We start from the raw sequence: 144179 nt of genomic DNA on the forward strand, positions 1-144179 counted from the left end.
GATATATATGGCAGCTATATCTAAATCTGATCCGATTATCACCAATTTCAATAGGGTTCGTCCTTGGGCCAAACAAATATTGTTTGCAAAATCTCATCTAAATCGGATAATAAATCCGACCTAAATTTTGTTCACAAAAATACATCGACGGACAGACTGACATGCATAAATCGACTCAGAAGTAACTATGGGTATATCTCGCTTCCTTCTCCCTGTTTCAAATAAATACACAAAGACATAATACCCTTACACCTATGTCGTGTAGGGCACCATGATTTGGAATTTTGAAAGATTTGATTAAAAGAAATACGGAATTTACGATAATTATAAAAACTCCGAAATTATGTGTTCGAAAACTCTGATTGTGATTTTTTATATTTTTTCTTATCCCTTAAGAAAAAGGGGATCCAATCTAAAATTTCCAATTTATTACCCACTTGAAATTATGTAAAATGTTCTCTTTTAATTCACAGGACTTTTCCAATTTTTCCGGAAAAATTTATTTTATATTTTCCGGTATTTTTTTTTTAAATTATCTTTTTTAATTTCAATTAGTTCAGCTATATTTCATTGATGTGCAAAACTGCCCAAAAACGTACGCTAGTGGCATTGGTTATACTTGTATTCACTTTTCTCTGTTTTCGGTGGCGATTTTTGATGGTGAGTTCTCTGTAAAGATCATACACTCACTCACTCTCTCTCTTTAAGTTTCCTCAAAACTCTCTCTCTAAGTGTGAAAAAATTATATTCCTAGGCCTTGAATAGAGGCAGATCTATATCATCATTTCTCCCTCTCTCTTATCTCACTCTCTCTCTCTCTCTCTTGCACTGTGCAATTTATAATTATTTTTTTAAATTTCTGTGGGTATACTTCCCGATTCCTCCAATTTTTTATTCTACTCTGATAGTTTCCTCTTCAAACCAGATTTATCCCTTTCCCTCCTTTTTTATTCCTTTATTTCTCCCAAAGCTTGAAAGATATAGTGATCTCTTTTACTCATCTCGATCTGCAGTTTCTCAAATTTTCTGTGTCAAATCCAATGCCGCTGTTCCCAATTTAGCAATTTTCCTGGGTATCTCCTCCGGCTCCCCCAATTTGTTACTCTCCTCAGAAAGATTTCTCTTCAAATTCGATTTTTCATGATCTCTTTTTCTAATCAATTCCTCCGAAGTCTTCCACGGATCCAAAACCCTCGCGGTCTTTTCCTTTTCATTTTCTGTTTCAGAGGACGAGGAGGATGAATCACATTTATCATTAGCCCTAATCTGGGCCCCCCTGCCACTACTCTGACTACCCTCACTGACCGTGCTGGTCACCGAGCTCACAGCTTTCATGCTTAAATCGATGGGATTGTCTTGAGAGTTATGTTCGGCATTGGGGTTTTGAGATTTTTCATCATCACATCTGGGATGGGGACCATCATCAACCTCCAAGGGGGAGTGGGGTGGGGTCATTGAAACCACTAAATCTTCATCTTCTTCCTCATTTGCATTATTTTCTTCGCCCACATTTCTAGACCTCTCTCCATCATGGCCATTGGCTTGGGTTTCGTGGGAGCGGTTTTTATTCGGACTCTCCTCCCTCTCTTGTTCCTCCTCCTCATTACTTTGGCGGGAATGATTGTGTTGAGCCCTACCACTCTCCGAATTGGGTGTTACCAGGGCACTAATGGAATGATCATGTTTGCTGAGATTCGGCAATTTGGTGGCTGGTGGAGGGCTATGGGCCTGCTGCTGTTGCTGGGATTTTAGTACCGCATCCAAATAGAATCTCTTGGTTAACTCCTCGGCAGCCTTACTGCCATTGGGTATGTGATTATTGTTCAAGGCATCGGATCGAGGACTATCAGGTTTATCTTCGGACGGGGTTAGTTTGTGATGACTCTCATGCATGGCCAGGGGACTGGTGGTGGGATTGGGAACACCATGAAATCTGGGAGAATTTTGAAATAATTGATGCATTGCTGCGGCGGCAACCTGTTGCTCCGGTGAGGGTTTCAGCAGCCCTGCATGGGCATGTTGATAGAGGGCAGGATGATAGCCGGGGAACAGCAAATGTGATGGAGGTAGAAAACTGGGTGGTGGCATGACAGGCATTGATGACAGGGCGGGAAATGACAAGGGCAAGAAGGGCGGTAGATCTTTCCTCAGGGGATGGGGTGCAGGAACATTGGCATTTGTGGAGGCAGAGGAACCGGAGGCTGATTCGGCGGCAACATGTTTGGCGGATAAGTGCAGCAAACCGGGATTACTGGCCGCCACCCCTCTACCATTTACCTCCCCTGAATTATCCGAGTTATGGGAATCCGGCGAACTAACCGAGGGTGAGGTTACCGGATGTTTGGCATATTCTTCCAGGCTCAACATCATCAATTCTTCTTTGGTACGTGGTGGATAGAGCCCTGGATAGGCTCCGGCATGGCCCAGCATACCTAGGGCTGCAGCCGCGGCAGCTGGTGGTGGTATACCACCCCGGGCCGCCAACAAACCCGGATGATGCCCCGCCGTTTGATGCTGTGCCTGTTGCTGTTGTTGATGCTGATGATTTTGCTGATGCGCCGCCATGGCAGCTGCCGCCTGTTGCTGCTGTTCCTGCAACAGACAATGGATCTTAAACCAATTCGATCGGCGTCCATAACGGGAGCCACTCTTGGACATGCCCACCATCAGACATTTGCGCAGGCGGCAAGCCTTGCAGGCTGTGCGATTCTTTTTGTTGATGATGCATTCGCCGTTGTTTTTGCAATCCGAGATGGAAGACAAATTGTTGTAGGAGCGGCCGAAAAATGACTGAAATGGAAATGGAGAAGACGAGAAAGAGATGAGAATCAAATGGAATGGAATTAAATCGATTTTTAAATAAAAAAAATATTTAAAAAAATACAAAAATTAAAAAAAAAATAGAAAATAACGACGTAAATATTTGGAAGAGGTCAGGGGAGTTCATATAGACGAAATGAAGGTCAGGCAGTTCATAATGACGAGCAAAAGGCAGAGGGTCCATACAAACGGGCTTAAGGCTAGGGAGTCCATAAAAACGAGCTGTAAGAGGCCAAAGAGCCATATGGACGAGCTGGATAGCAGGGTGTCCATATAGACGGGCTGAAGACCAGAAAGCCCTTAAAGCCCAGCTGAAGGCCAGAAAGTCCTTAAAGACCAGCTGAAGGCCAGGGAGTTGAAATAGACGGGTTGAATATCAGAGTGCCCATATAGACGAGTTGCAGGTCAGAGTGCCAATATGGACGAGCAGGAGGCCAGAGAGCCCATATAGATAAACAGAAGGCCAAAGAGTCCATATAGATGTGCTGGATTCCAGTGAGTCTATATAGACGAGCCGAAGGCAATATGGACGAGCGGGACGCCAGGGAGTCCATATAGATGAGTTGAAGGTCAGGGAGTCGATATAAATGTACTAAAGCCCGGGAGAGCTCATATGGACGAGCGGAAGGCCAGAAAGTCCATATAGACGATCTGGAGGCCAGAGAGTCCATGTAGACGAGCTGGGGGCTAGAGAGTCCATATAGACGAGCTGGGGGCCAGAGAGTCCATATATAGACGAGCTGGAGGCCAAAGAGTCCATATAGACGAGCTGGAGGCCAGAGAGCCCATATAGACGAGCTGGAGGCCAGAGAGTCCATATATAGACGAGCTGGAAGCCAGGGAGTCCCTATAGACGAGCTGGTGGCCTGAGAGTCCATATAGACGAGCTGGAGGCCAGGGAGTCCATATAAACGAGCTGGAGGCCAGGGAGTCCATATAGACGAGCTGGAGGCCAGGGAGTCCATATAAACGAGCTGGAGGCCAGGGAGTCCATATACGCGAGCTGGAGGCCAGGGAGTCCATATAGACGAGCTGGAGGCCAGGGAGTCCATATACGCGATCTGGAGGCCAGAGAGTCCATGTAGACGAGCTGGGGGCTAGAGAGTCCATATAGACGAGCTGGGGGCCAGAGAGTCCATATATAGACGAGCTGGAGGCCAGAGAGTCCATATATAGACGAGCTGGAAGCCAGGGAATCCCTATAGACGAGCTGGAGGCCAGGGAGTCCATATAGACGAGCTGGAGGCCAGAGAGTCCATATAGACGAGCTGGAGGCCAGGGAGTCCATATAGACGAGCTGGAGGCCAGGGAGTCCATATAGACGACCTGGCGGCCAGGGAGTCCATATAGGCGAGCTGGAGGCCAGGCAGTCCATATAGACGAGCTGGAGGCCAGGGAGTCCATATAGACGAGCTGGAGGCCAGGAAATCCTTATAAACGAGATGGAGCCAAGGGAGTCCATATAGACGAGCTGGAGGCCAGGGAGTCCATATAAACGAGCTGGAGGCCAGGGAGTCCATATACGCGAGCTGGAGGCCAGGGAGTCCATATAGACGAGCTGGAGGCCAGGGAGTCCATATACGCGATCTGGAGGCCAGAGAGTCCATGTAGACGAGCTGGGGGCTAGAGAGTCCATATAGACGAGCTGGGGGCCAGAGAGTCCATATAGACGAGCTGGAGGCCAAAGAGTCCATATAGACGAGCTGGAGGCCAGAGAATCCATATAGACGAGCCTGGAAGCCAGAGAGTCCATATAGACGAGCCTGGAAGCCAGAGAGTCCATATAAACTAGCCTGGAAGCCAGAGAGTCCATATAAACGAGCCTGGAAGCTAGAGAGTCCATATAGACCAGCTGTAGTCAAGGGAGGCTACATAGACGAGCTAGATGTGGTGAATGCCGAGGAGTACATACACACAAGCTGGTGTTCAGGGGACCCATACGGACCAGCTGAAGGCCAAAAAATCCATTTAGACAAGCCGGATGCCTTGGTTACCTCAGGGTCCGGGAGAATTCAACATGGGAATATTTTTTTTCTTTTTTAAATATTTTTTTTTATAAAAATTTCAATTAAATCAGTTTTGAAAAAAATAATTAAAAACAGAAAAAAACTAAATCACACCGAAATCCTTCCCATCCAACTAGCACCCTTCCTCTCTCTCTTTCCCTCTCTCTTGGCTGTCATTATCAAATCATGTTTGGCCCATTGACTGTTAACGCTAATTTGTAGCCAAGCATTAGTTGCCAGGGCCTGAAGAGCAAAATTTCTACGTAGGTGTTTTTCGGTTTGGTTTTGGATTTCAACGATTTGGGTTTTTTGTAGGTGTAGGTTTGGTTTGGTTTTCGGGTTAGTCTCGCTGCCCGGCTGGCAACATATCCGCTGTGTATATTTTGTTTGGTTTGCCTTTATTTTGAGTCATTAAGATTTATGTTTTGGTCCAAAGTAATTTGCTGCCTTAAAGTGATTAATTTGTCAACAAAATTAAAATTAATTTATATCGTGATTTTAAAGCTGCCATGATATTTATGAGTTCAATTCTGACAAACGAAGGCGACGAAGCATCGACGACGCCAACGACAATGTCCAACAACTTATAATAACATTCAATATTTTGTTGTTTCAGTTTTTTTTTTTGGTTTGTCTTAAATGTCAATTGGAAGGCAAGTACAACTGCCAAAGGTATGGTAATCAATATGTCATTGATATATGGGTGTTATTAACCCATTGGGGGATGTTTGGAAATACTGAAAATTTTCAAATTTTGTTAGAAAAAATAAAAACAATAATAATTACAAAACTCCTCATTTCTTCAATTTCCTCCTCATGTAGTCCATGATTTCAGCCTTAAAGTATACCACAAGTGGACTTGGATTTCTTGCATAAAATTGGCCAGAAGTTGCCCTTGAATTTTTTTCAGGACAAAATAATAGAATTAAATTAAAATTTCCAACTTGATATAGGTTATGAGAACTTGCAATTTCATCCGGAAGGTTGCCATGATTTTTTCTCAAATTCAGCCTAAAAGTCGGGCAGGGCAAACTATATAATACTCTCCACCAATATGCGCATATAGTAGAGCTCCCGTAACAAAAAAAAAAAATCATATTGGGGATTTATGTATAGTTGATCATACCAACTATGAATGTTTTTTGAATGCGTATCACGGCTTTAGAGTCGTCTCAATTTGGGACAATTTTCTGTCACAGCTTGTAGTACCCATTAAGATCACCACATGTGAGATTTGAAACAATTCCAGAGAATAATGTAGCTAAAATCATAATAATATTGGGAGGTACTGTTGTAAGTGGGCTATACGAAGACCTGGACCTGTACAGCCAATATTCTGTCACAAGCTGAAGTATCCATTACGAACTTCAAATACTAAATTCGAAATAGTTCCGGTAAATAATGTCGCTAAAATCATCAAAATACCGAATATCGGGAGGTACCATTATATGGGGGCTATATGAAGACCTGGACCTGTACAGACAATTTTCTGTCATAGGCTGTAGTATTCATTACGAACTTCAAATACCAAAATTGAAACAATTCCGGTAAATAATGTCGCTAAAATCATCAAAATACCGAATATCGGGAGGTACCGATCTATGGGGGCTATACCAAAAGGTAGACCTACATGGCCCATTTTAAATTTCAAAAGTCCTGCAGACCAAGCACACATTTGAGTAAAATTATATAAACCTACTTCAATTCGTTCGGAGGCTAGAGTGATTTCCACAGACTGATACGAAGACCTGGACCTGTACAGCCAATATTCTGTCACAAGCTGTAGTATCCATTACGAACTTCAAATGCTAAATTTGAAATAGCTCCGGTAAATAATGTCGCTAAAATCATCAAAATACCGAATATAGGGAGGTAAAGTCATATAGGGTGGCTATACCAAAAAGTGGACCTATATGGTCCATTTTCATTTTCAAAAGCCCTGCAGACCAAACATACATTTAAGTAAAATTATATCGACCTACTTCAATTCATTCGGAGGCTAGAGTGATTTTCACAGACTGTCAGACGAACGGACGGACAAAAATCGACATAGAATTTTATGCAGATCATGAGGGGTCTAAAATTTTTTTTCGAGGTATTACGAACGAAATGACATATTAAATATAGGGTTACTATGGTGGAGGGTATAAAATAGATATACATATATGGTGGAGAATAACCTTAAATCGGATGAAGATGTATATCAAAGCTATATAAAAATCTGAACAGATCTCGACAAAATTTGGCACAGGTACTTTTCGAGCTGTATCTGATGTCCGGTTTCAAATATCCTTATTTTTGAGTGCATATTACGAATGTGAGGGACTTAAAACCCCAAATCGGAACCGATTTTCACCAAATTTGAAATACTTGCTTCTGGGCAGAATTCTTTTGGATGTGCCAAAATTCAGTCTTTCTGGGTTGATATTAGCCATTTGATGCACAATGTACCTGAAATCGGTTAAAGATATATATATGGGAGCTATATCCAAATCTGAACCAATCTCAATAAAATTTGGCAGAGGTGTTTTTGAGCTATACCTGATGTCCGGTATCAAATATCCTTGTTTTTGAGTGACTTAAAACTCCAAATCGGAAAAAACATATATATGGGAGATATAGTTATATCTAAACCGATTTTCACCAAATTTGATGAACTTGCTTCCTGGCTAAATTCCTTTGGAAGTGTCAAAATTCAGTCCATTTGGGCTGATATTAGCCATTTGGGGCACAATTAAAGCAAAATCGTTGGAAGATTTATTTGGGAGCCATTTCCAAATGTGAACCTATCTTGATAACAATTACATTGAACAGGTATTTCCGAGCTCTATAAGTTATCTGGTACCAAATATCTTGGTTGTCGAATGCATAGGAATTTAAAACCTCAAATCGGACGAAATAGAGGTATGAGAGCTATAGCGATATGTCTGAACCGATTTTTGCCAAATTTTAAGTACTTAAGTCGGATGTGCCAAAATTCAAGACTTTTGGCCATCTGGATCACAATTCACCCGAAATCGGTTGGAAGTATATATGGGAGCTATATCCAAATTTGACCTGACATCGATAACACTCGACGGAGGTATTTTTGACCTCCAAAATTTATCTGGTACCGAATATTATTCTTGTGGAGTACATATTACGAGACATAAAACCCCAAATCGGATGAAACATATAGCCATATCTAAACGGGTTTTTAAAAAATTTGCAAAAGTTGTTTCTAGACTGAATTCGTTCTGATGTCCCAAAATGCAGGTCATTCGGACTGATATTGGCCATTTGGTACACAATTAAGCCGAAATCGTTTGAAGATTTATATGGGACCTATATTTAAATTTGAAACGATTCTCATCAATTTCAATGGGGTTAGTCCTTTGGGGCAATCAAATATTGTATGGAAAATTTCATCTGAATTTGATAATAAACGCGAGCTGCATTCTCCAGTTCGTTTCTTAAGTCTTTTATTCGCAGGAAAGAGATAACAAGACTATTCATATTTTGTGAGGACATTATCGATGGTCAACATAATTTTCGAAACAAATTAGAGAAAAATCATCTGCAGGTCAATCATACACAGTAGGTGTCTAAAAAAAAATAAATTGTCTATGCACGTCCAGGTCTTTATATATCTGGAGGTACAGATACATGCGGCGTTTTGATGATTTTAAATACATTTTCATCGGATTTTTTTTTAAGTTTCGTATTTGAATATTTTAATGGCCTATGACAAAAGTTGCCTAATTCAGTTTTCGTATAGACATCTACTTTCGGTATTTTTAAGATTTTAAGAGATTTTTTAACGGATTTTATTTTTATGAAAATTTCCAAATTCATTCCAAATGGTGAAGGGTATTCAAAGTTTGGCCTGGCTAAACTTCCTGCTTTTTAACTTGTTTCCTTTCACCAGATAAGGAGTTGCTTACAATTTCCTTCTTCATAGAAGATCGGACTCCAATTTCTGCATAACTAAAGGCTACGCGTAGCCTTTAAAGTTTCTCCAAAACATCGATCTGCTTATATTTTTAGCCTCAATATAGAACAGTTTTTTTTTAAATTTCTTCTCTTTAATTGTTCCAAGGGTTAACTTAAATTATTTCCTTTAAATAGATCAAGGAAATACCCCCCAATATCTGCCTTTTTTATACCCTCCACCATACTATGGAGGGTATATTAAGTTTGTCATTCCGTTTGTAACTCCTCGAAATATACATTTTAGACCCATAAAGTATATATATTCTTGATCAGCATACAATTCGATGTCGATTTATCAATGTCCGTCCGTCTTTCCGTCTCTCCGTCTGTGGAAATCACTCTAGCTTCCGAACGAAATGAAGTAGATTGGTAAAATTTTACTCTAATGTGTATTATGTCTGCAGGATTTTTGGTATTGAAAATGGGCCATGTAGGTCCACGTCTTCCTATAGCCCCCATATAACGGTACCTCCCGATATTCGGTATTTTGATGATTTAAGCGACATTACTTACCGGAATTGTTTCAAATTTGGTATTTAAAGTTCGAAATGAATACTACATCCCAACACAGAAAATGAGCCATGTAGGTCCACGCCTTCCTATTGCCCCCATATATCTGTACCTCCCGATATTCGGTATTTTTATGATTTTAGCGACATTACTTACCAGAATTGTTTCAAAATTGGTATTTAAAGTTCGTAATAGATACTACGGGTGAAGACAGAAAATGGCACATGTAGGTCCACACCTTCGTATAGCCCCCATATATCTGTACCTCCCGATATTCGGTATTTTGATGATTTTAGCGACATTATTTACCGGAATTGCTTCAAAATTGGTATTTAAAGTTCGTAACGGATACTACAGCCTGTGACAGAAAATTGTCTGTGCAGGTCCATGTTTTATAACCCCCATGGTACCTCCTTATATTCGGTATTTTTATGATTTTAGCTACATTATAAACAGATTTTTTTTTTCAAGTTTCGCATTTGAATATTGTAATAGCTTGTGACAAAAGTTGCCTATGCAGGTCCACGTCGTCGTATAGACCCTAATATACGGCTATTTTTAAGTATTTTTAAGATATTAACAGAATTTTTAACGGATTTTATTTTTTTGAAAATTGTTAAAATTTTACCAAATGGTGGAGGGTATTCAACGTTCGGCCCGGCCGGCTTTTTTACTTGTTTATATTTCATTCTCAATTCTCAAAATAGGCTATGAATTTCTTCCTTGTCAGCCTCAAAATATGCAACAATTTGCATTCTAGAAATAAACAATGATTTGTTAGTTATTATCAGGATATCTTGCCACATTTCAATGCATTAATTTAATTACTAAAAATTTTCGCCACAAATTGCCATAATTTTGTTTAAATATATATATATATATATATATATATATATATATATATATATATATATATATATATAACACATAGACAAAACATCTAATAATAAAGTTAATCCGCCAAAAATTACCATGAAATTTAATGGCCAGACGAAAATTAACACCATAATCAAAATAATTTATTGATCCACAGCGAATTTGTGTATTTCGTAGATAATCTGAATTGCTAAATCTGATTAAATTGGATTCGAACAAAACAACAGCTAAAAAAAAAATTCCCCCTCATATGCCATTATGTCACGGCATACACTTGGCATCCAATAAATTTTCTTGGTAATTTGGAAGTGAAACAAAGGCAAGCAGCTACTCAGCTACAGATACCGTTTTTTTCGGAGTTTTATTTAAAATCTTAATTAAAATCATATTTTATATTTTGTTTTAGATTTTTGGTGTGGACGGTGTTAAATTTATGGCAAACCACACAAAACATTTTAATTTTTTTTTGTTTCAAAACAGAACTCGATACTCGCATTTCGAAATGAAAATGTAGCAAGGGAACAAAAAAAAGTAGCAAATTAAGACACAACATTTTTGTGCAAAATAAAACAAAATTTATTTATTTATGTCAACTGTATATTTTTCTTCTGTTGTCTGTGGCCAGTTTCAGTTTCAGAGAGAAAAAATTAAAATAACAAAAACCAGAATTTTTGTATTGAGTGTGTACTAAAATTGATTTATGGCGGCCGTTGTATTAGCTCCAGTTTCTATTAAGGCATTTTTATAACAGTTCTGTGTATAATAAAACAGATGCTGATGATGTGATTAGCGGGAGCTTCTAACGGTTATTTGTTTATATCAAAATGAATATTAATTTTTTTTTGGAATTTTTAATATTAGCCACGGAAGTCAAATGCAATTATAATTTAAAAAATAATTGGTATGGAAGAGTAAATATTAATGAAAAAATTAGATAATGTATTAAAAGTTTTTTTATTTAAAAAATTATTTTTAAATTAATAATAATTAAATTATTTTATATTTCAAAATGTGGAATCATTTTTTCTGCGCCTTCTTAAAAATATGTTTCTTGAACAAATTACTTTTAACTAAAATTACAAGCAATTTACGAATATAATTTTAGGTTTAAAATATATAACGAAACATTGCATAATTTGAGGTTGAAATGGTGAAAAATATCGTACCCCATATCAAGTTGGGAGTTCCGGTTAGACACTGTTCTATTAGCCTAAAAAAAATCGAGGACAGCATCTGGTCTATTTTATTTTTTTTTACAATTTTATTGCTACAGAATTTGGCATATTTTGAGGCTGAAATTAAGACAAAATCGTGGCCATGTTGTAACTGAAATTGAAAGTTCTCGTACCCCATATCAAGGTGAAAATTTTAAGATGAGACATTGTTTTATTATCCTGACATATCGAGGCCAGCATCTGGTCAATATTATTTTTTTATAATTTTAAGGTTAACACATGTGACGAAACATTGCATATTTTGAGGCTGAAATTGAGACAAGATCGTGGCAAAGTTGTAGCTTAAATTGAAATTTCTCGTACCCTCTATCAAGTTGAAAATTTAGATTAGACACTATTGTACCATCCTGAAAAAATCGAGGACAGAGTCTGGTCAATTTTATTTTTTTAAAAATTTAACCCTAAAATGTTTAAAAAATATATAATATTTGCATATTTTGAGGCTAAAGTTGAGAAAAAATCGTGGCCATGCTGTGGCTGAGATTGAAAGTTTTTGTATCAAGTTGGAAATTCAGGTGCTATATAATCCTAAAACAATGGAGGACAGCAATTTAATGGAATAAACTCAAGGCATTTTATGGTGCATACTTTGAGGCTGATAAGAGAACTATTTTGATGACAGAACTGAAGGCTACCTATTTTGGGGAGGAAATCTAAATCATTTTCGGGACCTACTTCATGACGAAATTTAAAGTAAATCATCGCATATTTTTAGGCAATATTAAAAGTAACTTGTGGTCTAGTTTTAGGCAATTCAAAGTCCATTTTGACAAAATTTGAAAATAAATCATGGTATACTTTTGGGACAATATTAAAGGCAACTTGTGATCTTGTTTTAGGCAATTCGTTGTCTAATTTTAGGCAAAAATTATAGGTAGTTGGTAGTCTAATTTTAGGATATAATTGCAGGATACTCGAGTTGTCTCAAAAAAAAAAAAAGAGATTTCGTTTTTTTTTTTTTTTTTTTTTTTTTTTTTTTTTTTTTTTTTGGAAAGCTGGCCTTGTTCCATTTCTAGTCATTTGTAAACTATAAGGCAATAGATAACCAGGAGGCTTATATGTAAACAACTTGTGGTTTATTTTCAGGATAAATTTCGTCGTATATCATTGGCAGAAATCAGGAGAAATTTGTTATCTAGGTTTAGGCCAAAAAATTATAGGCAACTAGTGTTTCTATTTTAGGCTAAAACTGGAGGCCTCTCGGGAAATATTTTAGAGTAAAATTAAAGGCAGCTCGTGTATTATATTTGGCCTAAAATTAGAAAAAATCTTTGCCTGTTTTCAGGCTAAAATTGTGGTTTATTTTAGCCTGAGCATGAATGCAACACAGAAACTTAAAAACGAGATTAGCCCTTTTTGGTGGAGGGAAATGATGACAATTCCAGGCGTATTTTAAGTACGAATTTACAGTAATTTTTTAAATTTTTTGTCGGTCTTTTGAAGGAATTGTTTAGAGACAACAAGTTATGTGTTTTGAAAAAAAAAAAAAAATGCTGTGCTCAAATTTTGAAGGTAAAAATTGGGATAATTCCAAAAAAAAAAAAAAAATTAAAGGCAACGAAGCTATGCATTCTGTATTTTTGAGGGTTGAAATTGGTGCAATTCCAAGTCTATTTTGAAGGAGAAAAAATTGACAACTCTCGGCCTAATTCGAAAAATTGAAAAAGCAAGGTCTGTTAAAAAGGAAGAAATTGAAGGCAGCTTGTGATTTATTTGTCAAAGCATTTTGTGCCATTTTTTTAAAGTGGAAATTATAAGAGGAATTTTTGGGTCATGCTCAGGACGAAAGAATAGATAACTCTGAGTTTGTTAGGAAGAGCCATGTAATGTTTTTTTTTTTTTTTTTTTTTTTTTGAAAAAGGAACTTGAGTCAATTCATGGCCTACTTTGAGGAGTAAAGGGATATTAACTCATACCCCTGAGTTAAATAAAGAATCTATTACCCTAATTTGAGATGGAAATTGAAGAAAATTCGGGGATAATTTGGAGGAGAAAATGACCTATTTTGAGGAATACATTTAGGGAAATTCGTGGCCAACTTGAATGATATAATTTTTACACATGGGAGCTACATCCAACCCTTAACCAATTTCAATAAAATTTGACACATAAATTTCGAGACCAAATTCCGTCAAATTCCAAATTTCATTGGAATCGGACATATGTATATATCATGTTTGGGGCATCAAATACAAATAAAAAATATATATGGGAGCAATATTTAAAACTGAACCAATTTCAATTTAATTTGGAAATTAATTTTTGTTCAAATTCCGTTACTCGTTCCAAATCTGTATCTTTAATCGATCAAAAGATATGTGCATACAAAAGCTAATGTTTTTGGGTGTACCTCCAATTTCGATGCTATTTTCAAAAATGTATATGACCTATTTTCATAATTTTAGGTATATTCTTTTAGTAGATATATATTTACTTCATTTTTTAAATTCATCAAATTATTTTCTTTTTTCTTTAATAAAAATAGTTATTAAATAGTTGATGCATTACATAATATTGCAGAAGGTCATAATATTTGATTTTATCTGATTATCTGATTGATTTTATCTGAAAACTCAAACATCCATACAACTATTTTCTTCAAACAAAAGACTTAAGACACAAACATTAATTGCAACATAATCCTGTTGTCTATGGAGGACACGTCTAAAGTTTTTCTGCATCTAAATATGGATCCGAAGAAATTAGTTTTTTTCTTTCCCCTAAACAAAAGACTTAAGTCACAAACATGAAATGACACCTCTCAGCATTTTGTACAATTTTTATACCCTCCACCTTGGAAAGGAGGGTATATTAACTTTGTCATTCCGTTTGTAACATCCTTAAATATTCGTCGTAGACCCCATAAAGTATATATATTCATAATCAGCATAAAATTCTAAGTCGATTTAACGATGTCCGTCTGTCTGTCTGTCTGTCTGTCTGTTGAAATCACGATACAGCCCACATTATTTGACGTAGAGCGCCAAAATTTAGCAGAGCAATTGGTATTGTGTCTAGGATGGTTGGTATTGAAAATGAGATATATCGGTCCACGTTCTGGTATAGTCCCCAAATAACGGTACCTCCCGATATTCGGTATTTTGATGATTTATGCCACATTATTTAACGGATTTGTCTGAAAATTGGTATTTGTAGGTCATAACGGGTCCATGTATGTGTGGCAAAACATAGCATGTATAGGTCCACGTTTTGGTATAGCCTTCATATAATGGTACCTCCCGATATTCGATATTTTGATTATTTTTGCCACAGTTTTTAACGGATTTGTCTAAAAATTGGTATTTGTTGGTCATAATGAGTTCCAGCTCCGGTGGCGAAACATTGCATGTATGGGTCCATGATTTGGTATAGCCCCCATATAACGGTACCTCCCGATATTCGGTATTTTGATGGTTTTTGCAACATTTTTTCACTGATTTGTGTAAAAATTGGTATTTGTGAGTCATAATGGGTCCTAGTTCGTGTGGCGAAACATTGTATGTATAGGTCCACGTTTTGGTATAGTCCCCATATAACGGTAGCTCCCAATATTCGGTATTTTGATGATTTTTGACTGATTTTTTCACGAATTTCACTGAAAATTTGGTAGTTGTAGATCATAATGGGTCCCAGTTCGTGTGGCGAGTCATTGTAATTATAGGTCCACGTTTTGGTATAGCCCCCATAAAACGGTACCTCCCGATATTCGGTAATTTGATGATTTTTGCCCCTTTTTTTCACGTATTTGTCTGAAAATTGGTATTTGTAGGTCATAATGGGTTCTAGCTCCGTTGGCGGAACCTTGCATGTGTAGGTCCACGATTTGGTAGAGCCCCCATATAACGGTACCTCCCGATATTCGGCATTTTAATGGTTTTTGGCCACATTTCTTCTAATGTTTCCTTTACCCTAAGGTGGAGGGTATTAAAAGTTTGGCCCGGCCGAACTGAATGTTTTTTTACTTGTTTTTTAAATAAAAACCTAGAACTAATTAAAAGAATTGCATGAAAAATCATGATTGCCTTAAACGGTTGATTTATTTTGCTGAAGGTTGTGGGTGAGTGGTTCAATTAAAATTCGACTTCAACTCAACTACAGTGCACTGATTTTGTCAATAGCTTAAATTCAAAGAAATCCCACAAAAGATGTCAAAGTTGTTGATGCCCTTAGGTAATTTTGGGAATTCAATTCCAGAGACGTAGGCAGAATTGCATTTTGAAACCATTTTGGGGGAGGAAAAAAAATATCTGTTACATATTAAATGAACAGAAAATGTCAGAATATTTTTCATGGGGAGCCGTTTCCTTGGCCCCCAAAAAAATATCAAAGTTATTGGCATCTTTAAGTAATTTTGAAATACTTATCCAGAGACGTAGGTAGAAATACATTTTGGAATAATGTCGTGGGGGCCAATTGGCAAATAATTAATTTTTCCATTTAAAATGTACAAAAATGTCAAGAAAATATCCATGCTCCCCCATGACACCCTCCTCTGCGTACCTCCCTATTCCATAGCAATTCAGCAAAAATAACAACAAATTTTTAATATCTCATTGGATAATTGATTTAAATGTGTTTTTAAGACAGTCATTCGTTAAGAGACTCTCCAAACAAGGTTGAAAGGTTAAAACCAACATCGACATGGTGTGTGTGGGGGTAAATTTGTTTGATTTTCCGGTTTGGCTTGAGGGGAGTTTTTTTGGTTGAGACAATTTTTTTTTTTTTTTTTTTGCATTTAAACCAGCAGAAAACCACAGCAACTACAACACAAATAAATTACCTGGAAAAACAATGAGCAATTGCTTGAAATTTTTGCTGTTCTTTGTGTTTTTTTACACCCTCCACAATGTTATAAAGGGTATATTAAGTTTGTACTTCCGTTTGTAACAACTCGAAATATACATTTTAGGGTCCATATACCATACCCATACAAGGTGAGATAAAAAAAACTCCAGATACAATAGTCTAACGGATTGGTGTCCGGAGATTTTGGTGGCGAAGCGAGGAACCTCATTTTGTAACCATGCTTGGGTGGCGCGTGGTGAGTGGTGATGGTGCTGAGTCCTGTTGGAATGTCCAAGGTCTGCGGCTAAAATGTTTGCGTCCCCAAGGCTTTAATACACCCTCCAGAATATTTTCGCGTTAATATTCGGCATTCATTCTGATGCCACGGCCGATTATGACAGAAAATTTCATATGCAGGTCCAGTCCCCTTATAACAATACCTCCCTATATTCGGCATTTTTAAACATTTTTAACGGATTCTATTTTTTGTTTTTTTTATACCCTCCACCATGGAGGGTATATTAAGTTTGTCATTCCGTTTGTAACACCTCGAAATATACGTTTAAGACCGCAGAAAGTATATATATTCTTGATCAGCATAAAATTCTATGTCGATTTAGCTATGTCCGTCCTCTAGCTTCCGAACGAAATGAAGTAGGTTGATAAAATTTTACTCAAATGTGTATTATGTCTGCAGGACTGTTGGTATTGAAAATGGGCCATGTAGGTCCACGTCTTCGTATAGCCCATATATAACGGTACCTCCCGATATGCGGTATTTTGATGATTTTACCGATATTTTTCTGAAGAATTGTTTCAAATTTGGTAGTTAAAGTTCGTAATGGAAACTACAGCCTATATCAGAAAATTGTCTGTGCGGGTCCACGTCTTCGTATAGCCCCCATAAAACGATACCTACCGATATTCTGTATTCTAATCATTTTAGCGACATTATTCACCGGAATTGTTTCAAATTTGGTATTTGAAGTTGGTAATGGCTACTACAGCCTGTGACAGAAAATTGTCTCTGCAGGTCCACGTCTTCGTATAGCCCCCATAAAACGGTACCTCCCGATATTGGGTAATTTGACGATTTTAGCAAATTTATTCACCGGAATTGTTTCAAATTTGGTATTAGAAGTTCGCAATGGGTACTACAATCTGTGACAGAAAATTGTTTGTGCAGGTCCACGTTTCCCTATAGCCCCCATATAACCGTACCTCCCGATATTCGGTATTTTAATGATTTTAGGGATATTTTGCAGCAGAATTATTTCAAATTTGGTGTTTAAAGTTCGTAACAGAAAATTGTCTGTGCAGGTCCACTTCTTCGTAGAGCCCCCATATAATGGTACCTCCCGATATTCGGTATTTTGATGATTTAAGGGACATTTTTCAGCAGAATTGTCTCAATTTTGTTATTTGAAGTTCGTAATGAATACTACAGCCTATGACCGGAGATTGTCTATGCAGGTCCACGTCTTCGTATAGCCCCCATATAACCGTACCTTCCCATATTCGGTATTTTAATGATTTTTCCGACATTATTCACCTCAATTGTTTCAAATTTCTAATTTGAAGTTCCCAATAGGTACTACAATCTATGATAGAAAATTAGCTATGCAGGTCCAGGCCTTCGTATGGCCCCTTTATATCGGTACCTGCCCATATTCGGTACTTTGATGATTGTAGCTACTTTATTTTCCGGAATTTTTTCAAACTTCGTATTTGCACTTGGCAATGGGTACTGCAATATATGACAGAAAATTAGCTCAGCAGGTCCAGGTCTTCCTATAGCCCTCATATAACCGTACCTTCCTATATTGGTCATTTTGCGAAATTCGGCAACATTATGTATCGCAATTGTTTCAAATTTCGTATTTAAAGCTCCTAATGGGTACTATAGCCTTTGACAGAAACTTAGCTATGCAGGCCGAGATTTTCGCATAGCCCCCATATAACGGTATTGGGTATTTTGACGATTTTAGCGAATTTATTCACCGGAATTGTTTCAAATTTGGTATTTGAAGATCGTAATGGATACTACAGCCCATGACAGTAAATTGTCTGTGCAGGTCCACGTCTTCGTAGAGCCCCCGTATAACGGTACCTCCCGATATTTGGTATTTTGAGGATTTTAGCTACTCTATTTTCTGGAATTGTTTCAAATTTCGTATTTTAAGTCCGAAATAGATACTACAACCTATGACAAAAAATTGGCTATGCAGGCTGAGGTCTTCGCATAACCCCTTAATATCGGTACCTCCCTGTATTCGTCATTTTGCGAATTTCGGCAACATTATTAATCGCAATTGTTTCAAATTTCGTATTTAAAGTTCCTAATTATTACTATAGCCTATGACAGAAAATTTCGTAGGCAGGTACACGTCTTCGTATAGCCCTTCATATATCGGTATCTCTCCATATATGGTATTTTAAGGATTTATATCCTTCATTCTCCGGAATTGTTTCAAGTTTCGTATTTGATCTTCATAATGGTTACTACAGCCTGTAATAGAAAATTGCCTATGCAGGTCCAGGTCCTCGTATGGCCTCTAAATATCGGTATCCTATATTCGGAATTTTTAAGATCTTAGCAAAATTTTTAACGGATTCTATTTTTTATTTTTTTTTTAATTTCTAAATTCGTTCCAAATGTTGGAGGGTATTCATAGTTCGAACTTAATGCTTTATAACTTTTTTTTGTTTTTTTTTTTTTTTTTGTTGTTAATATCTTGTAAAACCTTTTGAACAATTTGTCGGTCAAAGTAATTTGTTATTTATACACGTTAATTTATTTAATTCAGTTTTCATTGTTGGTACTTGATTGTCGTCATGTTGCCGAGGCTTAGAATTGAAATGCTGCATTTTGAACCATGTGAAGAGGGGGGTAAAGAGAGGGGGGTTGCTTAAACTTAATTGCAATTTATTTTCAAGCCAAACTTTTTGACTTGATGTGGCCCAAAATACCAGACAAATCAGCCCAACTCATCAAAATCAAAGTGCCAATATTGGCAGTTGGCCATGTTGCGGCTGCTGCTGCTGCCATTGTTACGAATAGAAGTATATATGTCCGTCCATCCATCCGCCGCTTTGTCTGTCTGTCTTAGTATTCATTCATCCATCCGTTTTGATTGTTTGTTTTTTTTTTTTTTTTTTTTTTTGGAGAGGGAGGTTGTTTGTTTTTGTCTTCTCTTGAGGCTGTAATGCTCTTTGCAATACCAACCGTTAGTCCCATTTCCGACCCAGTAATCTTGATGCCCAATTAACCTTAAAAGTGCTTGTTTGCATTGTAGGTTTTTTTTGCGCCAAATGGAAGCTCCCCTAGCCCTCGGATTTTTTTCTTATGCACACCACCCCCTCCCCCCTTCAAGAATGAGTAGCGGGTGAATTTTGGCGATTTTTTTTGTTGATTTTTTTTTTTTTATTTTTTTTCAAGAAGCAATTGTGATTTACTGCCATCATGTTTGGTTTGGCATAAGTGTTCTAGTACTGGGTAGTAGTCATTCTCCGAATGTATTGCAGCCACCACAAACTGATTGTTTTTTCTACGTCTTTTGTGGAATAGTTTATTGTTTAACCTTTTTGCAACAAAGTGCAGGCCCATATTGAGACAAGGCTAAGTACAGCAAGAGAGAGAGAGAGAGAGGCATAAGGGAGGTTGTGAGAGGAGAAGACCCGAAGATGGTGGCTAAGCTTGGTGTTTCGCCTCCAAACTTGGTGATCTTTTCCAAAAAGCAATTGTGCAGTTTCCTCACTCGTTCTTCAGCAATGTTTTTGTTGTTGTTGTTCTTGTTTTTTTTTGTTGTTGCCTTTTGGTTAAGTTGTTGATTTTTGTATATTTTGCCCCCATTGAATTAAATTGTTTATTTGTTTTGCAGTCTTATTGCCAATGTTGATGTTGTTGCTGTTGTTGTTCTGTTAATGGCATTGGAGTTCGAAACGAGCAACAAAAAAAAAAAACACCAACAACAAAAAGTGAAGCGAAACATTTTTAGTAGGTGGAAAATGATAATGATTTTTGTAACATTTAAAGTGCCATGAAAAACTGCAGAACCAAAAAAAAAACAACAACAACCCCACAATTGTAACTCAGAGCAATCTAAATAAATGAATGAATGAATCACTGGCTGTTTTTTTTTTTTTTAATGACATTAAATCACGTTTAATCAATTTTGGAGTTTGACACTCACACACACAAACACTCATACAGACACACACAGAACACAAGGTGTTTCAAACGTTTTATTCCAAGTTTCTATTATTTCGAGGTTTTCAGGGCAACAAAGAATCAAACTTCAAGACCTCAGTCAATCACTTAGAATGTCTTTGTCGTTTTTTTTTCGTTCCATTGAAATTGTAAAATAATCTCGATTTTCTTGGCAAATTAGATAAAAATCAAAATAGTTTTCAAAAACTGATTTTCAAATACCAAGATTTTCAAATATACAAGAAGTAACATTCCTGGAAATTAGCTAATTAAAATGAGCAGTTGATTGGGAATAAATTAAAAACCTTGAACATTCATTCAAAGTTCGATTTTTCTTTTCTGGCATAAAATCTACATTTTTCGAACATTACCCTTTTTTTTAAGTATTTGATGGAATTTGGGGTCAAACATCCTCAAAAACTAAGATAGGCAAAAAATAGGTTAAATTCTCATAAGATTTGGATTCAATTGTATTCTTTTGTTAAAATCGTGTATTTCTAAATTAAAAAAAAAGTTTTCGTAACTATTAGGACTATTGCCCCTATGAAACTACATAGTTTATTATCTTACCGATTAATGTGCTGGGCAATTCCATACTCCCAAATTTTCGAACATTTTAACTTTCAAGCGAACCAAGAAAGGGGTCTTTCTGATCCTCTACCATAGTATGTCCGTTTGTAACACCTCGAAATATACCATTTTCGACCCCACAAGGTATATATATTCTTGATGAGGATAAAAAGTCTATGTCGATATAGCGATGTCCGTCCGTCTGTTTGTCTGTCCTTAGTCCGTCTATGGAAATCACTCTGGCTTCCGAACGAATTAAAGTAGGTTGATAAAATTTTTCTCAAATGTGTGTTTGGTCTTCAGGACTTTTGGTATTGAAAATGGGTCCATTTAGGTAAGTTATATTATTTAGGCAGTTATGGGTCTTCGTATAGCCTTTATATAACGGTACTTCCGTATATTCGTTATTTTGATGTTTTTTGCGATACTATTCAAAGGAATTCTTTCTTATTTGAATATTGTAAGGTTCTATGACAAAAATTGTCTAAGCAGGTCCACGATCTGTAGATCCCAATGTAATGGCAACTCCCTATATTCGGTATTATTACGATTTCAAAAGAATTTTTAACGAATTTTGTTTTTTTTTTTCGTTTCAAATGGTGCAGGGTATTGGAAGTTTGGTCTGGCTATTTTACTTGTTAAATTTCAAAATGTGATGAAGCTCCTTTTCAATTTCGAGGAAGAGAAACAAGTAAAAAACATTAATTTTGGTCCGGGCCGAGCTTTCAATATTCTTCACCCCAAAAAGGTTAACAACAACAGGTACCGTTATATGGGGGCTAAACGACCTACATAGGCAATGATATGCCATAAAATAAAACCCCCATTTCCAAACTGCAATACGAAATTCAAAAAAAAAAAAAAAAAAAAAAAAACCCAAAAGATGTAGCTAAAATTATCAAAATACCGAATATCAGGAGATTTCATTATTTCTATTAACCCATACATCAATCAACTCCTACCTCCCCACAAAGGGTCAACATTTTCAATATCCATGAAGCTCATAAAATGCGAAATTAACATCCAATTCCATTCAGACTTCACACATGTCAATATTTCCATCAACACAAGATCTGTTATAAAGATGGTAGAGATCGGATTATTCTTTCTGGTATTTCCTCCGCAAAGGGTCAATGTCAATGGTCAATAACCAAAACGATCATAAAATCTGTAATAAACATACGGTTGTCTTTATATTTCACACATTCCATTATTTGTACTAACATAAGATTTGTTGTGAAGATAGGATATATCAGTGCACTTCTTTTGATACATCCCCCACAAAGGGTTAAAATTTTGAATATCCATGAAACTCATAAGAGTCGAAATTAACTTCCAATACCATTCAGACTTGACACATTTCCATATTTTTATCAATACTAGATCATTTATAAAGATCGTAGAGATCGGTCTACTCCTTCTGGTACCTCCCTCACAAAAGGGTCAAAATTTTGAACAACCAAAACAATTATAAGATCCGAAATATGTATACGGTACTCTTAATATTTCACACATCCCATTATTTCTACTAACACTGATGTGCAGATGGAACATTTTGGACCACTCCCTTTGGTACCTCCCCCACAAAGGGTCAAAAATTTGAACATACATGAAGCTGATAAAAAGCGAAATTAATATTCGATTCCATTCATACTCGGTACATATCAATATTTCCATCAACAGAAAATATTTTATAAGGATGAAAGAGATTGTATCAGTTATTTTGCTACCAGCCCCACAAAGGGTTAAAGTTTTGAAAAATCAATACGAATATAACATCCAAAATAAGCATCCGATACGAAATGGACAATATTGGCCCATTCCTTCGGAAGCTACTCCCTAAAGGTTCAACAATTTGAATAATCATAACAGAAGTTAAAATATATTAAATAATCGAACACTGGCTGAGGATATACATCTGTCGGCAAAACCGATTGATACTTTTTAACTTCTTTTAGCTCTACTTTCGTAAGCTGCTTGATTTTCTTTGTAATTATTGTTCTACACTGAAATATTCGATTAAATTATTTTATTTTTATACCCTCCACCATAGTATGGAGGGTATATTAAGTTTGTCATTCCGTTTGTAACACCTCGAAATACACATCACAAAGTATATATATTTTATGTCGACTTAGCGATGTCTGTCCGTCTGTGGAAATCACTCTAGCTTCCGAAGGAATTGAAGAAGATTGATAAAATTTTTCTCTAATGTATATTATGTCTGCAAGACTTTTGGTATTGAAAATGTATGTAGGTCCACGTTTTGGTATAGCCCCCATATAACTGTACCTCCCGATATTCGGTAATTTTCTGATTTTAGCGAATTTATTCACCGGAATTATTTCAAATTTGGTATTTGAAGTTTGAAATGAATACTACAGCCTAAGACAGAAAGTTGTCTGTGCAGGTCTACGTCTTCGTATAGCCCTCATATAAATTTACCCCCCGATACTCGGTATTTTGATGATTTTAGCGACATTATTTACCGGAATTGTTACAAATTTGGTATTTGAAGTTCGTAATGAATACTAAAGCCTAAGGCAGAAAAGTGTCTGTGCAGGTCAACATTTTGGTACAGCCCCTATAGTACCTCCCTATATTCGGCATTGATGATTTTGGCGACATTATTCACCGGAATTCTTTCAAATTTGGGATTTGAGGTTCGCAGTGAATACCAAAGCCCATGACGGAAAATTGTCTGTCTAGGTCTACGTCTTCGCATAGCCTCCATATGACGGTACCTCCCGATATTCGGCATTTTGATGATTTCATCTACATTATTCACCAAATTTTTTTCAAGTTTAGCATTTGAATATTTTAATGGCTTATGTCAAAAATTGTCTATGCAGGTCCATGTCGTCGTATAGATCCTAATATAACGGCTATATTCGGTATTTTTAAGATTTTAACAAAATTTTTAACGGATTTTATTTTTTAAAAATTGCCAAATTCGTTCCAAATGGTGGAGGGTATCAAAAGTTCGGCCCGGTCGAACTCACAGCGTTTTTACTTGTTTGGCAGAGCCAAAAAAAATCGCTGTACAATTTTGTTCCATGGCCTTATCCTCTTTAACAGACTAAGCGAAATTGCCGTTTTAGGGGCACATTTACATCAAATATTCAATGGTTTTATAATTATCTCAATAAATTAATAAGAATTTGTAGTTCTTTCAGTACTTAATTTTGAATTCAAACACCTTAGGCTATTGAAAAACATTGACATCTTTTGTAGGTTGTTAGAGCCCCTAACCCACAAAACTTCAGAAAATAAATCAATTGTTTATGGCAATCATGATTTTTCATGAAATTGTTTAAGATCGTTAAATAAAAATGTGTTGGGAAGTTAGTTGGCAAGATTTAGTGGATCTCAAATCAAGTTTGTGGCTTAAGTCTTTTGTTTAGTTGAGAGAAAATATTAGGAACAATGATTTATTTTATAGAAATCTATATTATTTAGGGTTTGCGGAATTCTATATAAAAAAAAATTATAGTAATAATAATAATAATAATAATAATAATAATAATAATAATAATAATAATAATAATAATAATAATAATAATAATAATAATAATAATAATATTAATAATAATAACAGTAATAAATAATATCCTCTTCTTCTACGAATGTCTCACACTCTTCATCTCCGAACCTTTAATTCTCATTCATAACAGAACATCATCTCAAAATTGGCATTGATTGTTCCATTTCATCTCACAATTATATCGCAGGTCATAGTTTATTGACCTCTGCTCAAAAACGATTAACACTCTTCTAATCCTTTCATCTCTGCCCCCTCCCCCCTTATCACGTTCCTGTATTGTTATGCACAAATTATTATGTTCTGCTGCTGCTGCTGTTCGCCAGCTTAATGTCATTGAATATTTATCGTCTGATAATCGTATCAACAAGTCATTATCTTAAGAGGAGAAAAAAACAGAAGATACTCCAATCTGACAAACAAGTTCTCGCAACGTTATATCATTTCTAAAAATATTTATGTGTTTCCAAAACGATTGCAAATGTCCAAATTAATACGAAATGTTATCAATTAGTTCAAGTATATGGCAAATTTAAAATACTCGTTCGGGTGCTGTGATTTGCTTCTTTGAAAGCGTATTGTTCTATATCAGGTGTAATTAATGGTATTTAATGCAGGAGTGGGTGAAGTGATGGCGGGGGGAGTGGGGAGGAAAGATTATACCATAATTTTGGGGGGAAGTTTTGGGTTTATAAATCAATTTAATGAGTAATGCAAAGAAGAGGCTTGTATATTAAATTTTCGAGATGAGTAAGAATTAAGAATTTTTGGTTAAAATATTAGAAAAATTTTCATTAGATTTCCAAAAAAAAAAAAAATCTAAAAATTTTTAATTTTTTTAAAAAAATATTTAAAAAAAATAAAAAAAATAATGAATAATTTCTGATACATTTTCAATAATACTATGAAAAATTTCTTTAGATTTTCCAATAAATTTGAAAATCCCATTAAAAAAAATTAATTTTTTTTACATTTTTTTTTAAGTTTAATTTTTTTTCAAAAATATTCGATATCAGATGTAATTAATGATATTTAATAAAAAACTGGTGAAGGGGTGGCAGGGAGATGGTTAAGGAAAAGTATACCCTGATTTCTGGATGACAGTTTTTTGAGGGAATATAAATCAATATAATGAGAAATGCAAAGAGAAGGTAAGTACAGGATTATATTAAAAAAAATAAAAATTAAGAATACTTAGATAAAATATTCAAAAATAGATTAAAAAAAAAATAAATTAAAAAAATACGATTCGAAATGTTTTTGACAATTTATCGACAATCGAGATCAATTTTCTTATTTGTTTTATGTTTATTATGTTATAAGAAGAGTAAAAGTTAAGAATATTTAGTCGAAATATTCAAAAATAAAATTTAAAACAAAATTAAATTAAAAAAAAAAAAACTATTTGAAAAATCTTTGTCAATTTATCGACAATCGAGATCAATTTTCTATAAAGTTTGATTTTTTTTAATTTTTTTTTTTCAACATTTTCAATATTTTGAGTAAATTTCTGAAACAATTTTCAATAATGCAAAATAAAAAATTTCATAGAGATTTTCGATAAATTCTTGATAATTTTTCTAAAAATTAGCGATAAAAGTTTGTAACGAAAACAAAAAATAATAATAATATAATAATAATAATAATAATAATAATATAATAATAATAATAATAATAATAATAATAATAATAATAATATATAATAATAATAATATAATAATAATAATAATAATAATATAATAATAATAATAATAATAATAATAATAATAATAATAATAATAATAATAATAATAATAATAATAATAATAATAATAATAATAATAATAATATAATAATAATAATATAATAATAATAATAATAATAATAATAATAATAATAATAATATAATAATAATAATAATAATAATAATAATAATAATAATAATAATAATATATAATAATAATAATAATAATAATAATAATAATAATAATAATAATAATAATAATAATAATAATATATAATAATAATAATAATAATATAATAATAATAATAATAATAATAATAATAATAATAATAATAATAATATAATAATAATAATAATAATAATAATATAATAATAATAATAATAATAATAATAATATATAATAATAATAATAATAATAATATAATAATAATAATAATAATATAATAATAATAATAATAATAATATAATAATAATAATAATAATAATAATAATAATAATATAATATAATAATAATAATAATAATAATAATAATATAATAATAATAATAATAATAATATATAATAATAATAATAATAATATATAATAATAATTAATAATAATAATAATAATAATAATAATAATAATAATAATAATAATAAATATAATAATAATAATAATAATAATAATAATAATAATAATAATATAATAAAATAATAATAATAATAATAATAATATAATAATAATAATAATAATAATAATAATAATAATAATAATAATATAATAATAATAATAATAATAATAATAATAATAATAATAATAATAATAATAATAATAATAATAATAATAATAATAATAATAATAATAATAATAATAATAAAATAATAATAATAATAATAATAATAATAATAATAATAATAATAATAATAATAATAATAATAATAATAATAATAATAATAATAATAATAATAATAATAATAATAATAATAATAATAATAATAATAATAATATAATAATAATAATAATAATAATAATAATAATAATAATAATAATAATATAATAATAATAATAATAATAATAATAATAATAATAATAATAATGATAATAATAATAATAATAATAATAATAATAATAATAATAATAATAATAATAATAAATAATAATAATATATGATAATAATAATAATAATAATAATAATAATAATAATAATAATAATAATAATAATAATAATATAATAATAATGATAATAATAATAATAATAATAATAATAATAATAATAATAATATAATAATAATGGATTTTCTATAAATTTTCTAAAATTTGTTTTCAAAAAATTTTTTCTGTAATTTCTGATACATTTTCGATAATACTATGACAAAAAAAATCTACATAATTTTTCGAAAGATTTGAAAAATTTTCAATAGATTTTTGACAAATTTCCCTACATTTTTTGATTTCTTTTAATTTATTTTTTTTGTTCAAAAATACTCTATAAATTTTCAATATTTCGTATAATTGTTTATAATTTCTTGATTAATGTTGAAAAATACAACGAAAAAGTTCTATATAAATTTTTGATACATTATCGATAATTCTTTTAAAATATATATATGTTTTTAATCTTCGATACATTTTCAATATTTTAAATATCTTTTTTACAATTTCTTGATACATTTTCAATAATACCAGAAAACAAATAAAAAAGCTTTAAGATCGGCCGGACCGAACTTTGAAAACCCTCCACCACTTGGAAAGAATTTGGCAACTCTCAAAAAAATAAAATCCGTTATAAATTCTGTTAAAATCTTAAAAATACCGAATGTAGCCGTTATATTGGGGTATATACGGCGACGTGGAAAATTATCAAAATACTGAATATAGAGAGGTACTATTATATGGGGCTATACCAAAACGTGGACCTGCACAGGAAATTTTCTGTCATAAGCTGTAATATCCCTTACGAACTTCAAATACCAAATTTGAAACAATATAGGTGAATAATGTCGATAAAATCATTAATATACCGAATATGGGGAGGTACCGTTATATGAGGGCTATACGAAGACATGGGCCTGCAGGGACAATTTTCTGTCTTAGGCTGTAATATCAAATACGAACTTCAAATACCAATTTTTAAACAATTTCGGTGAATAATGTCGCTAAAAATCATCAAAATACCGAATATCGGGAGGTACTGTTATATGGAGGCTATACCAAAACCTGGACCTACTGGGCCCATTTTCAATAGCAAAAGTCTTGCAGACATAACATACAGTTGAGTAAAATTTGATCAACCTACTTCATTTCGTTCGGAAGCTAGAGTGATTTCCACAAACGGAAAGACGCACGGACATCGCTAAATCGATATAGAATTTTATGCTGATCAAGAATATATGTACTTTTTGTTGTCTAAAATGCATATTTCGAGGTGTTACATACGGAATAACAAACTTAATATACCCTCTATACTTTGGTGGAGGGTATAAAAATTTATTTAAATTTTCTATAGATTACAGATAATTCTTCGATAGATTGTCAAAGACCAAAAGAGTTCCATTCGAAAAATTTTCAATAGATTTTCGATAAACTTTCAACATTTTGGATAATTTTCTACAATTGCATCATTTACTCTCAAAAATACTATGAATAATATTTCAATTTTCTTTCGATATATTTTCAATAATTTGGGTAATTTTTTACAATTTTTTGATAGATATTCAATAATTCTTCTAAAACATTTCTATACAAATTTTCGAAAAATTAACGTTAATTTTACGACAAATTATCGATAATAGTTTGTGAAGGACAAGGACATTTTCCAATTTTTTTTTTGATTTTTTTTAAATATTGGATATTTTCAAAATTTTGGGTTATTTTCTACTATTTATGATTATTGATTAATAACAATAATACTACGAAAAAAAATACAAATGTTCAATAAATCACCCATAATTATTCGATAAATTATCGATAAAAGAACCTAGGAATTCTATTCGAAAAATGTTCATTAAATTTTTGATAAAATTTCTAAAAATTTGAAAAAATAATTTCAAAATTAATATATTTAATATATTAATATATTTTCAATATTTCTACATAAATTTTCGAATAATTTTTAATTTCTATCCGATAAATTTTCCATAGATTTTCTATAAGTTTTCCAAAAATTTTTGATTTTTTTTATTTCAAAAATTTTGTTTAATTTTTTATAATTTCTAATACATTTTTAATAATACTACAAAAAAATCTATACAAATTTTTGTTAAATCACCTATAATTCTTCGATAATAGTTTATCAAGGAACAAAAGTGTAGAGTAGTAGTAGTATTAGATATTAGAAATTTTCGATACATTTTCTAAAAATTTGGTTATTTTTCCTCAAAAATATTCGACAAATATTCAATACTTTGGATAATTTTCTAAAAAAAAATTAATAAATTTTCAATAATGCTACAAAGAAGTCTATATAATTTTTTTTTTAATAAATTTTCGATTAATATTCGTCAAATTATCGATAACTGATTTTCAAGGACGAAACGAGTCCAATTTAAGGTAGTCAGCAGTTAAAGGGCTTCTATGGACAAAAAATTACTTCTTACGTTTATTTTAATACATTTAGTTTCCCTTGGCCGGAACACAAGTTTGTTTCTTAAGTCTTTTGTTTCCATGGGGGTATGCTGAAGATATGTCATATTTTATTGGAGAAATAAAAGTTTATATTGGGGTGGCAGGTTTTTTTAGAATATAAATTAGATTAATGAGTAGTATAAAAGGTGTATGAGAAGTTTTCGAGAATAAAAAAATTAAGAATTATCAGTAAAAAATATTCAAAAAATTTTCAATAGTTTTTCGATAAATTTTCTACAAATTTTTAATTATTTTTTCAAAAAATATTTGAAAATTTTTGAATATTCTAGATAATTTTCTAAAATTTTTTTGATAAATATTAGATAAATTCTCGATCATTTGTCAAGGACCAAATGAGTCCCATTTAAGGTGGTTCGCAGTTGAAAGGCTAGTTTTTTCTGAAAGGCTAATTTTTCAGTTTATTTTATAAAATTTAATAGTCCATCCTAGGAAAACAAGTTTGTTGCTTAAGTCTTTTGTTTCCGTGGGGGTATTTTCAAGAGATTGCATATTTTGATGCAGCAAATAACTGTTGATATTGTCCAGTTTCAAACAACTAACATTAAATTTTGTTATAACATATTAATCCCACTCTATGGCCATTATCAACTTTCATATTTTATTAAATAATGCATTTGCTAATAAATATTTATTATATACAAAAACTATAAAAAACGCACAGATTTTCCCATAGAAACTTACCTTGCAACCTTCACACGTGAATGCGCCAAAATGGAAACCTGCCGCCGGTTCGCCACAGACCTTACAGGTCTGATTCATCTGTAAAGAAAACAAGAACATGTTAATGAATTATGACCAACAGAATTCGATATTTTTTGTAGTTAAGACTACGGGAAAACGTTCCATTTTATGATATAAAAGAAAAAAAATCGTAGCCATGGAAAAAATTCAATTAAAAAGCCACAAATCTTTTTTTTTTTTTTTTTTTTTTCTGTGGCATGACAATAATAAAACTCAATATGTATGGCAACATAACTTGAAGCGAAATTCACACGCATGATAATGGATGGGATAAGAGATTCGAAAAAAAAAAACTGAAAAACAATTTCAATATGGAAAACACCAAAGCAAAACTTGGCCAGCCTTTCAGATAGTTTTCCAGCTCAACACTTCTTTTCCTAATGCATTGCATTCCTTTTTTTTTGTATTTCATAAAAAAATTGAGTAATGAGTGAGCAATTTTCCAAGCACTCCCTGCCTTATACTGCTTTTGCAAATGTATATGGTTTTCACATATCATCTCCCTCCAGGCCTTTATGCTGTAAAAAATTTGCATATGTTATGGCATGTCCGACGTAACCAAAGAAATCATCTTTGCTTAATCTCCCAAGAAGAGGAGTTCAGTTCAGGCAGCCACTACATGCAGATCTTCTGGTACTTGAGGATATGGCCTAAGCCAGGGAATTGGTAAGCAAAACAAATATTTATTACTTTGCTAACGTTTATCAACAATTTGTAATCTTAGCATAAAGGCCAAGGTCTTTAAGGCAGTCCATGGAAATAAATTTTCTCCGGTACAAAAAAAAAAAAAAAAAATAATAATAATGTATTTTACATTGCATACTCACACACACACAGGTCAACTATGTTACAAAATGGGAGCATCAGTGTTACAGGAAGGTAACAAGGAAAATAAAATTGAAACGACAACTACATCTTCTCCTTTTTTTTGTTGATCCATAATCAACACCAATTTTATGGTAGCCATTTTCCCTCATTTTTTGGTAGGAAAATAATTTTTGGAAAATTTTGGAAAAAAAATGTGTAATAAATTAAGGAAAGTAGGGCAATAAAAGCGATATAAAAAATTATTTTTGAAATATTTATTAAAAATATTTTTAATGTAGATGTTTGAAAACATTTTGTAGGGTAGATATTTTTTGAAATATGGATTTAAAAAAAATATTTTTTGCTGCACATTTTTTGGATTTTATAAAATAATTATTTTTCATATATAAAATATTTTTATAAAATATTTACAATAATATTTTATAATTTATTTTTTATATAACATAGCAATAAAAGTGCATTTTATAACATGTATTTTCAAATTATTTATTTAGAAAAATTTTCAAGTTAGATGTTTAGAACTATCTTCTTAAATTTAATATTTTAGATATATTTTTTTAGTATTAAATTATTTAAAAAAATACTTTAATAATATTTATTTGGAAATATTTTTCAAGGTAGATTTTAAGAAATTTTTTTCAATGTGATGGTTAACACATATTTTTTTATATAAGATTTTTTTAAAATATTTTTCGCAGTGTATTTTTAATATTTATTTATAGTATAATTTTTAATAAACATATTTTAAAAAATAAAAATATTATTAAATACTATTATTTTTATAATATTATTATTTAATATTTTTAACATATTTTTTTCAACATTTTTTATTAATATAGAAAAAGAATATTTCTACTAAGATTTTTAGAACATATTTTTTAAGTGGTTTTAAAAAATAATTTTTAACATAGATTTTTTACAATTTTTTTTACCCAACAACACTATTTTTTAAAAACATTTTTTAAGGTGGATATTTTGGCCAAGTTTTTATAAATACGGATTCTTTATACCCTACAACACTATGTGTTGGAAATATTATAAGTTTGATTGAGCCAAAAATTTTAGGCTTAGGCTTAGAAAGGCTAGGTCTATTTTTTTTCAAAGATGTCCGCAATTCATTTAGGGGCTGAAATAGACCAACTAGAGTAGAGTATCACATGGTTGGCACCGCACGACTATAGCCTTTGCTTACTTGTTTCTAATTACGGGTTTTTAAATATTTTTTGCGGAACATTTTTTAGATAATTTTTTGTAATCTATGTTGATGAAAAATATGAATAAAAAAAAATAGGTTAAAAATATTTTGTAAAATACATATTACATTAAAAAATGATTGAATATTATTAAGAAAAATATTTATAAAATATTATTATAAAAATATTATTTATAAAATACAATAAAATATTTTTGATTTAAAAAAATATATTTCTTTTAAATTAAATTACTAAAAAAAATTATAAAATTTTCTGGGATTATTATGATACTAACAAGCAAGGTATAGAGCCTTACATTCGACCTAAATATTTAGATTGGTTCCCATAGTTCGTGTTAGGCTTTTTTAATACTCAAAACTCCCAAATTGTTCAATTTGACCAAATTTTTAATGAAAACTTCACGCAGAGTACTAAATTTTCAGACGTTCAAGGTTTTATTTAATTTTCGAATTTTCGCTTCATCAATTTTTTTTGTTCAAAACTATTTCAACGTGTCCATATGTAAACAGTGAACCCAGTATCAAATTTCAGTTCTATCCCTTCACCTAAAAAAAAAAATTGAATAACATTTAGTACGCATATCCAACTGATATCTTATTCCTAGACGAAAACAGTGATCCCAAATTTTTTTGGTTAAGTACTTTTCGAAAAATTATAATATTCCAAAACCACCTCCATTTTTCAATTCCAGATACCAACAGAGACCTCAATATCAAATTTGAGGGTTTCAGCCCTATCCCCTCACCCAATTCCAAATTTGGTACCATTTAATACTTTTCATACAAATACACGACTCATTTCGAAACCACAGCCATATTTTAAACACAGATATCATCAGTAATTTAAATATTAAATTTGAGATTTTTATCTTATTTTTTTAAATGTTTTTTATAACGTATTTTAAGCCGGGGTTTTATAAAAATGTTTTTTTTTTAAATAGTACAGCAACGTGGATTTTTATGAAAAAAATGTTTTTTTTTCGAAGAGGCATGTATTCTGGATTTTATAAAAACGTTTTTCCATAGAAGCAAGCAATATTAATATTTATATTTTTTTTTTTTTTTTTCAAAAATATTAGTAACTTTAGTTTTTATGAAAAATATTTTTGCAAGGAAAGAATAAACATAGATTTTTATAAAAATGGTTTTTATTTTTATTTTCAATGTTAGGTTAAATTTCATTAAAATATGCATTCAAACCAACCAGATCAAAGTGAGACTAGACTGGATTTTTGAAAATAAAAATTTATATAAATTGAAGGCGGGCTTTCATCTAAGGTGGATTTTCTTAAAAAAAATATTTTTTTCAAAGGTTGAGTAACGTGGATTGTTAAAAAAAATATATCTTCAAAGATCGGCTTTGATATTTTTAATTTTTTTTTTTTTACTGAGAATAATTTTCAGGGGAACACAATTTTCATAGGATTAAGGTTTTTGAATTTTTTAAATTTTCTATGAAAAGTGCCGAAATACCGGTGGATTTGTTGTAGGGACCCATGGTGGTTATTCTTACAAAAAATTTTTTTCGAGGGACAATCAATAATAAATTACTCCCAGCCATTAATAATTTTCTTCAAAGGAAGAACCATGGATTTAAAAATCTGAATTTTTCTTCCCTATCCCCTGAGGTGTTGTAGGGCCCAAAACATAGATGTCATTGTAAATTTCCCATGCCACACTGCAATTGGAAAACAAATCTCAAACTTCTGCTCTTCTTTAATTTTTCGAAAATTTTACAATATTTACAGCATTCAACATGCAGATTATTGTTATGTCCCTTGTCACTACCTCTTACTCTTAATCTTTGTTGTTTTTTTTTTTTTTTTTTTTTTTTTGAAAACTATACTGGATTTATACATAAAATTAAAGGCGACTTTCACGAGGTGGATTTTCATATAAAAAAATATTTTGTTTTTAAGTGGACGGACTATTAAAAAAATATATCTTCAAAGTTCGACTTATTTGGATTTTTTACAACCTTTTTTTTCAAAGGTTCACTGGTGTAAATTTTTGTTGAAAATATTTTTTCAAAGGATTAAGGAATATTTTTTTTAATTTTTTTTTTTCAAAGGGCAAATGAGGTGGATTTGTATTAAAATATTTTTTTTTTTGGAACAGTGTTTGGCTTGCTTGTTTGGGATACCATAGTATTTTTTTTTTTTTTCAAAAGTCGATAAATGAGATTAAATTATTTTCTCGAAGGACCCATGGTGGATTTTCTTACGAATATTTTTTCGAAGGACCGCCACTAATGAAAAACTCCTAGCAATTAAGAATATGCGTCAAAGGCGGAGGTGGATTTTCATATAAAAAATAGTTTTTTTTTTTAAAGTTTACGGACTGTTAAAAAATATATCTTCAAAGTTCGACTTATTTGGATTTTTTTACAAACAATATTTTTTTAAAGGATTAAAGAATATATATTTTTTTTTAAAAAGCAAATAAGTTGAATTTGTATTAAAATATTCAAAAGTCGATAAATGAGATTAAATTATTTTCTCGAAGGACCCACGGTGGATTTTCTTACGAATATTTTTTCGAAGAACCGCCACTAATGAAGAACTCCTAGCAATTAAGAATATGCGTCAAAGGCGGAACCTTGGTTTTAATAATCTGAGTTTATTATCAACCCTGAGGTGATGTAGGGCTCAAAAACATAGATGTTAATGTAAATTTCCCATGACATCCTGCAATTGGGAAAAAATCTGGAACTCCTGCTCTTCTTCTTTCATTTTTCGAAAATGTTACAATATTTACAGCACTCAACATGCAGATTATTGTTATGTCCTTTGCCACTACCTCTCACTCTTTCGTATTTTTTGTTGTGGAAAGCAAAACCTTGTTGCATAAATGTTGTTACACTGTTACTTTATTTATGGCATCGCGATGATTTGTTTGCATTTTAAGTTGAGATTATTTCCTATGGGTTCCGTTCCTACTTCTTCCTTGTTCGGCAATGGCAAGACACAATTTCTGTATTTTTTTGTCGTTTGTGGTTCATCGAAAGTAACCGAAAGCAAACAAATATTTAATTTGAATATTTATGAGTAACAAGAGTAAACAGCCATTGAACAATATTTTTTTTTGGTGGATTGGTCGATTGCTGGGAAGTTTGGTTTGGCTGGTTGCTTGCTCTAGTCCACCGCCAGCTATGACGTTGCTAGACCAGCAAACATGCGTGTTCAAAGTTTTTTTTTTTTTTGGTGAGACATCTTCTGCTGGTTTTTGGGAACTTCTTCTGAATGTTGGCTTGCCATTGACTTGTTTGGTGTTGTTGTTGTTGTTTTTCTGTGGATGCCACGCTTGTTTTGCTTTGTTTTCCTTTTACTGTTCAGACACAGATGCGTGCACAAGTCTAAGCAATTTAGTTTGATTTGAAAATTGAGATTTCTCAAGGATTTATTGGTTGTCCAAATACAAGAAATTGAAAATGTCATGATAATAATTTTATTGAAAGGCAAATAAACGAAAGCAATGCCAAAACAAAACAAAGCCACCAAAACAACGAACGACAATGGTCTTGGAGGCAAACTTGAAAAAATTATAATTGAACAAGAAAAGGTGATGATCTGGTCAAGGGTTTTTGCAGAGTGTTGGAAAAAGATTAAGTTAAGGTAGCAATTTCGCTGGGGAAAAGGGAAGAAATAATTGAACTCTTATTTTGATGTGTTTCGAAAAAAAATTGTTTTCAACAAGTTAAAAAGCAGTAAGTTGAATACCCTCCATCATTTTGAAGGAATTTGGAAATTTTCAAAAAATAAAATCCTTAAAAAATTCTGTTAAAATTTTTAAAATACCGAATATAGCCGTTATTTTGGGGTCTATACGACGTGGACCTACATAGGCATTGTTTGTCATTAGACATTACCATATTCAAATTCGAAACTTGAAAAAAGGGTGAATTATGTAGCTAAAATCATCAAAATATCGTATATAGGGAGGTACCGTTATATCGGAGCTGTGCAAAGACCTGGACCAGCATAGACAATTTTCTGTCACAGGCTGTAGTATCCATTACGAACTTCAAATGCGACATCTCAAACAATTTCGGTGGGTATTATACCTAAACTTGTCAAAATACCGAATATAGGGAGGTACTTATATATGGGGCCTATACGAAGACGTGGACCTGCACATACAAATTTCTGTCATAGGCTGTAGTTCCCATTACAGACTCTAAATACGTATTTTGAAACAATTCCGGTGAATAATGTCGCAAAAAGTCATTAAAATACCGAATATTGGGAGGTACTTATATATGGGGCCTATACGAAGACCTGGACCTGTATAGATAATTTTCTGTCACAGACTGTAGTTCCCATTACAAACTCTAAATACGTAATTTGAAACAATTCCGGTGAATAATGTCGCTAAAATAATCAAAATACCGAATATAGGGAGGTACTTATGTATGGGGCCTATACGAACACCTGGACCTGTATAGACAATTTTCTCCCACAGACTGTAGTTCCCATTACGAACTCTAAATACCAAATTTTAAACAATTCCGGTGAATAATGTCGCTAAAAACATCAAAATACCGAATATCGGGAGGTACTGTTATATGGGGGCTATAGGAAAACGTGTACCTACATGACCGGACGGACAGACGGACATGGCTCAATCGTCTTAGAATTTTATGCTGATCAAGAATATATATACTTTGTTTGGTCTGACATGAATACTTCGGGGAGTTACAAACGAAATGACAAACATAACGAAATGACCTCCATAGTATGGTAGAGGGTATAAAAGGAGAAAATATTCTTTAAAAAAGCTTGCATCAAAGTTAAAGCTGAAATACTTTTCGTACCCTTTTAGTACGAATTTCCAAAAACCCAGCCCTCGTAACCTTCAAGATTCTAGTTTCAGTTGTTTTGCCTGGGCGTTAATTCTCAGCCAGTCTAAAAGGTTACGAAAAGTACTAAAATTTACTATAAATTGAATAATTTATTTTGGATAAACAGAATGAGCTAGAATTCTGAAATTTTAAATGAGAGTCACTGATGAAGTGCAGGATAGATGGTCCCAAGGCTTTTTGGAAATTTTAACTTTAAGATTACATAAAGTTCCAAAATGGTACTTAACCTCTAAATTGGTTCCATTTGGTATTATGTGAATACGGATAGAGCTAAAGTCTGTAAATTTGGTATGATAATCAAGGTTGGAAAGTAAGTTTGATATTTGCTGGGAGTTTTGGAAATGAGTACTAAGAGTGCGAACTGTACTAAATGCTACTAAATTTAGAACAGTTTGGTTTAGGGTGAACGGAGGAAGCTAGAATTTTGAAAATTTGTATTGGGCTCCCTTTGGGTGATAGGTTTGTTATATGGAGGAGATTTTGAAAATGTGTATTGCAAGTGCACGAAATGTACTAAATAGTACTATGTTTGGTACAATTTGGTATTGGGTGAACAGATAGTGCTTGAAATATAAAATTTGTAATTAGGGTTGCAGTTCATGTGCAGCCTAGACATATGAAGATGGTTTTGGAAATGTGTACTATAATTGTACAAAAAGTACAAGTGCACGAAATGTACTAAATATTACAATATTGCACCAAATATTGGTATTGGGTGAACAGATAGGGCTTGAGATCTGAAATTTGTAATTAGGGTTATGGTGGTCTTGGAAATGTAGAATTGTACAAAAAGTACTAAATGGTACTAAATATGGATATGGCTGGAATCCTCAAATTGGACTTTATGGTCTCTGCAATTGAGATATGGAATTGGTTTCGGATATGTGTACAAAAATGTACGAAAATAACTAAATAATACCATTTATAGTATCGGATTAAGGGATAGAGTTCACATATCGAATTTTGATGTCTAGATTGCCGATGGTATCTTTGTTTGAGATTTGGCGGTGGTTTGGGATTTCGTCCTATAACTGTAATAAATGGTACTAAATTTGGTAGTGGGCTGAGCTGGAATTCCCAAATTTGATATTCATATCTCTGTGGATATCTGAAATTGAGATATGGAAGTGGTTTGGAACTGCGTCCTATATTTGTGCGAAAGATACTAAATGGTACTAAATTTGGCATTGGGTGAAGGGATACAGCTGGAATACCGAAATTTGACATTGAGATCTCTGTTGGTATCTGGAATTGAAATATGGAGGTGGTTTTGAAATGTGTACTATAATGTTCGAAAAGTATTAAATAGTACTAGATTGTATAGTGGGAGAAAGGATATGGCTGAAATCCCCAGATTTGATACTGGTATCTGGAATTGAGATATGGAGGTGGTTTTGGAAATAATTGTTCGAAAAGTACAAAGTGGTACTAAAAAGAGTATTAGGTGAAAGAATAGAGCTGCGATCTTCAATTTTAACATTAATATTTCCGTTGGTATCTGGAATTGAGCAATGAAGGTGGTTTTGGAAATGTCTACAATGATTGTACGAAAAGTGCTAATTGGTACCACATTTGGTATTGGGTTAAGGAATATGGCTGAAATCCACAAATTTGATAATGATATCTCTATTGGTATCTGGGGTTGAATTTGGAGGTGAGTTTGAAAATGTGTACTATAATTGTAGGAAAAGTACTAAATAGTACTAGTTTTGGTATTAGGTGAAGGTATATGGCTGAAATTCCCAAATTTTATATTGAGGTCCCCGTTGGTATCTGGGGTTGAGATATGGATGAGGTTTTGAAAATGGGTACTATAATTATACAAACAGTACTAAATAGTACTAAATGTGATATTTTGTGGATGAATGGGGCTGAAATCCTAAAATTTGATTAGATGACACTTTTAGTGTTTGTCTGCAGGCAGGTCAAGTTCGAGGATGGGCTATATCGGTCCACGATATCGTATACCCCCATATAACGGTACCCCCGATAGTCGGTATTTTGATGAATGTAGCCAAGATGTTTCATGAAATTATCTGAAAATACACAGAAGGAGTTCCTTCTGGCTACTTTACCCCATGTAATAGAATTGTCTTTGTGGATCCATGATATCGTATCATTGTCTAAAAATCAATGCTAGAAGTTATTCCTAAGCACTCTTCCCCCTTGAAAAGAAATGTCTATATGGGTCCACGATATCGTATAACCCACATACTACGATACCCCCCGATATTCGATACTTGCTGACAATATTTCCCGAAATTGCTTGGGAAGTCATATTTGAAGTTTCTAGTAGGTACTACAGCATGTGACACACAATTGTCTATGCAGGTCCAGGTCTTTGTATATCTTTGATATAACGATACCTCCCTTTATTCGGTATTTATAATTTTCGCTACAATGTTGACCGGATTTTTTCAAGTTTCGTATTTTAATATTGTAATGGCTTATGACGAAAGTTGCCTATGCAAGTCCAAGTCTTCGTGTAGATCCTAATATAAAGGCTTTATGCGATATTTTTAAGATTTTAATAGAATTTTTAACGAACTTTTTTTTGGAAAATGTCCAAATTCGTTCCAAATGGTGGAGGGTATTCAAATTTCGGTCCGGCCGAACTTAGTAGCTTTTCTACTTTTTTTTTTCAAATGCCTATTCTTGTTTGCCCTGTTTTTTTTTTAATATTTTCCATTAAAAAAATAAATGAGCACTCTTTCACAAACCAATGTCCGTACGATATTTTTACGTTTACTAATAAGACACCAGTCCTTGATTTTGACATCGCTAGAATGTTTAATTGATCTTTGCCACAAATAAAATGTTATGGCTATATAAAACCAATAATAATAACAATAAACGAACTTCAATCAATTCCTCCTCTATAAAATCCAACATCTACGAGCGAGAGAGAGAGAGAGAGAGGGAAAAAAACTCAAACTAATAATAAATTGCTGGCCAAATGTGAACCTGAGTCTAGAGCACAAGTTACATGTGTTATAAACATGTCAAAAATAATAATATATTGCAGTATGGCCATATATATATGAATGTTCGAACGTATGAGGAACGTTCGTTCGAGGCAAAGTTCGTTGAGTCCACAAGAATTCAATCACAGTATTTTCAGTGTTATGGATGCTGTTGCCACGTTCGTACGTTCAGTTGTTTTTTTTTTGGCCAAAAATAACACAAAAACTAATAAAAAAAAACATATCAGCAACAACAATTCGCACTCCAAGTGTAGACAATAAACCTTGATGGCCATAAACATGAAACATTGCTTTGGAAATCAGTCTATGATCTGATGATGGTCCATTCAACAGCGACGACGACGACGACGGCAATAGACAAGTTGCAAACATTTCTGTTTTTTTTTTTTTTTTTTTTTTTTTTTTTTTGGCCAGCAACCAAAAAAAAAAAAAACAACAAAAAGATTTAACAAATTAATTGAAAAATATTAATAACATTTTAACACTTCGAACTTAGACACGAAGACAATGTATGGCAGCAGAACAACAATCATCATCATCATCTAAGCCATCATCATCATCATCAGCTTCCTCACCTACAACAGAAACAGTGGGAGCCCATGCTATGGCCAGGCCAACAATTGTGGCTTTTTTGGACAAATCGTTTTTGTAGCGCTCAACAATGTTGCCACAGTCATCTCCCCCTCTTTGCCACTCAAAAAAATCAGGGTTTCCTTGGTTCCCCTTTTTATACCCTCCACCATACATAGTATGGAGGGTATATTAAGTTCGTCATTCCGTTTGTAACTCATCAAAATTATAATTTTAGACCCAACAAAGTATATATATGATCAGCGTAAAATTCTAAGAAGATTTAGTCCTGTTCGCCCGCCCGCCCGTCTGTCCGACCGTCCGTCCGTCTGTGGAAATCACTCTAGCTTCCGAACGAATTGAAGTAGATTGATAAAATTTTACTCAAATGTATAATATGTCTGCAGGACTTTTGGTATTGAAAATGGGCCATGTAGGTCCACGTTTTGGTATAGACCCCATATAACAGTACCTCCCGATATTCGGTATTTTGATGAGTTTAGCGAGACTATTCACCAAACTGTTTCAAATTTGGCGTTTGAAGTTCGTAATGGATACTACAGCCTAAGACAGAAAATTGCCTGTGCAGGTCCACGTTTTGGTATAGCCCCCATATAACAGTACCTCCCAATATTCGGTATTTTGATGATTTTAGCCACATTTTTCGGGGGAATTGTCTGAAAATGCACACAAAGGGTTTCTTGTGACTACTGTACACTCTGGAAGAGAATTATCGATATCGGCCCAGGATATCGTATAGCCCCCATATAACGGTACCTCCCGATATTCGGTATTTTGATGATTTTAGCCTCATATTTCCGTGGAATTGTCTGAAATTCTACACGAAGAATTCTTTGTGAGTACTTTATCCTCTGGAAGAGAATTATCTTTATAGGTCCACGATATCGCATGGCCCCCATATAACGGTACCCCCTCTATATTCGGTATTCTGATGATTTTAGCCATATTTTTCGGTGGAATTGTCTGAAATTCTACACGAAAAATTCTTTGTGAGTACTTTATCCTCTGGAAGAGAATTATAGATATCGACCCAGTATATCGTATAGCCCCCATATACCGGTACCTCCCGATATTCGGTATTTTGATGATTTTACCCACATTTTCCAACGGAATTGTCTGAAAATTCACACAAGGAGTTCCCTGTGAGTAGTTTATCCTCTGGAAGAGAATTATCTTTATAGGTCCACGATGTCGTATAGCCCCCATATAACGGTACCCCCCGATATTCGGTATTTTGATGATATTAACCACATTTTTCAACGGAATTGTCTGAAAATTCACACACCCTGGAAGAGAATTATCGATATCGGCTTAGGATAACGTATAGTCCCCATATAACGGCACCTCCCGATATTCGATATTTTGATGATTTTAGCCACATTTTTCAACGGAATTGTCTGAAATTCTGCACAAAGGACTTCTTTGTGAGTACTTTACCCCCAGAAATAGATTTCCACAATATCGTATATCCATCATATATCGTCACCTTCCGATATTCGTTATTTTAAAGATTTTAACAGAATTTTTAATGCATTTTATTTTTTTGAAAATTTCCTGATTCTTTCCAAATGGTGGAGGGTATTCAAAGTTCGACCCGGCCGAACTTACTGCTTTTTTTACTTGTTTTCAGTAAAGCCTGCATTCACTTGTTTCTTTAACTCCTCGTTCAACATCCAACTCATGTGCTGAATTTTGTTTTTGTTTTTTTCCCATCCATGTCTAATTCTAATCAGATTTCGTGAGTGTATATGTGTGTGTGTTTTACCCGATGTTACCACCGGGACTTGGGCAAATATGTAATATGTTCCAGCAATGTTCAGCACCGTTTCCTATGTCCATTGATTTGTTGCAGAGACAGACAAGCGATTTTCTTTTGTTTTTGTTGTTGTTCTTCTTGTTGTCATATTTGCCATTGCAATAATGCTTTTATGGTTTCTTGTGGATCATTTAATCGCCAAATGAAAATCACATAAAATTAAATTAAAAATAGATAGATTTTTTTAGATTTTTTTTATGATTTCATACAAAAGAAAGCTGTCAAGGAATGGTAGGAATTTTGCGGAATTTATAAGGGGAATCAGAAAAAAAATGAAATAAAATTTAAGATCAAATGAACAAACAAAAGACTTAAGACACAAACTTTGGCAATTAATTTGATAGTGGAGAAAGAAGTAGATTTCTTTTTAGAAAAATATTTTGAAAAATTCAAGGGGTTCAAGTAAGCAGAGCTAGAGGCGTACAGGGCCGACTATGTGATACCCTGCAACACTTTAGTACACTGGAAACCCCTCCTAGGTCCAAACCTATTTTAGTCGATTTTTAAATGATGCCATACAGTCCTACCAAAGATTATCATCCATTTTAGCCACTAATTATCATCAGATGGTTATCCAAAATGTCAGTCTTCTTCCCCGGCCTAAACTCTAGCCTCATGCTAAATTGCATGCCGATGAGTCTTTAATTATGGCTTGTAGAGCGACTGCAAAATCTTCACAAAAATTGGTATTTGGTGCGACTTCAAAAACAATAGGCTTATGTTCTAATCCTAGCCCAAACCCCATGTAATATTCTGTTAGGATCGGATAATAATTGAGACCTGAATATTATACGCCAAAAACATATTGAACCACACCCCGATTTAGTACCACATAATATTTTTCGTACAATTACAGTACATATTTCCAAAATCACCTCCATTTCCTAGCCACAGACACCAAATTCGAATTTCAGGATTTCAGTTGTATTCCTTCCCCTAATACCGAATTTAGTACCGCTTAGTATTTTTCGAACAATTATGGTACACATTTCCAAAACATCCTTCTCTCAACTGCAGACACCAACAGTGGCATCTGCATCAGTTTCCAGGATTTCATCTCTATCCCTTCTCCAATACCAAATTTAGTACCATTTAGTACAATTATAGATCGCATATCCGAAACCAGCTCTTTCTCTCTTCCATAGACACAAACAGTGACTTCCATATGCAATTAGAGGACTTCAGCCCTATATTTTTACCTAATGCAAAATTTAGTACTACTTAGTACTTTTCGAGCAATTTTAGTACACATTTCCAATACCACCTCCATATATAAACCCCAGACATGAACTGCACCTTCAATATCAAATTTCAGGATTTCAGCTTTATTCCTTTACCCAATACCAAATATAGTACTATTAAGTACTTTTCGTACAATTTTAGTACACCGCCTTCATATATCGATTTCAGATAATAACAGAGACCATAATATTAAATATCGGAATTCTAGCTTTATCCCTTCATCCATTACCCTATTTGGTACCACATAGTACTTTTCGAACAATTATAGTACATAATACCAAAACCACATCCATATCTTAATTACATAGACCAACGGTGACGATAAAATAAATGTTTAGGATTTTAGCTCTATTCCTTAACAAAATAACAAATTTAGTACTATTTAGTACTTTTAGTACAATTATAGTACATATTTCCACAACCACCTCCATATCTCAATTTCAGATATCAACTGAGACCTCAATAACAAATTTGAGGATTACAGCCCTATTCCTTCACCCAAATTCCAAACTTTGTACCATTTAGTATTTTTCGTACACTTATTGTACACACATTTCAAAAATCACCTCGATTTATCATTCCCAGTTACCAACAGAGACCTCAATCTCAAATTTCGGGATTCGATTTCTATCCCTTTACCCACTACCATATTTGGTACCAGGTAGTAATTTTCGAACAATAATAGTACATAATACCAACACCACCTTCACATCTTAGCTAACTGCTGACATCTACATCATATTTCAAGATTCATGTCAATTTTTTACCTTATAATAAAATTAGTACTATTTAGTACTTTTTGTACCATTATAGTACACATTTCCAACATCACTTCCACATCTCAATTCCAGATACCAACAGAGAGCTTAATATCAAATTTGTGGATTCCATCTCCATCCCTTCAACCAATACTCATTTTAGTACCACTTTGAACTTATCGTACAATTATAGTACACATTTCCAAAATAACAACCAAACCTCAAACACAAATACCATTCGTTTTCTTAATATCAAATTTCAGAATTTTATCTTTATCCTTTCATTCAATACCAAATATAGTACCATTGCGTACTTTTCGTACAATTATAGTACTGATTTTCAAAACCACCTCCATAGCCCTAGGCTGTAGCCTGAACAGCAAACCTTATACCAAATTTCAGATTCCAAAAAATATCTGTTCACTCAAAACCCAATTTGTACCAAATATAGTACTAATTAGTACTTTTCGTACAATTATTACACACATATTTCCTAAACCACATCTTTATCACATAGCAACCAAAAACAGGGACCCCAGTATAAAATTGCAGCTTCATCCGTTTGTACTAAACAAAACACGTTCCAAATTTAGTACCACTTAGTACATTTCCCACACTTGGTACACTTTTCCAAAACCACTTTCATATATGAAATTTTACTTTCCAACCTTGATTCTGATACCAAACTTTCATTAAATACCTAGTGGTATCATTTTAGAAGTTTCTTAGCCTTTTTAGAACTTTTCGTAACCTTATAGTTCGTATTTCCAAAAACCCTTTGGTACATCTATGCTGCACACCATTTGCGGCTTTTATTCCAAATTTCAGAATTCTAGCTTATTTTGTTTCATCAATACAAAATATTCAGTTTTTATACCCGGTTCTGTTTTTATATGTGGTTCAAATACAGTTATAGCTCCTAATTACACCAAACGTGTAATATCAGCCCGAATAGTATGGAATTTTGCACATACAACCAAAGTAGGCCTGCAAATATGTATGCCAAATTTGATCGAAATCGGTTCAGAAATAGCTATAGCTCCCACATATATTGTTTATCCGATTTATTATTTTTGTTCTCCGCAGCCGTAATATGCACTCTGTAACAACAATATTTGGGGAAGTATATCAAATACAGCTCAGAAATATTATTGCCAAATTTTATCGAGATCGGTTCCGATTTGGATATAGCTCTCATATATAACTTCGTCCGATTTACCTTTTATTGTGCATCAAACGTCTAATATTTGTCCAAATGGGATGGAATTTGGCACTTTCGACCGAATTGAGTCTAGAAGCTAGTATGTCAAATTTGGTGAAGATCGGTTCAGATATAGCTATTGCTCCCATATATATTTTTCATCCGATTTGTTATTTTTGTCCTCCGCAGCCGTAATATGCACTCTGTAACAACAATATTTGGGGAAGTATATCAAATACAGCTCAGAAATATTATTGCCAAATTTTATCGGGATCGGTTCCGTTTTGATATATATATATATATATATATATATATATATATATATATATATATATATATATATATATATATATATATATATATATATATATATATATATATATACATATATTTATCCGATTTCAAATTAATTGTGCACCAAATGGGCAATACAAGTCCGAATTTAAAAAATACAAATGCTTCGGCATATTTAGTCCTTTGAACTTTAAATTATAAATCAAAGCGTGATTGATTGATTGAATAGTCCGATCTCTACCATCTTTATAACAGATCTTGTGTTGATGGATATATTAAGATGTGCCAAGTCTGAATGGACTCGGGTGTTAATTTCCTGTTTTATGAGCTTCATGAATATTCAAAATGTTGACCCTTTCTGGGGGAGGTACCAGAAGTAGTGAGCCGATATATTCCACTTTCACACCAGACCTCGGTTTAATAAAAGTATTGTGATGTGTGTAATTTGAAGAGAATCGGATGCATGTTTCGGATTTTATGATCGTTTTCGTTATTCTAAATTTAAACCCTTTGTGGAGGAGGTACCAGAAGGAATGGTCCTATCTCTACCATTTTCATAAAAGATCTTGTGTTGATAGATATATTGAGACGTGCCAAGTCTAAATGGAATCGGATGTAAATTTCGAGTTTTATAAGCTTTATGAATATTCAAAATTTTGACCCTTTGTGGGGGAGGTACCAAAAGGAGTAGACCGATATATCCCATCTTCACACAAGACTTTGGACTAATAAAAATATTGTGATGTGGATAATTTGAAGAGAACCGGATGCTTATTTCGGATTTTATGAGCATTTTCGTTATTCTAAATTTAAAATCTTTGTGGAGGAGGTACCAGAAGGAATGGTCCTATCTCTACCATTTTCATAAAAGATCTTGTGTTGATAGATATATTGAGACGTGCCTAGTGGGGGAGGTACCAGAAGGAATGGTCCGATCTCTACCATCTTTATAACAAATATTGTGTTGGCGAAAATATTGAGATGTGCCAAGTTTGAATGGAATCAGGTGTTATTTCCGCGTTTTATGAGCTTCATGAATATTCAACATTTTGATCCCGGTCTAACCACATGCCTACGCACCAAGACTGACCCTCCAGTGATATTTCAAAATTCTAGCTTTAGTCGTTTCGTCTGGGCTTCGATTCTCACTCAGCCAGCCAGTTATTTCACTACTCTTTCACGCAGATATATAGAAGATGAGAGCGGGTCAAGATTATTTTCAGTTCAAACACATTTTAATGCCCTTGCATTTACGTTTATACCTTTAGATATAGTCGATAAAATCTCCAACTATTTATTTACAGCTTCCTATTTATTTACAGCTTCCCAACTCAACAGGTCGCGTTGAAATCTCCCTAATTTCCTTTGACACAAAAATAAACCATACACTTTCAATTGCTCCAGCGGAACTCCCCCCAACAAAAAGAAAAACAAACTAGGTAGCAAAATTTCCCAAAACACCACAAAAATTCCCACCATCTAAAATATACAGGATGGCAACAAAACCAACAACAACATGAAGTCGACCAAATTAAAATCAATGTTTATTTAAAGAAAACCTAACTTCAGCAAAACATGTGAAGCTGAGGAGACAAAAAATCAGTGCTCTTATTTAATTGACTTTTGACTTGGTTAAATAGCTAAAAATTGGAGGAGGCAAAAGAAGACGAGAAAAACAACACCAAATCACAGCTAACAATTCCAAGCAAAATAAAATGACTGAGTGAAACAGAAAGAAAAACAAAAAAAAAATCATTGATTTAAAAATTGCACCCAAAAACCTAACCTAACCCAACATGTACCAGCTAAACCCAGAGCAGTTCCAAATGGACAGACATTTGGTAACTACGTCAGTCTACCGGCAAAAAGTTTGAGGTAGACCAACAAAAAACGTTGAACACCAAACAAATAAATCTCACAATTTAACACAAGACAACGGCAGCAGCAGCCGCTGCCACCAACCATCATCATATCGTCCGAAGAAGTCGGAGGAGAAAAACGAATTTCTTCCAGGAGTTTTGCTATAAAAAAAACTGTGTTGCAAGTGTCATGTTAAGCTGTAGGAAAACGACACATTTACTTAACGCTTTTGTATAACAACTTTTAACGGTGATTGTGTGGAATGATGGAGAGGTGGCGGGGGGAAGGAAGGAACAAGGGCAGCTTTAACCAAAGCAGGATGAACAGATATGATTTTTGAAAATAGTTTAAAGGATCAACATACAGGGATTTTGTAAACAAAATGCAGGTCGCATTTATTATCCGATTGAGATGAAACTTTCCAAACAATACTTGTTTGACCTAAGGACGAACCCTATCGAATGTGGTGAGAATCGCTTCAAATTTAGAAACAGCTCCTTCGATATGTATATCTTTAACCGATTTTACAAATTTGGTGAAGATCGGTTCAGATATAGCTATTGCTCCCATATATATTTTTCATCCGATTTGTTATTTTTGTCCTCCGCAGCCGTAATATGCACTCTGTAACAACAATATTTGGGGAAGTATATCAAATACAGCTCAGAAATATTATTGCCAAATTTTATCGGGATCGGTTCCGTTTTGATATATATATATATATATATATATATATATATATATATATATATATATATATATATATATATATATATATATATATATATATATATATATATATATACATATATTTATCCGATTTCAAATTAATTGTGCACCAAATGGGCAATACAAGTCCGAATTTAAAAAATACAAATGCTTCGGCATATTTAGTCCTTTGAACTTTAAATTATAAATCAAAGCGTGATTGATTGATTGAATAGTCCGATCTCTACCATCTTTATAACAGATCTTGTGTTGATGGATATATTAAGATGTGCCAAGTCTGAATGGACTCGGGTGTTAATTTCCTGTTTTATGAGCTTCATGAATATTCAAAATGTTGACCCTTTCTGGGGGAGGTACCAGAAGTAGTGAGCCGATATATTCCACTTTCACACCAGACCTCGGTTAATAAAAGTATTGTGATGTGTGTAATTTGAAGAGAATCGGATGCATGTTTCGGATTTTATGATCGTTTTCGTTATTCTAAATTTAAACCCTTTGTGGAGGAGGTACCAGAAGGAATGGTCCTATCTCTACCATTTTCATAAAAGATCTTGTGTTGATAGATATATTGAGACGTGCCAAGTCTAAATGGAATCGGATGTAAATTTCGAGTTTTATAAGCTTTATGAATATTCAAAATTTTGACCCTTTGTGGGGGAGGTACCAAAAGGAGTAGACCGATATATCCCATCTTCACACAAGACTTTGGACTAATAAAAATATTGTGATGTGGATAATTTGAAGAGAACCGGATGCTTATTTCGGATTTTATGAGCATTTTCGTTATTCTAAATTTAAAATCTTTGTGGAGGAGGTACCAGAAGGAATGGTCCTATCTCTACCATTTTCATAAAAGATCTTGTGTTGATAGATATATTGAGACGTGCCTAGTGGGGGAGGTACCAGAAGGAATGGTCCGATCTCTACCATCTTTATAACAAATATTGTGTTGGCGAAAATATTGAGATGTGCCAAGTTTGAATGGAATCAGGTGTTATTTCCGCGTTTTATGAGCTTCATGAATATTCAACATTTTGATCCCGGTCTAACCACATGCCTACGCACCAAGACTGACCCTCCAGTGATATTTCAAAATTCTAGCTTTAGTCGTTTCGTCTGGGCTTCGATTCTCACTCAGCCAGCCAGTTATTTCACTACTCTTTCACGCAGATATATAGAAGATGAGAGCGGGTCAAGATTATTTTCAGTTCAAACACATTTTAATGCCCTTGCATTTACGTTTATACCTTTAGATATAGTCGATAAAATCTCCAACTATTTATTTACAGCTTCCTATTTATTTACAGCTTCCCAACTCAACAGGTCGCGTTGAAATCTCCCTAATTTCCTTTGACACAAAAATAAACCATACACTTTCAATTGCTCCAGCGGAACTCCCCCCAACAAAAAGAAAAACAAACTAGGTAGCAAAATTTCCCAAAACACCACAAAAATTCCCACCATCTAAAATATACAGGATGGCAACAAAACCAACAACAACATGAAGTCGACCAAATTAAAATCAATGTTTATTTAAAGAAAACCTAACTTCAGCAAAACATGTGAAGCTGAGGAGACAAAAAATCAGTGCTCTTATTTAATTGACTTTTGACTTGGTTAAATAGCTAAAAATTGGAGGAGGCAAAAGAAGACGAGAAAAACAACACCAAATCACAGCTAACAATTCCAAGCAAAATAAAATGACTGAGTGAAACAGAAAGAAAAACAAAAAAAAAATCATTGATTTAAAAATTGCACCCAAAAACCTAACCTAACCCAACATGTACCAGCTAAACCCAGAGCAGTTCCAAATGGACAGACATTTGGTAACTACGTCAGTCTACCGGCAAAAAGTTTGAGGTAGACCAACAAAAAAACGTTGAACACCAAACAAATAAATCTCACAATTTAACACAAGACAACGGCAGCAGCAGCCGCTGCCACCAACCATCATCATATCGTCCGAAGAAGTCGGAGGAGAAAAACGAATTTCTTCCAGGAGTTTTGCTATAAAAAAAACTGTGTTGCAAGTGTCATGTTAAGCTGTAGGAAAACGACACATTTACTTAACGCTTTTGTATAACAACTTTTAACGGTGATTGTGTGGAATGATGGAGAGGTGGCGGGGGGAAGGAAGGAACAAGGGCAGCTTTAACCAAAGCAGGATGAACAGATATGATTTTGAAAATAGTTTAAAGGATCAACATACAGGGATTTTGTAAACAAAATGCAGGTCGCATTTATTATCCGATTGAGATGAAACTTTCCAAACAATACTTGTTTGACCTAAGGACGAACCCTATCGAATGTGGTGAGAATCGCTTCAAATTTAGAAACAGCTCCTTCGATATGTATATCTTTAACCGATTTCTGGTTAATTTTTCAACAAATGTCCAATATATGTCCAAACGACGCACATCAGACCGAATTCAGTCTAGAAGCAAGTACATCAAATTTTGGTGAAAATCGGTTCAGATAAAGTTGTAGACCATTAGAGCATTCCAGCATTTAAATGTGAATAAATCTTTTGTGGCTCGTACCATCGCTCGTTACCGTGATACTGGTAGCGTAGCCCGATGTCAAGGAGGTGGACGGAAGAAAACAGCAACATCAGCAGAAACTGTTCAAAAAGTAAAGAAGCAACTTGATCGAAACCCGCATCGGAGTGGCCGAAAAATGGCTCGTGAGCTGAAAATATCGCAATATTCCATTCGGCAAATATCGAAAAATGTGTTCGGGGTTAAGCCATTAAAATTCCAAAAAGTTGAGGAACTTACACCGCAACAGAAAGAAAATGGACTCAAAAGAGATTAAGAGTTCATAGAAATATTTTTTTCAAAGCCCAAATAAAAGCCCATTTTACCAAAAAAAAAAAATAAATAAATAAATAAATAAATAAAAAAAAAATAGCCAAAGCACGAAAATTCTATAAAAAATATTATTTTCAAACCCCAAATTATCAGAATTGTTATTCAAATATTTTTGTGGATTTTGTACAGGGCAAAGGGTGGATTTTTTCAGAGTTTATAAAAATATTTTTTCAATACCAATATCGTCAAATTTAGAAAAATAATCAAAAGCCAAATCACGTAAATTTTTTAAAAAATATGGTTTTCAAAGTCCGATTTAACGGAATGGCGTTACAACATTTATGTGCATCTTTTCAAAATGCAAATGGATTTTAAGCTTGTTTTCAAAGGATTTTTTTTTTATAAAAAAAAGTTGTTTCAAAGGGTAGCTCAAAACCAAATCTCGAAAATCTGATAAAAATTGCGTTTTCAATGCCAAACAACGTGTATTTTTACAGAGGATTATTTTAAATATTTTTTTATAAAAAAAAAATGTTATAAAAAAATTTGTGGGGAGGTCAACGGGATTTCATATAAAATATTTTTTTAAATATTAAATTTAAACATTTTTTAAAATATTATTCAACGTTGGTTTTTAAAAAAATATTCTGAAATTTTTTAAATATTTTTTTTTAAAGGCAAAAACAATATGGATTTTATAAATAAATTTATTTTAAACGGCAGCTCAGCGTAGATTTTTAAAAATATTTTTTCCAAAGCCCAAATTAATGTCGATTTTACAAAAAAAAAAAAAAAAAAAAAAAAAAAAAACAATAGCCAAAGCACGAAAATTTAAAAAGAATGTTATTTTCAGACCCCAAATTATCGGAATTGTTATTCAAACATTTTTTTGTGGTGTTGTACAGGGCTCAACGTCGTGGATTTTTTTTTTCAGAATTTTAAAGGATTTTTTTTTATAAATAATATGTTTCAATGGCCAATTCAACGGATTTTATAAAAAAAAATTTAAAGCCAAATTATCGTCGACTTTAGAAAAATATTCAAATTCAAAAATTTGTTTTAAATGGCAGCTTAACGTAGATTTTATAAAAATATTTTTTCCAAAGCCCAAATTAACGTCGATTTTACAAAAAACAAGTAAGCAAAGGCTACAGTCGAGCGGGGCCGACCGTTGAATACCCTACAACACTATAATAAACGATACAGTTTATATAGGCGAGATACTCGAAAGAATTCCACAAGATATTGTGACAAATAATAAAAGAAATCATCAGGTTTCGTTCTTTAATTTTCGGATAATAGCAACTTAAACTAATTTTCTCATTTCCAATTTATTGGTAGATGTTGCACGTAAATGTCCTTCCTAGATCTGGAACCAATATTTCCCAAAGACCTATAATCTCTAAGAAGTGGCAAAAGATTAACATTTATTATTGCTTTTTGACTGAAACGCATCTATATGAGATACAGACATTTGACTATATTCTTCAACGAAATCAGCGTTAACGAAATAGTCAGAAGTGCGTCTTTCCTGTATTTGTGAATTCTCCAAAAAGTCACTGGAATGGACATTTTCGTATTTTGTCTACAAAAGTTGGCAAACTATTTCGCACATTGAATATTTTTGGATGGCCATCCAAAACTGCTTGGCTTTTGCAATGTCCGGTAACCCCCATAATTACGACCTGCTGACAATTTTGCAGTTTTTTGGTCCATTTCAACCCCTAAATATATGGCGATCATCTCCAAAAAGAGTAGGCTTTTATTCTGACCCTCATCTTATCTCCATGCAAAATTTCGTAAGGATCGGGCCATAAATGCGATCTGTGTATGATATCCTGATATCCTAACTACTTAGTTTTGTTGGCTGTAGAAATATTACCAAATGTTTAATTCAAAATGAAAATATGCCAAAAATATGACAAAATTGAAAAAATATGAGAAAATTTTACAAAATCTATTTTTTCATCTTTAGAGAGACATTTTTATGCGATTTTTTTAGACGTTTTATGTTTTCTGCCAAGAGGCCATTCTGAATTAACGAGAACTGTCGAAATCAGTTCAGCCGTTCTCGACATATAAGAGATCTTTCAAGCATATCTTCTTTGATAGACATATATATCGCACATATTTTGCTATATATCCGATTTGTTGGATAATAACATCAATGTAAAGGTCAGAAGTAACCTTGTCATGGCTTTGTGATTTCGTTGGGATTTAAAATATTCGCCGTTTAATGAAAAATTTTGAATTTTTTCAACAAAAAAGATATGGTCTATTTTACCCGCTAAATATTATCCGATGACCACCCAAATGGGCAGGCTTCTTGCCAGCCCTAGCTACATGCGAAATTCCGCGTCGATTGGTCTTGATATAAATATTATGCGATCATCACCAAAAGAAATAGGGTTCTATTCTGACCCTAGCCCCACCTCCATTTTAAATTTCGTGAAGATCGGACCATAATTGCGACCTGTAGAGTGATTACAAATTAACATGGACAGACGGACAGACGGACAGACGGACGGACGGACATACATAGCTAGATCGACTCAGCTCGCCGAGATAGGAAGATCCATATATACTTTCCTATATTTGAAATCAATATTTCGTGGTGTTTCATAATTTTTGGCCCAATCAAACTTATAATACCCCCAACACATAGTGTTGTAGGGTATAAAAAGCCAAAGCCAAAGCACGAAAATTCTAAAAGAATATTATTTTCAAATTCCGAATTATCGGAATTGTTATTCAAACATTTTTTGTGGTTTTGTACAGGGCAAAACGTGGTGGATTTTTTCAGAATTTTCAAAGGATTTGTTTTATAAAGGCCAAATCCACGTGGATTTTATAAAAATATTTTTTTTCAAAGCCAAATTATCGTCGATTTTAGAAAAATAATCAAAAGCCAAATCAGGTAATTTAAAAAAAATTGGATTTCAAATTTCTAATAAACGTTTTTGTGGATGTTTTAAAAATGCAAATTTATTTTTGAAGCCTTAGGATTTTTATACCCTACAACACTATGTGTTGGGGGTATTATAAGTTTGATTGGGCCAAAAATTATGTAACACCTCGAAATATTGGTTTCCCACATAGGAAAGTATATATGGATCTTCCTAGCTCGTCGAGCTGAGTCGATCTAGCTATGTATGTCCGTCCGTCCGTCTGTCCGTCTGTCCGTCTGTCCGTCTGTCCATGTTAATTTGTAATCACTCTACAGGTCGCAATTATGGCCCGATCTTCACGAAATTTAGAATGGAGGTGGGTCTGGGGTCAGAATAGAACCCTATTTCTTTTGGAGATGATCGCTAAATGTTTAGGGGTTGAAATGGACCAAATACTGAAAAAATGTCGGATTTTGCAGTAGCTATACAGGTCGCAATTATAGACCAATCGACGCGAAATTTCGCATGTAGCTAGAGTTTAGGACAGGGAAGAAGCCTACCAATTTGGGTGGTCATCGGATAATATTTAGCGGGTAAAATAGACCATATCTTTTGTGTTGAAAAAATTCAAAATTTTTCATTAAACCGTGAATATTTTAAATCCCGGCGAAGTCACAAAGCCATCACAAGGTTACTTCTGACCTTTACATTGATGTTAACATCCAACAAATCGGATATATAGCAAAATATGTGCGACATATATGTTTATCAAAGAAGATATGCTTGAAAAATCTCTTATATGTCGAGAACGGCTAAACTGATTTCGACAGTTCTCATTAATTCAGAATGGCCTCTTGGCAGAAAAGAAAAAACGTCTAAAAAAATCGCATAAAAATATCTCTATGAAGATGAAAATATTGATTTTTTAAAATTGTCTCATATTTTTTCAATTTTGTCATATTTTTGGCATATTTTCATTTTGAATTAAACATTTGGTAATATTCTACAGCTAACAAAACTAAGTAGTTAGGACTTCAGGATATCATATACAGATCGCATTTATGGCCCGATCCTTACGAAATTTTGCATGGGGATAAGATGAGGGTCAGAATAGAAGCCTACTCTTTTTGGAGATGATCGCCATATATTTAGGGGTTGAAATGGACCAAAAAACTGCTAAATTGTCAGCAGGTCGTAATTATTGCCCGATCCTCACGCACATTTGAATGGGGGTTACCGGACATTGTAAAAACCAAGCAGTTTTGGATGGCCATCCCAAAAATATTCAATGTGTGAAATAGTTGCCAACTTTTGTAGACAAAATACGAAAATGTCCATTCCGTTGACTTTTTGGAGAATTCACAAATACAGGAAAGACGCACTTCTGAATATTTCGTTAACGCTGATTTCGTTGCGTTTCAGTCAAAAAATAATAATAAATGTTAATCTTTTGCCATAAATGTTAATCTTAGTGTTGTAGGGTATTCAACGGTCGGCCCCGCTCGACTGTAGCCTTTGCTTACTTGTTTATAAATAAATTTGTTTCACAGGGCAGCTCAATGTAGGTTTTATAAAAATATTTTTTTTTATTTTATAAAAAAAAAACAAAAACCAAAACTCGAATTCTGATAAAAATTGCGTTTTTAAAGCCCATATGATCGGAATTGTTATAAAAATATTTTTTTGGATTTGTATAGATTTTTTTCGACGACAACGTGTTTTTTACAGATAATTTCATATTTTTATTTTTTTTTAAAAAAAATTGTTATAAGAAACCTTTTTTTAAGGGCAGGTCAACGGGATTTCATATAAAATATTTTTTCAAAGCCCAAATAAACGTTCGGAATTGAAATACAAATATTTTTGGTGAATTTGTAAAGAATTATTTTTTTCAAGGGCAAAACGAAGCGGATTTTTACAGAATTTTTTTAAAGGATTTTTTTTGAATTTTTACCTGTCATGGACTAATACTCCGATTTTTTTGTAATTTCAGAGAGACTTCTTAGCCACCTTAAACGAATTTCCCATGACTACTCTCTCTCATACATATTTCACCCCAAAACAACATTTTTTGTGGATTTTTACAAAATGCAAATCCTTTTTTTCAAAGGATAGTTTTATAAGGTAGGTTTTATAAAAATATTTTTTTATTTAAAAAAAAAAAAAACAGAAACCAAATCTCGAAAATCTGATAAAAATTAATTTTCCAAGTCCCAACTGATCGAAATTTTTTAAATTTTTTTGGATTTGTATAGATTTTTTTTCGAAGGGCAAAACAACGTGTATTTTTACAGATAATTTTATATTTTTTTTATAAAAAAAATTGTTATAAAACCTTTTTTAAGGGCAAGTCAACGGGATTTCACATAAGATATTTTTTCAAAGCCCAAATAAAAGTTCGGAATTGTCATACAAATATTTTTGTGGATTTGTAAAGAATAATTTTTTCCAAGGTCAAAACGACGCGGATTTTTACAGAATTTTTTTAAAGGATTTTTTTGATTTTTTAGATTTTTTTATAGATTTTTTTAAGGAATTTTTTGAATTTTTAGATTCCACCTTAACAGAATTTCCCATGACTACTCTCTCTCATACATATTTCACCCCAAAAAATCTCTCCTTAAACCATTTTTCTCTCATTATCCTAAATGCTCTCAAAAAGTCTTCTCTCTCTCCTCTCACTTTCCACGCATAACCCACATAAAACGTTTCACTTTTCTTCTAGCTCCGTTTCAACTTTAACCTTTCAAGGTTACTTTCCACATTCACATCAACGGCAAATTTTACCAGGTCAGAGATTTTCCCAAGCTACTCAAAAAACCGAAATAAAAAAAATAAAAACAAGAAACAAATAAAGCCACAACGACAACACACACACACTCAAAAAAACTCCCATAAAATCTAATGAAACTGAAAAGAAATTGTAAAACACTTGCTGAACATACAAAAACGACAATCAACTCCCAAAACACCAGCAAAAAAAAAATAAAATAAAAAAAAACTTTGGAAAAATGAAAAATCTACTCCTGCAAACCAGGCAACGACAAGACAACAAGGCAACAATTGCCGGCTATAATGATGAGGCATTGGCTGAGGCTGCTGACTGCTGCAACAGCAGCCAACATTTGGGGTTGTCATTGGAATACATTTAAGTGTATGAATGTGTGTGTGAGTGTTTGTCTAAATAAACTATTTGAAAATGTCTCGCCGCTCCGCAGACTTTAAAATGAAATTAACCTAACCAAAAAGGAAAAAATACAAAAAATAAAGCCACAACAATAAAAACAAAATACATAGTTTGAAAGTTGTTTAGGCAGGCTAACTAAGAAATAACCACACCACCACCGCCGCCATCACCTTAGCCAAACAGGCAACCCGGCAAGCAAGGCAACCAGCCCCATCATCAACATCATCCTCATCCACCACCATGGTTTGCATTGCCATGGTGGCATCTGTTGGCAGCCACCAAGACAGCCACCTTCACTTGCTGTTTTTCCAGCCAATTTTTGTTTGCTCAGCATCTACAACCACAACTGTTTGTAGACTGTCAAAAGTTTCGATGCTAAAAAGCTAACCAAAAAAACAAAAAGATGCAGGTTCTTGGTACAGATGCCGCTGCCGCTGCTTTGGCTGCCAACTCCTGCTTTCAATTTTCAGTGCCGCTATTTAAGCTTTATTGCCGCATTTACGGCGTTGGCAGAGCCTATTTCGCCTTTATTCGTGGGAATTGGTTCATTAGAATTTCTATTTTCATTTTGGCCAGGTTTTTTTTTTCTGGGATTTGGAGTTTTTTTTTTGCGAGGTAAGGCCATCAGCAGATTTGGTAGCTAAGCAGAGCTTCTTCATTCTCTATTAATAAAAAAATTGGAAAAACACTGTCCTCAATTCCCGACCGAATTTTTTCTATAGGAAAAAAATAGTCCTCAGGTGACCTGAGAACGGATTTTTTCTAAACGAAAAAAAAGTCGTCTCTACGAAAAAAAAAAATCGTCCTGAGGCCGAATTTTTTCTATACGAAAAAGAATCGTCCTGAGGCCGGATTTTTTTTTGTATAGGAAAAAAATTGTCCTGAGGCCGGATTTTTTTTTTGTATAGGAAAAAAATCGTCCTGAGGCCGTGATTTTTTTCTATACGAAAAAAATCGTCCTGAGGCCGGATTTTTTTTTCTATACGAAAAAAAATCGTCCTGAGGCCGGATTTTTTTTTCTATACGAAAAAAATCGTCCTAAGGCCGGATTTTTTTTTCTATACGAAAAAAATCGTCCTGAGGCCGGATTTTTTTTTTCTATACGAAAAAAATCGTCCTGAGGCCGGATTTTTTTTCTATACGAAAAAAATCGTCCTGAGGCCGGATTTTTTTTTCTATATGAAAAAAATCGTCCTGAGGCCGGATTTTTTTTTCTATACGAAAAAAATCGTCCTGAGGCCGGATTTTTTTTTTTCTATACGAAAAAAATTGTCCTGAGGCCGGATTTTTTTTTTTGTATAGGAAAAAAATTGTCCTGAGGCCGGATTTTTTTTTTGTATAGGAAAAAAATCGTCCTGAGGCCGGAATTTTTTTTTCGTATAGAAAAAATTTGTCCTGAGGCCAATTTTTTTCTATACGAAAAAGATCGTCCTGAGGCCATGATTTTTGTCTATACGAAAAAAATCGTCCTGAGGCCGTGATTTTTTTCTATACGTAAAAATCGTCCTGAGGCTGTGATTTTTTTCTATACGAGAAAAATCGTCCTGAGGCCAAATTTATTTTCTATACGAAAATTTTTAAATGGAAAAATGTATTCATTTTTTAATTTGTCTTATTAATACCGACTCAATTATCGTTATTGTTTATTTATAATGTTATAACAAATATTATTTTCGTTTTTTGTTTATTTTGCCTTAATTTATTATTTTCCTGCACCGAACTTGATGTACAAAGTTGTTCTCATTAATTATCGCAGTGTTCAGTCAAACACCAGAATGCAAGGCATCCATCATTGGCAAGAGCATCAGCGTCATTATCGTTTGTTTTGGTATCACCTCCACCTGATCTCCCCCAAATTCTGGGTGTTGATGATGATGATGTTATTTCCTCAGATTCAAGTTGAGCTTCTTGTTTTCGTTTTGATTGTTTGTGTTTTTATTTTCTTAAAGTATTTCAGTTAATTACTGAACAAAATTTCGCACATCATTAACTTAAATGTATAACATTAAGGTGGAGGTATGTATGAGTGAATGTGAGTGTTGCTGAAATTACGAGTTCTTTTTTTTAAATAATTGTTCGATATTTTTTTTCATTAAAAATGACTTTCAAGCATTTTGTTTAAAAAGGTTAAGTTTTAAATTTAAAAAATAATATAAAAGAAAAATTAAAAATGGGGAATATATCCAAATTTACAAATTTTGAGTTCTTTCTTAATAAAAGTATCAATAAGTAACTCTAAGAAAAAAGTAAAAAAAAAATATGAAAAGAAAAAAACTGAGAAAATATTAAAAAAAAATAAAAATTAAATAAACCTAAAAATATTTCAAATTTTCCCACATTATATTTTCTATAATTTTCCCTTAATTTTCCATGAAATATATATGGTCTCTAATGAGGCCGAGTTTGTGTCTTAAGTCTTTTGTTTCAAAATATAATTTAATAAAAATAATAATAATTTAATAAAAATAATAATAAAAAATATTTAAAAGAATGCCGTTAAAATCTACATATTCCTAGACAATATGGCATCCATCTAAAGAATTATTAAATACTAAGAATTTACCACTGATCTCTAAAGTCCCACCATGACAGTTTTAATAAAAAATATGTCCTTTCAAACTATCTGACTCTATAATCGAAAAAAAAAATTATTCCAGAAAATTTCATTCAGTAGCCATTACCGCTCACAAATCATTGCAAATTTTGCTTTTGTTATTATTGTTGTTGTTTTAGTTTTGCAATTGAAAAACAACAGCAACACCAACATTGATTTGCTTATGTCAAGTCATTGGCATATAGTGCAATTCAAATTGAATAGCCTGACATGTTGAGTGGCGAAAAGGAACATTTGAAAGACGTCGAAAAAGTTACGATGCCAAGCACTCGCCGATGGACACACAGTCACACACACACAACACGCTAAGCTCTATTGAGCAGCGTTAGAGAAAATGACATGAAACGGCAGCCAAATGCTTGCCAAAAGTTAAGTGACATGGCGATAAATGTAATTCAAGGAATTGATGGTAAAGAGGGAAGGCAGGAGATGAGGAGAGAAAAACGGGGATTTATTTATAACAGAAATAGAATTTTGAAATTTCAAACGTCATGGCAAGTAAAAAAGCAGCTGCAGGCCTGGTGGAAGTTTTAATACCCTACACCATTTGGAAGAAACTTCAAAAATTCCGAAAAATACCGTTTAAATAATGACCTTTATACTGGAGCTATACGAAGTCGTTGATCTGCACAGTACCCACTAGGTCTTCTAATACGAATTTTGAAACAATTCCGTTGAATAATGTTGCTAATATCATCAAAATAACGAAAAATCCCCATAAAATATTTTTTAAAAATCCACGCCTATAAATAATCCCCATAAAATATTTTTTAAAAATCCACGCCTATAAATAATCCCCATAAAATATTTTTTAAAAATCCACGCCTAAAAATAGTCTCCGAAAAAATATTTTTAAAAAATCCACGCCTAAAAATAGTCTCCGAAAAAATATTTTTAAAAAATCCACGCTTAAAAATAGTCTCCGAAAAAATATTTTTAAAAAATCCACGCTTAAAAATAGTCCCCGAAAAATATTTTTAAAAAATCCACGCCTAAAAATAGTCTCCAAAAAAATATTTTTAAAAAATCCACGCCTAAAAATAGTCTCCGAAAAAATATTTTTAAAAAATCCACGCCTAAAAATAGTCTCCGAAAAAATATTTTTAAAAAATCCACGCCTAAAAATAGTCTCCGAAAAATATTTTTAAAAATCCACGCCTAAAAATAGTCTCCGAAAAATATTTTTAAAAAATCCACGCCTAAAAATAGTCTCCGAAAAAATATTTTTAAAAAATCCACGCCTAAAAATAGTCTCCGAAAAAATATTTTTAAAAAATCCACGCCTAAAAATAGTCTCCGAAAAAATATTTTTAAAAAATCCACGCCTAAAAATAGTCTCCGAAAAAATATTTTTAAAAAATCCACGCTTATTAATAGTCCCCGAAAAAATATTTTTAAAAAATCCACGCTTATCAATAGTCCCCGAAAAAATATTTTAAAAAATCCACGCTTATCAATAGTCCCCGAAAAAATATTTTTAAAAAATCCACGCTTGTTAATAGTTCCCGAAAAAAATATTTTGAAAAAATCCACGCTTATTAATAGTCCCCGAAAAAATATTTTTAAAAAATCCACGCCTATAAATAATTCCCAAAAAATATTTTTAAAAAATCCACGCCTATAAATAATTCCCAAAAAATATTTTTAAAAAATCCACGCCTATAAATAATCCCCACGCCTATAAATAATTTCCAAAAAATATTTTTAAAAAATCCACGCCTATAAATAATCCCCACGCCTATAAATAATTTCCAAAAAATATTTTTAAAAAATCCACGCCTATAAATAATCCCCACGCCTATAAATAATTCCCAAAAAATATTTTTAAAAATCCACGCCTATAAATAATCCCCACGCCTATAAATAATTCCCAAAAAATATTTTTAAAAAATCACACGCCTATAAATAATCCCCACGCCTATAAATAATTCCCAAAAAATATTTTTAAAAAATCCACGCCTATAAATAATCCCACGCCTATAAATAATTCCCAAAAATATTTTTAAAAAATCCACGCCTATAAATAATCCCCACGCCTATAAATAATTCCCAAAAAATATTTTAAAAAATCCACGCCTATAAATAATCCCCACGCCTATAAATAATTCCCAAAAAATATTTTTAAAAAATCCACGCCTATAAATAATCCCCACGCCTATAAATAATTCCCAAAAAATATTTTTAAAAAATCCACGCCTATAAATAATCCCCACGCCTATAAATAATTCCCAAAAAATATTTTTAAAAAATCCACGCCTATAAATAATTCCCAAAAAAATATTTTTAAAAAAATCCACGCCTATAAATAATTCCCAAAAAATATTTTTAAAAAATCCACGCCTATAAATAATTCCCAAAAAAATATTTTTAAAAAATCCACGCCTATAAATAATTCCCAAAAAATATTTTTAAAAAATCCACGCCTATAAATAATTCCCAAAAAATATTTTTAAAAAAATCCACGCCTATAAATAATTCCTAAAAATATTTTTAAAAAATCCACGCCTATGAATAATCCCCAAAAAATATTTTTAAAAAATCCACGCCTATGAATAATCCCCAAAAAATATTTTTAAAAAATCCACGCCTATGAATAATCCCCAAAAAATATTTTTAAAAAATCCACGCCTATAAATAATTCGCAAAAAATATTTTTAAAAAATCCACGCCTATAAATAATCCCCACGCCTATAAATAATTCCCAAAAAATATTTTAAAAATCCACGCCTATAAATAATCCCGAAAAAAATATTTTAAAAATCCACGCCTATAAATAGTCCCGAAAAAAATATTTTAAAAATCCACGCCTATAAATAATCCCGAAAAAAATATTTTTACAAAATCCACGCCTATAAATAATCCCGAAAAAAATATTTTTACAAAATCCACGCCTATAAATAATCCCGAAAAAAATATTTTTAAAAAATCCACGCCTATAAATAATCCCGAAAAAATATTTAAAAAAAATCCACGCTTATAAATATTCCCGAAAAAAATATTTTTAAAAAATCCACGCCTATAAATAATCCCGAAAAAAATATTTTTAAAAAATCCACGCCTATAAATAATCCCGAAAAAATATTTTTAAAAAAGCCACGCCTATAAATAACCCCCAAAAAATATTTTTAAAAAATCCACGCCTAAAAATAATACCCAAAAAAATATTTTTAAAAAATCCACGCCTATAAACTATCCCGAAAAAAATATTTTTAAAAAATCCATGCCTATAAACTATCCCGAAAAAAATATTTTTAAAAAATTCACGCCTATAAATAATCCCCCAAAAATATTTTTAAAAAATTCACGCCTATAAATAATCCCCAAAAAATATTTTAAAAAATATACACGCCTATAAATAATCCCCAAAAAAATATTTTTAAAAAAGCCACGCCTATAAATAATCCCCAAAAAATATTTTTAAAAAATCCACGCCTATAAATAATCCGCAAAATATATTTTTAAAAAATCCACGCCTATAAATAATCCCAAAAAATTATTTTTAAAAAATCCACGCCTATAAATAATCCCCAAAAAATATTTTTAAAAAACCCACGCTCATAAATAATCCCAAAAAAATATTTTTAAAAAATCCACGCCTATAAACAATCCCCAAAAAAATATTTTTAAAAAAATCTTCGAGTACAAATAATCCCCAAAAAAAATTTTAAAAAAATCCACGCCTATAAATAATCCCCAAGAAAATATTTTTAAAAAATCTATAAATAACTCCCCAAAAAAATATTTTTAAAAAATCCACGCCTATAAATAATTCCCAAAAAAAATATTTTTAAAAAATCCACGCCTATAAATAATCCCCAAAAAAATATGTTTAAACAATCCACGCCTTTAAATAATCCCCAAAAAATATTTTTAAACAATCCACGCCTTTAAATAATCCCCAAAAAATATTTTTAAAAAATCCACGCCTATAAATAATTCCCAAAAAAAATATTTTTAAAAAATCCACGCCTATAAATAATCCCCAAAAAAATATTTTTAAGAAATCCATGCCTATAAATTATCCCGAAAAAAAAATATTTTTAAAAAATCCACGCCTATAATCCCGAAATAAATAATCCGCAAAAAAAAATATATTTAAAAAATCCACGCCTATAATCCCGAAATAAATAATCCGCAAAAAAAAATATATTTAAAAAATCCACGCCTATAAATAATCCGCAAAAAATATTTTTAAAAAATCCACGCCTATAAATAATCCGCAAAAAAATATTTTTAAAAAATCCATGCCTATAAATTATCCCGAAAAAAATATTTTTAAAAAATCCACGCCTATAATTAATCCTTAAAAAAATATTTTTAAAAAATCCACGCCTATAATTAATCCTTAAAAAAATATTTTTAAAAAATCCACGCCTATAAATAATCCTAAAAAAATATTTTTAAAAAATCCACGCCTGTAAATAATCCGCAAAAAATATTTTTAATAAATCCACGCCTATAAATAATAGGCAAAAAATATTTTTAAAAAATCCTCGCCTATAAATAATCCCCAAAAAAATATTTTTTTAAAATCTAAGCCTTTAAAAAATTAAAATATTTAAAAATTTATAATATATCTTGGCTACGAAAATCCCTTTCAATTCATGATTAAAAGACACTGAAATTCCTTCCAAAAATATCCCGCTTTTAAATCCACCTTTAATAGCCTCAAAAAGCCTTTAAATATGTCCTTATTATTCCACCTACTACTCCTAAAACGAAAGACTTAGGACACAAACTTCAGTCACTCCAACTATTGCTCTGAAGTTTGTGTCTTAAGTCTTTTGTTTTCATTTGACTGACTCATTCTCCACATATTCCCAACCTGTGAGTCATTCCCATTTGAGCTCATCAAAAATCCTAACCACTCACACATTCCATGCCATTCCCCCTAATAATGCTCTACATTTATGGTCTAGTTATGTGTCGTAAATTGTGTTTTTTTTTCTATTTTCCTTCCCAAAAGACCTCTTTGAGTTTGTGTTTTATATGTGGCCCTCGTGTTCGAAATTATTGTTATTTGAAAAAAAGTATAACAAAACCATAAAAACCACATCTAAAACACTAATAATAAAGAAAAAAAAAAACTAAAGCAATATCTAAAATCCCATCACGCACTTGTGGCACGCGTGTCAATCTGTGGCCAAAGCGCGACTATGGCCACACACTGTTACACAAACAACAACAACAACATGGCAACAGAACCAAAACAACAAAAACTTAATATCATCATAGATAAATACAAAACAATTGTAACAAATGCTAACAATACGTGTGGCCTAAAGCCAAAATGAACCGCAACAACAACAACAAATTGAAACTTTAACACAGAGCTGTTGAAACAATGCTGTGCTGGACACTTAAGGCTGTGAAGACGTCAGCTTAGAAATTGTTTAACCACAGCGAGCGAACTGAAATGAAATGAAACGAACGAACAACCAACTAACAAAACAACATTTGCATAACACAAATTGCACAACAAACAGTGCTTTGTAAATAAGAACAACAACAAAAATGAACAAAAACAATAAAGATCATCACTAAGAAGTGTAACAGCAAAAGCAACAACCACAACATAATGTAGAATGAAGTTAGAACAATGACTAGCAAACGATTTTCTTTTGAAGCCAGAGGAATTATAGCTGACTGGACAGTGGCTAGAAAACAGTTTAAAGGATTTTCAAATTTTTAAAATCTCAAGAAAATATTTTTAAAAAATCCAGGTTCATTAATAGTCCCCCTAAAAATATTTTTACAAAATCCAGGTCCATTAATAGTCCTCTAAAAATATTTAAAAAAATCCACGCTCATTAATAGTCCTCTAAAATATTTAAAAAAAAATCCACGCTCATTAATAGTCCTCTAAAAATATTTTTAAAAAATCTACGCCTATTATTGGTCCTCCAAAAATATTTTTAAAAAAATCCACGCTCATTAATAGTCCTCTAAAAATATTTTTAAAAAATCTACGCCTATTATTGGTCCTCCAAAAATATTTTTAAAAAAATCCACGCTCATTAATAGTCCTCTAAAAAAAAATTATTTCATAAAATCCAGGTCCATTAATAGTCCTCTAAAAATATTTTTAAAAACCCACGCCTATTAATAGGCCCCGAAAAAATATTTTTAAAAAATCCAGGTACATTAATAGTCCTCTAAACTATATTTTTTAAGAAATCCACGCTAATTAATAGTCCTCTAAAAATATTTAAAAAAAATCCACGCCTATTATTGGTTCTCCAAAAAATATTTAAAAAAAAAATCCACGCCTATTATTGGTTCTCCAAAAAATATTTAAAAAAAATCCACGCCTATTATTGGTTCTCCAAAAAATATTTTTAATAAATCCACGCTCATTAATAGTCCTCTAAAAATATTTAAAAAAAATCCACTAAAAAACCTACGCCTGTTATTGGTTCTCCAAAAAATATTTTTAAAAAAATCCACGCTCATTAATAGTCCTCTAAAAATATTTTTAAAAAATCTACGCCTATTATTGGTCCTCCAAAAAAATATTTTTAAAAAATCCACGCCTATCAATAGTACCCGAAAAAATATTTTTAAAAAAATCCACGACGACAAATAACCTCCCAAAAATATTTTTAAAAAAATCCACACCGACGAATAACCTCCCAAAAATATTTTTAAAAAAATCCACGCCCATTAATAGTTCTCTAAAAATATTAAAAAAAAAATCCACGCCGATGAATAACCTCCCAAAAATATTTTAAAAAAAAATCCACGCCGATGAATAACCTCCCAAAAATATTTTTTAAAAAATGCACGCCTATGAATAACCTCCCAAAAGTATTTTTTAAAAATCCACGCCTATGAATAACCTCCCAAAAGTATTTTTTAAAAAAATCCACGCCTATGAATAACCTCCCAAAAATATTTTTTTTAAAAAATCCACGCCTTTGAATAACCTCCCAAAAATATTTTTTTTAAAAATCCACGCTTATGAATAACCTCCCAAAAATATGTTTCACAAATCCACCTCCATTTGTAACCCCCTAAAAATATTTTTAAGAAATCCACCGCCATTTATGACCCCCAAAAATATTTTTTTAAAAATCTACGCCTATGAAAAACCTACTAAAACTAATTTAAAAAATCAACGCCTATGAGTAACATCCCAAAAATTTTTTTAAAACATCAACGCCCACTAATAACCTACTAAAAATGTTTTTGAAAAATCCACGCCCATTAATAACCTCTTAAAAATATTTTTACAAAATTCCACGCCCATTATTAACCTTCTAAAAATATTTTTAAAAAGTCCACGCCTCCTAAAAAAATGTATAAAAAATTCCACGCCCATTTTTAACCTCCTAAAAAAATGTTTAAAAAATTCCACGCCCATTCCAAAAATATTTTTAAAAAATCCAAGCCTCCTAAAAATATTTTTTTAAGAAATCCAAGCCTCCTAAAAATATTTTTAAAAAATCCAAGCCCATTTATAACCTTCTAAAAATATTTTTAAAAAATCCACACCCATTTATAACCTCTTAAAAATATTTTTATAAAATTCCACGCCCATTTTTAACCTTCTAAAAATATTTTTAAAATATTTTCCCACTGTACCAATAGTATCTCCTCTTCTTCTTCTTCTTCTACGGTCATCCATCGCAAGGTTATTCAAATAAAATAAACAACGAGCAACAAATAGCAACCTCTCTGCCGTAACAATTGCGAATAAAATACGATTTGCATTGAACCATCTTCCAAGAATCATTAATAAAAAAAACAACGCTGATCTACTACGAAGTAAAGCCCTCATGTCGGACAGTCGATTCCATGGCGACATTTCTGTGTAATTTTCTCATTGATGTTATAATTTTAAATAGAAAATAGACACAGCCGACTAAACGTTGCGTTAATGCGGCAAGCAATTATAGAAAATCGCTTAGAAGAGTCAACATTGTGGAGCTGGTCTGGAAGATGAATGCGGTTTCAAGGCAATTGGCAAATGGAAATTAGTGATAGAGAATAACTGAAAACATGACTTCCTTGAAGTTATTGAAATAATTATCATAACACATCTACGAATATAACAGCCGCATCTCCATACACACTCACACACATACACACATATATAACCACACCACATTATCCGACGAATTGAAATATTTAGTTGGAGATAATACCGATATTTAACGGCTGCGCCGCCAACCGCAAATGTATTTCTAGAGCCATCCATTGTGTGGAGGCATGGATGATTTGAAGGATTGGTGGGCAAGGGGGAGCAGGGGTTGTCTATATGAAATTATAATGTTTACAAGTGAGCATCGCTAATTTGCAAATTACAACCTTGAGCAAAATATTGCACTTCATTTCGAATTTGTGCTGATTTTTTGTTTTTTTTTTCAACTCAGCTGTGGCTAGTGCTTCTCTGACACAGACATCCCCCTCCCCAAACGTAAAACATTTGAAAAGTAAACGCCAACAAATTTCCATAAATTGTTGTATTAGTCATTTATCTAATGTTAAGATGAGACAGAGATCAGAGATCTTCCTGATATTGATCATGATATGTCTGTATGTGTGTGTGTGCCTGGTAGAATTTAATAGAAACTAATTTAAATTGGTTTTCCTGTTTTCTCATCTCAAGTTTTTTTTTTTGTTTTTTTTTTTTATTGAATTGCAAGGTTTCGCTCAATTAGCTAAATAAATATCAAATATTTCTTATGAATATTTTAGAAATTCGATGATTGATTTCAATGTAGGAAAATAGCGTTTCTCTTCTTCAGTTAAAAAAAATGAGACTTCTGTTAAATATTTAATACAAAATATACGATCTCTAACAATTCTGGATTTTTTTTTTTTTTTTTTTTTTTTTTTTTTGAAAAGATTCTCAATCTTCAATTACATTTCCAAAATGCCTTTTAGAAAACAACGATTTCATTAGAGTTAAAAAAGTATATATAATTTTACATGTCCAGGGCCCTATGTAAATATTTCATATAAAACAGCCAAAAAAGGCCAGAGCAGTAAGAGGCCTTTGAAACCCGTATGTTGAAAAAAAAATTAAATCTCTGAGGTATTGGAAAATTACTGAAAAAAATTTAAAAAAAATTGAAATCCTTTGAATATTTTCTGAATCCCGAGGAAAATTTCTGAAAAAATTAAAAAAAAAAATTGAAAACTCCTGAATAATTGCGGGAAAAAATGACATTAGATTCCCAGAGTTCTAAAATACATCAATAGTTGGGCATACGACTTCTTTAAAATTAAGAATCAAGTCATAAAAGACTCCAAAAGCCCATGGAAAAATTCTGTACAATTTTGTAAGGTTCAGAGCCCATAAAAAGTTTCTGAAAATGGAAACATTTTACAACATTTTGTATGGCTCATAGGCCCATAAGAAGTTTCTGAAAATTTTGGTGGGACTCAGAGCCTTACTTAAATTGTTTAAAAAAATTATAAGCCTTAACAGGTTTACGAAAAAACATTTCATAAAATGTGTTAGATCCTCGGAACATAAAGACCCATATGAAAGACTCCATCGACCGTTTTTTTTTCTTTTTTTTCAATAAAATTTTGTAGGTCCCAGAGCCTTAAGAAAAAATTGAATGATTTTTTTAAGGATGAGGGGCCTTCAAAAATTCGCTTCCATAAAATTTTATGGACCACTGTGGACTTTTCAATAGGTTTCCATAAAATGGCTTAGGTCCTGTGGGATTATGAGCGATGCTTCTATAAAATTTAAAAGACATCAGAGTCTTATAAACATATTCCGATGAAAAACTAAATACCAGAGAGACCCGCAAATATAATTTTAGTCTTAAGTGGTTCTACGAAAATTTGCAATAAAATTTTATTGAATTTCCATATATATAGTTACATCCTGTCGAAAAATTTGAAAGCTTCTATTTCCTACGAAACGTTGTAAGCTTCAGATTCTAGAGGCATTCCTACAAAGTTGCATAAAAACAGATAAAATTCACATGCCTAGATGTTTTTTTTTTCTTATATTTTTTTTTGGGTTTAGAGACGTAAGGAAAAAAATTCTATAAAAATTTTGTAGGACTGATCCACTAAAATATTTCTAAACTAAAAATTGACACACCTCATGGGCTTACAAAAAAAATCTACAAAAATTGAAAGTCTTTTAAGGGCTAGGATCTAATTTCTATGACATTTTCATGAAATTTTATTTTGTCCTTCGACAATTTATTTTAGAAAATAAAAAAAAAATAAAATTGGAGCCCACATAGACCTTTAAATTGTTTTAAATGTAATTTTTTAAATCTCAGGAAGCTATGAAAAATATTATCATATTAGATTTTCCACAATATTTGCACAAATATGTATTGGATCCTTAAGGACTTTGACAATTTTTTCCATAAAATTGAAAAGAAAAAAAATTATAAATTTTGAGGACTGCATAGGCCTATACAAATTTTTTCTATATAATTTTACAATATCATTATCATATTTATTTGTTTAGTCCTCAGAGGACCTGAAACCTTTTCAAAAATTCTATAAAAAAAAGATAAAAGTCCTCCGATGAGATTTTCATAACATTTGATTAACCTTTTGTGGCTGTTGACAATTTGTTCATTAAAATTAATGCCCACATAGGACTGTAAATATTTTTTCTATATGATTGTTTAAGCCTGAGGAGGCTGTGAAAATATAATCAAATTTACATTTCTAGTCCTCAAAGGCCTAGGAAAAAAATTTATAAAATTTTGATTAAATTGTATTAACCACATGGGGCCTTTGACAATTTGTTTTATAAATTTAAACAAAAAATAAAATAAATTTTTGGGACCCACATAGGCCAATAAATATTTTTCTATATAAAATTTTAAGGCCTCTGGTCTTTTTCGTGGCCAAAGAATGATTTTCTTAAATTTTGCAGGCCCAAATGGTGTATTAAAGAAGATAAGAGTCCTCAGAAGCCAGGAATAAGGCCTATTCCATATTCACAGAATTATACTGATTCCTTGGGGCCTTTAATATTTTTCCTCTACAATTTTTTTCAGAATTTTTGAATTTGAAACGAAATTTGTCTCAATTATGATAATGTTATTTAATTTATTGTTTTGCTTCTCTGTGGCCCATAAAAATTTTTTTAAATTTTATAGGCCCCAAGGGTCTATAAAGAATTATCAAATTCTTCAGAAGCCTGGGAAGGGAAATCCTATACCATGTTCAAAAAATTTTATTTTGATTCCTTAGGCCCTTAAAATGTGTGCCTAACATTTTTTAAGGTTATGAAAAATAGAACAGTGTGGCTTGTTTGTTCGGGATACCGTAGTATTTTGTTGTTGCAAAATGGTCTGGCTTTATCCCTTTATTGTTGTTTTTATAAAAACATCGTTTGTTTATTAGTGGAGAACGATGGTAATGTTTACCAGGGGGTAAGGCAGGGAATACCTAGGTTTCGGATAGAGCCACCAATCCTCATCAGTTCCCTTGTTTTTGTCTGGGATATTCTCCCCAGAAGTTATTTTAAAAATAACTTCTATGACAAAAAACATTTTTTTACCCAAGTGACGAGATCGTAAGCTCAATAGAAGAGGAACCAAAGAATTAAATAAAACTAAAATTCTTTTGGAAATCTTCGAAATCTTACAACCGCACTTATAAACATTTACATCTTTCTCCACTTGTTACAGACAAAACCAACTTACATGGTTATGCTACTTTGTTCAGGCTGAACGAAAGCATAACAAGTGGAGAGAGATGTAAATGTTTATAAGTGCGGTTGTAAGATTTAGAAGACTTTCCAAGAGAATTTTAGTTTTATTTAATTCTTTGGTTCCTCTTCTATTGAGCTTACGATCTCGTCACTTGGATAAAAAAATGTTTTTTGTCATAGAAGTTATTTTTAAAATAACTTCTGGGGAGAATATCCCAGACAAAAACAAGGGAACTGATGAGGATTGGTGGCTCTTTCCGAAACCTAGGTATTCCCTGCCTTACCCCCTGGTAAACATTACCATCGTTCTCTACTAATAAACAAACGTTGTTTTTATAAAAACAACAATAAAGGGATAAAGCCAGACCATTTTGCAACAACGTTATGAAAAATAAATAAATTTTGAAGGCCCTATAGGTCAAAAATTTATTTATTAACAAATTTATTTTTCCAGTCCTCAGCGGGCCATAGAATTTTTTTCAGGACCCAGGGTCTATGAGTGAGCATCAAAAAATGTATAAGAAGTACTATAAGCTGTCCAAAAAAAATGTTAAAGAGTCAAAAAAAAAAAATCTTAAAAAAATATTTTTTTTTTGCAATTTTTTTAGGACCTAGGGTCTATGAGTGAACGTTACAAAAATCTATAGGAAGATCTATAAGTTGGCTAAAAAATGTTTAAGAGTCAAAAAAAATATATATTTTTTGCTAATAACTAAATAATAAAAAAAAATAAAAAATTGTCTTCTATAGACTGCTGACCGTTTGCCATAAATATTTCACATGGTTTCTTAAAAAAAATTTTTAAGATGACTTCTTAAACATTTACTTTCTTTATTGTTATTTTCGGATTTGGGAACAGATTTTTTTCTTCAAAACAAAAATAGTTTTATATTTATTTTTCAAATCAGCATTTCCGCATTTAAGTGATGATGGCCATAAATCACCAACATAATCTTAAACGCATTGCAGTGCACTTATAAAAAAATTCATAATTAATTATGGTTTGCTTGGCAAACAAAGACAATGTCCAGACAAGACCAAAAAAATAAAAAAAAAATAAGAAAAAAAATTAAAACGAATTTGCTTTTCGCCATTAAAATCTCAGATGATGTGGCAGAGATTATAAACTCATTATTAATAAATTTATTGCGTACAAATTTAACACATTCAAAACTTTAAACTTGATCCACTTTAAATGCTCGACAATTAAAAGGCCAAAACGAAACTAAATAACAACACAAGAAAACACACAGCTAAATGTGCTGGCTGCAGCCAAAGCTTGAAAAAAAAGCGAATAGAAGCAATAGCTGGCAGCTATAAAAGCTGCTATAAATATAAATTTGGAACATAAATTAGCAGTCAGCCAAGAAAAAAAAAAACATAGTGTTTAAATAAATTAAATATTCTACAATAAAAAAGAAAAAAAAAAAACAACAACAAATGCCACTGAGACTGCTACTAAGTTCGTAGTCCGACCTCATCTCCCCTCCCCCCTACCCCTCTGCTCCTCTGACAGCAAAAAAAAAATAAACAAATTATTAATGGAAACACGTTTTACTCCAATTTCTACACACGCTTTTAAAACAAAGTGTTAATTTTGTTTCTTTGTCCGATGCAGCCACTAGTGGCATTAAATAGTTTCGTTTGAAAATCAAATAATGGCATAAAGCCAAAAACACACAAAAACAAACAGCAACAAAAATACAACTAGCTACCAGCAGAATTTAACATAAAAATACAAATCTTACTCCCCTCCCTCTCCACCCCATCAACCAAACAAAGAATCTAAAACGATGAGCTGTAGAGCAAGGAAATTATTCCCCGCTTTAAGCCATTCGGCTTTAAAACATAATGTACTAAACTAATTGCTTATGACCTTCGTTTATGGTAAATTTGTACAACAACAACAAACAAGCAACAACAACAAGACCATAACTTCACTTTGTGATCCACTAATGTTGTTATAATTCCACAGAATAGAAATCCGCATTGTAATTGCTTAGCATGCAGCCGAGGGAAAAAAATTATAATTTATTATTAAAATTATTATTAAATCGAGCAATTTATTGTGGATGGCACTCAATGAAATTATTATTATTTTTTGCTTGCGAATTTAGATATTGTTATGGAATTTTACTTAATGGAACTAGTTTTCAGATTGCAATTAACACGTGCTGACTTCATGTGGGAAATATGGGTTCAAGTGCTTGTGTCTTAAGTCTTTTGTTTCAAATGGAAGATGAGGAATTCATATTTAGGGGTTTTAAGTTTCTGAGAGGTCTTCTAAAAAGACCTCTCTTTATACCCTACAACACTATGTGTTGGGGGTATTATAAGTTTGATTGGGCCAGAATTTATGTAACACCTCGAAATATTGGTTTCCCATATAGGAAAGTATATATGGATCTTCCTAGCTCGCCGATCTGAGTCGATCTAGCTATGTATGTCCGTCCGTCCGTCTGTCCGTCTGTCCATGTTAATTTGTAATCACTCTACAGGTCGCAATTATGGCCCGATCTTCACGAAAATTAGAATGGAGGTGGGGTTAAGGTCAGAATAGAACCCTATTTCTTTTGAAGATGATCGCATAATATTTAGGGGTTGAAATGGACCAAATACTGAAAAAATGTCGGATTTTGCAGTAACTATACAGGTCGCAATTATAGACCAATCGACGCGGAATTTCGCATGTAGCTAGAGTTTAGGGCGGGGAAGAAGCCTACCAATTTTGATGGTCATCGGATAATATTTAGCGGGTAAAATAAACCATATCTTTTGTGTTGAAAAAATTCAAAATTTTTCATTAAACCGCGAATATTTTAAATTCCGGCGATGTCACAAAGTCATGACAAGGTTACTTCTGAACTTTACATTGATATTAACATCCAACAAATCGGATATATAGCAAAATATGTACGATATATATGTCTATCAAAGAAGATATGCTTGGAAGATCTCATATATGTCGAGAACGGCTGAACTGATTTCAACAGTTCTCATTAATTCAGAATGGCCTCTTGGCAGGAAAGAAAAAACGTCTAAAAAAAATCGCATAAAAATATCTCTCTAAAGATGAAAATATTGATTTTCTAAAAATTTCTCATATTTTTTCAATTTTGTCATATTTTTGGCATATTTTCATTTTGAATTAAACATTTGGTAATATTTCTACAGCTAACAAAACTAAGTAGTTAGGATATCAGGATATCATATACAGATCGCATTTATGGCCCGATCCTAACGAAATTTGGCATGGGGATAAGATGAGGGTCAGAATAGAAGCCTACTCTTTTTGGAGATGGTCGCCATATATTTAGGGGCTGAAATGGACCAAAAAGCTGCAAAATTGTCAGCAGGTCGTAATTATCGCCCGATCCTCACGCACATTTGAATGGTGGTTACCGGACATTTTAAAAGCCAAGCAGTTTTGGATGGCCATCCAAAAATATTCAATGTGTAAAGGAGTTTGCCAACTTTTGTAGACAAAATACGAAAATGTCCATTCCAGTGACTTTTTGGAGAATTCACAAATACAGGAAAGACGCACTTCTGACTATTTCGTTGAAGAATATAGTCAAATGTCTGTATCTCATATAGATGCGTTTCAGTCAAAAACCAATAATAAATGTTAATCTTTTGCCACTTCTGAGAGATTATAGGTCTTTGGGAAATATTGGTTCCAGATCTAGGAAGACCATTTACGTGCAACATCTACCAATAAATTGGAAATGAGCAAATTAGTTTAAGCTGCTATTATTCGAAAATTAGAGAACGAAACCTGATGGTTTTCTTTTATTATTTGCCACAATATCTTGTGGAATTATTTCGAGTATCTCGCCTATATAAACTGTATCGTTTATTATAGTGTTGTAGGGTATTCAACGGTCGGCCCCGCTCGACTGTAGCCTTTGCTTACTTGTTTTATAAATAAAGACACATTTAAAAAATATCGGGGATAATTTTATATTTTCAAAAATGGAAGCATCATAGATCTACAGGGTGAGATGAAAAAACGGCAAGCAACTTCAAACTGCTGTCATTTCTAAGCCACTCGTCCGAAAGCTTTTAAAATTATTCCAGTGACAGCTCATTTTATTGTTTACAAGCACACAAAAGCATTTTGGTGAAAAATTTCCAGAAAAAAAGTTATTCGCGATGGAATGCAAGCGTGATAGTGTGATATCTTTATATTTGGCTGGAAAACCACAAGTGGCTATCGTTAGAGCACTCCAGCATTTTAATGTGAATAAATAGTTTGTGTCTCGTACCATCGCTCGTTACCGTGATACTGGTGGCGTAGCCCGACGTCAAGGAAGTCGACGGAAGAAAACAACAACATCAGCAGAAATGGTTCGAAAAGTAAAGAAGCGACTTGATCGAAACCCACGTCGCAGTGGCCGAAAAATGGCTCGTGAGCTGAACATATCGCAATATTGCATTCGTCAAATATTGAAAAACGAGCTCGAGATAAAGCCATTGAAATTCCAAAAAGTGCAAGAACTTACACCGCAACAAAAGAAAATAGACCGACAAGAGCTAAAGAGTTGCTTCGCCTGGCCGAAAGTGGTGAACTGCCGAATTTGGTTTTCTCCGATCTCCGATGAGAAAACATTCGTTGTCCAGCAGTTTGTAAACCAAAAAAATGATCGTGTCTTCTTCCCAAAGTGGACAGCTGAAAATGTGCACTTTCGGCTGGCCACCAGAACTCAAGCGTCGGCCATGGTGATGGAGTGGGCCGATATAACAGCTGATGGCCACTCTCCGCTAGCATTAATCTACCGTGGCATCAGAATAAATGCAAAATATTATCACGAAAATATTCTTGAGGGTATATTAAAGCCTTCGGCACGCAAACATTTTGACCGCAGACCTTGGATATTCCAACAGGACTCAGCACCATTGCACTCAGCACGCACCACCCAAGAATGGCTACAAGATGAGGTTCCTCGCTTCATTTCCAGCGCACAATGAGGCCATCAAAATCTCCGGATACCAGTCCGTTGGACTATTGTGTCTAGAGTATTTTGGGAAGCAAGGTTGGCACTAAAAAATATCAAAGTGTCTATCACCTCAAGCAAGCGCTTCGCCGGGAATGGACCAAAAAAGCGCAGAGTACCGTTCGGACAGCGTGTGTGTCGTGGCTTCATTGGCCGTTTGAAGACCATAATTCGTTTAAGTCCGATACGAAATGGACAATATTTCCTCTTTCCTGCGGAACCTACTCAATACAGAGTCAAAAATAACAGAAGTCAAAATATATTTAAATAATCGAATATTGGCTGAGGGTTTATATCTGTCGGCAAAACCGACTGATACGTTTTAATTTATTAAATACTTTCTTCCAAATTTTCTAAGAAAATAATATTTAATAATTAATATTAATTTTTAATAGATGCTTGAGAAATATTTAATTAAAACAAGTAAGCAAATGCTATAGTCGTGCGGGGCTGACCATTTGATACCCTACAACACTACAATATTTTGTCCAAATATGTTGTGCTTATGTCCAATTTCATTTTGGAAGATTTTGATTTTTAAATAATGACACAGAGTCCTGCCCAGATGCCCCTTAAATTTACATTTCCAAAAAATTGAAAAAATTCGACGAAGATATTCACCTTTTTATTGCCCTATTTTTACGCGATTTTCTTAGATATTATCCTTTTCTGGCAAGAGATCATTCCGAATTGATAAGAATTGTGGAAATCTGTCCAGCAGTACTTAACTTATGAGCAGTCTAACAAACATCCTCTTCTTTGATATGTGAGATATTTTGCTATATATGCGATATCTTGGATATGAGCATCAATGCAATGGTCAGAACTGACATTTTCATGTATTTGTGATATCGGTAGGATTAAAAATATTGGAGGTTTGATGCAAATTTTAGTATTTTTTACACAAAAGTAACGGTCTATTTCACCCAATAAATATTACCCGATGACCATCAAAATCGGAAGACTTCTGCCCAGCCCTAAGCTCTAGCCCCATGCCAACTTCTGCGTCGATTGTTCTATAATTGCGACCTATAAAGCAACTGCAAAATCAGGAAATTTTTCTGTGTTTGGTCCATTTCAACCCCTAAATATTATGCGATAATCTCCATAGGCTTCTATTCCGGCGCTAGCCCCACCTCCATTCTAAATTTCGTGAAGATCGGACCATAATTGCGACCTGTAGAGTGATTACAAATTAACATGGACAGACGGACGGACGGACATACATAGCTAGATCGACTCAGCTCGGCGATAGAGGAAGATCCATACATACTTTCCTATGTGGGAAACCAATATTTCGTGGTGTTACATAATTTTTGGCCCAATCAAACTTATAATACGCCCAACACCTAGTATTGTAGAGTATAAAAATCAAGGGTAAACTATGTTTTTAAAACCACCGAACTTTGAGTACCCTCCACCATTTGGTAAATATTTGGCAATTTTCAAAAAAATAAAATCCGTTAAAAATTCTGTTAAAATCTTAAAAATACCGAATGTAGCCGTATATTAGGGTCTATACGAAGACGTGGGCATATGCAACTTTTTTCAGAAGCTATTACAATATTCAAATGCGAAACTTGAAAAAAATCTGTTTATAATGTAGCTAAAATCATCAAAATAACGAATATCGGGAGGTACCTGTTATATGAGGGCTATATGAAGACGTGGACCGGCACAGACAATTTTCCGTCTTAGGCTATAGTATCCATTACGAACATCAAATACCAAATTTGAAACAATTCCGGTAAATGAAGTCGCTAAAATCATCAAAATACCCAATATCGGGAGGTACCGTTATATGGGGGCTATACGAAGACGTGTACCTACATGGCCCATTTTCTGTCGTGAGCCGTAGTATCTATTACGAACTTTAAATACCAATTGTGAAACAATTCGGGTAAATAAAGTCGCTAAAATCATCAAAATACCGCATATCGGGAGATACCGTTTTATAGGGTCTATACGAAGACGTGGACCTACATGGCCCATTTTCAACGCGAAAGTCCTGCAGACATAGTACACATTCGAGTAAAATTTTATCAATCTACTTCATTCCGTTCGGAAGCTAGAGTGATTTCCACAGACGGAAAGACATTGCTAAATCGACATAGAATTTTATGCTGATCAAGAATGTAAATTCTTCGTGGGGTCTAAAATGTATATTTCAAAGCGTTACAAACGGAATGACAAACTTAATATACCCTCCATACTATAGTGGAGGTTATAAAAATTAAAGTTTGGTGGTGTATTAAAAAAGAAATACCCAAAAGAGCCACGTTTGTGGGTCCTTTATAAAAAAAAGTAATTGCAATTATTGCAACCTACATGCTAATTGCGTTAAAATTTATTTCAAAACACCAAATAATAAAATTATATTCAAAATCATAAAATGTTAACTTATCGTTAGCCATACAGTTGGTCAAACCATTATTGAACCGCCCCCATTATCCAAACAATACGACTGCACATCAAAGCTAAATATCTAGCCAAAAACAAAAAAAGTCAAATCCATTTTACCACCGCCAACAACTTCAACTATAACCTTGACAAAAATCTTACACATGACTGATTAAATAGTTCAAACAATCAAATACTTTGGCCGCCACGAAACAATGGCCAAACAAAGAAGAACGGAATACAGCAATTGAAGATCAACAAAATAATTGCCAAAAAAAAATATCCAAAGATAGAATAAATTCTATGCTGATGTCTTGGGCACTACAAAGTGCATCCGCCAGTAAAAAAAAAAATTCCAATTTAGATCTTTCAATTCTACATAGAACAATGGCAGAGCCAGCGGAGCCACAAATTGAAACCAAAAGTCATACTGGCAAAATAATTTCTTAAACAGAGCATAAATCCCTTAAAGCCAAATGCGCAGTTCGAAAAAAAACACAGAACTACTTCGAAAATTAAAAAAAAAACTCCACAACATTTGTCAATGATGCAATTTGTGTTGTTGTACAATTTTAGCCGAGGTAGTTGAATTTCTAGGTGGGTGCTCTTTGTGTTTTGCTACAATTAAAGTAATTTTCCAATTGTTGTGGTGTTTCATACAATTCCGTTCTATTTCATAAGTCAAGCTTGTATTTGCTTAAACACATTAGGCAAAGTCGAAATTTGGCACATTATTTTCAAATTAACGCTTATTTAAGGGGCATACCCCACCCATCCTTCATCATTCCAAAACAAAACCAAATAAAAGTAAAAACAATTGTCTTAAATCTAAACAAGTTAAAAAGCAGTATGTTAGGCCGAGCCGAACTTTGAATACCCTCCACCATTTGGAACGAATTTGGAAATTTCCAAAAAATAAAATTCTTACAAAATTCTGTTTAAATCTTAAAAATACCGAATATAGTCGTTATATTGGGGTCTATACGACGTGGATCTACATAAGCATTGTTTGTCATAAGCCATTACCATATTCAGAGTCGAAACTTATAATAAACGGTGAATAATGTAGCTAAAATCATCAAAATATCGTATATAGGGAGGTACCCTTATATCGGAGCTGTACGAAGTTCTGGACCAGCATAGACAATTTTCTGTCACAGGCTGTAGCATCCATTACGAACTTCAAATACGACATCTCAAACAATTTCGGTGGGCTTTAGTATCCAATACGACCTTCAAATACCAAATTTGAAATAATTCCGGTGAATAATGTCGCTAAAATCATCAAAATACCGAATATCCGGAGGTACCTTTATATGGGGGCTATGTGAAAGCATGGACCTGCATAGACAATTTTCTGTCATAGGCTGTAGTATACATTTCGAACTTCAAATGCCAAATTTGAAACAATTCCCGTGAATAAAGTCGCTAAAATCATCAAAATACCGAATATCGGGAGGTACCGTTATATGGGGGCTATACGTAGACGTGGACCTGCATAGATAATTTTCTGTCATAGGCTGTAGTATTCATTACGAACTTCAAATACCAAATTTGAAACAATTCCGATGAGTAATGTCGCTAAAATCATCAAAATACCGAATATTGGGAGGTACCTTTATATGGGGCCTATACGAAGACCTGGACCAGCATAGACAATTTTCTGTCATAGACTATAGTATTCGTTACGAACTTCAAATACCAAATTTGAAATAATTCCGGTTAATAATGTCGCTAAAATCATTAAAATACCGAATATCAGGTGGTACCTTTATATGCGGGCTATACGAAGACGTGGACCTGTACAGACAATTTTCTGTCATAGGCTGTAGTATCCATTACGAACTTCAAATGCCAAACATGAAACAATTCCAGTTAATAATATCGCTAAAATCATCAAAATACCCAATATTGGGAGGCTATACGAAGACATAGACCTGCACAGATAATTTTTATCATAGGCTGTAGTATCCATTACGAACTTCAAATACCAAATTTGAAACAATTCCGGTGAATAGTGAAGCTAAAATCATCAAAATACCGAATATCGGAAGGTACCGTTATACGGGGCTATATGAAGACGTGGACCTGCACCGACAATTTTTTGTCATAGGCTGAAGTATCCATTACGAACTTCAAATACCAAATTTGAAACAATTCCGGTTAATAATATCGCTAAAATTATCAAAATACCGAATATCGGGAGGTACCGTTATATGGGGGCTATACGAAGACCTGGACCTGCATAGACAATTTTCTGTCATAGGCTGTAGTATCCATTACGAACTTCAAATACCAAATTTGAAATAATTCCGGTGAATAGTAATGCTAAAATCATCAAAACACCGAATATCGGGAGGTACCGTTATATGGGGGCTATACGATGACGTGGACCTGTACAGACAATTTTCTGTAATAGGCTGTAGTATCCATTACGAACTTCAAATGCCAAATTTGAAACAATTCCCGTGAATAAAGTCGCTAAAATCATCAAAATACCGAATATCGGGAGGTACCGTTATATGGGGGCTATACGAAGACCTGTACCTGCATGGACAATTTTCTGTCACAGGCTGTAGTATACATTTCGAACTTGAAATGCCAAATTTGAAACAATTCCGGTGAATATTGTCGCTTAAATTATCAAAATACCGAATATCGGGAGGTACCGTTATATGGGGGCTATACGAAGACCTGGACCTGCATAGACAATTTTCTGTCATAGGCTGTAGTATCCATTACGAACTTCAAATACCAAATTTGAAATAATTCCGGTGAATTGTAATGCTAAAATCATCAAAACACCGAATATCGGGAGGTACCGTTATATGGGGGCTATACGATGACGTGGACCTGTACAGACAATTTTCTGTCATAGGCTGTAGTATCCATTACGAACTTCAAATGCCAAATTTGAAACAATTCCCGTGAATAAAGTCGCTAAAATCATCAAATACCGAATATCGGGAGGTACCGTTATATGGGGGCTATACGAAGACCTGTACCTGCATGGACAATTTTCTGTCACAGGCTGTAGTATACATTTCGAACTTGAAATGCCAAATTTGAAACAATTCCGGTGAATAATGTCGCTTAAATTATCAAAATACCGAATATCGGGAGGTACCGTTATATGGGGGCTATACGAAGACCTGGACCTGCATAGACAATTTTCTGTCATAGGCTGTAGTATCCATTACGAACTTCAAATACCAAATTTGAAATAATTCCGGTGAATAGTAAAGCTAAAATCATCAAAACACCGAATATCGGGAGGTACCGTTATATGGGGGCTATACGATGACGTGGACCTGTACAGACAATTTTCTGTCATAGGCTGTAGTATCCATTACGAACTTCAAATACCAAATTTGAAATAATTCCGGTTAATAATGTCGCTAAAATCATCAAAATATCGAATATTGGTAGTTACCGTTATATGGGGGCTATACGAAGACGTGGACCTGCATAGATAATTTTCTGTCATAGGCTGTAGTATTCATTACGAACTTCAAATACCAAATTTGAAATAATTCCGGTGAATAGTAAAGCTAAAATCATCAAAATACCGAATATTGGGAGGTACCGTTATATGGGGGCTATACGAAGACCTGGACCTACATGGCTCATTTTCTGTCTTAGGCTGTTGTATCTATTACGAACTTCAAATACCAAATTTTAAAGAATTTCGGTAAATAGTGTCAGCAAAATCATCAAAATACCGAATATCGGAGGGTACCGTTGTATGGGGGCTATACGAAGACGTAGACCTACATAGCCCATTTTCAATACCAAAAGTCCTGCAGACATAGTACACATTTGGGTAAATTTTTTATCAACTTACTTCATTTCGTTCGGAAGCTAGAGTGATTTCCACAGACGGACGAACATCGCTAAATCGACTTAGAATTTTATGCTGATCAAGAATATATATACTTGATTGGGTCTGACATGAGTATTTCGAGGAGTTACAAACGGAATGACAAAGTTAATATACCCTCCATAGTATGGTGGAGGGTATAAAAATCATCTTTTCATTATCATCAACCTAACGCTTTCAATTTCGTTTCAAGTTAAAAACGTTTATTTCCACCACTTGCTTTGTGGTGGTTAATTTGATAATTATGGTGGCATAAAAAGACGATAAAAATCTTTCTTACCACAATTTTCATACAACAACAACAACAACAAGAAACATAAAAATTAAAAAAAAACCCCAACAACTTTCTTCACAAATCCAACAACTAACTTTGCCGAGTCATGTTTACCATCCTCTTGTTTTCTTTTTTTTATTTATTTATTTTTTTTTTTTTTTTTTTGATAATTTACTTTACATTGGGTTTGTAAGTCAAGGTTAAGGTTTTATTTAAGTGAAAATTATTTAATAATAATTATGGCATATTAGCCGGGTTTCGTTGTCTTTAAATCAAAATTATTTCGAATCGCTTCATAGTTGACAATAAACAGTTTTCTAATTAACTGCTTGGCTGCTCAGCATGTCACACATGGTGTAGCACAACATATGTGGTTGGACGTTTGTGTCTTAAGTCTTTCGTTTCGCTTGATAAATATCACCACAAAAACAGTTACTCTAGAGAAGTCAGCAGTAAGGTCAACTTCAGTTTTGGCCTCTAGGGGGCATCGTGCATGCAGAATCCAATGGAGGTCTTTGGGAACAGCTAATGTCCAATGAAGGTCTATAAGAATAAAAGATTCTAGGTCAGATGGTCGTCTCAGAGCATGTCACCACTGAAGCCAGCTAGCCGAAAGTAGGTCTCCGAAGTCAAAATAGGTAATACACAATGGAGGTCTGTAAGGTCAAGAGACTCTAGGCCAGCTTCTCAGTTATTCGCCTCACAGAGAGTCACCACTGAAGCCAGCTACTAGGGCGTAGGTTTCCATTGCCAGTTATTTGAGAGTAGAACACCCTGGAACCAGCTGTTCGACACTTGGGGTCTCTAAGGTCTGAGGCCACTTAACTAACTCTAAGACCACATAGTCAACAGTTGATTTCTCTTAAGTTAGATATTTAAAATTAGCCGGCTTAGGGCTTCGCTTCTTTGAGGTCATCTTATCAGCAGTAAAGGCCTATAGGCTAGGATTGACAAAACATGTCTCTGAGGCCAGACTACCAGCGGTAGAGGGCTCTGAGACAAGCATCTGCCAGTGGAGCTTTTCGATGTCAGCTATTCAACAGTGGTGACCACTGAGGCCGTCTACTGAAGAGTTGAAGCCTCGGAGGCCAATTACTCCACAGTAGAGGTCTCTGATGCCAGCTTCTCAGCTGTAGAGGCCTTAGGAGCCACGTAGTCAAAAGTAGAGGCCTCTGAGACGAGCTTCTCAACAGTAGAGGTCTCTGGAGTCAGCTTATTGGCATTAGAGACCTCAGGGCCAACTATTGAACAGAAGAGTTATCTGAAGCCAACTTTTCAGCAGTATAGGTCTCTGGGTCAGCTTAAACAGAAGAGTTCTCAGGGACCAGCTATTCAGCAGAAGAAATTTTTGAAGGCAGCCCCTCAATAGCAGAGCCATCTGAGACTAGCTTTTCAGCAGAGGAGGCCTCTGAAGTCAGCTACTCAACAGAGTAGGTCTCTGAAGCCAGCTACTCTACAGTAGAGGTCTTTGACGCCAGATAAGCAACCGAAGAGGCTATTGGGGTCAACTACTCAATCCCTCTGGGATCTACTACTCAACAGAGGAGATCATTGGGGTCATCTATACAACAGAGGAGGCCTTTGGGCTTCTGAGGCAAGCTACACTACAGTAGAGGTCTGTGAAGCCTCCTCAACAGAGGAGTCCTTTGAAGGCAGATTCTGTGCAGTAGAGGTTCGTGAGGCCAGCTAAGCTACCATAGAAGCCTTTGGGGTAAACTACTCAAGACAGGAGGCCTCTGGGGTCAGCTACTCAACAGAGGAGGCCTCTAAGGATCAACTACCTAACAGAGTAGGTCTCTGAGCCAAGCTGCACTACAGTAGAGGTCTATGAGACCAGCTACTTAACCGTCGAGGTCTCTGGGGTCAGTTATTCCACAGAAGAGGCTTTTGAGGTCAGCTACTTAACAACAGAGGTGTCTGGGTCGACTAGTCAACAGAGGAGACCTCTGAGGCCAGCTACTCAACAGAGGAGGCCTCTGGGACAGCTACTCAACAGGCAAGCTACACTACAGCAGAGGTCTGCGAGGACAGCTACTCAACCGTAGAGGTCTCTGGGCTCAGCTATTACATAGAAGAGACTTTTTGAGGCCAGCTTCTCAACAATAGGGGTATTTGGGGTCGGCTACTCAACAAGAGGCCTTTGAAGCCAGATTCTGTACAGTAGAGGTTCGTGAGGCCAGCTACTCGACCGTAGAAGTCTTTAGGGTCAGCTACTCAACAGAGGAGGCCTCTGGGTCAGCTACTCAACAGAGGAAGCCTCTGAGGCCAGCTTCTCTACAGCAGTGCGTGAGGCCTCTGAGGCCAGCTACTCAAGAATTTGGGCTTATGAAATTTCGCTGAGTTCAACTGCTTTATATAAAATCCTCTGGGGCAGATTCTCAAGAGTAGAGGCGTTTTGATGTCAGCTACTCAACGGTACAGGCCTCTGATGTCAGCTACTCAATAGTGGCCCCTGAGGCCAACTGCACAGCAGAATCCTGAGGCCAGCTACTCAAAATTTAGAAGCCTCTTAGAAGCCAACTCTAGAGGTCTCTGAGGCCACCTACTCATCACTCAAGACAATTGTGGGCAACTGGACAACGGTAGAGACCTCTAAGTTCAACTACTCCACAGCAGAAGTCTCTGAAGCCAGCTCAACTCAACAAAAAAAAATGCCTCCGAGACTGGTCACTCAAAAAGCAGGAGTCTCTGAGTCTAGCTACTTTAAAACAGAAGCCTCTGAGGCAAGTTACTTAAGTGTGGAGGATGCACAACTACTCAAATATAGAGGGCTCTGTGGTGAGATGCTTATATGTAGAGGCCTCTGAGGGCAACTAATCAGCTTCGAAGGCCTTTGAGATCAGCTGCGCAATAGTAGAAACCTCCAAACCTGCTACTGCAATATAAAGACCGTTAAGACCAGCTACTCTGCAGTAGATGCCTCCGAGGCCAACTGCTCAGCAGATGAGGCAACTGTGGACACCTAGACAACGGTAAAGATCTCTGAGACCAACTGCTCCACAGCAGAAGTCTCTGAAGTCAGCTACTCAACAAAAAACTGCCTCCGAGGCTGGCCACACAAAAAGCAGGAGTCTCTGAGTCTAGCTACTCGTGTGTAGAGGCCTCTGAGGCAAGTTACTTAAGTGTGGAGGATGCACAGCTACTCAAATTTAGAGTGCTCTGGGGTGAGATGCTTGTATGTAGAGGCCTCTGAGAGCAGCTAATCAGCTTCGAAGGCCTTTGAGGCCAGCTGCTCAAGAGTAGAAACCTCTAAACCTGCTAATGAAATATGGAGACTGTTAAGACCAGCCATTCAACAGCAATCGTAAGCAATGTCGTAAGCTCTCTACCCTGCCCTCTTGGCTTTTACTTCATCTGCTCTTCAGTAGAGGCGCAAATTTTTATACCCTACACCACATAGTGGTAAGGGTATTATGTCTTTGTGCATTTGTTTGTAACATGGAGAAGGAAACGAGATAGACCCATAGTTACTTTTGAGAACCTTCATAGAATCACTTTCTGAGTCAATTTATGCATGTCAGTCCGTCTGTCCGTCCGTCCGTCCGTCCGTCCGTCTGTCCATGTATTCTTGTGAACAAAATGCAGGTCGCATTTATTATCCGATTGAGATGAAATTTTCCAAACAATATTTTTTTGGCCCAAGGACGAACCCTATTGAAATTGGTGAGAATCGGATCAAATTTAGATATAGCTCCTATATATATCTTCATCCGATTTCGGGTTAAATGTGCACCAAATATCCACTATCAGTCCAAATTACCTGAATTTTGGCACACCCAACCGAGTTCGGCCTAGAAGCAAGTATATCAAATTTGGAGAAAATCGGTTCAGATATAGCTATAGCTCCTATATATATATCTTTCATCCGATTTGATCTTTAAGTCCCTCACATTCCTACTATGCACTCCACAACCGTGATATTTGGTACCAGGTATTAGATGGAGCACAGAAATAGCTGTTTTAAATTTTATCGAAATCGGTTCAGATTTGGATATAGCTCCCATATATATCTTCATCCGATTTCGGGTTAATTGACCACCAAATGGCCAATATCAGCCCAAATGGACTGAATTTTAGTACATCGGACCAAATTCAGCCTAGAAGCAAGTATATCAAATTTAGTGAAAATCGGTTCAGATATAGATATAGCAACCATATATATGTTTCATCCGATTTAGTGTTTTAGTCCCATACATTCGTAATATTCACTCCACAACCGTGATATTTGGTACCAGGTATTAGATGGAGCACAGGAATAGCTGTTTTAAATTTTATCGAAATCGGTTCAGATTTGGATATAGCTCTCATATATATCTTCATCCGATTTCGGGTTAAATGTGCACTAAATGGTCAATATCAACCCAAATCACCAGTCTAGAAGCTAATACGTAAAATTTGGAGAAACCCGGTTCAGAGATAGCTATAGTTCGTAAAATGCACGATAGAATTAGATAGATTTTGATTTTGTACCAAATATCTCATAGAGCTCTGAAATGCCCTGTATAAACCTTTTTACGAGAGCTCTACTAAATATGCATAGTGGTGTAGAGTATCATATAGTCGGCCCCGCCCGACTTTTGAGCTTTCCTTACTGGTTTTCAAATAAAATTTTGTCACATACTTGTTTATATACATGACATACATTGTTCACATGCCATCACATGCTACAATTACAACAATCAAATGGATCTTCAATCTAAGATAAATTGAAACTTCATAGTTAAAAAAAATGAATCACCAACATTCCACCAAGCAAAATTGCCAACATTTGCCTATCTCTCATCATTTGGTCTAGATTCCATTGGTCATCTGGCATTTTTTTTTTCGTTTTTAGCAAAAGGCATTTATTTCCGTTGAGTCATTCCAAAAAAAAAATTGTCATATTTGTCTGAAAACAATTCATAACGATTTTCAATTAAAATTTAACTGATAAAATTCTCTTTCTTTTTTTCGTGTGGTTCACAGTGGGATTTGAGGGCACTTTTTTTGTGATCAGCAGCAAGCAGCAGGCCCAGACAATGTTTACGACTGCTGCTGTCGTCTGCTGATGATGCTGATGATCATCACCACCACCAACCTTTGTTGGAACTTTTAACAGCCTTTTGTCCACTCCACTTTTGTCTCTGTGCTCATGGAGTCCGTCGTTTTGTTTTACGCCCCTTAGGGAGTGATCAATCATCGATGTGAAATTTTATCACGTTTGCTCTTCTTACGTTTTTTTTTTTATTGCTTAACAATTGTTATTGTTTTTCTCCTCCTTTTTTTGTTTTTGGTCATGGTCTGTTTTGTTTTACGACTTCGGCAAGTTTAACTGCTGCTGCTGTTCATATCTCAGTCAACAATTGGTGATGATGATCGAGCTGTAGCTGAAATTGAACCTGAAGTTGTTGCAAACGAGATTTGCGATGATGACGACGAAGTTCAAGCACTTAACAGTCCGACCCATAACCACCAACCCATCTTCGTCTTCTCCTTCTTCCACATGCCAATCTCCAGCATTGTTATCGTCATTGTCAAATCTGCCCCCCTCACCCCTGATGATGTGTAAAAATATTTATGATTTGTTACAGTTTTGTTAACAAACAATTGTTTCGAGGCACGTTATCCATCCGAATTGTTTATAGAAAATTATATTTCTTGTTGTTGTTTTTGACAAATGATTTTTGGCTGATTTTTGCCATTGTTGGAATTTGACATTGCACTTTTATTGTGAGTGTGTGTGCGTGTGGATATTAACAAAGAGAAATTTTACGAATGCATTTGGGTGTGTTTGTTTTCTCGGATTTTATGCTCTGTAATTGAGATCATCCATCATCCGTTTATGGTGGTGCGATATGCAAAAATTAATAAAATTTAATTGGGATATATTGAAATGGAATATTGAGATGCAAATTTAAAAAAAAAAAAATGTAAAAAAGTTCTAAGTTCGGACGGGCCGAACTTTGAATACCCTCCACCATTTGGTACAAATTTTGGCAAATTTTTAAAAAAAATAAAATCCATTAAAAATTCTGTTAAAATCCTAAAAATACCGAATGTGGCCGTATATTTGGGTATATACGACGACCGTGGACCTTCATGACCGATTTTCTGTCTTAGGCTGTAGTATCCATTACGAACTTCAAATACCAAATTTAAAACAAATCCGATAAATAATGTCGCTAAAATCATCAAAATACCGAATATCAGAGGGTACCTTTTTATGGGGGCCATACGAAGACGTGGACCTTCATGACCGATTTTCTGTCTTAGGCTGTAGTATCCATTACGAACTTCAAATACCAAATTTAAAACAAATCCGATAAATAATGTCGCTAAAATCATCAAAATACCGAATATCAGAGGGTACCTTTTTATGGGGGCCATACGAAGACGTGGACCTTCATGACCGATTTTCTGCCTTAGGCTGTAGTATCCATTTCGAACTTCAAATACCAAATTTAAAACAAATCCGATAAATAATGTCGCTAAAATCATCAAAATACCGAATATCAGAGGGTACCTTTTATGGGGGCCATACGAAGACGTGGACCTTCATGACCGATTTTCTGCCTTAGGCTGTAGTATCCATTTCGAACTTCAAATACCAAATTTGAAACAATTCAGGTGAATACTGACGCTAAAATCATCCAAATAATGAATATCGGGAGGTATCGTTATATGGGGGCTGTACGAAGATTTGGACATGCACAGACAAATTTCTGTCCTAGGCTTTAGCATCCATTTCGAACTTAAAATACCAAATTTGAAACAATGCCGGTGAATAATGTCGCTAAAATCATCAAAATACCAAATATCGGGGGTACCGTTATATGAGGGCTTTACCAAAACGTGGACCTACATTACCCATTTTCAATACCTAAAGTCCAGCAGATATAATATGCAGTTGAGTAAAATTTTATCAATCTGCTTCATTTCGTTCGGAAACTAGAGTGATTTTTACAGACGGATAGACGGACAGACGATAGGACATCGCTAAATCGACATAGAATTTTATGCTGATCAAGAATATATATACTTTGGGGGTCTAAAATTTATATTTCGAGGTGTTACAAACGGAATGGGAAACTTAAGATACCCTCCATACTATGGTGGAGGGTATAAAAAAATTAGGAAAGCTCAGCAGTCAGTTGAGGCCGATTATATGATACCCTATACCACTATGCGTATTTAATAGACTTCCCTAAACAAAAACCCTTATGTATATCGAAGCTATATAAAAACCTGAACCGATCTCGATAACATTTCTCAGAGGTATTTTCGAGCAGTATCTGATATCTGGTACCAAATATCATTATTGTGGGGTGCATATTACGCATGTGAGGGATTTAAGACCCCAAGTCGGATAAAACACATATATGGGGGCTATAGCTATATATGATACGATTTTATTTTTTTTTCCAAATCTGAAATGCTTGTTTCTAGACCGAATTCGGTCCCAATGTACCAAAATTCAAGTTATTTGGACTCATATTGGACAATTAATCCAAAATCGAGTGACAATTTATATAAGGGCTATATCTAAAATGTGAACCGATTCTCACCAATTTAAATAGGGTACGTCCTTGGGCCAAACAAATGTTGATTGCTTATTTTAAAAAATTATTAAAAATTACCCACTATTTTTCCTTTCTTTAAAAATTATTAAAAAATGAATTAATTGCAATAAAATCCTCGATTCGTCCTTGAAAAAATTTGTTAGGAAGTTCCAATTAATTTAAAGATTAGTAATAATTTTCATGACTGATATTTGGACAAAAATAACCCTAAAATAAATACCTTAACCTCAAATAAATATTTAAATTTATCCCATATTTAAATGTTCTTTAGTCCCCAAAAAATATTCAAATAATCCCCGGTTTTTTTATCGAAGTAAAATTTAAAAAAAAAATACACTCGAAAAAAATAAAAATAAAAAAATAATCCCAGTGGTCTGAGAGGCCTGCTATTTAAACCTGGAGGTCTTTGGGGTTAGCTACTCAACAAAGTAGGCTTTTGAGACCAGTTTCTCCACAGTGGAGGTATATGAGGCCATCTACTCTACAGTAGACAGTTTTGGGGTCAACTACTCAATAGAGGATTCATCTGGGGTGCTACTCTACAGTAGAGGTAGGTGAGGCCAGCATCTCAGCAGTAAAGACCTCTTGGTCCAGCTACTCAAATTTAGAGGCTTTTGAGACCAGTTACTCCTCTGAGTCTTGCAGCTCAACAGTTGAGGCCTCTTCGGTAAATTTTCTTAGTCCTTAAAAAATATTCCAATAATCCCCGACTTTTTATCGAAGTAAAATTTTTATAAAAATTCTCTCGGAAAAATAGAAAAAATATTCAGATATTTAAAATCCCATATTTAAAGGTATTTAAAACTCTGGAATAGATTTTAAAAAAACTGTCCTTGAAATTTATTTATTTATTTTTTTTTTTTTTTTTAAATCCACAAATCGCCATTCCTCCCCAGTACCACTTACAAAAGAAAACCCTACATATGTAACATACCTGTCAGTCCTCTAATATCAACTGTGTTACAAATCCCCAAACAAATGAAGTTGTTAGTCGCAAGAAAATGAGAAAAAAAAACAACTCCCAGACAAATCTCCCAACATTACTGGCCAACAGCTAACAACTTAATCTTGTTACGCCGAACTCCTTCCTTATTTTTTTCCTGACTTACAGATTTCGTGAGTTGCTTATGTCTTTGCCCCCGAAAAAATGATATATATCACCTAATAAAGATATGTTGGTTGCTTGTTTTTGTGCATTTCCAAAAAGAGAAACAACCCCACAACTCATCAACGGGTGGAAAATTTTCGTTTTGAAAAATTTACAAAAATGTATCATGAACGAACAAGAAGAAAAAAAAAAAACAGTTTTGAGTCGTAGATCATTGTTGGAATGAATAGATTTGATGGATAGATGGCAAAGGCATGTGGACTCATGGGATTGCTCTGCAAAAACTTGTGATGATTTGTTATAGAGTTATTAAAACTGCATGCAAAGGGGAAAGAAAAAAAGAGGGGAGGAGGGGGATACGGGCTGTCTTAGACATTGATCTTTTGGCACTTGGCCACAAAATGTTGCAGTCAATTTGGCCAAACTCTGGACCATTTCTATTTTGCCCCCAAACCATGTTTCGTCGTCTAACATTAGCTGAGAACGAGACGATGAAGAAAAGATGTTTGTGGCATGCCACTTCGTTATTCGCTGTTTTTTTTTTTTTTTTGTGTGAGTGCGTGTGCCAGTGTCAGCGATTATAAATAGTCCAAATGCGTGCAAGTTGTGATTTTTTTTGTTCCGAGAAAATTACTTCATTGCCTGCAACATCGCCAGGATTGCTAATGATAACCATATCTATGGCAAAGAGTGGGTAACAAATTTTTTGTTGTCTTAAATATTTCTCACAATGGCCAACATCAGCTACGGATCATTAGTTTTCCCGAAAAACGCCAGGCAAACCAGTTCAAGGCATGATATTTGCAACAATTTATTTGGTGCGCTTTTTTTCTTCAGAAAAAAAATTCTGGAAAAGGCCAAGAGGTGGGTCAGAAATGCGTGGTAATTATGGGGTAACTAGTTTAGAAGAATGTGATAATAATTGCGAACAATAATTCCACATTTAATAGCCGTAGAGTAGGTCCAAAATATATTTAAAAAAAAACCACGTTTAGAGGCCTCTAAATATTTTTGAAAAATTATTTAAAAAATCCACATTTAAAGGCCTCTAAATATTTTTGAAAAATTATTTAAAAAATCCACATTTAAAGGCCTCTAAATATTTTTGAAAAATTATTTAAAAAATCCAAATTTAAAGGCCTCTAAATATTTTTGAAAAATTATTTAAAAAATCTACGTTAAGAGGCTTTCAAATATTTTTGAAAATTTATTTAAAAAATCCACGTTTAGAGGCCTTTAAATATTTTTGAAAATTCATTTTAAAATCCACCTCTAGAGGCCTTAAATATTTTTTGAAAATTAATTAAAAAATCCACGTTTAGAGGCCTTTGAATATTTTTGAAAATTTATCTAAAAAATCCACATTTAGTAGCCTTAAAGTAGGTCCTAAATATATTTAAAAATCCACGTTAAGAGGCCTTAAAATATTTTTGAGAATCTATTTAAAAAAATCCACGTTTAGAGGCCTTAAAATATTTTTGAAAATTTATTTAAAAAATCCACGTTTATAGGCCTTAAAATATTTTTTGAAAATTTATTTAAAAAATCCACCTTGAGAGGCCTTAAAATATTTGTGAAAATTTATTTTAAAAATCCACGTTTAGAGGCCTTAAAATATTTTTGAAAAATTATTTTAAAAATCCACATTAAGAGGCCTTAAAATATTTTTGAAAATTTATTTAAAAAATCCACGTTTAGAGGCCTTTAAATATTTTTGAAAATTCATTTAAAAATCCACGTTTAGAGGCCTTAAAATATTTTTAAAAATTTCTTTAAAAAATCCACGTTTAGAATCCTTAAAATATTTTTAAAAATTTATTTTAAAAATCCACGTTTAGAGGCCTTAAAATATTTTTGAAAATTCATTTTGAAATCCACCTCTAGAGGCCTTTAAATATTTTTGAAAATTTATTTTAAAAATCCACGTTTAGAGGCCTTGAAATATTTTTGAAAATTTATTTTAAAAATCCACGTTTAGAGGCCTTAAAATATTTTTGAAATTTTATTTAAAAAATCCACGTTTAGATGCCTTAAAATATTTTAAAAATTTATTTAAAAAATCCACGTTTAGAGGCCTTAAAATATGTTTGAAAAATATTTTAAAAATCCACGTTTATAAATTTATTTAAAAAATCCACGTTTATAAATTTATTTAAAAAATCCTCGTTTAGAGGCCTTAAAATATGTTTGAAAAATTATTTTAAAAATCCACGTTTATAAATTTATTTAAAAAATCCACGTTTATAAATTTATTTAAAAAATCCACGTTTATAAATTTATTTAAAAAATCCACGTTTATAAATTTATTTAAAAAATCCACGTTTATAATTTATTTAAAAAATCCACGTTTATAAATTTATTTAAAAAATCCACGTTTAGAGGCCTTAAAATATTTTTGAAAAATGTTTTTAAAAATCCGTGTTTAGAGGCCTTTAAATATTAATGAAAATTTATTTAAAAAATCCAAGTTTATAGGCCTTTGAATATTTTCGAAAATTTATTTAAAAAATCCACGTTTAGAAGCCTTTAAATATTTTTGAAAAGTTATTTAAAAAATCCACGTTCAGAGCCCTAAATTTTTGATTTTTAAATTTTTGAAAAATTATTTAAAAAATCTGCGTTTAGAGGCCTTCATTTTCCAAACACAATAAACTTCCACACATAAGTTTTGAGAGGCCCCAAAATTGTTTTCCTACTCATCATTAAACAAACATTCCTTGCCTAAACCAAAAGAAATAAATGAAGACGAAATCTCTTCCCCAAGCCTTCTGGCAGGACATACAAAAATACTCTATGGCCAAACAACATTTGTCTCAAGTCAAGTGAATTAAGATTGAGATGGATGGAAAATATATCCCCATGAGTTGTGTTACAAAGTCATATGCAAGTATACCCCCTCCTCCACCCCTCCCACCTGTTTTTGACTGTGGACTTTAACACTAAAGCAATTAACACAACTGTGGAAAAAAATCCCAAACCTCAAACTCCATAGACAACTAGGCATATGGCAGAAGGAAAAAAATTATCATTCGAGCTAAGAAATCTGCAACTGCTGCCAGTGCTTAGCCAAGCTCCACCAACAAGCCAGCTATGCAGCCAAGTTAAGTGGTTATTTAGCCACTGCTTTGGTTTTGTTTAAAAAAGTATGTTTAACTACCATTTTGCCAGGCCTTATTTTCCATTCAGTTGGCTTTTCTTTGCCTCACATTTCTGTTGTTGCTATTTTTCTTTTTATTAAATTGTTTTAATTATATTGTTAAAGTTTTGTATGATAAATGTTGTAACATTAAGGAGGGAAGTGCTTTGTAATTGGTGGCAACTTGTGCTTACAACCAAGTTGGCCATACAGTTTGGCTGCAGTCATAATTATTGGGTTTCTTGTACAAATTGTCGATGTCATTATTACTAATATATGGTTTAATACAAGTTTGGAAATGTTGGAGGGGGAGGCTGGGGGGTTGCTGGCGTTTGTGTGCGACCAGTCGGTTGGCTAGTTAGACTATGTTTGAAATTAAGACATTAAGTTGAAAGTTTTCCTTTGGGGGTTTTCATTTTGGTTATTTTTGGTTTTTCTCCTTTGATGGCAGTGATGTATTGGCTTAGAACGGGTTTGTGTCTTAAGTCTTTTGATTGAGAGGAGATGGCATTTTTGAAATATTTATGTGTGAACTTTTTATAGAGAGATTTTTCAACAATTTCTTAAGAATGCTATGAGGCCTCAAATAAATTTTCAATAATACTAAAAAGGCTCAATGTGGCCTTCCTATATAAATTTTCAAAAATATTTCAAGGCCAATAAACGTGGATTTTTTAAATAAACTTTCAAAAATATTTCAAGGCCAAAAAACGTGGATTTTTTAAATAAATTTTCAATAATATTTAAAGGCCAATAAACGTGGATTTTTTAAATAAATTTTCAAAAATATTAAAGGCCTATAAACGTGGATTTTTTAAATAAATTTTCAATAATATTTAAAGGCCAATAAACGTGGATTTTTTAAATAAATTTTCAAAAATATTAAAGGCCTATAAACGTGGCTTTTTTAAATAAATTTTCAAAAATATTAAAAGGCCAATAAACGTGGATTTTTTTATATAATTTTTTAACAATATTTAAAGACCCTTAAACGTGGATTTTTTAAATAAATTGTCAAAAATATTTAAAGGCCCTTAAACGTGGATTTTTAAAATAATTTTTTAAAAATATTTAAAGGCCCTTAAACGTGTATTTTTAAAATAATTTTTTAAAAATATTTAAAGGCCCTTAAACGTGGATTTTTAAAATAATTTTTTAAAAATATTTAAAGGCTTCTGACCACTGATATTTTAAACAAATTTAAAATAATATTTTAAGGCCTCTAAACGTGGATTTTTTAAATAATTTTTTAAAAATATTTAAAGGCCTTTAAACGTGGATTTTTTAAATAATTTTTTTAAAACTATTTAAAGGCTTCTAACCCCTGATTTTTTAAACAATTTTAAAATAATATTTTAAGGCCTCTAAACGTGGGTTTTTTAAATAAATTTTCAATAACATTTAAAGGCCTATAAACGTGGATTTTTTAAATAAATTTTCAAAAATATAAAAAGGCCAATAAACGTGGATTTTTTAAATAAATTTTCAAAAATACAAAAAGGCCAATAAACGTGTATTTTTTAATACAAAAAGGCCAATAAACGTGGAGTTTTAAATAAACTTTCAAAAATATTTCAAGGCCCTTAAAAGGGGATTTTTAAATAAATTTTCAAAAATATTTCAAGGCCCTTTAACGTGGATTTTTCAAATAAATTTCAAAAATATTAAAAGATTAATAAACGTGATTTTCTTAAATAATTTTTCAAAAATACAAAAAGGCCAATAAACGTGGATTTTTTAAATAAATTTTCAAAAATACAAAAAGGCCAATAAACGTGGATTTTTTATATAATTTTTCAAAAATATTTAAGGCCCTTAAACATGGATTTTTAAACAAATTTTCAAAATTATTTGAAGGGCTCTAAACCTGGATTTTTAAATAAATTTTCAAAAATACTTGAAGGCCTCTAAACGTGTAATTTTAAATAAATTTTCAAAAATATTTCAAGACCCTTAAACGGGGATTTTTTAAATAAATTTTCAAAAATATTTCAAGACCCTTAAACGGGGATTTTTTATATAAATTTTCAAAAATATTTCAAGGCTAATAAACGTGGATTTTTTAAATAAATTTTCAAAAATATTTCAAAGGCCCTTAAATCTTAATTTTTTAAATAAATTTTAAAAAATATTTCAAAGGCCCTTAAATGTTAATTTTTTAAATAAATTTTAAAGAATATTTCAAAGGACCTTAAATGTTAATTTTTTAAATAAATTTTAAAAAATATTTCAAAGGCCCTTAAACGTGGATTTTTAAAATAATTTTTGAAAATATTTTAAGGCCTCTAAACGTGGATTTTTAAATAAATTTTCAAAAATATAAAAAGACCAATAAACGTGGATTTTTAAAATAAATTTTCAAAAATATTTCAAAGGCCCTTAAATCTTAATTTTTTAAATAAATTTTAAAAAATATTTCAAAGGCCCTTAAATGTTAATTTTTTAAATAAATTTTAAAAAATATTTCAAAGGACCTTAAATGTTAATTTTTTAAATAAATTTTAAAAAATATTTCAAAGGCCCTTAAACGTGGATTTTTAAAATAATTTTTGAAAATATTTTAAGGCCTCTAAACGTGGATTTTTAAATAAATTTTCAAAAATATTTAGAGGCCAATAAACGTGGATTTTTAAATAAATTTTCAAAAATATTTAGAGGCCAATAAACGTGGATTTTTAAATAATTTTTGAAAAATATTTAAAGGCCAATAAACGTGGATTTTTAAATAATTTTTGAAAAATATTTAAAGGCCAATAAACGTGGATTTTTAACTAAATTTGCAATATTATTTCAAGGCCTCTAATCAATATTGTTTCAAGTCCTCTAAACGTGGATTTTTAAATAAATTTTCAAAAATATTTAGAGGCCAATAAACGTGGATTTTTAAATAAATTTTCAAAAATATTTAGAGGCCAATAAACGTGGATTTTTAAATAATTTTTGAAAAATATTTAAAGGCCAATAAACGTGGATTTTAACTAAATTTGCAATATTATTTCAAGGCCTCTAATCAATATTGTTTCAAGTCCTCTAAAAATAGATTTTTTAAATAAATTTTAAATATTGTTTCAAGGTTTCTAAACGTGGCTTTATTAAATAAATTTTCAAAAATATTTCAAGACCTCTAAACGTGGATTTTTTAAATAAATTTTCAAAAATATTTAAAGGCCAATAAACGTGTATTTTTTAAATAATTTTTCAAAAATATTTAAAGGGTCTAAACGTGGATTTTTTAAATAATTTTCCAAAAATATTTAAAGGCCAATAAACGTGGATTTTTTAAATAAATTTTCAAAAATATTTCAAGGCCCTTAAATGTGGATTTTTAAAATAATTTTTCAAAAATATTTAAAGGCCCTTAAACGTGGATTTTTAAAATAAATTTTCAAAAATTTTTAAAGGCCCTTAAACGTGGATTTTTCAATATTTTTTATTTTAAAATTTTCCGTGGGTATTTAGAAACTTTTAATAATCCCTACGTCCAAGTTTTTTCTCCCTCAAACCTGTACTACTACCTGTGTTTTATTTCTTTCATTGTTTGGTTTTTTTTCTGTTTCGAAATTATTTGTTTTCACATAAACATAAAATACAAATAAATGGATATTTAAAAACAAATTGATCTGAAATTTTACGATGCCAATGGCCATTTGTGTTTTGTTTCTTCCTTGAATTTGAAACTCATTAGGTGTTTGTGTTTTGCTTTGTACGTCCAAAGCAATCGAATGAAATAATGTCAACATCTGCATATTATCAAGTTCTATTTCTTTGTTAAGCTTATATTTTATGAAGTTAATCCGATTTTGAATGTCGTTAACAAAAAACGGGCGGTTGGTTGGTATTTTGGCAAAAAGTTATTTTAAAACGGGCCGCGTGAATCATTATGCTCGAAAGCATATTTACGCATTGAATATCGGATGGGGGTAAGAGGTTTTCGGTAAGGCTCGAAAATAGTTTAGGGAATTTTGGTAGCAAAATACCCCAATTTGTTGCTAGTTTATATGTTAAACTATTTGTTGACATGTTGTTTCATAAGCTTATTAACAATTTAAATTCATACTTTGAAATAAGTTAGGTCGCCCTGAGAGCTAAACGTTTAGTCCATAAGTGTTGATCGCAATAAACAAACCATGTGTTGGAAAATTTACATTTAGATTGGTGTTTTTTTTTTTGGTATTTGGGGGCCCTGAAACCAGAGCAAAATTGCTTGTCATGCAGAAGAAGCCAAGATAGGTGGCATTCAATGTAATTTATTGGTATTTGTTATTAAAAATGTAAATGCAGGGTTTTGGGCAAAAAAAATTATTTGATGTCAGATAGGAGCATAGGTTTTAAAAATCTTAACAAAAATTGGTTCAGAACGGATTTTATTTCTAAAAATTATTTCGAAGATATTTAAATATAAATAAAAATATTTAAAGGCCTCTAAAAGTGGATTTTTAAAATAATTTTTTAAAAATATTTAAAGGCCTTTAAACGTGGATTTTTAAAATAATTTTTCAAAAATATTTAAAGGCCTCCAAACATGGATTTTTAAAATAATTTTTCAAATATATTAAGGCCTATAGACGTGGATTTTTATAATAATTTTTCAAAAATATTTAAAAGCCTCTAAACGTGGATTTTAAAAATAATTTTTGAAAAATATTTAAAGGCCTATAAACGTGGATTTTTTAAATAATTTTTGAAGGATATTTAAAAGCCTATAAACGTGGATTTTTTAATAATTTTTGAAAAATATTTAAAGGCCTATAAACGTGGATTTTTTAAATAATTTTTGAAGGATATTTAAAGGCCTCTAAACGTGGATTTTTTAAATAATTTTTGAAGGATATTTAGAAGCCTCTAAACGTGGATTTTTTAAATAATTTTTGAAAAATATTTAAAGGCCTATAAACGTGGATTTTTTAAATAATTTTTGAAAAATATTTAAAGGCCTATAAACGTGGATTTTTTAAATAATTTTTGAAAAATATTTAAAGGCCTATAAACGTGGATTTTTTTAATAATTTTTGAAAAATATTTAAAGGCCTATAAACGTGGATTTTTTAAATAATTTTTGAAGGATATTTAGAAGCCTCTAAACGTGGATTTTTTAAATAATTTTTGAAGGATATTTAAAGGCCTCTAAACGTGGATTTTTTAAATAATTTTTGAAGGATATTTAGAAGCCTCTAAACGTGGATTTTTTAAATAATTTTTGAAGGATATTTAAAAGCCTATAAACGTGGATTTTTTAAATAATTTTTGAAACGTAGATATAAACGTAGATTTTTTAAAAAATATTTCAAAAATATTTAGAGGCCTATAAACGTGGATTTTTTAAATAATTTTTGAAAAATATTTATAGGCCTATAAACGTGGATTTTTTAAATAATTTTTGAAAACTATTTAAAGGCCTCTAAACGTGGATTTTTTTAAATAATTTTTGAAAAATATTTATAGGCCTATAAACGTGGATTTTTTAAATAATTTTTGAAAACTATTTAAAGGCCTCTAAACGTGGATTTTTAAAATAATTTTTGAAAAATATTTAGAGGCCTCTAAATGTGGATTTTTTAAATAATTTTTGAAAAATATTTAAAGGCCTATAAACGTGGATTTTTTAAATAATTTTTCAAAAATATTTAAAGGCCTCTAAACGTGGAACACCCTTTATTCATATAACTTATATGATATTAAAATCACATCCATCGATTATTATATATACTTTTTTTATTTCCTACGACTCCAACAAAGTGTTTGCCAATAATCTTTGGCTTCGAAAAAAAAAAAACTTATTAAAAGATATGATATCATAAAATATGAATTATGAATTTTTAATTAAATTAAAGCTTTGGCTTTTAAGTACTTCGTATGTAAATTAGTATTTTTTTAAAGCAGGCACCCCTCCTCTACCTTGTCATACGTCACATGGCCAGTAGATGAACGATATTTTTCCGCCACAACTTTAGAGACCGAACACTTGACCAAATAGTAACACCCCAAACACCAACACCGGCATAGGAAAGCTTCCAGTGGGCCATAACTTTGCTTTCAATGGCTGTGTGTGTCTTAAGGGGTAAGGGGGGAGGGGAGCGAGCGGAGCGGAGGCTTTAATTATCAACACACAAAAATGTTAAAGTCGTTAAATACGAATACAATTCAGTTCGTTTTTATGGCTTGTCTTTATTTGATCATTTGTTCAGCTCGTTAAATTTAGCACCAGATACAACAACAAGTATAACAAAAAGACAACAACACATCCACCGGGGATGGATCTCTAAAAACAGATACTGTGAAAAAAATTTGTCAACACATACACCATCAAGAGATATAAATTTTATTTGACTTTCTTGAAAATTATAAAATATTTATCAGCTTTGCTTTGGCATTTTTATTATAATGGCTTGCGCTTAAAAATCAACAACAACAACAACAAAAATAATAACAATAATATTCGACATATATATTTTTTGATGTTTTTCGGGTTCACCAATAAAAATCATTGGTGCAGTCATAAATTTCGCTTCGGCGAGCCTTGTCACTCCCAAAGAATTTGTGACAATTTTTTTTTTTTTTGTGATTTTATATCTGTAACACTTACCGCATATGGATTGTCCTGATTCATCATTGATATGGGCGGAGCGGAGTTAAAAAAGCTGCAAAAAAAGGGAAAATGGAAGGTGTTTTAATGAAATATAAAATTAAAAAAAAAATTAAATTTTTTGAAAAAAAAATTATATTTTTATGAGGTTAGCTAAGAGCCCTGAATGAAGGAAGGAATAAAAGAAGCCAAAAATTTGGCTTTTGACAAGCGTCAATAGAGTAGAACTTGTATCTTTCTAAACATATTTTTAAGAGTCATTCATGGCTCAACAACATGCCTTTTTATACCCTCCACCATTGTATGGAGGGTATATTATGTTTGTCATCCCGTTTGTAACACCTCGAAATACACATTTTAGACCCCACAAAGTATATATATTCTTGATCAGCATAAAATTCTATGTCGATTTAGCGATGTCCGTCCGTCTATCCGTCTGTCTGTCCGTCTGTGGAAATCACTCTAGCTTCCGAACGAATTGAAGTATATTGATAAAATTTTGCCCAAATGTATGTTTCGTCTGCAGGACTTTTGGTATTGAAAATGGTCCATGTTTTGGTATAGCCCCCAATATAACGGTACCTCCCGATATTCCGTATTTTTATGATTTTAGCGGCATTATTGACCGGAATTGTTTCAAATTTGGTATTTGAAGTTCGTAATGGATACTACAGCCTATGACAGAAAATTTTCTGTGCAGGTGCATGTCTTCGTATAGCCCCCATATAACGGTACCTACCAATATTCGGTATTTTGATGATTTTAGCGACATTATTTACCGGAATTATTTCAAATTTAGTATTTGAAGTTCATAATGGATACTACAGCCTATGAGAGAAAATTGTCTGTGCAGGTCCACGTCTTCATATAGCCCCCATGTTACGATATCTCCCGATATTCGCCACTTCAATAATTTTACCGACTTTATTCCCCGGAATTGTTTAAAATTTGGTATTTGAAGTTCGTAGTATCCATATACTACAGTCTATGACAGAAAATTGTCTGTGCAGATCCACATTTTTGTGTAGCCCCCAGTAGTACCTCCCTATATTTTGATGATTGTAGCTAGATTATTCACCAGTTTTTTTCAAGTTTCGCAGTTGAGTATTGTAATGTCTTATAGCTCCCATAACTGTCATCAACCGATTTCAGGTTAGTTGTGCACCAAATAGCCAATATCAGTCCAAATAACCTGAACTTTGGCACATCCGACAGAAAAAACATCAAATTTTAAAATAAGTTTAGATTTCATCGAATTGACCATCTTTGGCACGAATTATGGCCTTCAAACGGCCAATAAAACCATCACGCTGCCCGAATGTTGATCTGCTGTATTTTGTTTTGTTTTTGTATTTGTATTTTTCAAATTTTAAAATAAGTTTAGATTTAATCGAATTGGCCACCTTTGGCACGAATTATGGCCTTCAAACGGCCAATTAAATCGTCACAAGCTGTCCGAATGTTGCTCTGCGGTATTTTGGCCCATTCCCGGCGAAGCGCTTTCTTGTGGTGATCGACATTTTGATATTTTTTAGTGCCAACCTTGCTTTCCATTCCATTTTTGGTGGCAATTGTGCGCTGGAAATGAAGCGAGGAGCCTCATTTTGTAACCATTCATGGGTGGCGCCTGCTGAGTGTGATGGTGCTGAGTCCTGTTGTCCAAGGTCTGCGGCCAAAATGTTTGCATGCCCAGGGCTTTAGTATACCATCCACAATACTTTCGGGATGATATTCGGCACATATTCTGATGCCACGCCCATCGGATGTTATGGCGACCATCGGATGTTATGGCGGCCCACATCATCACCATGGTCGGCGCTTGAGTGATGTCAACCGAAGGTGCACATTTTCAGCTGACTTCTTTGGCAAGTAAACACGATCATTTTGTTTGTATACAAACTGCTGGACAACAAATGTTTTCTCATCGGAGATCGGAGGAAATCAAATGGTCATGGGATGGAACTCTTTAGCTCTTTTGAGTCTATTTTCTTCCTGTTGCGGTGTAAGTTCTTGCACTTTTTAGATTTTTAATTGCTTTGCCCCGAGCTCATTTTTCAATATTTGCCGAATGGAATATTACGATATGTTCAGCTCACGAGCCATTTTTCGGCCACTGCGAACCATTTCTTCAGATGTTGCTGTTTTCTTCCGTCCACTTCCTTGACGTCGGGCTACGCTACCTATATCACGGTAACGAGCGATGGTACGAGACACAAAAGATTTATTCACATTTAAATGCTGGAGTGCTCTAACGATAGCCACTTGTGGTTTTCCAGCCAAATATAAAGAAATCACACTATCACGCTTGAATTCCATCACGAATATTATTTTTTCTGGAAAATTGTCACCAAAATGCTTTTGTACGATTGTTAACAATATAATGAGCTATCACTGGAATAATTTTAACAGCTGTCGGACGAGTGGCTTATAAATCACAGCAGTTTGAAGTTGGTTGCAATTTTTCCATCCATCATCCTGGATAGTCGGCCTAACTGGACTTCTGGTTTTACATTTTCTTTTTCGATTTTTCTATAATTTTTTGAAGTCATTAAAACCTTGGATTTAGAAAAAAAAAATATATATTTTTTTTGGTGCCTTTAAGACCCCTTTTCCGAAAATGTTCACAGCAAAGTTCGTTTTCTAAGTCTTTTGTTTCACTCCCATGCTATGCTCAATTAAAGCATGTCCGGAAAAAATTCAATACAATAATGAATAAATTTTTGTCATGATGATACGACATCACAACAACAACAACATCAACAACAAAAATAAAATCAACAACCACCAACCACCAACATCATCATAATCATGTAAATCAATAATAACAATTATTATAATGATATCCAAATTGTGTCTGTTCTATGTTCGCTGCTGCTGCTCGTGCAGCTGTTTTGTTATTATAATTTACAAAAAAAAGAAGAATAATTTGAGAGACAAAAGAAACAAAAAAAAAAAAACTATATCTAATGAAGATCCGCCTTAATTCTAATTGTTTTTGCATTAACAACAAATGAAGCATAATAAATGCAAAACACCAGCAAGCAGAACAATCCGCAGCAACAGCCAGAACACCAGCAAGCAGGCAAAGGAAACATGTTACCCACAAAAATTTATTGCCACAGCACTGCATTGCCACCCCACCCCACCAACACCACCATCATCACCATAACCCTAACGTCAAGATAATTAACAAGTCAAGGTCGTTGTTATGACTTTCAATTTGAGGCTGCAACACGGCAAATGAATGAATATGAAGTCACAGCTCGAAACAAAAACATTTAAGAGAACATCTGCAATCTCAAAAAAATGGAAGAGGTAACAAGTAAATAAAGAACAAAACGAAACGAAACTAAACAGATAATGTGCTAAAGTTTGTGAAAAAACCAGAATCATTAGGAGCAAAATTGCATTGTTCACAAGCTAAAACTGAACAGAACGATGAGCAGGCCAAAAGCCATTTAGACAAAAACAAACAACAACAGGAAAATTACTATATATTTTGTTGTAGGGGAAGGGGAAGGGGGTGGCGGGAGATAAATACCATTTGGAAAACCTTAAGTAAATTAGATTAGAAAACCAAGTTAAATGGAGCTTTTAGCAGGTACTTGCTTAGTGGGGTTTCCTTGAAAGTCAATTTGCCATTTGTTCAGCAAACACCTGGCCGTGGTTAGCACTTGAGATAGAAAATTGAAAAATTTCCAGGAAACAAAAAAGGGTGGAGAAAAGTTCGAGAGTGAAGGAAGACCAGAGATTCGAACTTTATTTTTTTAAAAAATATGCTTGACCTGTAACAAAACTTTTGACTTCTTAAAAATTAGCAACTCTATGGCGGATATATATTGCAATCTCTAAACCAGTAGTAGTTTGGAGAATGAGGTCGTCGGAGAAGCTGCTTTAAAAGAAATCCAATCTACCGTATCTCATGTCTCTACTCCGCCAGCTTTTCCTCGAAGAGTTTCGTATAATTGCCCTGAAAAAAATCATAGACGGCGATGGTCCAGCCAAAATTCATATTGCCATCCCGTGAGTAAAGCAGAAGTTCTAGAAATTTTCCAATACGAGAGGAATAGGATAGGAATGGTGCAGATTTTTTTTTTTTTTTTTTTTTTTTTGATTTTTTAAAGAGCCGTGGATAAAAGAAAATATTAGGGAGCAGATTTTTTAGAAAAAAAAAAAAATATTTGAGAGCCAGCAGGATTTTTCTGAGATATTTGTAGAGAATGTTTTTTAGTGGACTTTTTATACCCTACACCACATAGTGGTAAGGGTATTATGTCTTTGTGCATTTGTTTGTAACATGGAGAAGGAAACGAGTTAGACCCATAGTTACTTTTGAGAACCTTCATAGAATCACTTTCTGAGTCGATTTATGTCCGTCCGTCCGTCCGTCCGTCTGTCCATGTATTCTTGTGAACAAAATGCAGGTCGCATTTATTATCCGATTGAGATGAAATTTTCCAAACAATATTTTTTTTGGCCCAAGGACGAACCCTATTGAAATTGGTGAGAATCGGATCAAATTTAGATATAGCTCCCATATATATCTTCATCCGATTTCGGGTTAAATGTGCACCAAATGTCCACTATCAGTCCAAATTACCTGAATTTTGGCACACCCAACCGAGTTCGGCCTAGAAGCAAGTATATCAAATTTGGAGAAAATCGGTTCAGATATTGCTATAGCTCCCATATATATCTTTCATCCGATTTGATCTTTAAGTCCCTAACATCCCTACTATGCACTCCACAACCGTGATATTTGGTACCAGGTATTAGATGGAGCACAGAAATAGCTGTTTTAAATTTTATCGAAATCGGTTCAGATTTGGATATAGCTCCCATATATATCTTCATCCGATTTCGGGTTAATTGACCACCAAATGGCCAATATCAGCCCAAATGGCCCGAATTTTGGCACATGTGACCGAGATTAGCCTTAAAGCAAATACAACAAATTTGAAATTGAAAGAAAATCGGTTCAGGAACAGCTATAGCTCCCATATATGTGTTTTATCCGATTTGGTGTTTAAGCCTCTCACATTCGTAATATGCACTCCACAAGAATGATATTTGGTACCAGATATAAGATACAGCCCAGAAATAGCTGTTTGTAATTTTATCGAAATCGGTTCAGATTTGGATATAGCTCCCATATATATCTTCATCCGATTTCGGGTTAATTGGGCACCAAATGGCCGATATAAGTCCAAATGGACTGAATTTTAGTACGTCGGACCAAATTCAGCCTAACAGCAAGTATATCAAATTTAGTGAAAATCGGTTCAGATATAGATATAGCAACCATATATATGTTTCATCCGATTTAGTGTTTTAGTCCCATACATTCGTAATATTCACTCCACAACCGTGATATTTGGTACCAGGTATTAGATGGAGCACAGGAATAGCTGTTTTAAATTTTATCGAAATCGGTTCAGATTTGAATATAGCTCCCATATATATCTTCATCCGATTTAGGGTTAAATGTGCACTAACTGGTCAATATCAGCCCAAATCACCTGAATTTTCGTACATAAGACCGAATTCAGTCTAGAAGCTAATATGTAAAATTTGGAGAACCCCGGTTCAGAGATAGCTATACAATTAGATAGAATTAGATAGATTTTGATTTTGTACCAAATATCTCATAGAGCTCTGAAATGCACTGTATAAACCTTTTTACGAGAGCTCTACTAAATATGCATAGTGGTGTAGGGTATCATATAGTCGGCCCCGCCCGACTTTTGAGCTCTCCTTACTGGTTAAACATAATTTTGAGTGATTTTCGGAATACGAACATTTAAACGGAATACGTTTTTGAATTTTCCAATACGAGAGGAATAGGATAGGAATGGAATGGTATGGTGCAGATTCTGAAATTCTGACGAATTTTCAAAGTTCCATACAAAAAAGTTTTTAAAAATATCTTTTAAGGGACCTTTAGAGATTTAACATGGAATCTTCAAAATATTCATGAGAGGCATTTTGATGAATTTTCAAGGCTTAAAGGGTGATATTTTGCAAAGTTTTAAAACAGGTTTTAAGGAATTTTAAATTAAATATATTTTAGCTATATTCTGATCCATAACAGTGGAATTTTTATTAAGAATCACTTTTCGGACCAAAAATTGTTCTGCTAAACTCTTTAAAAAAAAGCCAGATTCAGAATAGTTGCCTAAATATCAATGTTACCAAGGCTTAACGGGAGAAATTTTGCAAAGTTCCAAAACTACTACTTAGGTAATATTTTAGCCATATTCGGAGTCATAGCAGTGGGATTTTTGTGAATAATTTTTTAGGAGCTATAATTGTGGGAATAGTTTTCGAGAAAATTAATGAGCCACCATTGGAGAACATTCACTTTTTTGGAGGAATCTTTAGCGTAGAATTTCATTACATTAGCGTAGAATTTGGAGGAAATTTTCGGAAGGACTTTCGAGCAATAAGGTGCATTATTTAAGGTGCATTATTCACCGGAATTGTTTCATATTTCGTATTTGAAGCTCGTAATGGGTACTACAATCTAAGACAAAAAATAACTTATCAAGGAACACGTCTTCGTATAGCCCCCGTATAATGGGTATCATTTAGGGGTATTTTTCTACGAATTTTTTTTTTTTTTAATTTTTCCAAATTGTTCAAAATGCTGAAGGAGCCCATTTTTTTGTGGAACTTGCTTAGCTCTCAGAGTAAATTTTGTGGATTTTTTAAAAGGAAATTAATTTTCCAAAATAAATTCGCTTGTCTTCTTGGAAGATTTGTAGATGAAGCCTCTGACATCAAATTTAAAGCCATTTCGGAGAGATTACCTTATTTTCGAGTTATAAGCCGGAAATTTTTATTTGTAATTGTGGGCGAACCTTTAGAGCCATAAGCATGTAATAGTAAAAATAGATTTTCCCAAAGTTTTGTAGCTGAAGGAGGGAAATTTTTAATATTTCGGGGTTATAAAAGAGTTTGGAAATTTTAAAATTTTGTTTTTGAAACCATCACTATAGAGGTCTTTATACTGGTCTTTGAGGAAATTGTCTATTATCTGACCTAGCCCTGATGCAAATATTAAGATTTGCTATGTTGGAACTCAGTTTTTCTCTTTTCATGAAGTAAAATATTTTCTTTGAAAATTTTCGTCTTTTATGGAAAAGGTACCTGTAGGTGTGGTCCTATATTACCCATCTCTGGAAGTTTGATAATAATGCTACGATGTACCAAATCGAATATTCTCTTCGAGGGTTATAGAGCGCACCAGCCAGCCAGACAGATACAGGGATACCCCAAGATCGACTCCAAATGTCCTAAAACGGATTTGGCCCAAAGGAAGCTAGAGCCTAAAACGGCTATTTCAATGAGGAACAAAACCAAACCTCTGAACTACAATGAAAAAAAGACAATTGGACCATAGGTGTCAGGTTAGGAACTACTAGCCAGAAATTTCTAGAGATAGTTACGGGAAGACTTTCAGAACCATAGGCGGGTTTTTTTAAGAATATTTTTTCGAGAAACCTTCAGAGGTGTAAGAATTGTATATATAATTGTCGGTGATATTTTCGGAGTGTCACTATTATAGGAGTTTTAAGTATTTCTTGGGAGGCTTATTAAAATCGAAAAGTGAAGAGGTTTTAAAAATATTTTTGCTGGTCATTTTAGGAATTTTCGTTGAAGGACCTGACCACACTGGCAATTTAGACAAATTTAAATAAATTTGTCAGATGCCAAATTTTTAAAACAGGTTTCCAGAGATCTTTGAGCTTAAAGAATATATATTTTTTAGAGAGCCATAAACGTATTATTTTTTAGACAATTTCAAAACAGTAATTCAATAGCCATAAGCCTGGTTTTTTAACCGATTTTTTAAGAACAAAAATAGCCATAGCCGGATTTTTAAACGTAAAACTTAAAAAATACTTCTTCTTGTATTTTTGGGGAAAAAATAATAATAAAATTCACGATAATGGCAATATTGAGTTTTCAAAAATAATCTTCAAAATTTGCGATTGTGACAATATTGTCCATTTTCTAAAAAATCAAGAATTGTGGCCGCATAATTTTTTGATTTTCATTTTATTATTTTTTTATTTCTAGAATATTTTAAAAATTATTTAGTTAAAAAAAATATTTCATTGTCAAGTATATATTTAAAAAAATATATTTGAGAAGACTTCATACAAGCCTCTCTCAAATGCAATGCATTTACTCCGCGTTTGTGTCTTAAGTCTTTCTCATCTCATTTATAACACCTCTCCTTTTCCCTTCCATTAAAAAGGGGTCACACAAATTATTTATCTCTGTCTATTTAAGGTTATAACATTTACATTAAAAGCATTTTTTGTAACAAAATATTTTAATTGTTTATCGTTACGATATTTTTTTCGAGTTTTTATTGGATTTTACAGCAGCCATTTCCATGATTTACGAGCAAAACAAGAGCATACAGGTTTGATTTTTTTTTTTTAATTTTAAATAATACCTGCCACGAAAGAAAAAACAAGCAACCTGCCTTCATATACCCCCACCCTCCCACCGGGGGAAATTAAAACAGAAACGTCATAAAAACAACACCTTTTTATTTCTCTGACATGATAAGGAGTTTCTCTTCGCCGCAATGTGTGATGCTGGGCTTGAATCCATCCACCTTTTGTATGATTTTTTTTTTTTTTGGAATATGTTAATTTCGAACGGTCGGCATTTTCGTTTGGACTCCAAAACACAAAGCATTTCATTGGACATTTGTGTTACCATTTCGTTGATTTTGATTGTTTATTTATATGAATTATGGAATCAACAACGAATTGGTGAGTCTTCTTTTTAAAATTGTGGTAGAGAATTTCAATAAAGTGCAGGTTTTGTCTTTGAGAGCCTTTACAAACAAATACTCATTTTGATATTTCCTTTGATCTCTTTGTTGTTTTGAGTATTTTTTTTTTTTTTTTTTTTTTGAATTTCATTTCATAAATTCCACATTATCATAAAATTTTATGATAATATGTTCAAAGTAGTTTTAAATGTAAAATAAAAAAATCAAAAATAACTAAAAATAGCCACCATTAACTTAGATTTTGATCTGCTTGGAGGAGCATACAATAGAAGGTTTTATGACTAAGGGCATCCAATTGACAGGAGGAAAGTGGACAGGTGAGTGAATACTCTTTGAGTGATCTTATTGGAAAATATAATTTTCTAATTTGTATTTGAATGACACGATGACTACAAGATGTCGCTTTTTTATCTTTATTGGCATTATTTGTTGCATATGATATGCATATTCCATTAGCCGGCAAGAAGTGTTGCCTGTTATATTTCCAATTAGTTTTATATCCAATTTGAATTATAATTTGAACTTGTTTTACTTTTGTGTGTGTGCGTGTGTGTGTGTTTTAATTTGAATTTTAGATAAGACTAAAAATAAATTGGAATTTTGAAGAGGAGTTTTTATGGGAAATTATGATTTTAAAATACCCAAACTGGAGCGTGCTAGACTTTCCCAATATGGGTAAGAGAAATTAAACAACTCTTGGAATTTATTCAATAATGCAAATTTTGATTAACAGCATAATAAGCGTGAAATATGATTTCGTTAATTTTGAGTTCGTTTATTTTCAGATTGGGATTTTAGAGTTAACCGAAGCAAACAATGTGGATACTTATTCAAAAATATTTTGTATATTTGGCAAAACAACAAACGTGTATTTTTAACAATATTTTTTATAAAATTTAAAGTTTTTTTTTTAAATTATCAGCTCCACTAACGTGGATTTTTAAAGAATTATTTTTTTATTTTATAAAAATTATCATATCCGAAAACAAGTATTTTTGAGGAATATTTTTATAAAAATTATCGACTCCAAAAACGTGGATTTTTATGTTATATTTTTTCCATAAAAATTATCAGCTCAACAAACTTGGATTTTTTAAAGAATATTTTTTTTTTATAAAAATTATCATCTCGGAAATAAGGATTTTTAAGGAATATATTTATAAAAATTATCAACTCCACAAACGTGGATTTTTTAAAGATTATTTTTATGAAAAATATCAACTCCATATACGTGGATTTTTATTAAAGAATATTTTTTTTCAATTATCTTCTTCACAAACATGGATTTTTAAAGAATATATTTTTTATAAAAAATATCAGATCCACAACCGTGGATTTTTAAACAAATATTTTTGTTTAAAAAATATCAGCTCCACAAACGTGGATTTTTTTGAAAATTATCTTCGTCCCAAACGTGGATTTTTAAAGAATATTTTTTTTTGAAAATTATCTACGTCCCAAACGTGGATTTTTAAAGAATTTTTTTTTTATAAAAATAATGAGCTCCAAAAATGTGGGCTATTCTTCAAAGTCTTTCATAAAGAATATCAGCTTCACAAACGTGGATTTTTAAAGAATATTTTTTTTATAAAAATTATCATCTCCTCAAACCTGGATTTTTTAAAGAATTTTTTATAAAAATAATCAGTTTCACAAACGTGGATTTTTAAAGAATATTTTTTTGAAAATTATTATTTTTACAAACGTGGATTTTTAAAGAATATTTTTTTCAAAATTATCTTCGTCACAAACGTGGATTTTTTAAAGAATATTTTTTTTTCAAAATTATCTTCTTCACAAACGTGGATTTTTTAAAGAATATTTTTTTTTTCAAAATTATCTTCTTCACAAACGTGGATTTTTTAAAGAATATTTTTTTTTTTCAAAATTATCTTCTTCACAAACGTGGATTTTTTAAAAAATATTTTTGAAAAAATTATCAGCTCCACAAACGCTGATTTTTAAAGAATATTTTCAACTATAACTATATAATAACTTCACAAACTTGGATTTTTAACGAATATTTTTTATAAAAATTATTAGTTCCACAAACGTGGGGTTTTAAATAATATTTTTATAAAAAATATCAGTTCCACAAACATGGATTTTTTAAAGAATATTTTTATGGAATATATCAACTCTACAGACGTGGATTTTTTTAAAGAATATTTTTATGAAACAAATTAACTCCATAAACGTGAGTTTTTTAAAAAATATTTTTATAAAAATTGTCAACTCCGCAAATGTTGATTTTTAAAACTTATTTTTCTAAAAAAACTTTTTAATAAAAATTATTAGCTCTACAAATATGGATTTTTTTTAAGAATATTTTTATAAAAATTATCAGCTTCACAAACCTGCATTTTTAAAGAACATATTTACAAGAATAAAAAAAATTGGCAATTCGGAAAATGTTGTTAAGAAAATTATCAGCCCGCAGATATAGATTTAAATAAAAAACTCTCATTTTTACAGAATATCCGGAATAATTGGCAGGGCTCAAGGAGTATAAAAAGGTCTACAATTCATGGAATTTAGGATAATTTTCTAAAAGGCCATTTAGGGATTTAAAAAAATTAGGCATTGCAAACTAAATGTTTCTGGAGAATTTTAATAGTGGATAAGAAGGTCGACAAATCATGGATATAAAAAAGGTTATATTATTAAAATAGATATTCAAAGCCCCATATTAGTTGAATATGTTGATTAAAAAATATATACGAAACTTGTACACTGAACGTAATAATCCAGAATTTTTCAAGAATATTTTAGAAAACATTACTCATTCAATAATGACTTTTTAAGCAGTCCAATTATATATCCCAATATCTTGATTAATTCGTTGAATCTATTTTATCAACAGAAAATTTGCTGTTAATAATAGTATCCGAAGGTATCAGCCCTGCCCAACGGTAGCCTTTGCTTATTTAAGAAAAATATATATATATATATATATTTATATATTTTTAAGGCCCCAAATAGTCCCAGCTCTGGAATCTTGTATATTTTTAACCCAATCGCCCATGGTATATGGGAGTACAACTTTTGCTCGAGTAGGAATCAGTAGGCTAAAAATGATGGGCATGAAATGTTCAATAAAAAAAGCAAAAACTGATATATCTCCGCAAAGAATGTGTTAAGATTCGTAATTTTAGATTTTTCTTAATTCATGTCTTTTACAAACCTCTTTTCAAACTGATTCAATTGAACAATATTACAAATATGCTAACATTCTGTTAGTTCAGTTATAACTGGACTTTCCAATCGTTAAAAAAATTCAAAAATTTATTAAAAATATTGTTTTGTTACCCAATTAAAATGTTTCACCTATTACCGGCACGTGTTAAAGGTTCTAATCCTCCTCTCCCAAAAAAAAAATTAAAATATATATTAATGTCATGGTCCAGTTCATGAACCCAGTGCAAAAAAATAATATTAAAATATAATTGAATGAGAATTTTGTGCATCATTGAAACTTATTTATTTGCTGATGAATTTAAAGCAATTTTTGAAAAGACGTCTCAAACAGAGTCATTTATCAAAAAATGATGCAATCGTTATAAATTCAGAAAAAAAGAAACAGTAGATGAGAAGAAACAACACATAAAATAAACATTAGAAAGTGAATTTTTGAAAAATATATATTAGATACCCCATGCAAAAAACGACATTTATTGAGATATATAGAAACAAAAATCTGTATTTATTTATATAAATATGAAGGTTTGTTAAACTGGGGTGGAAATTCTTAATACAAACAACAGGAGTGGCCTTCTTTGTATTCTAGGGAATTCAAATCTATCAAACACGGAATTCTAACTTATTTCTTCATTTATATCCAGTGCTTATTATTTTATTAATTTATTTTTTATTTATAGATCCTTTATGTATCATAATAAAGGCAGTCCTACCCCAAACTGTTTTCTAGAACATGAGCCGAAAAAAGAGATAATTTAAGAGAAAATTAAAATTCTGTTTTTTTTTTTTATATTTTACGATTCCATTCAATTGTTTTTAAACATGAATTTGACTGGAAAGAGATATTTTTTCTTGAGCAGCGCTGATAAAGTCTTTAAAATCAAAAGACTTAAGACACGAACTCCCACTACTAATTTTCTTGTGGAGAGTAAATTCCTGCACCACATATTTGTGGAGAGAGAACATAGAAAGAGAGAGCATAGAGAGGGAGACACGGGATAACTATAAATTACATTATTATTATTATTATTATTATTATTATTATTATTATTATTATTATTATTATTATTATTATTATTATTATTATTATTATTATTATTATTATTATTATTATATTATTATTATTATTATTATTATTATTATTATTATTATTATTATTATTATTATTATTATTATTATTATTATTATTATTATTATTATTATTATTATATTATTATTATAGTATAATACAATTATAATTCAAAATGAAGTTATTGGACAAATAAATAACATTTGTATATGTGAAGGAAAGGGAAAATCGAATAATATATACGAGTTTATTAACAGTATTATATTTAATAAATTATATGAGAGATTAAAATAAATTAAAATAAATGTATGGATAAGAGAAAGTTATATATTGATGTATTTTCGATATGTAATAACATACGTCAACAAAATCGCCACCAATACAAAGGTCAAAAGTGGAATTTTCATGAATATTTTGATCCCACGGGAAATTAACTTCATTATTGAAAATATTTTTGATTGAATGACAGCTCTTGGTTCTTTTCACACAAAGCAAATTGTTCATTTCACCCGTGAAATATTATCTGATGACAATATAAAATGTAAGGCTTCAGTTATGTCCTTAACTTAAACCAAATGTAACTTCCTCGCTGACTGATATCTATCTGTGAAATGTTTAAGAACAGCAACATCAGTAAAAAAACTGTTTTCGATTCGTTTCATACCATATATATTTTGCGAGCCACACTCAAAGTTACGGATTTTTTTTTTCCAAATGTACTGACCAGTTATATCAACTCAGCTCATGAAGATATGATTATCGCTGTATTACATGATAGGCCTTAATCCAATATTTCGAGGTAACACATTTTTTTTGTCCAATTAAATTAACGGTGTTATATTTTAGATTTTGTGAGAACAACGAGAAATCCAATTACCGTGCTATGTATTAATACATTGTTCAATAAACTGGCACCAGATGGCACCAGATGGCACCACATGTATTATTTTAGTACAACTTCGTAAATTACAATTTAAGCGTCGTATACAGTCATCTAACTATGTGTTATTTCTCAAGTATGGCCCGATCCTCACGAAATTTTACATAGAGTTAAGGTTGGGAAAAACAGAAAAATCGATGCGAGATTTGGCATGAGCTTGGAATTTAGGGCTGGGAAGAAGCCTACCAATTTGATTGGTCACCGAATAATACTTAGAGGGTGAAAAAGATTATAACTTTTATGTAAAAGAAGTAAAAAAACATTAAGTTCGGCCGGGCCAAACTTTTAATACCCTCCACCTTAGGGTAAAAGAACATTAGAAGAAATGTGGCAAAAACCATTAAAATGCCGAATATCGGGAGGTATCGTTATATGGGAGCTACACCAACACGTGCACCTATAATTACAATGTTTCGCCACACGAGCTAGGACCCATTATGACCCACAAATACCAACTTTTACACAAATCAGTGAAAAAATGAGGCATAAATCATCAAAATACCGAATATCGGGAGGTACCGTTATATGGGGGCTATACCAAAACGTGGACCTATACATGCAATGTTTTGCCACACGCTCAGGGACCCGTTATGACCTACAAATACCAATTTTCAGATAAATCCGTGAAAAAATGTGGCATAAATCATCAAAATACCGAATATCGGGAGGTACCGTTATATGGGGACTATACCAGAACGTGGACCGATATATCTCATTTTCAATACTAACCATCCTAGACACAATACAAATTGTTCTGCCAAATTTTGACGATCTACGTCAAATAATGTGAGCGGTATAGCGATTTCAACAGACAGACAGACAGACAGACGGACATGGTTAAATCGACTTAGAATTTTATGCTGATTATGAATATATATACTTTGTGGGGTCTACGACGAATATTTAGGGATGTTACAAACGGAATGACAAAGTTAATATACCCTCCTTCCAAGGTGGAGGGTATAAAAATACGAAAATTTCCATTAAACCGCAAATATTTTTAAATCCAGCGAAATCGCAAAACACGATAATGTCACTTCTAAGCCTTGATGCTGATGTCCAAGATTCGCATATATCACACATAAAAGAAGAAGGAGATATTACTTATGCCGGTTATAATTCCAGAACGGCTTAACTATTTTTTTACCAGATTTTTTATCGCATGTTTAGAAGCCTGCTGTTTTGAAAGATGTTCGCGGAATATTTAGGATTAAAAATGGACCGGAAACCTAAATTTTGTCTAGATTTTGCAGTCGCCCTACAGTTCTCATCCAAGGACCAATGGACGTGGACTTTTTTATAAGGTTATAGTTTAGAAAAGCGCTGAATTCTGGCTTTTTGGATGATCATCGGATAATATTTTGCTGGTCAAATGGACCACAATTTTGTGTAAGAAAATACCGAAATTACCGAAATCACAAAGTCATTAAATATACACCTCTAAATTTCCCATTAATGCCGATTTCGTTATCGGAGATGCAGTAAATCATAGAACCATTAACACAACATTGGGCATTTAAGACGACATAGGGCAAATGTAACTTGAATTTCATGACCTCGTGGTTTCGGTCAAAAGCCAAGATGATGATTTTCCAAGAAATCATTTCCTTGAAAAAAAAAAAAATAAATAAAAAATCTAGAGATTGTGTTTCAAGAAAGTAGTATTTTAATTTCGGCCTCTATTTACTATTAATATTTTTCCAGCAATTTCAAAATGTTATTAAAAATTAAATTTATAAACAGTTGCAAGTCTAATGTTTGTGTCTTAAATCTTTTGATTTATTTTTTTAAAGTTCAATTTTCTTTTCCCAAAAAAATCATTTCCTAGAAAATTATAATGCATCTAGAGTTTGTGTCTCAAGTCTATTGTTGAAAGGAGTTTTATTTGTAATTTCGGCTGCTATTTTCCATTAATATTATTTGCAGCTATTTCAAATTTTTTATTAAAAATCCAATTTTAAAGCATTTGGAAATTTAAGGTTTGTGTCTCAATTCTTTTGATTTAATTATTTTATTGAGATAAGCTTTGTTTAATATTTGGTATTTCATTTTTCTGTTCCAAACTTCTCAAGAGTTTGATTTTTGAATTTCGGCCATTGATATTATTTCCAGCTGTTTCATTTTTGTTTAATTCTAATTTATAAATGGTGGCAAATTTAAAGTTTGTGTCTTAAATCTTTTGATTTAATTATTTCTTTAATTCAAAATTTGGTTATTTTTTGAAATTTATTTTTCTTTTCCATTTTCTTGAAAATGATAATGAATCTAGAGTTTGTGTCTCAAGTCTTTCCATTAGAAAAGTTTAATGTAATTTAAATAAAATCAAAATTTCGACCGCTATTTCCCATTAAAATTGTCTTCACTTATCTCAAAATTTTATTAAAAATCCCGATTGTAAACAATTGCAAATTAAAAGTTTGTGTCTTAAGTCTTTTGATTTGAAATCTACTTTTAAAGTAAAATAATAAGAAATATGGCCTAATATGTTCTAACACTTAATAGTAGAACCTCACATTGCAATGACAAAACATTGTTTTTATAAACTATCACTAGATGGCAACACGTGTATCATTTTTGAAGATATCTAAAAATATGTCAACCTGAGTAAATATATTTTTCTTTAGTTTAATATCTCCACAAAAAAAATTATAATAGATTTCAGAATAATTGAAATTATTTATTTCCACATTCCACCAGGAAATTGTATGCATTCGAAATTCTTTTTCATTCATGTATTTTTTTCCACATTCCCACTAAAAATATCATAAATTTCCGCAATATTTTCTCTAATTATTTTTACTTACCTTTCCTGATGAAAATCCAGATTTAGGCTGTTATATTTAACGTTTGCAGGAAAAAATTTATTTGATTGGGAAAAATTTTGCAATTTTTCTGTTTTAGGAGTTTTCAATAATTTATTTTTATTTTATATTCAATTTATTTAAATTACTTTATTAAATTAAATTTTTTATATTTTGTGTGTGTTTTTTTTTTTTCTCTTTTGAATTTTTCTATTTTGTTTTTTTTTTTTTTATTTATTTTCTAAATATGTATTTAGCAACCCCAAATAATTGATATCGTGTTGCAAATTAATTTTATTTTTGTTTTTTTTTTTTTTTTTTTTTTTTTGATGGAAATTGTTTCCGTTTTTAGCGGCCTTAAGCGTGTGTAAAGTGGGAGTTGTTTGTTAGTAAGCTGCTGTAACTTTGTCTGCTGCGGCCACGGTTACGGCTACGGCTGCTGCTGTTATCTGTTGTATTGTTGGCTGTTTATTTGCTCTAATCCCATTTGTTTATTGAGTTATGTGAACTGTTTTTATTATTTATTTGTATTGATCTTTTGTTGTACTCAGTGTGTGATGTGTTGAGCTGTGCTGTGTCTGTGCATTTCATCTCGATTGGTTAAACCACACCTTTATTGTCAAATGGAATGTTTGTATTGGTTGATAGGTATTTCATTTTTATCTTTTCGTTTTGTTTTATTTGAAAACAACTTTTTTATGGTTGAGATTTGTTTTTTCTTGGTGTGTTTTGCGTTATCGTGTTTTTTTTTTTTATTTCTGTGCTCTGTAGATTTTTGCAGTGGTATGCGATGATATTTGACAAGCTGGGGGGTTTGCTTTTTATTTATGGAAGTGTGAAAAGTCTGTGTTTGCTTTGGTGGGTACTCTTTTTTGTGTGCAGTTAATATTTTTTTATGATATTTTCTTAAATAATTTGGAGCACAGTAAATTTTTTTTAACTAGGGAAATTCGTAAAAAAAATTAAGAAAATTATTTTTTTTTTATTTTCGCGTTTATATTTTGAAAATATTTTTTTTATTATTTTAATTTCTTATTGTTTTTTTTCTGATTATTATCGGCTGAACGCACGTGCGTATGTTTTTTCTTTATTTTCTCTTGTTGTTATTGTTGTTGTGGATCTTTAACACCCCAATCATATGGCGATTACCTGCCCTTACTTGCGGCCACCTCTCTAACTTAAATTCACCGGTCACGCTTTATTTTGTTTAGCCTGTGAAACGAACGGAGCGACGGCTTTTTTTCATCGGTTTCACACACTCACCAAACGTTAGGCAAACGATCACCGTTTAGTTGGCATTCGACAGTTTAATGCAGCAAATGCGTTTTGTCTCCCCACACAACAATGCCACGACAATATGGATGATAAGAAAACGATCAGACGGGCCTACCAGACGAATACGGTCGAAACGTAACGGCGACGTAATGAAATTCTTTTTGGTTTCTGGTTGGATGAATGGACGGAATAGTGGCGATGGTGGTGTGCAAAGCGAACGTAGCGAAACATGCACCAGCAAGAAGCGCGAAGTACCACTAAAGACTGACTGTGATGTTAAATCGTTCTGCAAAATGCCTCCAATACACGAAATACACATGAGCTCACAGACACACAACAACAGCAATAATAATAACAACACCAAGCCAGCCAGCCAGCCAGCCAGCAATCCATTCAAGATAGCCAAGCAACCAACTAAACCAAACAGTCAGTCAGTCAAGCAGCCAGCCAGCAAGTCGATAGACATGTATGCGGATCCCCTCAAATACACAACAAAACACCAACTACAGAGAGATTCCTAGACCAGACTTGGGCTAAATGTTAGGTGGACAAACAAAAACAAAGAAAAAATCGTCATAGACAAAAAATACACCACTGAAAACAGATGCTCAATGTTATGACTTTGAGACTCTATTCCAAATATCAGACAATTCTACTCTATTTATGGGGGGACTGTGACAAAAACAACTATTCTGAAAAAAAGAAGAAAAAACAATCAAAAACAATGTCTTAAAAATCCCATCAAAAATACTCTTAACAATGATGATCCATTGGCTAACAGCCTTAAAACTAGCATCCCTGTTATATTTTCAATAGAAATACACAAACAATTCATTATGATACTCTTATTTTTTGTTATTGTCCCCTTTGAGAAGAGAGCCGACTCACAAAGATCTAATACAAAAATAAATAGTAGCACCCCTCTGAATAATAACATCAATGAAGATGCTACCCAATACAATAACATTTCCCAATAATAACACAGTAATATTCTCTGTATGAAAACAGAGGCGGAAAGAGAAATAACAGAGAATGTAAATAAACGAGATTTAAGCAACGGACTAAGTCCATTGCTAAAGAGAAACAACAGAAATGCATTGACTAACAGAGTACTGTTGTGAGAGTTATTTACATTTGTTTTCTCTTCTCTTCTAATGGCATGAAATTGAGTTCTCATGCATTAATGAACTGTTGAGGGGTTAACAGACTCGTTGCTGTTTGTTTCTTAAGTCTTTTGTAATGCAAAGGGGATTTTATCGACGAATTGAAGAGATGAGAGCTTAACTAAGTAAATGAAGTTTGCTTCTTAAGTCTTTTATGATAAATTAATTATTGAAAGGTATTTTAAAGCATTTTTACAAAATAAAAGGGTAAAAATTGATGAATTTAAAATAAATTGATTTAAAGAAATTAAAGAAATAATTGAAATTTAATAAAGTGAAATAAACAAATGGTTCTTGTCTATGAGAATAAAATAACATTTTTTTCAATAAATTTTGAATTATATTTTTTTCGCCAAAAGTCTAACAGAGTTCAAAAGTAAAATATTATATTATTTTTGAAGATGATGTTGTTAGATTTTTATTTTTGACCTGTTGTATATGAATTCTTAATAGCTTCATTTTGGCTTGAGCTCAATTGAAACATCAGTATTTTATTTTTCATAATTTTGATTATTATTTTCCAATATTTCGACATCTTTGGGGATATATTTTATTGAGAAATGCAAGAGTCGTGTTTCACCGTCTATACTTAGCATATATTTCCCTGCAAGTAAAAAACTGATGTTTCAATCGACTTCAAGCCAAAATAAAGTTATTAGGAATTGAAAATGATCGCAAAATATTTAAAAGTTAAAATGGGCCAAAAATTGAAAAAATCCTGTTTTTGCAGTCGCTGTACAGGTCACAAATAAAGACCAATTGATACGGGAATTCGCATGAGGAAAGAGTTTAGAACAGGGCAGAAGCCCAGAATTTTGGATGGCCATTGGATAATATTTAGCGGGTAAAATGGACCACAAATTTTTTTTTTTGAAATCTAATATATGTAGGACAAATGCCTCGGTCAAGTCAAATTCGTCCTTCCAAAGCGTTACATTTCAAAACAAACGTTCGGAAAATGTGTACTTGTGAGGTGCTCTAGGGGCATGTGGATTTTTTAAATGTCTATGGAAACCCTCAGAGACATCGAAGTAGTCAAGTAGAAACCATCTCAATTAATCAAACCGAAATATCGGAAAAGTAATCCCTTAAGGAGAACCCGACCCTTAAGTGTTTGTTCTCGGGGTCCATCGGAAGTAGGTGGGTATTTTATTATATTATTATATTTTATTATCTTTCAGAATTCATTATTCTAAAAATGTATTCTTTGTATTTTTACATTTTTTATTTATTTATTTTTTAATTTAATATTTGTTTTTGGATTCCTAAAAATCTCGATTTTTTTTAACATTTAACATTGGGTTTTGTAATTATTTTTGGATTTTTATTTTTTACATTTTTTATTTATTTATTTTTTAATTTAAGATTTGGTTTTGAATCCTTCAAAATCTCGTGATTTTTTTTTTAATATTTACCCACTAACATTGGGTTTGTAAGATTTTGTAGGGGATTTTTATCCTGTGAATTTAAAGAATTTGTATTTTCTAACAGATTGACTGTAAGCTTCGTTGTTATTTAAAATTCTTTAAATTTTTTGAATTTTTGGAAATTCTTTATTTTAAATAATTCAAGATTTCTGTTTGGATCCTTAAAAATATCTCGATTTTTAAATAATTGGGTTTTGTACGAATTTTTTTTTCTTGTGAATTTATTGTATTCATTTAATAGATTTTCTGTAAAATTAGTTGATCTTTTAGATTTTTTTAAAAATATAAGATTTTTTATCCTTAGAAATCTGCGGGTGTTTTAATAATTAAAAAAAATATTTTTATTATTACGTTTTTTTAGGTATTTTATATAGATATTTTATAGATATATCTTTAATTAAAATACTTCACGATTTCCTATCGTTAAAAATCTTGTGATTTTTTTAATAATTTTGTTTCTCAGTCTCTTTTAGAAATTCCCTTGATTTTTAAGAATTTTTTGCTCGATTACATCTTCATAATAGTTTTTATCAACAGCCTTTGCTTCCCTTTAAAACGTTCTGTTAATAAATATAACATTTGCCTTCATTTCCATGTTAAAATGTCATTCAACAAAAATTCTCTTAATATTCTCTTAAAATTCTCTTTTTTCTTGCCCTTTATAATTTCATTCTAACATACAATTACCTCTGTTAAATTATATTTCTTTTTGCCAAGCATTACCTAAAAATCAACAGAAACTAGTTTTACCTCTGTTATTATAGTTACTCTCAGTTCATTTACACTCATATAAAAGAAAAAAAAAAACCCCAAACAAAGATCAACACCAGCACCACCACATTGCCACCATTGTCCAGCTGAGCTGTTCATTCATTAATTTCACTGCTTTTGATTGGTTGAAACTAATTTAACAGAGCAAACCGTTATAAATAACCAGATCACATGCAAAGACAGAGAGAGAGAGAGAGTGTTTATAATTGTAAAGGAAAGAGAGTGTATGGTAAACCAGTTAAACTCCGTTATGAGTGAGGCTTTGAAATTCACCAGTAGGTAAGTTAAGCCAACTGACTCAGTTCAACTGATAATGGGAGAGAGTAAATGAGGCTCAACTAAGTTGTGTGTGTGCGAGAGAATTTTCTATCCCCTTAAATAACAAGAGCGCCTTATATTATCTTGTATTTGCCATACGAACCGGTATTAAATGGGAGTAAAAGAGATGGAGTAACTAAATTTAAGCCGTGGCTTAGTGTGTTTGTTATATGTCCATCTCATGTGTGGTATTACGGTTTTTTCTTCTTCACAGACTGTAACACCAACAACACCGTCGGGGTGTTGTTATTGTTTCCATTGCCTGGCAGTCAATAGGCTGAAATATTGGATTTGGTTGTTTCGTTTTTTTCTGTTGTGTTTCGGGGTTTTGTTGTTGCTTTGAAATTGATAAGCATATGGTCTCATTTTATTGACCAATGCAGAGCATTTCATTTTTGTTTTTCGGGGCGACGGAGAAAAGAAAAATGACGATTTGAAGGGGATTTTTAAAGGGAGACTAAATTTTGTAGAAAATTTACAAGAAATTCAGTTTTTAAATATTTTTTTATAAATATATATATAATAAAATAAATATTATATTTAACAAAAAATCTTTAGTTAATATTTAATAACTTTAGTTCCAAAAAAAAATGTTTTTTTTTTTAAATTTTGGGCGTGGCTTCATTAATCTGTTCATCTAACAATATTTCAAAATTTATAACCTGGTCCTCTCTCTCTGTGTGTGCTCAGCAATGGTTATTAGCATGATTACAAACTGGTATTGTTGGTGTTATAATTGTCGAATTGCAGATGCTTGCCATAAAATGTGAGGGAACGACCGACCGTTCGACCAGCTGCCAAGATCAGCTGTAATTTTATATTTGATTGAAAGAAATTTTTAATGAAGCCGATGTTTTTTTTATGGGAAAAATGAAAAGTCGTTGACCACAAAAGAAGAAGAAGATAAGGCACACTTTTTCTCATTTCTTATGACATTTTGCATTTATTTCATGTTGCCTGGTCAGTTATTGATTGCATGCCTCCTTCTCAGCTCATCTTCAAATGGATGGATATTCAGTTATGCATTTTAAAATGTTTTTTTTTTTTGTAATTTTTTATAACACCAGCCAGTTTAACGTTTTATTAATGGCAAGTTTTCATTAAGTGTGGCCATTGATTTTTGTCATACCATACCCCCCATCCACCCGCCTACATCTCCGTGAGCTGAAAATAATTACACTTAATAAATGACATTTGCATGACAACTTTCAGAGCGTAGCAGCAGCTAAAACACCAGCAGTGTACATTTGCATTGCAATTTAATTATTCAAGATAAGATATTATGATTATTATTAAATATACATTTTTTGTGTGTTATATTATTAATGCCTTAGGCCCGGGGTGTCATTTCATCATCCGCATATTGTCGTCGCCATTTAAGCGCTTAAATAGTCTGTGCTGGAAAAATTAAATGAAAAGTGTTTTTTTTTTTATTTTTTTTTTTTTAAACTGGTTCCTTGCTGGATGTTCAACGACGTCCGATTCCAGTCAAACATGCCAATTTTTTATTTTCTTTATATTTGACACTCCAAATCGTTGCAAGATAACGTAAAACATTAATATTTCCTTATTTTGTTTTTAATGCATAACTGCCTTAAATTTTTTTTAAATTAATGATGTTGTCATTAATATTTTGTCACATAATAAATTTTCTCCGGAATTATGTATGGTTAGGTAGGTGCATATGGGAGGTCATTTCATTGGAGGTATAAAAAATATGCCAAGGCGCCCAATGTTTGAGGCCTAAATTTACAAGAAAGTAAAATAAGAGGACTTTTAGAAAATTAATAATAGGGTAATTTTTTTATTTTATTTATTTATTATTTTTTTGAACATTCGAATTAATTTCTTAAGTTTTTTTTCAAAAATGTTTTAAGTTTTTTATTAATATTTTTTTGGAAAATAGCGATTTTTCTAAGTTTTTGTTTTAAGACAATCTACGTAGTACGTCATATTCTTTTTTTTTTCAAAATTTTTTAGAAGATCCAAATGGGTTTTGGTTCCATATTTGGGTATTGTTACCTGGATCTTGGATTTTAAAGAACTCTAAGAAAATTGTCGTTGTTTGCAATATTTTTTAAGGAGCACTGAAGGATTCGTGAAATCTTGGGAATATATCTAGGAACTAGGAATTTTTCTCCAAGAGTCTAAAAGATTGATGAAATAAACAATTTCTTGGACACCATAAATAATTCTCTAATTCACTATAATAATTCTGTTTTCTAGGCTTTTTGGGTGGTCTTTAAAAATGATTCTGAATATTTTAAGAATTCTTCTGTGGGATATTACAATATTTAAAATTTATTTAATTTTTGGATGTCACTACCAGATCCGAAGATTTTTTTAAATATATTTTTGGGTTAAAATAAAACTTGTGGATTAAAAAATATATTTTTTGGGACCTTAAGCGAATATGGGGACAATATGAGAATTATGGATTTTCGAAGAATTTCTTTTTTTTTTTTTTGGTTTAAGGTACAAAAATGTTTGAAAATTTTGGCAGTCTTTGCGAGACTCCAAGATCTGCCAGGTAGATATATATATATTGTTATTAAAAGAAAACTTTAAAACCTTAAAAATTCATGGGTTTTTTAATTTTTTGGACGGTGTGACAGAATAGTGGACTTGTTATTTTTTTAATTCTTTCGGAACAATATAATAATTAGAGAATTTTAATTAAACTCCTTTTTCGATTTTTTTATGGGAACCCTAAGATTTTTTGTTTTTTAAATTTTCTGTATTTTTTATGGAAATTCTAGAATATCCTGAATAGTGTCGAAGGTTTCGTAAGAATTTTGGGGTTCCTGGGTGTTTAAGACTTATAGTTTGGAGCCCTATGAAGTTGGAGAATTTTTATACCCTACAACACTATGTGTTGGGGGTATTATAAGTTTGATTGGGCCAGAATTTATGTAACACCTCGAAATATTGGTTTCCCATATAGGAAAGTATATATGGATCTTCCTAGCTCGCCGAGCTGAGTCGATCTAGCTATGTATGTCCGTCCGTCCGTCTGTCCGTCTGTCCGTCTGTCCGTCTGTCCATGTTAATTTGTAATCACTCTACAGGTCGCAATTATGGCCCGATCTTCACGAAATTTAGAATGGAGGTGGGGATTGGGTCAGAATAGAACCCTATTTCTTTTGGAGATGATCGCCAAATGTTTAGGGGTTGAAATGGACCAAATACTGAAAAAATGTCGGATTTTGCAGTAGCTATACAGGTCGCAATTATAGACCAATCGACGCGGAATTTCGCATGTAGCTAGAGTTTAGGGCGGGGAAGAAGCCTACCAATTTGGGTGGTCATCGGATAATATTTGGCGGGTAAAATAGACCATATCTTTTGTGTGGAAAAAATTCAAAATTTTTCATTAAACCGCGAATATTTTAAATCCCGGCGAAATCACAAAGCCATGACAAGGTTACTTCTGACCTTTACATTGATGTTAACATCCAACAAATCGGATATATAGCAAAATATGTGCGATATATATGTTTATCAAAGAAGATATGCTTGAAAAATTTCTTATATGTCGAGAACGGCTGAACTGATTTCGACAGTTTTCATTAATTCAGAATGGCACTTGGCAGGAAAGAAAAAACGTCTAAAAAAATCGCATAAAAATATCTCTCTAAAGATGAAAATATTGATTTTGTAAAATTTTCTCATATTTTTTCAATTTTGTCTTATTTTTGGCATATTTTCATTTTGAATTAAACATTTGGTAATATTTCTACAGCTAACAAAACTAAGTAGTTAGGATATCAGGATATCATATACAGATCGCATTTATGGTCCGATCCTTACGAAATTTTGCATGGAGATAAGATGAGGGTCAGAATAGAAGCCTACTCTTTTTGGAGATGATCGTCATATATTTAGGGGTTGAAATGGACCAAAAAACTGCAAAATTGTCTGCAGGTCTGAATTATCACCCGATCCTCACGCACATTTGAATGGGGGTTACTGAACATTACAAAAGCCAAGCAGTTTTGGATGGCCATCCAAAAATATTCAATGTGTGAAATAGTTTGCCAACTTTTATAGACAAAATACGAAAATGTCCATTCCAGTGACTTTTTGGAGAATTCACAAATACAGGAATGACGCACTTCTGACTATTTCGTTAACGTTGGTTTCGTTGAAGAATATAGTCAAATGTCTGTATATTGGTCAAAAACCAATAATAAATTTTAATCTTTTGCCACTTCTGAGAGATTATAGGTCTTTGGGAAATATTGGTTCCAGATCTAGGAAGACCATTTACGTGCAAAATCTACCAATAAATTGGAAATGAGCAAATTAGTTTAAGTTGCTATTATTCGAAAATTAGAGAACGGAACCTGATGGTTTTCTTTTATTATTTGTCACAATATCTTGTGGAATTCTTTCGAATATCTCGCCTATATAAACTGTATCGTTTATTATAGTGTTGTAGGGTATTCAACGGTCGTCCCCGCTCGACTGTAGTCTTTGCTTACTTGTTTTTTTATAAATTTTACTGACGACTGAAAAGGCCAAGAAGACTCCTAAGACGTGTTTCTACATATTTGATATATTTTTTTAAGCTTGTGAGTATTTCAGTAGTATTTTGAAGAACGCCTAAACTGCTCAAGGATTTTTTAAAGGATTTTATTTTTTTATACAAATTTATGACATTTTTGATAGATTCTTATATATATTTTCTGGCATCATCAAACATTAACAAGTAAAAAAAATCCTGAAAATTTTAATAATATCTTTTTTGAATTAAATTGTTTTAAAACGGACCAAAAACAGGATTTTTTTCCTAATTTTGAATGGCTCTAAACCAATTAAAAAGGAATTTTCAATTGGCTGAGAGATTGGGATGGTGCAGGAGCGTATCATGTTGCATAGTCATTGGATTATATTTTGCGAGTACAATTGATTATAACTTTTGTACGGAAAATACTAAGATTTTCATAACTGGAGACTTTGTAGAGGCCGACCTATACGAACATTTCCCCAAAATTAACATTTTTATATGGGCCATAACACTGGATTTTTATACCCTCAGCTATATGGCCATCATTTAAAACGGCCAAAACGTGCCTCTTCGAAATAACAATTTTAGACCCTTGGTCTGTTTGGACCAAATCCGTTTCAGAACATTTGGAGTCGATCTAGCGATGTCTGTCCGCCTATCTGCCTGGCTGGCTTGTGCGCACTGTAACTCTCGAAAAGAGTATCCAATTTGATCCAAACGTGGTACATCGTAATATTATTATCAAACTTAGATCGAGTTCGGAGATGGGCAATATCGGTCCACTTCTTTTGGTACCCCCCACACAAAATGTCAGAATTTTTAAAGAAAAGCAGCAGTGATAGGTCAGATGAACAATATCGGTCCACTCCATCAAGTACTTGTCCCACAAAGGGTCAACATTTTAAATAATTATAACTCTTATAAAATGTGATGTGAGAGTCCGATTTTCTTCAAATTTCACACATCCCAATATTTTTATTAACCCAATATCTGTTGTGAAGATGATTTTCACTCCTTCTGGTACCTCCCCCACAAAGGGTCAATATATTCTATATCCATAAAGCTCATAAAACGCGAAATTAACATCCGATTCCATTCAGACTTGGTAAGTCTCAATAGTTCTATTACCACAAGATCTGTTGCAAAGATGGTAAAGATCGGACCATTTCTTTTTGGTACCTACCCCACATAGGGTTCATAATTTTGAAAAACAAAACGCTCAAAAAAAACGAAATAAGCATCCCACTTTCTTCAAAGGATCACAATTTTCAATAATTTTGTCTGTCATAACTTGGGAAACAGGTAAGCGATTCTTTTTTTAATTGCTACATCTAAATATTTCTCTAAACCAGAAATTTATATGGAATTTATAATTTTCGATTTTCCATAATATTGGATATAAATGTTTGATTATCCTGTAAATTTTCCCATATCAATATTTTTATCTGTATTAGATGAAGCATAAAAATGGAATGCTTCGGTCGACTATATCTGGTACCTCACGCACATATTAACATTTTTTAAAAATTATCACATATGTCATGTGAAGTTACCAATATAGTCCAAACCTGGCACGTTGTAATATTTATATCTTATTTATTTAGGTCCGATACGCAATGGACAATATTGGCCCATTCCTTCAGAACCCTATTCATAGAGGTTCAACAGCTTGAATAATTATAACAGAAGTTCAAATATATTTAAATAATCGAACATAGGTTTAGGGTATACGTCTGTCGGCAGAACCGATTGATACTTTTTAACTTGTTTTATATAAATTTATAGAAATATGTGTCTTTCAAAATTAGTTAAAACAAATTGTGGGTCCATTAAGGCAGATTTTTAGCGAATTTTTCGAATGTTTTCAGGATAATTTATCAACAACATAAAATTCTTCTCTACTTTCAAACGCTGCCATTTTTTCAGTATTTAGTCAGAGTAAGAAAATATGATAAGTAAGACATTCAAAACTCGTTCATATCAGGGACGTATGCGGGGTGAGATCATAGGGTGACTTTTTGTATTTTTATACCCTCCACCATAGTATAGAGGGAATATTAAGCTTGTCATTCCGTTTGTATATATATATATATTTTTGATCAGCATAAAATGCCATGTCGATTTAGCGATGTCCGTCCGTCCGTCTGTGGAACTCACTCTAGCTTCCGAACGAAATGAAGTAAGTTTATTAAATTTTACTTAAATGTATATTATGTCTGCAGAACTTTTGGCATTAAAAATGGGCTATGTAGGCCCATGCCTTCGTATAGCCCCCATATAACGGACCCTCCCGATATTCGGTAGTTTGATGATTTTAGCCACTTTATTCACAGGAATTGTTTCAAATTTGGTATTTGAAGTTCGTAATGGTTACTACAGCCTATGACAGAAATTTGTCTGTATCTCCCTATATTTGGAATTTTGATGATTTTAGCTACATTATTCACCGAATTTTTTTTTAAGTTTCTCATTTGAATATTGTAATGGCCTATGACAAAAGTTGCGACCTACTCGTATAGACCCAAATATGACGGTACTTTAAGATTTCAACAGAATTTTTAAAGGACTTTATTTTTTTTTTTTTTAATTTCCAAATTCCTTCCAAATGAAGGAGCGTATTCAAAGTTCGGCCCCGCCGAACTTTCTACATTTTTACTAATTTTATCTATTTTCTGTTCAAAATATTTCAGAGAGTTTGTTTTGCTGCAACACAATTTGGAAACATATATTTAAATATTCCAAATTTCGCCCTTAACAATTTCGCCCGACATTTTCACGGACACCCGGTTGATGGGCAGCAATTTGAAAATTGTCGTAAAATCTATTATTTTTTTTATATATGTGCTTAGATGGCCTGGTATCCACGATTTCAATCTAACTCCTCTGGGATCCCTAAGTCCGTGACTTCAATGTATTGAAATTCCATGGGCCAAAACAAACATGTAGCACTCTCCATATGCATGTGCTGTGACAGGGAGCGTAACATTGATTTGAACGTGATCATCCATTGTCCAGATGCGGCAACTTTGCACACATACACACATTCACCCAACAAGATAGCTACCGTTACAATTGTTCTCTGATTTATACAGCTCTTTGCTCTTTTATGTTTTGTTCTCTCTTGAAACTAAAAGTAAGCAACTAACCATATGTGACAAATTTCAAATTGCAGTACTCAAAAAAGGAACACTCAAGGGATTCAAATTATCCGAAAAATGCAACGAAAGGACATGTAACAAAAAATTTTATGATTGATTATTTGTTTGGCAATAAAAACATTTAAACTGGAAATTTGCCAAATCATCGGAAAACAATGGCCCCCATTTAGGAGCAAATAATTGACAAAAGGAAACAAACGGTCGGTTTTCATAGAAAATGCGGCAAACTATCAGCAGGAAAGTCACATACATTATAAGGCATTAGAATGTAGGCACAGCAGAAAAAAGGCAGTATTTGAAATATTTTTTTTTTTTTTTTGGAACAAGGATCTCAATGCTTGTTTTCTTCTCTTTTGGGAGGATGGATAAGTCTAACAACAAACATATGTATGAAAGAATGGTTTTGTTAAAATTATTTTCCAAAAAAAAAAAAGAGAAAAACAAAACTCTATCTCTTTAGCCTTTAAAACACCAGGTTTTGCAGGACATTTGTAAAGGATAATCCTTAGGCTTAGGGCAAACCAAAGCATGACAAACATGTTAAAAGAGTTGGGGGCGTTGATATGCAAAAACTGACCAAATGTGTTGTTGTTGCACACAAATGATGGTCAATAGAGCTGTTTTGCATAAAGTCCTGAAAGAAATTAAAGCGTGAAAATTTTTGAAGAATTTTTCTACTTTAAAATGAAAAAAATAAATTCCGTCAAGTCATAAATAATGGTTGGAAACCTCAGAAACCACAGTGTGGTTTTGTGCCAAGGAACTTCCATGGTTCGGGTATGCTGGCCCACATAACGGTATCGTAACATATTAATGGGTTTAAACGCCCCCTTTTTTTGTCGTTTGTATGCTCTTCAATGTCTCCTTGGCATACCTGACTGAGGGATAGAAAGAGAGAGGGAGAGGGAGAGAGAGAGTGAGTGTGTGTGAGTATGTGAGAACACAGAAAAAGAAGGTGTTGCCTGCCTTCTTCTCTAAGCATTTTGACTCCACAAGCAATAGATAACAACATCTCTCGGAATTGTTTTTGTTATCCTTGCCATTGATATCCTGGCTGCCTCACATTTTCTCCGTTAATCCTTTCCTTGTGATTTCGCCTTCTTAGCCAGAAGTCAAAAAGGGTTAATCTATGATAATAACGACTTGCGGGTTTTTGCTTTTAGGTTTTCTGGCACATTAGCTACGGTTTAGTCCTTTTGTTTCGCCACGGCTGTTGTTGCATGGCTGTTGTACAAAACGAAACTGGATTAACTTTTGGCCAAACACGACAAAAAGTCAAAACTCAAATTGTTCGATGTCGCATATAAATTATGTCGAAAGGATTAGCAGGATGATAGGGGGTAATCGGCAAAAGAAGAGAAAAGAAAGACATTTGAAGTGACAGCGAATGCGATGTTTTGTAGGAAAATGTTAACTGGGGATTATCTTTAGGGCAGTTGTGAGGAAATGCAATAATTTTTTATAAATTAAAAATTATTTTCAATACTTGTTTATAATTTTTTTATTGACACGTGGGGGATTAGTTATAAATTTATTTTGAATTTTTCGAAAGGCTAAGCGATCTTGGGTTTGGAAAAATTTTTGTATGTGTGAAATTTCAAGAGAGTTCGATGCCTTTTTTGATCTTGAACCCAATGTGGGGGAGGTACCAGAAGGAACTGTTCGATCTCTACCATATTTCGCGTTTTATAAGCTTCATGGATATTCAAAAATTGTGATCCTTTGTGGGGAGGTAATATAAAGAGAACCTGATGCCTATTTCGGATTTAATAATCGTTTTGGCTATTCAAAACTATGAGCCTTTGTGAGGGAGGTACCAAGGGAATGGCCTGATCTCAAATATCTTCATAACAGATCTTGAGATATACCAAGTCTTAGTGGAATCAGAGATTTTTTTGGAGATGATCGCAAGATATTAAGGGTTTGAAATGGACCAAAAACAGAAAAAATCTTGATTATGCTGTTGCTCTTCAGGCCACAATTATAGACCAATCGACACGGAATTTTGCATGGAGTTGGAGTTTAGGGGTGGGCTAAAGCCTACCGGGTGAAAAAGACTCAAATATATTTTTTAAGAAAGTACGAACATTTCCATTAAGCCGCGAATATTTATACCCTACACCACAAGGTGGTCAGGGTATTATGTCTTTGTGCATTTGTTTGTAACAGGCAAAAGGAAACGAGATAGACCCATAGTTCCTTTTGATGATCTGCATAGAATCACATTCTGAGTCGATTTATGCATGTCCGTCCGTCCGTCTGTCCGTCTGTCCATGTATTTTTGTGAACAAAGTATAGTTCGCATTTATTGCCCGATCCAGATGAAATTTTGCACAAATCATTTGTTTGGCCCAAGGACGAACCCTATTGAAATTGGGGATAATCGGTCAAAATTTAGATATAGCTCCCATATATATCTTCGTCCGATTTGCCTTTTATTGTGCACCAAACGTGTAATATCAGCCCGAATAATACGGAATTTTGCACATACAACCAAATTAGGCCTGAAAATAAATATGTCAAATTTGATCGAAATCGGTTCAGATATAGCCATAGCTCCCACATATATTGTTCATCCGATTTGTTATTTTTGTTCTCCGCAGTTGTAATATGCACTCTGTAACAACAATATTTGGGGAAATATATCAAATGCAGCTCAGAAATATTTTTGCCAAATTTTATCGAGATCGGTTCAGATTTGGATATAGCTCCCATATATAACTTCGTCCGATTTACCTTTTATTGTGCACCAATCGCCTAATATTTGCCCAAATGGGATGGAATTTGGCACATACCACCGAATTAAGTCAAGAAGCTAGTATGTCAAATTTGGTGAAGATCGGTTCAGATATAGCTATAGCTTCCATATATATTGTTCTTCCGATTTGTTGTATTTGTTACCCACAACCGTAATATGTACTCCGTAACAATGATATTCAGGGAAATATATCAGCTCAGAAATATCTTTGCCAAATTTTATCGAGATCGGTTCAGATTTGCATGTAGCTCCCATATATATATATTTTTATCCGATTTCAAATTAATTGTGCACCAAATGGGCAATACAAGTCTGAATTTTAAAGATACAAATGCTTCGGCATATTTAGTCCTTTGAACTTTAAATTATAATCATGGCGTGTATGATTGAATTCTCCCATAAAAACTTTTAATTGTTATGCGGAGCTCTACGAAATTAGCAAAGTGGTGTAGGGTATCATAAAGTCGGCCCCGCCCGACTTTAGGACTTTATTTACTGTTTTGTTTTTATACCCTACAACACTATGTGTTGGGGGTATTATAAGTTTGATTGGGCCAGAATTTATGTAACACCTCGAAATATTGATTTCCCATATAGGAAAGTATATATGGATCTTCCTAACTCGCCGAGCTGAGTCGATCTAGCTATGTATGTCCGTCCGTCCGTCTGTCCGTCTGTCCGTCTGTCCATGTTAATTTGTAATCACTCTACAGGTCGCAATTATGGTCCGATCTTCACGAAATTTAAAATGGAGGTGGGGTTAGGGTCAGAATAGAAGCCTATTTCTTTTGGAGATGATCGTCAAATGTTTAGGGGTTGAAATGGACCAAATACTGAAAAAATGTCGGATTTTGCAGTAGCTATACAGGTCGCAATTATAGACCAATCGACGCGGAATTTCGCATGTAGCTAGAGTTTAGGGCGGGGAAGAAGCCTACCAATTAGGGTGGTCATCGGATAATATTTAGCGGGTAAAATAGACCATATCTTTTGTGTTGAAAAAATTCAAAATTTTTCATTAAACCGCGAATATTTTAAATCCCGGCGAAATCACGAAGCCATGACAAGGTTACTTCTGACCTTTACATTGATGTTAACATCCAACAAATCGGATACATAGCAAAATATGTGCGATATATATGTCTATCAAAGAAGATATGCTTGAAATATCTCTTATATATCGAGAACGGCTGAACTGGTTTCGACAGTTCTCATTAATTCAGAATGGCCTCTTGGCAGGAAAGAAAAAACGTCTAAAAAAAATCGCATAAAAATATCTCTCTAAAGATGAAAATATTGATTTTGTAAAATTTTCTCATATTTTTTCAATTTTGTCATATTTTTGGCATATTTTCATTTTGAATTAAACATTTGGTAATATTTCTACAGCTAACAAAACTAAGTAGTTAGGATATCAGGATATCATATACAGATCTCATTTATGGCCCGATCCTTACAAAATTTTGCATGGGGATAAGATGAGGGTCAGAATAGAAGCCTACTCTTTTTGGAGATGATCGCCATATATTTAGGGGTTGAAATGGACCAAAAAACTGCAAAATTGTCGGCAGGTCGTAATTATCGCCCGATCCTCACGCACATTTGAATGGGGGTTACCGGACATTGCAAAACCCAAGCAGTTTTGGATGGCCATCCAAAAATATTCAATGTGCGAAATAGTTTGCCAACTTTTGTAGACTAAATACGAAAATGTCCATTCCAGTTACTTTTTGGAGAATTCACAAATACAGGAAAGACGCACTTCTGACTATTTCGTTAACGCTGATTTCGTGGAAGAATATAGTCAAATGTCTGTATCTCGTTTCAGTCAAAAACCAATAATAAATGTTAATCTTTTGCCACTTCTGAGAGGTTATAGGTCTTTGGGAAATATTGGTTCCAGATCTAGGAAGACCATTTACGTGCAACATCTACCAATAAATTGGAAATGAGCTAATTGCTATTATTCGAAAATTAGAGAACGAAACCGGATGGTTTTCTTTTATTATTTGTCACAATATCTTGTGGAATTCTTTCGAGTATCTCGCCTACATAAACTGTATCGTTTATTATAGTGTTGTAGGGTATTCAACGGTCGGCCCCGCTCGACTGTAGCCTTTGCTTACTTGTTTTTTAATATAAAAACATTTTCGAAAATATTCTCTATCTTTTAATCTGATATTTTGACACAACACAATAATCTATAATTAACAAGTTCAGAGATTAATCATAAAATAATTGCCATAGCAGTTATTTGTGTGTGTGTGTGTGTGTGTGTGTGTCGGTTTTGTCCCCTGAATCAATTCTTAAGAATAATTATGAGTTCAGCACCTCAAACTCCCATTTTCGCAGAAGAAAAAGAAGAACCTGTCTATCTATCTCGCGATTATGGCATTATAAGCCAAGGATGACATAGACTATAAAAATAGATTAGATACAATCTAAATATGATTTTGTATTTTTTTTTCTTTTTTTTTTTTTGGTTACTATTTGAACAAGAAATCGAAGATGTTTAATGGCAGACAACAATACAACGAAGTAAAAAAATTGAGCTATTAATATGGCATTGTATTTAATTTGGCAAAACAGAGAATTAGTTTCTGAAATAACAAAACAAGAGCTTTAGAAAAAATGTTGGTTGAAAAAAAAAAAATGATTTTTTTTGAAACATGAAAACAAAAATTAATTATAATGAAATTAATCAATGTCAAAATATATGACATATACTGTTTACACACGAACCAGTTTGCGAGTTATATTAAAGGCAAATTTTGTGTGTGTCGTTTTTTGTGGAGTTTTTTTTTTTTTTTTTTTTTTGGTTTTTTGATGAAATCTAATATCGAAATCTAATGGCATGTGTTGTGCGAGTATTGCTGGTGATATATGAAATTAGATTCAGATTTAGTAGCGCGTTGGTGTTATTTTCGTTGTGATCATTAAATCAATTCAACAGCTCCCTTCGTATCGCTCGCTCTCTGAGCCATATGCAAATATTTGGATTTTTTCCACTTGGCATTTGTGTGTTTTTATACCCTCCACCATGGTATGGAGGGTATATTATGTTTGTCATTCCAATTGTAACACCTCGAAATTTTTTTTGTAACACCTCGAAATTTTAGACCCCACAAAGTACATTTTTTCTTGATCAGCATAAAATTCTATGTCGATTTAGTGATTTCCGTCCGTTTGTCCCTCGGTGGATATCACTCTAGCTTCCGAACGAATTGAAGTAGATTAATAAAATTTTACTCAAATGTATGTTATATCTGCAGGACTTTTGGTATTGAAAATGGACCATGTAGGTCCACGTCTTCGTATAGCCCCCATATAACGATACCTCCCGATATTCAGTATTTTGATGATTTTAGCGACATAATTCACCGGAATTCTTTAAAATTTGGTATTTCACGTTCGTAATGGATACTATAGCCTATGAGAGAAAATTATCTGTGCCGGTCCACGTCTTCGTATAGCCCTCATATAAGGGTACCTCCCGATATTCGGTATTTTGCTGGTTTTAGCGACATTATTCACCGGAATTCTTTCCAATTTGGTATTTGATGTTCGTAATGGATGCTACAGCCTATGACAGGAGATTGTCTTTGCAGGTCCACGTATTCGCATAGCCCCCATATAAGGGTATCTCCCGATATTCGGTATTTTTATGATTTTAACGACATAATTCACCGGAATTCTTACAAATTTGGTATTTGAAGTTCGTAATTAGTACTAAATCCTAAGACAGAAAATTGTCATAGCCTGTCCAAGACTTCGTATAGCCCCCATATAACGTTACCTCCCGATATTCGGTATTTTGATGATTTCAGCGACATTATTCACCGGAATTGTTTCAAATTTGGTATTTGAAGTTCGTAATATATACTACAGCCTATGACAGAAAATTGTATGTGCCGGCCTACGTCTTCGTATAGCCCCCATATAACGGTACCTCCCGATATTCGGTATTTTGATGATTTTAGCGACATAATTTACCGGAATTGTTTTAAATTTGGTATTTCAAGTTCGTAATGAATAATACAGCCTAAGACAGAAAATTGTCATTGCCGGTTCAAGACTTCGTATAGCCCCCATATAACGTTACCTCCCGCTATTCGGTATTTTGATGATTTTAGCGACACTATTTGCCGGAATTGTTTCAAATTTGGTATTTGGTGTTCGTAATGGATACTACAGCCTATGACAGAAAATTGTCTGTGCCGGTCCACGTCTTCGTAAAGCCCCCATATAACCGTACCTCCCTATATTCGGTATTTTGATGATTTTGGCGACATTATTGACCGGAATTCTTTCAAATTTGATATTTGAAGTTCGTAATGGATACTACAGCCTAAGACAGAAAATTGTCTGTGCCAGTCCACGTCTTCGTATAGCTCCCATATAACGGTACCTCCCGATATTCGGTATTTTGATGATTTCGGCGACATTATTCACCGGAATTGTTTCAAATTTGGCATTTGAAGTTCGTAATGGATACAAGAGCCTAAGACAGAAAATTGGCTGTTCAGGTCCATGTCCTCGTATAGCCCCCATGTAACGGTACCTCCCGATATTCGGTATTTTGTTGATTTTAGCGACCTTATTCACCGGAATTGTTTCAAATTTGGTATTTGGAGTTCATAATGGATACTACAGCCTAAGACAGAAAATTGTCTTTGCAGGTCTTCGTCCTCGTATAGACCCTAATATAAGGGATTTATTCAGTATTTTTAAGATTTTTACAGAATTTTTAACGGATTTTATTTTATTTTTTGAAAATTACCAAATTCGTTCCAAATAGTGGAGGGTATTTTAAGTTTGGCCTGGCCGAACCTACAGTTTTTTACTTGTTTTTCTTCGTTCTGTTATTTTGGTCCAAACATGAAAATACTGTCCCCAGGCCATGTTGTGGGTTTGGTTGACGTTAGACACGACACTGTAAAATAGAAGAGGCCGTTATTTGCCAAACAAAAAAACAACAACAACAACAAAAAGGTTGCTTTTGGTGCGTGTTTGAACTGTTTTAATGTGTTATGTTATGTTTTCCATCTATCATGATATTCATCATCTTGGGGCGATTAACCCATCCATGGTATGTACAACATGGCTGATGGACCCCATATGCAAATCATCGAAACAATCATCGAGCTTTGGTGTCCTCATCATAGATCATGGAGATCATTGATCTCAATTTTGCGTGTTCACTCCAAAAACCAAAACAGATTTCAATATCAACAACAGCGGTTTTCATGCCTTCATTCAGTCATAATGACAAAACATATAGCAAAGCCAACAGATGTCATAGACGAAGGCGACATCTTGAGATCTCTGCAAGGTCCCCCCTTGCCCACCAAGAGGGGATTTGAAACAAATTAACTTCAAATTCAATGTTATCTTTGTTTCAACTTTTTTTCCGAGGCGATTTTGCTTTGAAACGAACTTTTGATGAGTTCAGTTTCAGTTGTTTCTATGGGCCCTTGGGGCCATGTTTATATTCAAATTTCATTATGATTTTGATAACACATGAACAGCTAGTTTTTGATTTTCAAAAAAAAAAAAAAAAAAAAAAAAAAATAGATTTGCCTTATTATGCTCAATATTTGAACTCCGTGAAAAGATTAGAAATCAAAAAAAAAAAAAAAAAAACATTTTCTAGTTTGAATTAATAAAACGCTGATGGAAAAAAAATTGCAAAAAAAAACACGAATTTCATTGCCCCGAAATGTTGTTCGTGAAAACATCACAGCTAATTTGCGTTTTAAGCATTCCAATTCATAATCAGGTGTTGTAAAGATTAATGACTTCCATCAAAAATTCTTATGGCATGAGGATAAGATATCAAATTTGATCATTTCGAAATCAAAGTATGAAAATGAAACCGAAAGAAAAAATAAATATTTTTTATTTATTTTTAATTTGGTAAATGAGGTCATCATAATTAAAACGGCTGAGCAAGAAGGTTATCATCTAGCAAATGGTCGACAAAGTAGCAACAAAGGTTCTAAAGATCTCAAGAGGGCAAATTTTTGGAATTCATGGTAATTAGGTATGGACTATATGGGCTATACGAAGATGTGGACCTGCACAGACAAATTTCTGTCTTAGGCTGTAGTATAGATTGCAAACATCAAATGCCAAATTTGAAATAATTCCGGAGAACAATGTCGCCAAAAACAATAAAATACCGAATTTCGGGAGGTACCGTTATATGGGGGCTATAGCAAAACGTGGAACTACATGGCTCATTTTCATTACCAAAAGCCCTGCAGACCAAACACATATTTCAGTAAAATATTTTCAACCTACTTCAATTTGTTCGGAAGCCAGAGTGATTTTCACAAACGGACGGATGGACAGACAGACAAAATCGATTTAGAATTTTATTCTGGTTGAGGGTGTACAAATATAAACTGCCTCGGGCATAGGTAAACATATTACTGTAAGAAATTTCAGGATATAATCTTCAAATTTGTTTTTTAAAAATATTTTTTGGAGATTACCAAAAGTCGTGAATTATTTAAAAATTTTTTTTTGAAGATTACCAAAAGTCGTGGATTATTTAAAAATATTTTTGAAAAATGCCAGAAGTCGTAGATTTATTAAAAATATTTTGTTGAAGAAAAATAATTTGTTAAAGATTACCAAAAGTCGTAGATTTTTTTAAAAATATTTTTGGAAGATTACCAAAAGTCGTGGATTTTATAAATATATTTTTTGAAGACTACCAAAAGTCGTGGATTTTTTAAATATATTTTTTTGTAGATTACCAGAAGTTGTGAAATTTTTTAAAATATTTTTTTAAAAATTACCAGAAGTTGTGGAATTTTTAAAAATTATTTTTTGAAAATTACCACAAGTCCTGGATTTTTTAAAAATATTTTTGAAGATTACCACAAGTCGTGGATTTTTTAAAAATATTTTTTTGAAAATTACCAGAAGTTGTGGATTTTTAAAAAATATTTTTTTTTGAAAATTACCACAAGTCGTGGATTTTTTAATTTTTTTTTAAGATTACCACAAGTCGTGGATTTTTTAATTTTTTTTTTAAGATTACCACAAGTCGTGGATTTTTTAATTTTTTTAAAATTACCACAAGTCTTGGATTTTTTTTAAAAATATTTTTTGAAGATTACCAAAAGTTGTGGATTTTTTAAAAATATTTTCTGAAGATTACCACAAGTCGTGGATTTTTTAAAAATATTTTTTGAAGATTACCACAAGTCGTGGATTTTTTAAAAATATTTTCTGAAGATTACCACAAGTCGTGGATTTTTTAAAAATATTTTCTGAAGATTACCACAAGTCGTGGATTTTTTAAAAATAATTTTTGAAGAATTCCAGGAGTCGTGAAATTTTTAAAAATAATTTTTGAAGAATTCCAGGAGTCGTGAAATTTTTAAAAATATAATTTGAAAATTAACAGTATTTTTGGAAGACTACCACAAGTCGTGGATTTTTTCTATAAATATTTTTTGAAGATTACCAGAAGTCGTGGATTTTTTAAAATTTTTTTGAAGATTACCAGATGTCGTGAAATTTTCAAAAATAATTTTTTTGAAGATTACCGGAATTCGTGGATTTTTTAAAAATATTTTTTACAGATTACCAAAAGTCGTGGATTTTTTAAAAATATTTTTTGAAGATTGCCACAAGTCGTGGATTTTTTAAAAATATTTTTTGAATATTACCACAAGTCGTGGATTTTTTAAAAATATTTTTTGAAGATTACCACAAGTCGTGGATTTTTTAAAAATATTTTCTGAAGATTACCACAAATCGTGGATTTTCTAAAAATATTTTTTGAAGATTACCAGAAGCTGTGAATTTTTAAAAAAAATTTTTTGAAAATTACCACAAGTTGTGAATTTTTAAAAATTTTTTTTGAAAATTACCACAAGTTGTGAATTTTTAAAAATTTTTTTTGAAAATTACCACAAGTTGTGAATTTTTAAAAAATATTTTTTTGAAAATTACCACAAGTCTTGGATTTTCTAAAAATATTTTTTGAAGATTACCAGAAGTTGTGAATTTTTAAAAATATTTTTTTGAAAATTACCACAAGTCGTAGATTTTTTAGAAATATTTTTTTGAAGATTACCAGAAGTCGTGGATTTTTAAAAATATTTTTTGAAGATTACCACAAATCGTGGATTTTTTTCTATAATTATTTTTTTAAGTACATATTACCAGAAGTCGTAATTTTTTTTTAAATTTTTTTTTGAAGATTACCAAAAGTCGTGGATTTTTTAAAAATATTTTTTGAAGATTACCAAAAGTCGTGGATTTTTCAAAAATATGTTTTGAAGATTACCACAAGTCGTGAATTTTTTAAAAATATTTCTTTTGAAGATTACCAAAAGTCGTGGATTTTTTCTATAAATATTTTTTGAAGATTGCCACAAGTCGTGGATTTTTTAAAAATATTTTTTTGAAGATTACCAAAAGTCGTGGATTTTTTAAAAATATTTTTTGAAGATTACCAAAAGTCGTGGATTTTTTAAAAATATTTTTTGAAGATTACCAAAAGTCGTGGATTTTTTAAATATATATTTGAAGATTACCAAAAGTCGTGGATTTTTTCTATAAATATTTTTTTAAAATGACCAAGTGACGTGGATTTTTTTAAAATATTTTGGAAGAATTTCAGGAGTCGTGGATTTTTTTAAAATATTTTTTGAAGAATTTCAGGAGTCGTGTATTTTTTAAAAATATTTTTTGAAGATTACCACAAGTGGTGAATTTTTTAAAAATATTTCTTTTGAAGATTACCAAAAGTCGTGGATTTTTTCTATAAAAATTTTTTGAAGATTACCACAAGTCGTGGATTTTTTAAAAATATTTGTTTAAGATTACCACAAGTCGTGGATTTTTGAAGATTGGATGGATTTTTTAAAAATATTTTTTTAAGATTACCACAAGTCGTGGATTTTTGAAGATTGGATGGATTTTTTAAAAATATTTTTGGAAGATTACCACAAGTCGTGGATTTTTTAAAAATATTTTTTGAAGATAACACCAAGTCGTGGAATTTTTTAAATATTTTTTGAAGATTACCAGAAGTCGTGGATTTTTTCTATAAATATTTTTTGAAAATAACCAAAAGTCGTGGATTTTTTAAAAATATTTTCTGAAGATTACCACAAGTCGTGGATTTTTTAAAAATATTTTCTGAAGATTACCACAAGTCGTGGATTTTTTAAAAATATTTTCTGAAGATTACCACAAGTCGTGGATTTTTTAAAAATATTTTCTGAAGATTACCACAAGTCGTGGATTTTTTAAAAATATTTTCTGAAGATTACCATAAGTCGTGCATTTTTTCTATAAATATTTTTTGAAAATAACCAAAAGTCGTGCATTTTTCTATAAATATTTTTTGAAAATAACCAAAAGTCGTGCATTTTTCTATAAATATTTTTTGAAAATAACCAAAAGTGGTGGATTTTTTCTATAAATATTTTTTTAAGTATTACCAGAAGTCGTAATTGTTTTTTAAAATATTTTTTGAAGAATGCCAGAAGTCGTGGATTTTTTAAAAATATTTTTTGAAGATTGCCAGAAGTCGTGGATTTATTAAAAAAAATTAAGATTACCACAAGTCGTAGATTTATTAAAAATATTTTTGAAGGTTACCACAAGTCGTGGATTTTTTAAAATAATTTTTTGAAGATTACCACTAGTCGTGGATTTTTTAAAAATATTTTTTAAAGATTACCACAAGTCGTGGATTTTTTAAAAATATTTTTTGAAGATTACCACAAGTCGTAGATTTTTTAAAAATATTTTTTGAAGATTACCACAAGTCGTGGATTTTTTAAAAATATTTTTTGAAGATTACCACAAGTCGTGGATTATTTAAAAATCTTTTTTGAAGATTACCACAAGTCGTGGATTATTTAAAAA

At 32.5% G+C, this 144179-nt stretch overlaps 1 protein-coding gene across 1 annotated transcript; it reads right to left on the reverse strand.

The window, feature by feature from the left end:
• Positions 1-412: 412 nt before the first annotated feature.
• Positions 413-119195, reverse strand: LOC131803358 (knirps-related protein-like). Its single transcript, XM_059124514.1, has 4 exons — positions 118903-119195; positions 102077-102131; positions 30554-30631; positions 413-2790 (listed from the first exon to the last, which is right to left on the reverse strand). Exons 2-4 carry the CDS (start codon positions 102101-102103, stop codon positions 1018-1020), a joined length of 1878 nt encoding a protein of 625 aa, XP_058980497.1. The 5' UTR covers positions 102104-102131; positions 118903-119195; the 3' UTR covers positions 413-1017.
• Between the last annotated feature and the right edge of the window lie 24984 nt (positions 119196-144179).

Source organism: Musca domestica, unplaced genomic scaffold (assembly GCF_030504385.1).
Source record: "Musca domestica strain aabys unplaced genomic scaffold, Musca_domestica.polishedcontigs.V.1.1 293, whole genome shotgun sequence".
Classification (NCBI taxonomy): Eukaryota; Metazoa; Arthropoda; class Insecta; order Diptera; family Muscidae; genus Musca; species Musca domestica.

Coding starts and splice junctions, on each gene's coding strand:
- LOC131803358 (XM_059124514.1), bottom strand. CDS start 102,103: ATGATGAATCAGGACAATCCATATGCG. Junction 30,632..102,076: donor ATCAGGACAATCCATATGCG/GTAAGTGTTACA, acceptor TTTTCTTTACAG/ATGAATCAGACCTGTAAGGT. Junction 2,791..30,553: donor TCACGTGTGAAGGTTGCAAG/GTAAGTTTCTAT, acceptor TTTCCATTTCAG/TCATTTTTCGGCCGCTCCTA.